At 44.4% G+C, this 109,749-nt stretch overlaps 7 protein-coding genes, 1 long non-coding RNA gene and 1 other non-coding gene across 25 annotated transcripts; 3 read left to right on the top strand and 6 right to left on the bottom strand.

Annotated features, from left to right (window-relative positions):
* The first annotated feature begins 7,308 nt into the window (after nt 1-7,308).
* Coq10a (coenzyme Q10A) lies at nt 7,309-12,942 on the top strand. The gene is made up of 5 exons (XM_021654799.2): nt 7,309-7,790; nt 8,334-8,480; nt 10,759-10,951; nt 11,942-12,043; nt 12,248-12,942. The coding sequence occupies exons 1-5, from the start codon at nt 7,651-7,653 to the stop codon at nt 12,413-12,415; spliced, it is 750 nt and encodes a 249-aa protein (XP_021510474.1). The 5' UTR covers nt 7,309-7,650; the 3' UTR covers nt 12,416-12,942.
* Nucleotides 12,943-13,602: 660 nt separating this feature from the next.
* On the bottom strand, nt 13,603-39,142 carry Cs (citrate synthase). Of its 2 annotated transcripts, none has more exons than XM_021654796.2 (11): nt 38,922-39,142; nt 30,737-30,787; nt 30,049-30,156; nt 29,346-29,411; nt 27,444-27,575; nt 27,040-27,228; nt 17,747-17,946; nt 16,715-16,844; nt 16,480-16,581; nt 15,925-16,134; nt 13,603-15,059 (listed from the first exon to the last, which is right to left on the bottom strand). In XM_021654796.2, exons 1-11 carry the CDS (start codon nt 38,961-38,963, stop codon nt 14,889-14,891), a joined length of 1,401 nt encoding a protein of 466 aa, XP_021510471.1. In that variant the 5' UTR covers nt 38,964-39,142; the 3' UTR covers nt 13,603-14,888. The 2 variants fall into 2 exon arrangements, with proteins under 2 accessions (XP_021510471.1, XP_060227552.1); XM_060371569.1 differs by lacking the exon at nt 38,922-39,142 and adding an exon at nt 38,506-38,724.
* LOC132649130 (U8 small nucleolar RNA) lies at nt 31,114-31,243 on the bottom strand. Its single transcript, XR_009587560.1, has one exon. It is a non-coding gene; the product is annotated as a U8 small nucleolar RNA (small nucleolar RNA).
* Nucleotides 39,143-45,782: 6,640 nt separating the features above from the next.
* Cnpy2 (canopy FGF signaling regulator 2) lies at nt 45,783-50,545 on the bottom strand. Of its 4 annotated transcripts, none has more exons than XM_021654819.2 (6): nt 50,182-50,545; nt 49,486-49,598; nt 49,225-49,340; nt 46,867-47,070; nt 46,477-46,573; nt 45,783-45,949 (listed from the first exon to the last, which is right to left on the bottom strand). In XM_021654819.2, exons 2-6 carry the CDS (start codon nt 49,571-49,573, stop codon nt 45,906-45,908), a joined length of 549 nt encoding a protein of 182 aa, XP_021510494.1. In that variant the 5' UTR covers nt 49,574-49,598; nt 50,182-50,545; the 3' UTR covers nt 45,783-45,905. The 4 variants fall into 4 exon arrangements, with proteins under 4 accessions (XP_021510494.1, XP_021510491.1, XP_021510495.1 ...); XM_021654816.2 differs by having other exon boundaries at nt 50,144-50,439; XM_021654820.2 differs by having other exon boundaries at nt 50,171-50,439.
* Nucleotides 50,546-51,278: 733 nt separating this feature from the next.
* Pan2 (poly(A) specific ribonuclease subunit PAN2) lies at nt 51,279-69,526 on the bottom strand. 9 transcript variants are annotated; one of them, XM_021654781.2, is made up of 26 exons: nt 69,317-69,526; nt 68,212-68,610; nt 63,555-63,724; nt 63,340-63,460; nt 63,126-63,203; nt 62,539-62,806; nt 61,678-62,020; nt 61,400-61,496; nt 59,154-59,273; nt 58,843-58,962; nt 58,472-58,600; nt 58,144-58,343; nt 57,914-58,062; nt 57,690-57,796; nt 57,438-57,536; nt 57,253-57,323; nt 57,005-57,152; nt 56,558-56,701; nt 56,382-56,441; nt 55,834-55,924; nt 54,531-54,688; nt 54,288-54,431; nt 54,009-54,188; nt 53,346-53,439; nt 52,252-52,449; nt 51,279-51,913 (listed from the first exon to the last, which is right to left on the bottom strand). In XM_021654781.2, exons 2-26 carry the CDS (start codon nt 68,491-68,493, stop codon nt 51,879-51,881), a joined length of 3,606 nt encoding a protein of 1,201 aa, XP_021510456.1. In that variant the 5' UTR covers nt 68,494-68,610; nt 69,317-69,526; the 3' UTR covers nt 51,279-51,878. The 9 variants fall into 9 exon arrangements, with proteins under 9 accessions (XP_021510456.1, XP_021510459.1, XP_021510460.1 ...); XM_021654784.2 differs by having other exon boundaries at nt 57,914-58,059; XM_021654785.2 differs by having other exon boundaries at nt 57,926-58,062; nt 69,317-69,525.
* Nucleotides 69,527-71,985: 2,459 nt separating this feature from the next.
* Il23a (interleukin 23 subunit alpha) lies at nt 71,986-76,606 on the top strand. Its single transcript, XM_021654788.2, has 4 exons — nt 71,986-74,948; nt 75,161-75,262; nt 75,556-75,702; nt 75,803-76,606. The coding sequence occupies exons 1-4, from the start codon at nt 74,787-74,789 to the stop codon at nt 75,962-75,964; spliced, it is 573 nt and encodes a 190-aa protein (XP_021510463.1). The 5' UTR covers nt 71,986-74,786; the 3' UTR covers nt 75,965-76,606.
* A 2,949-nt stretch (nt 76,607-79,555) lies between these two features.
* On the bottom strand, nt 79,556-97,118 carry Stat2 (signal transducer and activator of transcription 2). Of its 5 annotated transcripts, XR_002477056.2 has the most exons (25): nt 96,918-97,117; nt 94,733-94,870; nt 94,457-94,607; nt 94,079-94,174; nt 93,684-93,773; nt 93,523-93,598; nt 93,050-93,135; nt 92,763-92,914; nt 91,159-91,317; nt 90,959-91,051; nt 90,311-90,370; nt 89,942-89,959; nt 89,391-89,484; nt 89,230-89,277; nt 89,068-89,151; nt 88,617-88,715; nt 88,387-88,522; nt 88,207-88,259; nt 88,014-88,108; nt 86,569-86,705; nt 86,200-86,382; nt 85,736-85,793; nt 81,489-81,757; nt 81,018-81,272; nt 79,556-80,582 (listed from the first exon to the last, which is right to left on the bottom strand). XR_002477056.2 is itself a non-coding variant. In XM_021654790.2 (24 exons), exons 2-24 carry the CDS (start codon nt 94,861-94,863, stop codon nt 81,127-81,129), a joined length of 2,514 nt encoding a protein of 837 aa, XP_021510465.2. In that variant the 5' UTR covers nt 94,864-94,870; nt 96,918-97,117; the 3' UTR covers nt 79,556-81,126. The 5 variants fall into 5 exon arrangements, 4 of the variants coding, with proteins under 4 accessions (XP_021510465.2, XP_060227824.1, XP_060227822.1 ...); XM_021654790.2 differs by having other exon boundaries at nt 79,556-81,272; XM_060371841.1 differs by lacking the exon at nt 96,918-97,117 and adding an exon at nt 96,721-96,894 and having other exon boundaries at nt 79,556-81,272.
* Nucleotides 97,119-97,303: 185 nt separating this feature from the next.
* LOC132649034 (uncharacterized) lies at nt 97,304-101,467 on the top strand. Its single transcript, XR_009587438.1, has 3 exons — nt 97,304-97,429; nt 99,828-100,073; nt 100,578-101,467. It is a non-coding gene; the product is annotated as an uncharacterized LOC132649034 (long non-coding RNA).
* Nucleotides 97,444-98,980, bottom strand: Apof (apolipoprotein F). The gene is made up of 2 exons (XM_021654792.2): nt 98,823-98,980; nt 97,444-98,593 (listed from the first exon to the last, which is right to left on the bottom strand). The coding sequence occupies exons 1-2, from the start codon at nt 98,836-98,838 to the stop codon at nt 97,650-97,652; spliced, it is 960 nt and encodes a 319-aa protein (XP_021510467.1). The 5' UTR covers nt 98,839-98,980; the 3' UTR covers nt 97,444-97,649.
* Nucleotides 101,468-109,749: the final 8,282 nt, after the last annotated feature.

Below are 109,749 nucleotides of genomic sequence, written 5' to 3'. Positions count from 1 at the left end.
CGCTCTCCTGACTCGCGCGCGGGGTCCTCCGCTCTGCCAGCGGGCTGCGCAGTGCTCTCCGCTGCAGTCTGGCTGCCCGAGGGGTCCCCCGCGGGGCAAGGCACGAGCTCGGGTCTTGCTCCCCTAGTGACTCCCAAGCTCAGGACCAAACTGGATTGCACTCAGCTCACGGTGCTCCTCCGGTAGAGCGGACGCCTCCCATCCGCACTCACGCCCCCGCCCCGCTAGTCCCTAGAGGTGGTGAAACTCGGATGGCAACTTGAGGCTTACATATATGGCCCCAGAACAAGTCTCCACTGGGTAGAAAGAAAATAACAAGATCGTTGAGCTTCAGAGAAATCCCAAGAAAGATTCCTGCTTCGGGAAGCTGCCACAAAGAGCAGGACGCTTGGCAGCTGGAGAAAGCCTCTAAGGCCAACAGGGACAACGACTCTGCAATTACCCTTGTCAGGTTAGGGTAAGTGCTGTAGAGAGGAACTCCCCCTCAACCACTGCAGAGGTCAAAAAAGGTACAACTGGCCGGAGGGAATGGAAAAAAGAGATTGATAGATCAGTACAATTTATAAAAGATAACTTAGAGCCAGGCATGAATCGTGCCTAAAATTCCTGCACTCTGGAAGCTGAGGCAGGATGATTGTGTGGCCAAGAACTGTCTGGGCTACAAAATGAGGTCCAATCTATCCTAGATTCCTTTCTGTTGATGTAACACTGACCAAAACAAGTAAGGGAAAGTAAAGGTTTAATTTCCTTGACACAGTCCGATTTTGAGGAAAGTTAGGGCAAGAAGTCAAACACACCTTTGAAAGCAGAACCCAGAGAGCAAGGGGGCTAGTCGGTTCAAGCTTAACCAGATTTATTGTCTAATCCAGGACCATCTGCCTCAGGTACCAGCCACAGTGGGCTAGGCCCTCCTACCTCAATTAGACAATGAAAAAGTGCTGGGGCTGGAGAGGCGGTTCTGCCAGCTAAAGAGCACTGAGTCCCTCCAAAGGACCCGGACAATCCTTACGTCCACATAGCAATTTACAGCCAGCAGTTTGTAACTCCAATTCCAGAGAATTGGTAGGTAAAACGAGATAAAGTTAAATTGAAAAAGAGAAAAAAAAATGTCCCACATATATGCTTACAGGTGAATCTGATCTAGGAGGATTTTTTTTTTTTTAAGACAACTTCTCACTATGTAGCTCTGACTGCTGACTGTCCTGGAATTCACCGTATACATCAGGCTCTAACCCCCAGAGATCTGCCTGTCTCTGCTTCCCTAAAACTGGGATTAAAGACATAGGCAATCACATCTCTAAATTAGAGTTTGTCAGTTCAGAAGGCCCAGCCTGCTGTGGGCGGTACCATCCTTAGGCAGGTGGTCCTGGATTAGAGAAGAAATCTACTTAAGCTTGAGCTCCTCCCAGATTGCTCTGGGCTGTGTCAAGTTAATAATAAAAGCTAAGCAGCACTCTGTCTATAAGTAAGTAAATAAATAAGCAAAGACTCTCTTTCGACTACATAAAACCCAGAAGATACAGGGATAGTGGAATAAGCCTGTATTCCCAGCATTCTTGAGGCTGGTGTGGTGAGTTCAATGTCAGCCTGGGGTACAGAGCAACACTGCTTCACCCCATCTCATAATAATAATAATAATAATAATAATAATAAATTATATTATAGTATAATATTATTATATGTAACATCATTTTATAATATAGTAATGCAATTATATTTATATGTTATATAATGTCTTAATATGTAATATATTATTACATTATATTATGATTGTATATTATATTTATATTAATAATTATTATTATTTGGGAAGGGAGGCTGAAGAAATAGCTCAGCAATAAGAGTGCTTGCTGTTTTTACAGAGGACCTGAGTTTGGTTCCCAACACCCATGTAACTGCTGACAACTGTCTGTAACCCCTGTTTTTTGGTGACCCAAAGCCTTCTGACACCTTCAGGTACTACATGTACTTCATGTACTTACATACATGAAGACATTTATACACAATAAATAAAAATAAATCCTTTCAAATTATTTTTAACCAAAATAATAAAAAATAAAAGAGGCTAGGGTTGCTGGGGATGGTGTTGCACATATGAAATCCCAGCACTCAGGGAGGCAGAGGCAGGCATATCTCCCTGAGTTTGAGGCCAGCCTGGTCTACAAAGCGAGTCCAGGACAGCCAAGGCCACACAGAAAAACCCTGTCTCAAAAAACAAACAAACAAAGAAGCTAAGGTTGTAATTCAGTTGGTACAGTGCTTCCCTCGATGCATGAAGGCTCAGGTTCAACCCACACCAAACAGGACGGGTTGTAGGGACATAACACCTATAATCCCAACCACTCAGGAGGCTGAGGCAGGCAGATCTCCTGGGCAACTGAGTGAAGCCCTGTCTCAAAAAACGAAAAGAAGGCTGAGGGAGCTGGGAAGATGGTTTATCAAGTAAGAGCATTGCTGCTCTGCTCTTGCAGGTAGAAAACCTGGGTTGGTTCCCAGTGTACACACAGGGAGTGGGGGTGGGAATTGTTTAGCAACCGGCTGTAAATTCGAGAAAACTTTGCCCCCCTTCTGGCCACCTCAGGCACTGGCACTCATGTGCAGCGCAGCCCTCCACCTCCCCTCAAACACACAACAAAAGCATAAATAAGAATAAAGCAGCTGGGGCTGGAGAGATGGATTAGAGGTCAATAGTGCTTTCCCAGAGGTCCTGAGTTCAATTCCCAGCAACCACATGGAGGCTCAAAACCATCTACAATGAGATCTGGTGCCCTTTTCGAGTGTAGGCAGAACACTGTTACATAATTAAAACAACAACAAAAACCAAAACACTAAAACAGCTGTTCGGATGTGACCCAGCCCTCGGGAAGCAGAGGCAGGAGGAACTCTGTGAATTGAAGGCCAGCCTGATCTACAAAGTGAGTTCCAGGACAGACAGGGCTACACTGAGAAGTTCTGTCTGGAAAATAATAATAATAATAATAATAATAAAAACAAAACAGATATTAACAATAAGGGAAAGAGGGCTGGGGATGAAGATGTTAGAATGGTCCCTGAGACTCACATAGGGGAACAGGAGGACCTACATCTGTGAGCTGCTCTGTAATCTTTACACAAACACTGGCACACACACATACATCCACATGCTTATGTGTATACACAACAAGTAAATAAATATAGAGTGCTTGCCTAAATACATTAATTAAGATAGAGTTGTGCCCTACTATGCCTGTGAAGTCATGGGTTTGATCCACAGCATTACAAACTGAAAAAAACACACAACACACAAGTATTGGTTTCGGTTGTTACTGTTTGTTGATTTTCTCAGCCTAGAAAATCAGTATCTGGCACTTCCGAGGAGGTAGTGGTGAAAGGAGATATAAGCTGAACATAGTTGGGGTCACATGAATCCTAGGGTCTTGGGTGTGCTGGGCCTTCAGAAGGGCCTAAGCTAGGATATCGCCTGAGAGGAGGATATACACCCTCCACGGCTCAAAATAGCTCTTAGTAACCTGAGGAATGGCAGTCACGTGCTGAGGCCTGGCTCAGGAGTTGGGAGGAGAGCACAGCACGGGGCTGAATCTCTGGGCAGATGGGAAGAGGAAGGAAGGACTAGAGGCTATTCTCCAACATTATGTATAGCAAGAAAGAGGATTTTCCAGGAAAGAAATGACTGGTTTTGTAACACTGATACATCTGGAGTGAAGTCAGGTGAGAGGGTGAAGCCTCTGCAGTTAGTCCTGAATTCAACTTCTGAACTGACCTTTGTAGAGCTGGGGGTGGTGACACACACCTGTAATCCAAGGCCTTGGGAGGTAGAGGTAGCAGGGTCAGGAGTTCAAGGTCAGCCTTGGCTATGTGTTCAGGTCAGCTCAGACACTAAGACCTGGTCTTAAAACTCAGTAATGGTTGGGTGTGGAGGCTCAGCATTTAGGAGCACTGGCTGCTTTTCTAGAGGACCTGGGTTCAATCCCCAGTACCTACACAGAGGCTCACAGCCTCTGAGTGCACAAAGCACACACGTGGGACACAGACATACATTATGGAAAAACACCCATACACATAATTAAAAATAATAAATTGGGAGCTGGGCTTCATGCCACACTAAAAAAAGCTTAAAACAAACAATAAATTGGGTAACTCCCGACTCTCTTTCTCTGTCTTTGCTTTACTCCTTCCTTCCTTCTCTCTCCTTCTTACTCCTTTTCCTCCCCGCCCAGGCCTCAAACTGGGCTCAAATTCATCCTGAGTTCTGAGATCCCAGGTTTGCAGAACCAAGCCTGACTTGCCTGTCTTTCTATTTCTTCTTCTTTTTTTTTTTTTTGTAAAAGAAATTATTTAATTTTATTCTCTGTGTGTTGGTATGAAGGTGTCAGATTCCATAGAAATGGGGTTATAAACAGTGCTGAGCCACCATGTGGGTGCTGAATATTGAACCCAGGTCATTTGGAAGAGCAGCCAGTGCTTTTAACCACTGAGCTATCTCCCCAACCCTGTCTGTCTTTCTTTAGACATTGGTTTTACTTCTTCTAATGTAACAGGGCTTCAGACTTTAGCACAACTGATGCCATGATGAAAGGTACCATTCTAGCCACAAAATGCAGCATGTAGACAACTTACCTGTCAAAGTGAAGACAAAGACATAATCCCTCAAAGTCCACAGCTTTCTGGCTTCTGTAGTTCTGCTTCTGGCTAATTGTTCTTGTTAACTGAAGTATGCCAACCAGGACATGGGTTTTGTGCTTTAAAAGCTCACCCTGAAGAAGGCTCAGGGCTACTCTGGGATCCTAAACACCCGTGTAGTTGGAGTCAGCTGGTAAAGACTTACTATTGTCTTAAACCCATGTCTGTGCAGTCTTCTCTGGTGGACGCCCCACACTAACAAATGTGAAGGTTCAGTATTAACTTCTCAGTAGGTAGAAACTTTGAAGTTTTAGCTAAACTGGGTGTAGAGGAACACGTGTTTATTCTCAGCACTTGGAAGGCAGAGGCAGACAGATCTCTGAAGGTTTGAGGCCAGCCTGGTCTACATAGGAAGTTCCAGGGCAGTGAGGACTTAGTAGTGAGGCTAGTCTTAAACAAGCACACAAATAAAAAAGAAATTCTAGCCAAGTATGGTAGTATATGTCTGTAACTTGGAATATCAGGAATTCATAGCCAGCCTTGGTTACATAAGGAGTTTGCGGTAAGTCTGGGCTATTTATGAGACTCTGTCTCAAAACCAGCCAAAGGCCAGGTGCAGGTGTGGCAGGCTTGTAATCTCAGGGAGTCAGAGGCAGGAGGATCTCAGTGAATTCAAGGCCAGCCTGGTTGACAAAGTGAGTCCAGGACAGCCAAGGCTACACAGAGATACCCTGTGTCTAAAAACCACACACACAAAAAGTTTTTTTTAAGAGACTTGTAATTTATGGCAAGTGTCTCTTTTTGAAATGTTTATAATCTAGGAAAATATAACAAACACACAAAATGAGAAAATACAGGATTCATGCTTGTTTTCATGGAATTTAGTATTCAGAGTGGTACCTATGTTGGTTCAATCAAGAAAATCTTCCTGGAGGAGGTGTCTTAAGTCAGTACTTAAAGGTTATTGGTATGAAATGGCAGGGGCACAACAAGAGGTAAAGGAAATGAACTAGGAAAGAATTAAATGGGAGTAATTAGCTATTTAATTAGTTGGAGAACAGCAAGCACATTGGTTTTGTAGGGCTACCGGACCATAGGGATTCTGAAGCAGTTAAGTCAGTTAAGGCAGTGTTAATGAGGTCACAGTCCAGTCATGTATCCCAGTTAATTTTTCTTTTACCTAGCCTGCTCATTCTCACTCCAAGCAGCTGTCTCTCTCACACATCAGAGGAGGCAGGTGTAGACCAGGGAGTAGAGCCAGAAGGAGTGAACTGCCCTTCAAGGTCAGATGCTGTCAGAGCACCACATCTGAGCTGGAAGGAAATGAGGGTGTTACAGGCTCGGAAGGAAAGATGTTAAAAGAGGAAAAGAAATGAAGTCATCCTGTATCTAGGGGTTCATACCCCTCAGGAAGGTGGAAGAAAAAGAGCAAAAGGAAAAGAGACAAAGCATTTATTTGTTCATAAGAAAAAAAAAACTTATTAAGTGTGTGTCTATGACAGAGGAGAAGGCCCTCTCCATGGGGAGTCCTGGGGATTGAATTCAGATCAGGCTGGGTAAGCAAGCACCCTTACCCACTGAGCAATGTGGCCAGCCTCTGGAATCCAGGACCTTATTTGTGTAAAGCATTCCAGTTGTATCACAACGTAGCTTTGATTGCCTGTCTTCTGCCACCAGATTGGACTGTCAGACAAAGCTCGAATGAATGTGGAGAGCAGTAGTACAGGAGGAGAGGGAGCTAGGTCTGTGGCTGTCCCAAGTCCTTAAATTCAGCCCTCACTTGGGAGAATTTTGCTTTCTTTTTCATCCATTTAGGTCTCGTCTCTAATACATAGCTTGTTTCTTTTCTCATTTCCCTTTGTTCCTGCTTTTATCAAGAGCAATTGTCTTCTCCTTGAACAATAGGAAGTAGTAAATGGTATTTACCGTTGGGCTTTCTGCCTGTGATATCTCATTTTCCAGACAATGATGGTTTTCTCTAAAAGTACATTCTGGCCACTTGTGGTGGCTCACGCCTGTAATTCCTGCAACTGGGAAACTGTGGCAGGAGTTCAAGGCTAGCAGTGCAGGTTACTGAGCAAGATCATGTTTCAAATCAAAACAAAATCTCTGAGCTGTCCTTTCTGGGGCTCCTGCCTGTAATCTCAGCTGCTGAGAGGCAGGAGCACCTCCAAGAGTTCCAGACCAACAGGGCCTATATAGTGAGAGCACCTCCAAAAACAAACGAAACATCTAGATTGGGCCTTGCCTCAAATGTAGACCTGGCTACTCTAAAACTGGCTATGTAGCCCAGGCTGGCCTGGAACTCGTGGCAATCCTCCTGTCTCAGCCTCCTACTTCTTTTCATAAATACTAAGGGAAAATTATGCCCCCAGGGACACGTTCATGAAGAACTGCAAATTCAAGGCCGGTTCAAGCTAAGGAGCTGAAATATCTGTCTGATATAACGAGAGGGGGAAGAAGGGAGAGAATGAGGCGTACTTCGAGGAGAGACTACGCAAGTCAGCCCAGAGCTTGCAACGTTAATATCCTTTTCCAAAGATGTAAATCCGCAGCAGCAGGCACTGTGAAGGCCACCGCAGTGAACAGACTCTCACTCTAAAGAGCTCTGAGAGGCGGACATCTGTAGACCTCTGCCGTTGGCACGCCCACAACGTCGCCTCTGCGCCTACGTATCAGGTCCTGTGATCACAGACTCTCCAAGTAGCTTGTGCCAGGCGACCTCGCTCCCCCGGGCCATCTCTGCAGCTCCATAGACACGCACCCAGCGCCCTTTCTTTCTCGCCAGAGGTGTCAAAGAAACTACATCTCCCGACAGGCAGCGTTGCCCCTTCCCTCCTCGCTCTCCCTCTACCGAACCCTGGCAACGGCGTGACGTGAGGGGACCGGGCGCTGCGGTCGCCGCTTCAGTGCTAGCCTACCCGGCGCGCGGGCCAGAGCAGGGCGAAGGCAGCCGGAGCCCGCGCCTCCCTCCCCGCCCAGCTCGCCCTGCAGCTCGCCGCGCAGTGCGGGGCAGGGGCAGGGGCGCGCATGGCCTCGGCGGGCGCGCGGAGGCTGCCGGCCCCGACGCGCGCGGCCGCCCGGAGCTGCGGCGGCTTTCCGCTCAGCCGGGGCGCGCGCTCCGTCCCGACCCCGCCCCCGGGCCCTCCGCGGCTGCCGCTGCCAATGAGGTGAGAGGCAAGCACGGGCGTCCGCGCGGGGCCGGAGGGGTCGCCGGGCACCCCGAGGTTACGCGGTGGAGGGTGGCAGCCCTTAGACGGCGGGCCGAAGAAGGGCTGACGGTGGCAGGCCCTGGGAGCCCGAATAGAGCTCTGGAGATCCGTGTACGAGTTGCGTGCTCTGGGTGGGTACGTGCCAGCCACTGCTTGACCCTTTGTGGACGCTCTGCCTTTGATGGGCCTGGTCAGGCACTGGGGTCAGAGATGCTTCGAGTTTGCCTGAGGCAGTGGCGTTGCCCCAAAGGCAGCTGGCACTTCGGACGTGTCCTCTTCCCCATCCCCATCCCTAGCCCTGTCCTCAGCTGCCCTCGACCTTTCGCACTCGTGACTGCCTGGCCAGCCAGCCCCGTTAGCTGCAGCAGGTGCTAGGGGGGAGAACAGTTTGCCCGAACGACCTTCCTCTGTGATGCATCTCTCTTCCCTTTCACCTGGAACCAGTTGAATACGAAAACAGAATCAATCGTGACGCTGCCTCTCCTTTCCTTTTGGCGCTAGGTTTCTGATTTCCGGTAACCTCATCTTGCCTCGTGCTGCCCAGGTCTTGGCTGCTGAGGCTGGCCTACCTCCCAGTCGTTCCTTCATGGGCTTTGCTGCTCCCTTCACCAACAAGAGAAAGGCTTACTCCGAGCGTAGGATCATGGGGTGAGCATCCTTCTCTTCCCTCCAAATGGTTGTTCCCTCCAAACAACCATGTACCAATAATGGGTAAGATTCACATTGGGTCACCCACCTCCCCGGCAATGTTTTTGCTGCCAGCCTTCCAACCTAAATTTCCCTCCTCGGTTGCTCAGTGCGCACATTAAGAAGGCTAGAATTGAGATACATCATAGAACCGTATCAAAGCCACTGGGTGGTTGGGTGTGGTGGCACAGGCCTGTATATAAACCCTGGAGGCCAGACAAGATTGCAAACTTGAAGCCTCCCAGGGTTCCATAGCCAGAGCCTGTGTCATGCATATTGCATGTGCACTCTCTCTCATTTGCATGGGCACGGGCACTTTCTCTCACACACACACATTTTGAGACAGGCTCTCATGGGGTTTAGGTGGGCCTTGAACTTTACGTATAGTCAAGATGGCTTTGAACTTCTATCTTGCCTTTCCAGCTACTTTCCTAGAGCTGGGATTACAGGCATGTACCACCATGCTGTTAACATGCAGTGTTGGGGACTGAACCTAGGGCCTTGTGCATGCTGAGAAACTACTCTATCAATGGACCTAGGTTGGTTGGTTGGTTTGTTTGAGACAGTACCTCTGGCTGTCCACCTTGGAACTATTTAGATCAGGCTGGCCTCAAACTCAAGAGATTTGCCTAAGTGCTGGCACTAAAGGCTTGTGTCCAAGCCTTTAAAGACCTGCACCAACAAAAATGCTTTAAAACATTTTTAACTATAGGGACTAGAGAGTTGGCTCAGTGGTTAAGAGCACTTGTTGCAAAGCACCAGAGTTTGATCCCCAGGCCCACTTGGAGACTTACCAGTTCAAGCACCAGCATACACACACAAATGTGCCTTTTGGCAGAACACTCATGCATATAAAGGCGTGTGATACCATGCTTGGAGTAACACATTAAAAAAAAAAAAAAAAGACAACAGGGTATTATTTTCCTGACAAATAAAATCATGTTCTGAGAACAGAGAAGCTATTTTGAGCACGTTACCAGATGCTAGATTGAATAGGTAAGCAATCCTAAGTGCGGAGTTACAGGTCACTACTACCGAAACCATTTATGTTTATATTTTTTCCTTTTTTGTTTTGGTTTTTTGAGACAGGGTTTCTCTCTGTAGCCTTGGTTGTCCTGGACTCACTTTATAGACCAGGCTGGCCTCAAACTCACAGAGATCCACCTGCCTGACTCCCAGAGTGTTGGGATTACAGGCGTGAGCCACTGTGCCTGGCTTACTTTTCTATTTTTAAAAGATTTATTTTTAATTATGTGTAACTGTGTGTGTCCTTGGAGGCCGGTGTTGTTTGATCCTCCTGGAGCTGGACGGTTGTAAGTTAATGTGAGTTCCCTGATGTGGATGCTGGGAATCAAACCTGGGTCCTCTGCAAGAACATACAGGTTCTTAACAGCTGAGAGCCATCCATCCAGCACCAACCACAAGCCATTTATGTAGTTGCTGGGGACTGCACCTATGGCTTTTTGCATACCAAACCAGCATCTACCAACTGAGTTCCATTTCCAATTCATACCTGTAGGCATTTCAAAAACACTGCCCGATTTAACCCTTCTGAGCACAAACCAAGTATTATTGGCTCTAATGTGCTATAGGCAAGAGAATGGAGGCACAGGTAGTTTATCTAAGGCCACACTATTACAACTTACTAATAGTTACAACTTACTACAGAGTTGTGTTTCTAGTACTCAGGATGCTGAGGCAGGAGGATCATAAATTTGAAGTCAACTTGGGCTCTTAGTGAGTTTAAGGTCAGCCTGGGCTACACAAGACTGTCTTTTTATCTGCACATATGCTTCACACAAAATGATAATAAAAAAATTGAGATCTGGCTACCAGTAAAACTGACAGCCTGTCTCTCATCTATAGTCTGTATTGGGATAAAACAATATAAAAGCATTCTGGTTTGAGATGTCTCACTTGGCAGAGTACTTGCCTAGCATGGAAAAGGCTGTTTGATCCCGAACACAAACCAGGTGTGCTGTGAACAGACAACCTCGGCTCTCTAAGAAGCAAAGACAGGAGTATCAGAAGCTCAAAATCATCTCAACTCTGTAGAGTCTAAGGCTAGCCTGGGCTAGACATTGTCAGGTGGGAATGGGAACCATTCACTGTAAGTGCAAAATATATCATCCAGGTTTGTCTGGGCACCTAGTCAGTGGCCACTGGTATTATTTTGGGACCAATGGCGAGGAAGACTGTGACTCAGTGAGTTGGTCCTTGGCCTCTCCTCTTGCCCTAGGTACTCAATGCAGGAGATGTTTGAAGTGGTGTCCAATGTCCAGGAGTATCGAGAGTTTGTGCCGTGGTGTAAGAAGTCACTGGTAGTGTCCAGCCGTAAGGGGCACCTGAAAGCCCAGCTGGAGGTTGGGTTTCCACCTGTCTTGGAACGTTATACCTCTGCTGTCTCCATGGTGAAACCACACATGGTCAAGGTAAGGCCTGTCTCAGAGGGATTCACCAGGAAGTTTTTTTTCCTTAGCAGTTTCATTTTTGTAAGTTTTTTGTTCATTAGCAGTTTCATATTCAAGGACTATTTTGGCTTTTCCTATAATTACTTGATGTCTACATGTTAAATATTTACCTACTATAACATTAAAAGGAAAACTAATTTTGCTCATTTTCTTTTTTTGAGACAGGGTTTCTCCATGTAGCCTGCTGTCCTGGAACTTGCTTTGTAGACCAGGCTGGCCTTGAACTCAGGTCTGCCTACCTCTGTCTCACAAGTGTCAGGATTAAAGACAGGCATGTGCCACCACCGCTTGGCTGGGAAAACCACTTTTAATTATTTTGGGTGGTGCTGGGTCAACCCAGGATAGTTCCACCAAGATAAACCCTCTAATTCAGTGGTCCTCAACCTTCCTAATGTTGTGACACTTTAATATAGTTGATGTTGTGGTGACCCCAACCACAAAATTATTTCCATGTACCAACCAAGGAACATGAATGGAAAGGACCTAGGCCCTCTTCTAAGATGTAGCCCACAGGCAGCTCAGTCTCCATGTAGGTAGCTGAGTAGTTTGTATCTCTGACACAAACTCTGTTGCCTGCTCTTTGATCTCTCCTCCCTGGCAGGGCAGCCTTAACAGACCACAGAGGAAAAGGATACAGGCAGTCTTGATGAGACTTGATAGGCTGGGGTCAGTTGGTAGGAAAGAAGGGCTCCCTCTTTCTGAGGACTAGAGGAGAGGGATAGGGAGGAAAAGGTAGAGAGGGGGTATGATCTGGATGTAAAGTGAATAAATTAAGAAAAAAAATCATAATGTAAATTGTTCCCATGGTCTTGGGTGAATGCTGTCAAAGAGCCCTTCATCAACCTCCAAAGGGGCTATTACCCACAGGCTGAGAGCTGTGGCTCTAGCTCCTCTAACACTACCCCTCTTCCTTAACAATGGGAGTTAACTAGCTAATTGTACCTATTCTAGGCAGTTTGCACTGATGGCAAGCTCTTCAACCACTTAGAGACTATTTGGCGATTTAGCCCCGGCATTCCTGCCTACCCTCGAACCTGCACTGTGGACTTCTCGGTGAGTCAGTTTTTGTGGGGAGGATAGATCTAAGCGCTAAATACTAGAAGTCAGTAATTACCCAGAGGTCTAAGTCCATGTCAGATGTCTGGGGTTGGGGGTGGGGTTTGAGGAAAAAGAAGGCACTAAAAATCAGTCTCCTCTTTGGCCAGGAACTATCCAACATGACCTTGAAGTTTCTGACTATCTCTTATGCATTTCTAGATTTCCTTTGAGTTTCGTTCTCTGCTGCACTCTCAGCTGGCAACCATGTTTTTTGATGAAGTTGTAAAACAGAACGTTGCTGCCTTTGAGCGTCGGGCAGCCACCAAGTTTGGTCCAGAAACAGCCATCCCCCGTGAACTGATGTTCCATGAAGTGCACCAGACTTGAGACAAAGGCTTGTCCCCTTGCCTCTACCCTGTTCCCACCCAATTTTTATTTATTTGGTTTGGCTCTTGCTCTGAGAGAGGTCAAAAGTTCACCTCTCAATTCTTACTAAACTGGGCTGCATGCTGGCTGGACATGTGGGAAAGACAGCAGACATGGAAGTGAGATAGATGCACAGGAAAGGGTCAGGTGTGTTCTGAAAGCCTTATATGCCCACAGCTGCTTCACACGGAATAAAAACCAGGGCTGTAGTGGTCTCTGTGCCAGGTCAAGAAGCCTTAGTACCCAGTCAAGGGACTACAGGAGTAATTTCCTCACACTGAGGTACTGGCTGGTAAGCAACTCTTACCCTAAGATTTCAAGAGAAAAGGCCACTGCCTCAGTTCAGGAACACGACACCATGCTGTCTGACAATCATCAGTAACACAGAGCAGCAGATCATTAACAGTGCTCTCTATACTGTTGGGATGTCCCCTTTTCTTCCACATGGCCTGTTTTCATAAAACATCAATAAATTGTGACAGCGTGAATCTGCCTTCTCCCTTTGGTATTGTTTTTTGGGGTGGGGGCAGTGGGATAGCAGGATAAGCAGAAGATACTCACAGGTCCCTTTCCCACAAGAATAAAGATGTAAGAAGACAGCTTCTTGCACATAGTGTCCCTGCTAACTATAGTAGCACATCCTGTATGCCAGGACCTACTCTTGCCTATTAATAGACTTTTCCAGAAGGTCAGCTGTTGCAGGAGTCTGAGGATAGATTCATACAGTCTTAGACTGAATCCCATATATCTACTGCCCCCAGGACCACCCTTTATTTGGGAGGCCTCCTTAAGCAAAGTGGCCAGGAGACACTGTAAGTACAAGTGCCCTCTAGAGTCCAGGTTTGGAGCTAGCAGTCCTTCTCATCTTGTACAGTTCATGTTCCTTTCACCCGGAGGGCTAGAGCAGCTCTGGATTGTCAGGTGAGCATCTGTGAGGTCTGTTATAGTTTTTCCAAATTAGGAGGGAAGAGGGTTAACCTGGGGGAGAGACTGAGTATCTTTGGAAAATCAGCCTTTTCCTCTGAATTCCCAACTTGCCTGAAGAGAGGAATGCACAGAAATCACTGTGTACCAGCCACTAGTTCAGGTCTTGCTAACCAGACCCCTCACCCCATAATCAAGTGTGCTTATGTAATAGCAGGCTCAAGCATTGTTAATAAAAACATTTATTTTTTATTTTATACAGAACAACCTGAAGTCTGCATCATGACTAACAGTTACCCAAGGGTTTACAGTGTGTCCATCTCCACAGGGTGCTGCTGGGCTGGGTTCCACACAAACACAGGCAGGAGTTTTAGGGTACAGAAGGGGCACAACAGGAGTGTATCTCAACCCTTTCTCAAAGAAAAGGTAGTAGCGCATTCTGAGTCACTGAAAATCTGTGCAAATGGGGCTGCTAAAGTGATTACTGAAAGAGCAAGGGAGATGTTGATAAATAAAAGGCCATTTCCTTGTTGCAGGGGATGAAAAGAAGGCCTACTGGTTTTGAATGCCCCAGCCCTAGGTCCATATGATATTCAATGGACACTATGTCTAATCGCAAATCCCTTTCTGTTCAGACCACAAAGAGGCTGGGCATTCCTGAGGCCCTGTTCTATGCTAGAGCATATTAACAGGAGAAACCAAGGTCAGAAGACAGTGGCTTATGTTCCATGGAAGTACAAGGCCTAGTTCACATTGTACTGATAAAGCCAAATAACTGGGAAGACCACAGATCAGACAGACCTGCTGGAAGAGGTCCTTAGCAGAGGCCAGACAGAGAGGCCCAGAGCATCCTCGGCTTGAGGCACAGCAGATATAAAAAGCCTGGAAGGAAACACAATACTCCCAGACCATAATTTTAATGGTAAAGTTTAAAAGGAGGAATAGGATCAAATGCTGAGTAACAGTCATGATAAATACCATGCCTGATAGCGTAAAAAGTTGTTAAAGTGTTTCCAGCTAACCAATAGATCTTGCTAGGAGGTGCTTGTGTTCATGGCAAAAGGCCCTAGGATTTGACACTGCTGACATCAATATGCTTCCTGTGGAAACAAAGGGGGGCCTGGCCCTGGCCTAAATGACTTGGAGGGCTGGTAGAGTGGAAGCAGTAGCTTCACAGAGTGACTGCAGCTTTTCTGTAACCTGCTTCAACCTAAACAAAGAGGAGACGAAGTCTCACTCTAGAGATCTAACCCTGACTACATGCATTATTAGTTCTGGTTGTCCTATAGTTGGTGGGCAACTCATTCCAGGTAGGAGAAGTGAGCTAGAGAGGGAAGATGGGGTCACTGCTGTCTTTTAAGTCTTAATTTATATTTTAACTTCAAATATATTTTCAGTGCCTCAGATACAGTTTAATCTTAAGTCTTAAAGGCCCTTGAAACAAAACAAAATTATACTTTATTTTTAAGCTTGCTTGTTCTCTTATAGTCAGTTTCCCCAGTCTCCCAGTTTACCCTGACTTAGAGTCCACAAACTTCATTAGACCATCTGTGCTCATGGACTTCGGCCTTTCCAGAGGGAAGCCTAGGGCTCTGCTCCAGATGAGCTGTGCCAGCACACCCAGCGCCCTAGACACTCCAAACAGCACCGTGTAGTAGTTCATCTCCGTCATGCCGTAGTACTGTTAAGGTAGGAGAGAAGAGACAGTGGCACACACAAGTCTACAACAACACAAGCTTTAGATACTGTACCCAGTCAGACCAAGCAGAAAGAACACTAGGAAAAGTAAAGCAATTACAGCTCACTCTAGAGTCACCCAGCCCCTGCCACAAGCAACTACAGCAAAGGGCTCTGAGGAAGAAAGAAGACAGAAGAATCCTTGCTCTGGTGGAGCCTAGTGGCATGGCCCTGAAACTCCATCTATTTAAGAAGGGTGAGGCAGACAGAATGCTTGCCATTCCAGACTGAGGATCTGAGTTCAGGTTCCTAGCATACACATTAAAGTGCAAGCGCCTGAAATCCTGGAAACAAGAGGACCCCTTGAGCTTGTCACCAATGGGTAGAATCAATGAACTCCAGATCCAATAAGAGACCCTATCTTCAAAAATAAGATAAGCCAAGCACAGTGCTGCATGCCTTTAATCCCAACACTATGGAGGCAGAGGCAGGAAGATCTCTGTAAGTGGGAGGCCAGCCTGGTCTACAAAGTGAGTTCCAGGACAGCCAGGGCTATATAGAAAATTCGGTCTTGGGCGAGGGGGGAAGCAACAGAGACAGACACTTGACATCAACTCTGGCACCCACCTGCACCTGCACACACATACACATTCACCACCAACTAAGAAAAGTGCCAGGCCTGGTGGTGGGTGCATGCCTTCATTGCCATATAGAGTTCCAAGCAGTCAAGGCTGAGTGAAACCTGTCTCAAATAAGGGCTATGTGAGAGGGTTTGGGTTCGGTGTCCTTGTTCTTATTGGGGGTGATTTTGTGCATCACAGAGAACACAGTGATACAGATGAGAGAGAAAGCAGGAAGATAGGACTCACCTGGAGCAGCACCCCACTGTGAGCATCGACATTGGGCCAAGGGTTCTTGGCCTTTCCTTGCTCTAAGAGGACATTGGGCACAATCTTGTACAGCTGAGCAACCAGCTTAAACATGGGGTCGTTAGGTAGATGTTTCAGAGCAAACTCTCGCTGACAGGAATATCGTGGGTCAGTCTTCCTTAGAACTGCATGACCATATCCTGGGACAACCTGTAAAGGTGAGAAAAATAACAATTGGCATACTCAGGCACAACTTCTTCCTCTTCCTGGTGCTCAAGCAGGACTGTAAATCCAAAGTCAATCTAGGTAAGTTAGAGAAATCCCTGTCTCAAAATAGAAAAATAAAGTAAGGGCTCAGTGGCACAATACTTACCATGAGATGCTGGGTTCAAGCCCTAGCATCATAAAAAAAACAAAAACAAAACCTAAATCCACCAGGGAAACAAAATGAGAAACCACCTTCTTGGCTAATGCAGGGATTGCTTATTTTTTTTTTTTTTCCTGCACATTTTCCCCCTTGAGACCAGGGCTCCAGTTTCTCTCCTGGCTGCTTACCCGTCCTGAGTTGAGTGTATTCCAGATGTAGTCTCGTAATTTCTCATCTGACACATCTTTGCCAACTTCCTTCTGTAGCTGTGTTAGCCAGACAAGCACCTCCTAGATGTTAATTTCAGGGTTGTATTAGAGAAATATCAATATACTCACTAAGGAAAGAATGTCCAGATAAGGGACAGAGCATGTGAGTAAAAACAAAACAAAGAACAGGAAGGGAAAAAAGGACTAGGCTTACCTGATTTGCTAGTCCATGTAGAGGCCCCGCTAGCCCATTCATGGCTGCTGAAAAGGACAGGTAAGGGTCTGAAAGGGCGCTGCCCACCAAGTGGCTCGTGTGGGCACTGACATTACCACCCTCATGGTCACTGTGTGGGGATATATGAAAAACAAGTGTGGATTATGAACCAGAAACACTGCCTTTTCTTTTGTCACATCTTGGCCTTATGGGGTCATAACACCCTGTAGGCAGTCAGCTGATACCTACTCCCTACCTTTACTTACTTCCATGCTAGGGATCAAATACAGAGCTCAAACACATTAAGCAAATACTCTTTTAACACTGAGCTACAAGTTCTTAGACACTGATCCCTAATTAACAATGACGACCAAAAGAGGGAGCTCCTGGAAGCTGAGACACTGCCTCATACTTGTTCTTCCCAGTCAGAGTTAATAATTTCCCTAGGCCTGTCAGCTGTCCCTCCTTATTTCTTGCCTAGTTTCAACCCTTACAAAATGATTTTACCCCTCTGCTACATGTTACTTGTTCCCTGATAATAACTTTAAGAAACTTAAAACAAAACAAAAAACAAAACAAAACAAAACAAAACAAAACAGCAAAAAAGCTTTATTATGACTCTAATATTCTGCCTGCACACCAGAAGAGGGCATCAGATCTCATTATAGGTGGTTGTGAGCCACCATGTGGTTGCTGGGAATTGAACTCAGGGTCTCTGAAAGAGCAGCCAGTAGAATTGCTCTTAACCCCTGAGCCGTATCTACAGCCCCTGTAACTTTTTTTAAGAAACTTTTTAAACGGACCCTCACTCCTAGCCCCCACTGTTGGGCATGGTAGCACATGCCTTTAATCCCAGCACTTAGAAGGCAGAGGCAGGCAGATTTTTATTAATTTGAAGTCAGCCTGGTCTACATGGTGAGATCCAGAACAGCTAGGGCTACATACAAAGATCCCATCTCAAAAAACAAAACAAAAAATTTTCGCATTAATCTAGGCAGTAGGGTATAATTACTAAATCTAAATCTAGCTCACCTGTGGATAGTGAGGTACAAACGCATAAGCTCGGTGAACTGAGCATCAGTATAGCCTAACATGTTGGTAAAATTGTGGGACCAGTCCAGTTTAGAGTCAATGGCCCCAATACTGCTGCCTTCCCGGTAAAGATTCCGATAGATTTTTGCAGCAACACAGGGTAGCTTCGCAATCAGGTCCATACAGTCTTCATAAATCAACTGATGAAAGGAAAGATGGGAGAAAAAAAAAAAAAAAAAAAAAAAAAAGAAAGAAAGAAATTACCCACAAGGCATTTGGCTGTGATATTATTTGTCCTTTGGGTTTACAGTGTGTGCTGGTTATATATTAAGTATATTTCAAGGTATGGAATAATAACCATATACTGAGTAAACTACTATAACCCAGGTTCATAATATCTGCTGTGTATGAACACACAATTTTTCATTGTTTCCTGCCCACTAAATATATGATGACCATTCACAGATTAGGAACTGAGGTTCCCAGACATGGTTATTGAAGTAAAATCTGAACTCTGATGTGGTTAATTGTGGTCTTCTCCAGGATTCTGTAACTTTATACCTTTGCACTAAAGAAATGTGCTAAGAGCCACCTTTACATCTTTAGTTCTTAGAAGTTGTATGTATTATTATTGTATGTGCATGCTGTGCATGCAAGGGGAGTTAGTCATGCGCAGTACACAGTGAGATTAGAGGACTCTGTACAGTCCCCTCTCTCCTGGCATCTTTATGCGGCTTCTGGGGAAAGAAGTTGGGTTTCTAGGATGCGCAAATGCCTTTACCTACTGAGCTATCTCACTGGCTCACATGAATTCTTTATTTCTAAAATTAATTTTCTTTTTTAAAATGATTTATATTATGTACATTAGTGTGAAGGTGTGAGATTCTTTGGAATTGGTGTTACAGACAGTTTTGAGCTGCCATGTGGGTGCTGGGAATTGAATCCCGGGTACTGTGGAGGAGACGGTGCTCTTAAACCACTGAGCCATCTCTCCAGCCCCAATTCTTTTTTTCTCTATATTAACGTTTCAAAGTTAATTCTACATTTTAGCTTCTGAGTCAAACAGTGCTGACCAATTATTGAATAGCAAATTCAATGTTTTAGGTATGTACTATGCTAGATATATTATACAGGGTTATGATACATGTATACTTTGATAGAAAACTTGTGCAGCATGTAGGAGACCTGGGTTTGATACCTGACATGTGCTTAAATTTTTTTTCCCAAAATGTAGGGCTGGAGAGATGGCTCAGTGGCAAAGAGCACTTGTTCTTGTAGAGGATGCAGGCTTGGGTCCCAGCACCCAACATGTTGGCTAACAATGATCTGTAACTCCAGTTTTAAAGAATCAAACACCCTCTTCTGGCCCCCACAAACAATGCATGTATGTAGTACAAAGACTACAAGTGCCCATTTATGTACATAAGTAAATCTTGAAAAATATACCCCAAGGAGAGCACACAACAAATGGATACCAAATGGCCATGTGAAAACATACACATCTACATCATATACACTGAACAGGTCATATATACATATTTAGGAATACACCCACACACCCACACACACCAACAATTAATGAAAAAAGAAGCTATAAATTTGAAAGATCGAGGAGGGATGCATGGGAGGAAAGGGAGGGGGGTAAAGTATAATTATAGTATAAAAAATAAAAGAAGTGGGGCTGGAGAGATGGCTCAGAGGTGAAGAGCACTGGCTGCTCTTCCAGAGGTCCTGAGTTCAATTCCCAGCAACCACATGGTGGCTTACAAACCATCTGAAATGAAATCTGGTGCCCTCTTCTGGCGTGCAGGCGTACATGCAAACACAATATTATACATAATAAATAAATCTTAAAAAAAAAATAATAAAAGAAATAAGCTGGATGTGGTGGCACTCAGGAGGCAGAGACAAGCAGATCTCTGTGAGTTCGAAGCCAGCCTGGTCTATACAATGAGTTCTAGGACAGTCAAGGATACACAGAGAAACCCTGTCTTGAAAAGCCAAAAAAGGATGCAGAAAGACATCCCCCCTTTTAAAAAAGGGTCTTGCATGTATGCAAACCCACATTGTTTGCTGCATATATACATACAACAAACAACAGAACCACATAAAATTTTGATACCTCAGCAATATCTTACAGGTATTTATTATAAAGTATGATATGTTGAGCAGTGGTAGCAAACGCCAGGCTGATCTCTGTTGAGTTCCAGGACAGCCAAAGCCTGGTCACAGAGAAACTCTGTCTCAAAAACAAACAAACAACCCCCCCATTGTAGGAATGGAAAGATTGTTCAGCAGTTAAGAGCATTAGCTGGTCTTGTTAGAGGACCTGGGTTCACTTCCCACATAATGGTTCACAACGATCTGTAACTTCAGCTCCAGGTGATCTGATGCCCACTTCTGACCTCTTCAAGCACTGAACACATGATACACACACATATATGTGGGTAAAACATTTATACACATAAAATAATAATAAAAAAAAATGAAGTTTAGAGTAGAACTATTGACTCAAGGCAATCTCTTCTGTTATTGTAACCTACACAGTAAATAACAATTATCTGTTCTGTTTTTCAAGACAGCGTTTCTTTGTGTAGCCCGGCTGTCCTCAAACTCAGAAATCCACCTGCCTCTGTCTCCCAAGCGCTAGGATTAAAGGTGTGCACCACCACTGCCCACCTATAACAAACATTCAAAAAGCAGGTAAAGGTACTTGCTGCCAAGCCTAAGGACCTGAGTTCAACCCTGGGCTCCACATGGGAGAAGGAGAGAGGCATATCCTGAAACTTGTCCTGTGACTTCCATGTGCACACCCGACTTACAAGAACATGCCGACTCCCCGTCCCAGGAATCTAACATCTGCTCTCCATGGGCTCCTGAACATGCATGCTGTACATAAACTCACAATGGCTCATACAAAAACACATAAAGAAATCTTTAACAGTGTTTGCCCAGCAAGGTGGCACTGGCCTGTAATCTCAGCACCAAGGAGGCAGAGGTAGGTAGATCTCTGAATTCCAGGCCAGCTTGGTCTACAGAGTAAGCTCCAGGAGAGTCAAGGCTAAACAGAGAAACCCTGTCTTGAAAAACAAAACAAAACACAACACAACACAACACAACAAAAAAGATATCTGCCTAGTATACACATTGCCTTTAATCCTTAGCATCTCATAAAACGCTGTGATGGCAATGTCCATAATCTCAGCATCTGGAAGGCTTCAAGGCCAGTCTTGATTGTACAGTGAGTTCAAAGACAATAACTACTACACAGCAAGACCCTTTCACTCCCCCCTACTAACCACCCTGCTTTAAAAAAGTAGTATGTGCAGGGTGAATGTGATTTACTTTCCCTATATGCCTATCTCCACTAACAAAGGAGCTGAGAATATGGCTCAGTCATAAGGACACAAGTTTTGATCCCTAGCACCCATGGAAAAACCAGTGTTGGAAGGCAGAGGCTGCTGGGTCCCAGTCAGGCTAGCCAATTCATTCACCTCTAGTTTCAGTGAAAGACTGTCTCAACAAATAAAGTGGAGCCAGGTAGGATGGCACACACCTGTAATCCCAGCACTTGAGGAGGCAGAGGCAGGCAGATAGCTTTGAGTTTGAGGCCAGCCTGATCTACAAAGCAGAGTCCAAGATAGTCAAGGTTACACTGAGAAACTATCTCAGAAACAAAACAAAACTAAAGAGAGTCTGAAAATAATAAAGTCCTTAAAGAGAGAATTAAATAAAATTAGAAAGAATAGCCACATAAGAATGGAAAAGAGTTTAGAGAAAATTAAACACAGAAAAAGATCTTAAGTTAAAAGTGGTAAAAAAGATAAATGCACATAGAAAATAAAAATAGTCTCCAAAGAAAGGAGAAAAATAAAACAAAGTCTGAAGAAAAAAAAGATGCTCTGTAAATGTGTATAGCAAAATGAAGTCTCTGAAGGAAGGTGAGAGCTAGAGAGAATAAAAAAGAAAAATATTTTTAAATATATCATTTTAAAAAGAGATCAGAAGAAAGCAGACTTAGAGAAGAAAAAAAAACTGAAAAATTAAATGTTAGAGTAGAGGAGATAGAAAACAGACTGGAAAATCCTTTGGTTCAGAATAAGGATCTTCAGAAGAATCCAATCTGGAACCTACAGTGTGACAAAGAGGTCATTCCAGATGAGAGATGCCCACAAAGGCTTAAGCAAAGCGCAGAATGGCAGCATACAGACATGCTGGATAAAAGCTCCAGCTATGAGCCAGCATGGTCAGACTGGATTTTATATTGATACTGTCAAGGGTCAATTACTGGATGAAGGTCAATATACTGAGCTAAGAACACAGACTCAATAATGTTTACTAATATTAAATATTATGCTTAATAATGTTTAATGTCACCTTCGAGCAATGTTAGTCATGTAATAGCGTATGTTGTTTCATTTGTAGACCTTGGAAAATGAAAATATGTGCACCATACCAGATTCATATTTAGAATTCCAATGGCTTTTGTTCTGATTCTGATTATTCTGCCTTATTAGAGATGATAGCCACCTTGGAGATGCCTTTACAGACAAAAGTTGATGATACTCCAGGTTATGTATCCATTAGAATACAATTTTTTGGAGATTGTGGCACAGAAAATGTTACAGATAGATCTTACAATTTTTTCTTTTTTAAGATTTATTTATTTTACTATGTATACAATGTTCTTTCTGCATGTAACACCTGCAGGCCAGAAGAGGACACCATATCTTATTACAGATGGTTGTGAGCCACCATGTGGTTGCTGGGAATTGAACTCAGGACCTCTGGAAGAGCAAGCAGTGCTCTTAACCTCTGAGCCATCTCTCCAGCCCTAGATCTTACAATCTTACAGGACAAACAATTATAGAGATTTAACAGGACTTTAAAGGAGATGCTCATAGAATGGAGGGGGATATGGGATCTCACAGAGCTAAATTAAATGCTTTATTGACTTTAAATGAAACAGGTAGCACAGATGCTGAAAACCACTGGATTATAGAAAAGACTGTTGAATTAGATCAACCTATAAATGTGCTAACTTCAGAATGGAAAGCAGGAAATGTGTTGTGTTGGGGGAGAGCTTTTGTCTTTGTTAACAGGAAGTGAAAAGCTGTGGATTTCTTAAAAATTCATAAAGATTAGATCTGACCGGGGGAGACCTCCTGAAAATCTTGGCTGCAGACATGAAGGGAACAACAACAACAAAAAATAGGTAACATGAATGCTGATCCCTCTTCATGGCAACAGCGCTGAGACTGTCTTCTCTGCGTAGCCAATAAATCTTGTTGGCTACAGAGTCCTCAGGGCTTAATTTTACATGCCATCCTTTCATATGGCATGAAAAGTTAAATTATTGTTTGGCTGTACAGTTCAAATGGGCCTGCTTAAACAAAGAGCAGAGAATCTTGTTAGCTGATTTGTGCACACTACACAGTCCATGTGTGTTAATGCAGAAATGTATTTTAAAAGTTTATGTGTCCCCAATAAATAGAATGGAGAAATGTTACATACTCTTGTTGGCTACAGAGTCCTCAGGTCTAATTATTACATGCCATCCTTTCATATGGCACGGATGGAGATTTATATTACATTTTGGTTATACAGTTCAAACGGACTTATACAGTTTGATGCCGTTCCTGCTCAAGCATAGAACAGAGAGTCTTCTTTAGCTGATTTATGCATACCACACATTCCATACATGGGTTAGTGCAGAAATATCCTTTAATATCCTCAAAAATCTGTATCCAGAGCAACTTCAAAATGGTTAGCTAAGACAGTACAGCCTCACAAACTGTTCTAGCCAGGACTGCAATTAAGCCCTACACTTTCCCATCTCACAGAGACTAGACAGCAAATGATACAGCTAGCTCTCCTAGGACTTGCCCAATATCCCAATTTTCTTAGGACCCTCCAAAAGATGCTGTCGCCTCCAAGACAACAGGAAGCAATTTTAAAAGGACACCCCATTCTCAATAATTGGGGTGGATGGGTTTTGGTCATACAATGGGTGATGGATACTTGTTGTCATTTAAACAGAGTTGGGGGCTGGAGATATGTGTCAGAGGTTAAGAACACTGGCTGCTCTTCCAGAGATCCTGTGTTCAATTCCCAGCAACCACATGGTGGCTTACAACCATCTACAGAGATCTGATGCCCTCTTCTGGCATGCAGGTGTACATGCAGACAAAACATTGCATACATAATAAATACATAAATCTTAAAAAAAACAAAAAACAAAAAAACAGGGTTGGTCACAAGTTGTTCACGGTCTTGGTCAGAGAGTTAACAAAGTAAAGGATGTTAGATTCAGGGATCTCTTTTCCTCTTTCTTTTTCTTTCCTCTATCCTTGTCTCCTATCTAGTGTTATGGAGAAAGAGGAGGAGGAGGGATGGAAAGAAAAAGGGAGGGTGATCTTTGTGAGCTTGAGGCCAGCCTGGTCTACAGAGTGAGCTCCAGGACAGCCAAGCCTAAAACAGACAAACTCTTTGTCTCTCTCTCTTTTTTAATTAATTAATTAATTTTACATATAAGTGTGCTCTATCTGTAGATCATTTGCATGACAGAAGAGGGCACCAGATCTCATTATAGATGGTTGTGAGCCACCATGTAGTTGCTGGGAATTGAACTCAGGACCTCTGGAAGGACAGACAGTGCTCTTAACCTCTGAGCCATCTCTCCAGCCCCAACCCTTTGTCTCTTAAGAAAAGAAAAGAAAAAAGGTGGATATAGAAATGATAGAATAAAATGGCAGATTACTGAATCTACTTTTAAATTAAAGAGCATTCAATAAGCCAAATATTTCATATTGATACGAATTAAAGTTTATGTTTTGCTACAACATACTACATATATATGTTTCAAGTCTTGTTTAAGGTATTATACCTATGCAACTCATTTACAAATGCAGTATGAAGATAATTAAGAAATACAAGTTAGTGACCAGGCGTGGTGGCACATGCCTGGAATCTCAGCACTCCGGGAGGGCAGAGGCAGGCTTCGTCTACAAAGTGAGTATAGGACAGAGTCCAAGACAGCCAAGGCTACACATACATACATACACACACACACACACACACGAAAACCAAAAAGAAAAAAAAGTTAGTAGTCAATCAAACTTATGGTCTTGTTAGGTACTAGTTAACTACAGAACTAACCTTTATTTATATTCTTGTAGATATTTTTAAAGTTAATCAGATAGTGAAAAGCTAAAAAACAATGTTTGCCTATTCAGATAATAAGACCATTTATATAGATAAATGGTCTTCAAAAACTTCAGAAATATTCAGAATAAGGCATTTAAAAATGTTTTAATAATAAAAGACCTTTATGACAGACATGTCTGCTCCTGGCAGCACCCCCATTCTATTTCAAAGATGATGGGCACTGAAGAACCTCCATATGAAATTTGCTTCTAATATGGCAAGTTAGCCCTTGCCTCAATGTCAAACAGTGAGATGTCCAAGCTTGGACAAGTAGGACAAAGAGGTAGACTTCTGAGCTTTGCCAAGACAAGGTAGGCAAATCCTTCATAGAAAATTCTGTCAAATGCTGGACAGAAGACCAAAGATGATGCCCCAGCATTGCAGAGAATGCTTAGGTGACTGTCCGGGCAGTTCTCTCTGCCATTTCTATAGTTTTGGAAGCTGCTTGCTCTGCACTTCCTGTCTATTCAGGTATTATTTATCCTTCTCAGGTCTCTGACAGGGTTGAAAACTAGATAGTTATGGAAGTTCAATTTGTTAGGGAATCTAAGAAAATGAATTAGGTCTAAGAAGATATTTTTCAGTTGATAAATGAAAGTTATCATAGAAAATGATTCAAGTACAGAACTCTGAATTCACCAAGATATAACAGATAGCATAGTACTTCACCAAGGTTGCCAAACACAAATGAACTAGACATTGTGAATGTAATTCTTACCTGATTAGGTTTTTTTTTTTTTTTCTTTTTTTGATTTTTTGAGATAAGGTTTCTCTGTGTAGCCTTGGCTGTCTTGAACTCACTCTGTAGACCAGACTAGCCTCAAACTCAAAGAGACCTGCCTCTGCCTCCCCAAGAGCTTAGATTACAGGTGTGTGCCACCACAACCGGCTCTTATTGTATACAGTTTATGTATAAATAAGAGAAAGAGCCTTTTATTGGATAAAAAGGGGGAGATATTGGAGCATTTTTCCCCCCTGAGACAGGATTTCTCTCTGTAACTTTAGCTGTCCTGGACTTGATTTAGAGCCTAGACTGGCCTCAAAGTCTGAGCTTTGCCAAGACAAGGTAGGCAAATCCTTCATAGAAAATTCTGTCAAATGCTGGGACAGAAGACCAAAGATGATGCCCCTGCCTGCCTCTGGCTCCCTGAGTGCTGGGATTAAAGGCGTGCACCCCACCCAGCTGTTGAAGGACGTTTTGTGCACTGTGTATTCAACTGATGATTTCTGTACCCAGGGATCTGGTTGCCATCTGGACTGTGGAATTGTCATTATGATGAAGCATCTTCTCAGTATTTTGTGAAATATTGTTCTCTATGACCTTCTGATTGGTCATATAAAGAGCTGAACAGCCTATAGTTGGGCGGGAGAGAAAAAGGCAAGACTTCCAGGCTCAGGAAGAGAGAGAGGGTCTCAGTTGCCTGGGAGAGAGTTACCATCGGAATATGGATGAATGAGGTGTCAGGGCAAGACTACAGGTAATGGACCACATGGCTAGAAATTAGGCCAAGGCAGCCTAATGGTTGAGTTAGAACAGCTCAGAATCTGCCCAGCTATAGTGCCCTGAAGCTTTTTAATGAATAATAAATAAAGGCCTCTGTGTCATTATTCAGAGCAAGGGCAGGCACAGAAAAACCTTACATTTACATTTTGATCCCTGGTATCCATATTGTATAAGGTGAAAATCAAATCCTCTAAGTTGTATTCTTTGAATGAATGCACAAACAAAAATCAACAAATAGGATGAAAGGGGAAGAAACAGAAAAAGACAGAATGATAATGCTCTATTTATGTTTTTAATAAAAAACAAGTCTACCTTTTTTTTTTTCCCTGTGTAGTCAGGCTTTGTAAACCAGGCTGGCCTTGAACTTAAGAGAGATCTGCCTGTCCATGCCAGGCTAAGTCTATCTTACAGTGAACTTTTTTAGTGTTGAGGACTGAACTTGGGCCTCAGTCATGGTAAGCATGTGCCATGTGACCCTAGTTTCTAACACTTTAGTGGATTCCTGGGGTGACTCAGAAGGGCTCTTCACATTCAGGTGCTCTGAACCCCACTACAGCCCAATCACCCAAGTCCAATCTCCTACCTCCCAGTATTTAGTTCGATGAATTCCCTCTGCATATGCCCGGGCAAAGTTACTCTCACTGTTGAGGGCTGTGATGGCTGCGCTGAGCTGAGACATGGGGTGCAGATTGGTAGGAAAGTTGTCCAGCATGGTGACCACATGAGAAGGCAGAGCTGCCCTTTTTGCCCACTCTTGTGAGAGCCATGATACCTGTGAAAAAGGAGATATGCTCAGAAAAATACAATAGCAATACCCGAGTAAAGATAATCAGCAGGGTTCAATACAACCCACTTAGATTCAGACTCTGCTGATTTCTTCTCAAAGCACTCTATTAATTCTAGCTACAGCCAGATGAGGATTAAATTGTTAGGATTAATGAAAAGCAAGGAAGGGGGGATGGGAAAGGACAATGTTTTTGGCTATACCTGTTCCTCTGTTGGCATCTGTCCAGTTACTAGTAGCCAAAATAAGCCCTCAGGCAGGGGTTCTTCCCCACCCTTAGCCTTAGGGAGCATTTTCTGACATTCAGGGATACTATAGCCTCGAAAACGGATGCCCTTGAAAAAGAAGAATGAGAATTACAACCAAAGTTATTAATCTATCAGTCATATAAGTGGTCCTAATTATAGCAGACGTTTCAGTGGGTGAACACACTTGCCACTAAGTGTGTGGCCTGAGTTTGCTCCCTGGGACACACACAGTGGTGTGAGAAAACTGACTCCTACAAGTTGTCTTCTGACATCTGTCATATAATGTGGCACTTGTACCTGGGCACACACACAATTAAAAATATTTATTTATTGGGCTAGAGAGATGGCTCAGCAGTTAACACTCACTGCTCTTCTAGAGGACCCATATTCAATTCCCAGCACCCACACCTTTCTGTAACTCCAGTTCCAAAGGATTCCACACCCTCACACAGACATACATTCAGGCACCAATGCACATGAAATAAAAATAAATTAAAATAAGTAAGTAAACAAATATATTTATTGAGCCAGTAGTGGTGACGAATGTCTTTAATCCTAGCACTTGGGAGACAGAGGCTGGTGGATCTCCAAGTTTGAGGCCAGACTGGTCTACAAAGTGAATAGCCAAGGCTATACAGAGAAATCCTATCTCAAAAAACAACAAAAAATGTATTTATTTGATAAATATTCGTTGACTTTAAAATGTTTATATTTTTTGAGACAGAATCCATCTATGTAGCCCTGGTCAGCACAGCACTGAATTCACATAGACCCTCTAGCCTCTGCTTCCTGAGTATTGGGATTAAAGATGTGTGACGCCATATCTAGATATTTTTCTTTCTGACAGAGGGTTTCTCTGTGTAACAGAGCCTCCTGCCTCTGCCTCCAGAGTGTTGGGATTAAAGTTCTGTGGCACCACAGCAGGCTATTTGTATTATTTTTAATTGTGTGCATGTGAGTATGTGAGTCTGTGTAGATGTACAGGTGAGTGCAGGTGCATGAGGTATCAGATTCCCCACAGAACAGGAGTAAGAATTGTTTAATGAGCTAACTGACGTGAGAACTGAGAACCAAACCTAGATATCTGTAAAAGTAGTATGTGTTCCTAACTGCTAAGCTAGGAGTACCTCTAGTACCTGACTAGTACCATAAGTGTAATTTTCTTTTTCAAAGATTTTATTTATTTTAGGTATGAATGCTCTATCTACAGGTATGCCTGTATGCCAGAAGAGGACATCAGATTTCAGTATAGGTGGTTGTGAGCCACCATGTGGTTGCTGGGATTGAACTCAGGTCCTCTGCAAGAGCAGTCAATGCTCTTATCCACTGAGCCATCTCTCCAGCCCCATTAAAAATTTTTTTTAAATTTATTTTATGTAGATGAATGCTCTATGTGTATGTACACCTGCCTATCAGAAAAGAGAATCAGACACCTGTGTACATGGTTGTGAGCCACCCATGATTTTTTTTTTAAATTAAGAAGTAAAAGCAAAAAAAAAAAAAAAAAGAAGAAGTAAAAGCAAAAACCAAACCAAACCAAACCAAACACAAAACCAAAAAAGGCATAAGCCTTGAGTTCCATGAGGCCAAGGATACAGAGACCTAGCTCAAAAAAATAAAAAAACCAAGACCACCAAAAGAGAACCAAAATAGAACCCTAGTATTTCCCACTGTTAGTTCTCCACGTATTTCCTTCTGCCTTTGCTCTTATTCTGCACTTTGACCTCCTGAAGAGAAAGTGTGCTCTTCAAGTTGTTCTGCTTACTCACACCTACTCTGTACTGTGCTGCTCAGTCTTCAAACTGGTCTCCGTGGTCAGAACCCACTGACAATCACTGAGGGATGGTAGTGTCTTACCTCATCAGGATCAAGAACTGATGTTTCATACACAAGTCCTTTCATGCCTCTCATGCCACCATACATCTAAAGGAAAAGGTTGACCAATTGTCAGAACGACTCAGACTAGAGGTGGTTACAGCTTCATGAAACCCACAGAGGACATTTACTCTCTTTGTAAGACTACACTTAGAAGGCAGTTTCTGCGGGTTTAATTTCTACAACTGGACCAGCATGTTATCAATGACAGTTATTACTGTTTCCTTAATATACCTACCTTTGTTTGCTTCCTTTTCTTAACTAGATTTTGTTTTTTTCTCCCCATATTCTTAACCTCCCCCCCATTTAATGCTAATTTAAATGGAATTAGTTTTATTATGGGCAAAGCAAAGGAGGCAATAACTAAAAACTGTCAAGTATCCTAAGCTACATAGAGGGTGTACTGGGGCTGCACTGAGTGGCTGCCACAGCATCAATCAAAATACAGTACTGGCAATAGCTAAAGAGTTAGGAACAGAACTAGAAACTACATTCATCTTTGTCATAGGTGAATAAGGTTAGGTTCAATTATTAAACTTACAGAAAAGAAACAGTCTGTAATGAATATCATAAATCCAACACTTCATTATCCAGCAAATACTTTTGAGCCACCAGTAAAAAAAATATACCTTTGTGGCACACACTGCAGGATTACTTTTCCCACCTAATAAAGCACAGCCCTTACCATGTCCACAGTGATTTGGCCCACCACTGTGTTCCCATGTTGCTGTCTGAAGGCCTTAATTCTGGTCTGCTCCTTAGGTATCAGATTGGCCAGTACATCTTTCAAATTCTAGAAAAAGAAATAGAAGAGTTAAATGATAAAAAAAAATTTATAGGGTTTCCCAGAGTAGAGAAGGTATGTGAAAACTACCTGCTAGACATGGAGAGAAGGAAATGGAGAGCTTCATTCTGCAGAGATGAGATTATCCTGAATATGGACAACTGATGTTCATGTAATGATTAAAAAGTCAGAAATGGTAGGTGCATGCCTATAATCCTAGCACTCTAGAGGCTGAGGCAGAAGGATTAAGCAAGGCCACCCTGTCTTAGGAGTTAAATAACAGTAAATTTTATATCACTTATTAATTATGAGTATAGTTTAGTGGTAAAGTGCCTTTCTAGCACATACAAGACCCTGCGCTTAATGCTCAGTATTACAAAAATAAAGAGGGGACGTGATCATTTGCTATTTCCACAGTACTACTCCACTGAATAAATTACTTCTTAAAACAGTAGTAATAATAATCACAATAATCATAATTATTGGCTAATTCTGACAGATCTAGGATAATAAGGCAAGTAGTTGCCAAAAACTGTATCCTGAGGTCAGACTGCTGAAAGGATTCTGCACCCTTTCTGCAAAATCTTACCGTGGAAGAAGCACTGGCATGCCGGGCGGCAAGGACAAGACAGGATGAATTCTGCAAAAAGATGAGACAAAAATCCTCATTAATACCCTCCCTCCTCTGTATAAAGGAGTTCCAGCGACTCAATCTCTCTCTCCTTTCATGTGGCAGACTTAATTCTACTTCTCATAGTCATAGGATCACTAGATTTCCTTAAAGAGCTTCCTGGGCAACAGTGTTATAGAGTACCTAGTCCATCTAGACTTAACTGTCCATAGTCTGAGTGGCCGCCACTGGCAATTACTGAAGCTGCTAAGATGTCTTATCACTTACTCTTCAACCTGTCCAATTCTTTTACAATAACATTCCTAACCTTTCTGGTTTAGGTTATTTTCCAGAGAATCAGATAGGAGCAACCAGGGTGTTACATGTTGTGATTATACAAAATGCCAATTAGAACTGGTACAAACTACAATCATGTTCTGTCTTGCACCCTGAAAAGAAAAACAGAAAAGGATCCCCCCCCCACAACCTGATCATCCCTTCTGTTTTTTTTTTTAAGACAGGGTTTCTTTGTGTAGCCTTGGCTATACTGGACTCTGTTTCTATACCAGGCTGGCTTCAAACTTACAGATATCTGCCTGCCTCTGCCTTCCCAAGTGCTGATATTAAAAAAAAAAAAAAAAAAAAAAGTGTTAACTCTTCAAGTACTAAGACCATGCATGCCCAAATCTCCAGTATTCTTATAAAAAGCCAGACTTCAATACTGAATTGTAGCTACTTTGTTAAATTACTAGGCATTTTGTTATTAAATAAATGTAACCTCTACATTCTTTTCAGAATGTTTTTGTTTTAACAGATTTAAATCCATTTCTATCCATAATTAGTATCTTGTAAAAATACAGGTTGTTATAAAAAAGGAAACAACAACAACAACAAAAAAAAAAAAAAACCAAAGAACATCCTAACCTGTACCCTGGCTCTACATGCACACATACCCACATACTTTACACATAGTGTGCATCACACACAATAATTTCAGAACTGTTAAATAAACTACAGGAAATAATTTGTATGAAAGCACGCAGGGGAGCTGGAGGTGCCACTGAGGCTGAGCAGTTAGTCATACTTGCTCTTACAGAAGACCCAGCACCCACATAGTAGCTCACAAACATCCATTAACTCCAGTACCAGAGGATCTGATGCCTTCTAATCTCCATAAGAATCAGGCATGCAGACAAATCACTCATATACATAAAATCTTAAAAAGAAAAAAACAACAACAAAAAAACCAAACAAACAAAAAACAAAAACTGGGCATGGTGCTGCAGACCTTTAATCCCAGTTTTCAGGAAGAGCAACAAAGTGAGTTCCAGAACAGTTGGGGCTGTTTGTTAAACAGAGAAACCCTGTCCACAAAAACAAAAACAAACTTTGAAACATGTAAGACACCGATTTGTGCTTGGTAATAAATTCAATACTCATTTCTTTTTTAAAAAAATTTATTTATTATGTACACAGCGTTCTGCCATCATATTATATAGATGGTTGTGAGCTACCATGTGGTTGCTAGGAATTGAACTCAGGACCTCTGGAAGAGCAGCCAGTGCTCTTCACCTCTGAGCCATGTCTCTAGCCCCAAAAACTTGTTTCTTATAAATGCATTGGCCTTGTATAGCATGGTGGTGACATGCCTGTAATCCAAGCATTATAGAGGCTGAAGCAGGAAGACTCAAGCTGCAAGCCTGGGCTACAGAGTGAACCCATGTATTTAAAAAAGAAAAGTAAAAAGAGTCAGGTGTCACAGCCACAACCAGTAGTGGAAGGGACCAGAAATTCAAAACCAGCCTCAGCCACATACCATATCCAGTTCGAGGCTGCCTGAGCTATGTATCTTGAAAGAAGAAAATAAAACAAAAAACAGAGAATTGTATTGGCTATAACAGGAAGAATCAGTTATACCCTACTAGGAAAGGGTGAATGGCTAATTCCCTTTGGCAACAAAACAGGATATTAAAAAAACCCTTGATTTTCTATTTTTTGTGAGGGGTGTTATTTTTGAGACAGGATCTCCTATGGTACAGGTTGTTCCTGAACTCACTATATATAGGCAAGGCTAGCCTCAAACTCCTGGTTTCTTCTGCCTTCTATCAGAGTGCTGGAATCAGAGGTTTGAGACAGGGCTATTACTCTATAGCCAAGGGTATTCTGGAGCTCAGTAAATAATCATGTTAACCTGGAACTGTGTCTAACTCCTGCCTAAACCCTCTAAAATCTGCACTGGCAGCACTAGCAACTCTAGAAAAGTGGTGCTTGAGAACTGTCATCCAAGCCACACACACCTCCATTCAGATACCCAAAGGTTTCCACAGAGAGCTGCAGAATGAATGGCTTCGTACAGTAGACTCAGGTTATTCTCACTGATGGAACAGGCAGATTATAGACTTCTGAGTCACTCTTAAACTTCTACCTCCCAGCTCCTCCCAATTCTGGAGGTGTGGCAGCAAATTTCGGCTTCTGGTTACTTCCCACAAGTAGTCACCTCCTAGAACAGCAGCTGTCAGGCAAATCAGGCAGTTACTTCACTCAATAGGTTAGTTCCTCCATAGGAAGAGCTGAAGAGAGCTGCTAAAGCCTAGTGAATAATGGTTCACAGCCAGGGTTTTCTACAGCATGGAAGTGTAAGTACCACAAGCAGTAAGAGGCTTTTCCAAACCCAATATCATATGCTGTTAACCTTGAGTTTGCTCATTTTATTTATTTATTGAGAGAGGATCTCATGTAACCCATGCTGGTTTTGAATCTCTGTTCCTCCTGCTTGACTCCTGAGCGTGGGATTACAGGTGTGCCTGTTTTATACCCTTTTAGTGTTTTCTACACTAAAAACAGAAGTGCTGATGGCACACCCTTTTAATTCCAGCACTTGGAAGGCAGAAGCAGAACCAAGAATTTAAAGCCAGCCTCAGTTACTCGGAACCCTGTCTCAGAGAAACTCAGACAAGGAAAACAAAAACAAAACAAACACACTGGCCTAGGATAAAGACTCTTCTGTTTCCAGAATCAGGTCAGAGAACTAAGGCCAATTACAGCCTGTGTTTCATAATGGTCATGCTAGAAGCTGGCTGGCAATGTTTGGTCAGGCCACTCCTAATAGGAGCAAAGTAGTCCAGATTTTTATACTGCCTTCTTTAATACTAATAGGAGTTATCTTAACAATTCTACCTGTCAAGCCAGGAAGTGGTGGTGCATGCCTTTAATTCCAGCACTAGGAGGCAGATTTAGGCAGATCTAAGTTTTGAGGCCAGTTTGGTCTACAGAGTGAATTACGGGAGAGGTAGGGCTACACAGAGAACACCTGTCTCCAAACCAAACCAAAATGTCATTTTCCTTTAAAATTTTTATTATATTATTTCTTATTTAAGTGTTTGAGACACACACACACACACACACACACACACACACCATGACTTTGGTGTGGTGGTCAGAGGACAAATTCCAGAAATTGGTTCTGTCTTTCCACCACCTGGGAACTTGACTGATCAGGCTTGGTGGCCAAGTACCTTTACCTGCTGAGCCATCTTTCTGGCTCCTACCAATCACTCTCTAACAGCATCTTGCCTACACATCCACTTGATTATTCAGAGAGGAAGTCTATAAGATATTACTCAGACCTCAGAAAAGGGCTTAGTTTCCAAAATAGAGAACAAAAAAACAATACTCTTTTGTTTCAGCAGAATCTCATTTTGTTCTGTTAATAAAGTACTTTTAAAATTGTGTATGCAGACAGGATCTTACTGTACAGCCTTGGCTGGCCTCAAACTCATCTGCCTCTGCCTCTGGAGTGCTGGGATTAAAGTTAAGTGCCAACATGCCCAGTTAACACATTTTATTTCTTTTAGTTTATCTGTGCACCCAGGTGTGTGCAGATGTTCGTGATGGCCAGAAGAGGGCAAGGATTGCATAGACCAAGAGTTTAAGGCAATTGTAAAGGCACACAATGTGGGTGCTGGGAACCAAAATCAGGTCTTGTACAAGAGTGGCTCATGCTCTTAACTGATGAGCTATCTCTCCAGATCCAATTTATTTTTTTTAAATTATTTAATATTAACTTTTTATTACTTTTAATTTAGAAATTCATCCCTGGGCTGGTGAGAAGACCCAGCAGGTAAAGGCACTTGCTGCCAAACCTGAGGATCTGAGTTTGTGGAAGAATCAAAACATTAACACACACTAATTGTCCTCTGACATCCACAGGAGAACTATGTGACAGGCACCCAGACACAAATAATTACAGACAATGAATGTATGTGACTTGTCACCTTAGTACCTTCTTGGAAATAATGATTTCCTCACTTCTACTAGGTTTTTTTTAAAACAAGTTTTAGCTCCTAACACTTTGTTCCAGGGTTTACAAGAACCCTTTCTTAAGTCATGTGAAAAAAAGAAAAAATAAACCTGGGTGTGGTGGTCATGCCTGTGATCCCAGCAACACGTATCAGTTCAAAAAATATAAACTATGAGCCAGGCGCTGTGGCTTACACCTTTGATCCCAGTACTTGGGAGGCAGGGGCAGGATTTGTGAGCTCTGGCATGGTCTATAAGGCTGAGTCCCAGACATCCAAGGCTACACAGAGAAACCCTGCCTCTAAAAATAAACAAACAAGCTGTCAGATTCCATCCCATTTCTCTAGAATCACAATCTATCATATTAGCAAGCATCCCAGATAATGGGGACTAAGAAGACACTGCTAAAGCTGCCTCATTGCTTTAAATCTCACACTTTAATTCTTTTTCCTTTTAAAAGTACTGACATAGGCACAAGAAATTACTATGTGGCTTTGTGTGATCCAAGTCTGATTTCTATGCATTGCATGCTCAGATTCAAAGAACCAGAAATGCCATTGATTCCTTCTCTGCTTTTAAGACCACACTTCTGTCCTTGCTGCCTTTCTGTGCCCATGAATGCTACCAATTAAAGGCCAGTAGGAACAAACAGACATCTCACAATTAGCATTAAGTTCCACTTGATCAAGGAAGGTAAATGCACAGAGATCAGAGCCTTGCCTTCCAAAGTTTGGGGTGTTAAGCCTATTTCACAGGAAAAAATGATTTTGTTTTGTTGAAATTAACTTCAGATTAGGGTTTATAAAAATGTGTAGTAGCGCTGAGCATGGTGGTAGCACACCTTTAATCCCAGCACCAGGAGGGAGAGTCAGGTGGATCTCTGTGAGATTGAGGCCAGCCTGGTCTACAGAGTGTATCCAGGACAGCCTAGGCTATACAGAGAAACCCTGTATGGAACCCCCTCCCCCCAAAAAAGTATAGTGGTACAGGCATGCCATATGTAAGTCTGCACTGATCTTTTCAAAGTTCTAAACACCTTAATCTAGAAGTAATTCTTACTGATAACAAAATTCCTTTTAGATAGGTATGATGGTAAAAGCCTGCAGCTCCAGTACCTGGTACAGAACGTGGGGATCAAGGGAGAGTTCTTGGCCAGGACTGGGTTACATGGTGAGATTCTCAAAAGAGAACAAAATTCCTTTTAGATAGGGCTGATTAAGCAGGCTAACTTCTAAAACTTGAAGGTGACCTGGTGGCCCCAGTCCAATTCCTACGCTACCTATACAAACCCAGATGACCCCTGAAAACCAAGGACAAAACCAAGCTCAAGTATGATATGCAAGAGCTACATATCTACATATTTCCTGGCCAAGATCTATTTCTCTATCTATAGGTCTTGATAGAGCTTGGGAGGAGGGGAAGGTAAAAAATAACAATCCTTTTAAAAGTTGTTTTTTATTGCCCCCCCCCAAATGGTCTTATGCAGTCCCAGGCTGGCCTGAAACTTTTGGGACTCATGGAAATCAGCCTGCCTCTTCCTCCCATGTGCTGGGATTAAAGGCATGTGCTACCACTGCCCCTCTTTAATGCCTCTTTTACTATTAAAAAGTAAAACTGAGTAGCCATGACTAAGCACACAGGAGGCTAATTTAGAAAGGTCAGCAGATTAAGAACAATGCTGATGTGCTGAAAATCTCCTCAGAATCTCATTTAGGTTGCATGGCCCTCACTGAGTTCTCCTTGTTAGGCCTTGACACTTTTATGTGTTTGTTTTTTTGCTCTCTCCATGTGTTGTCTGTGCCAGAGCAACTTTAGGTGTCTTCCTCCATTGGTCTTCACTGTCTCTCATTGCTAGACTGACTGGCAATCAAGACCTGAGATCTCATCTGTCTCCATTCATCCCCCAATCCCAGGGCACCTGCTATATCGCATGTGTAGCCATACATGGCTTTAAGGTGGAGGTTAAGATATGAACTCAAGTCTATGCTTGGGGTTCAAGCTTAATGAACTCACTCTGTATGGAGTCCAGGTTGACCTTCAATTTGTAATGGTCCTCCTGTTTGTTTTACAGTTAAGAGCATTCTGGGCTTTGCTGCTTTTTTTTTTTTTTTTGCTTTCTCTTTGCATAGCCCTGGAACTTCTGTAGACCAGGTTGGCCTCCAATTCATAGAGTACCTGCCTCCGCCTCCTGAGTGCTGAGATTAAAGGTGTGAGCCTCCACTACCTGGCTGGCTTTGCTGATTTTAAGAGTAAACTTCACCCTTTTTTTTGGAGGTAGGTTAGCATATAGCTCAGGCTGGCCTCAAACTCATTATGTAGCTGCTGTCTCTACTTCCCAAATGCTGGGATTACAGGTATGTACCATCACACTCAACAAAAGGCAAACTGAGATTAAGCATGCTAGGCTTCTAAAGTTTCCAAGATCCTCAATTCCATTTTTTGAGACAAGATTCTGTGTACCTGCTTTGTAGACCAGGCTGGCCCATCAGCCTGCCTCTGCCTCTCAACTCCATTTCTAACATAAAATAGTAACAGTACACAAATGTGGCCCAGGTAATCCCCCACCCCCGAAATTTGCTTGGGCTTAAGAGATAAACTCAAAAGGTAATTTCAAAGGCCTTTTTCAAGTTCACTGTTGTTCTAGACTATCTGGTCTGAGTGAGCAGCTCTGACATGATCTAATTATAGGTCCACCACTCTGCCAAAACACTGTCTAGAACTTTGCTTCATTTCCCAAGAGGTTTCCTTACCAATTCCCCGGCAGCAGGAGTAGCAACAGCCAAGACAAGGACCCACCATGCAACCAGTCTCTACCTTGTTGCTGGGGCTCAGAACCCCAAGATAACCCCTATAGGTTCTGTGGTACATCTGAACTACACATTACACACAGCAAGTCAAAATCATTCTAAGTATTCTCTTTCCTTCAGGTGTAGTCCATTTCAAGCTGTCTACTGAAGAGAAAACCTAAGATCTTTACAGAAGCCAAGGTAGTTTGTGAGACTGTCCCCACGTGGATGAGAGCTGAGAGTCCCTCAACAATGGTAGGTCTCTGTTTAAAGGGCCAAGTTATGCAGAGCCTAAAATTAGAGTTATTATTTGGATTTGAATTTCCGAATTTAAAAGGCAAAATGTCAAGCTAAAGGGTCACTAAAATAAGAGGAAGCACTGTAAGTAGTCGAATCGGTCATGTGACCTTGGTTGGTGTTACTACGTCTTGCTTGTCTTGGAAGAACAATCTTTCTGGTTCTTGCTCCAGTCTAAGGATTCGCAATCATCAGGTGTAACAGAAATGCCCCACCCGATCCAAGCTCCTCCTATATACAGTTAAGTCTAAGAGTCTCAAGGACAAAGAGGAGCTGGGGGCTCTATTCCTCTAACACAACTGAAACGGCGGTGTCGTTAAAGGTTTCAACTGAAAGAAAAGGATAACAGGTCCAGACAGGACTCACCCCGCAAAAGCACAGCCCAAATTAGCCCCGGCTCCAGCTCTGGCCCAGTGACAAAGTGAGCACGGTTGTTCACCCCCAATTCTCCAAGCAAATTCTTCCCCTAACTCCGGGGTCACGCCACACCTGCCCTCCCTGGCCTTCCCGCCGGGGTCACGGCATCCCTCAGTTCCACCACGGATGCTGTGATGTGACAGGGAGGCAGGCCTCCCTCCGGCCGCCGGGGGCTGCGGGCCGGCGCAACCGACGTTCACCTCGGGGCCGGAAGGGCAGCGCGGCACATGGCTCAGGGGCTCCGGAGGGCTGGCGGCCCGCCGGGCGCCGGCCCCTTTAAGGCGCGCTGAGCGCCTCGGAGCCGCAGGCCCTCGGCCGCCTCAGCCCCACCCCGCGACGACGCGCTCGCTCCTCCGGCCGCTCACCTTGGCTCCCCAGAGCCGGGCTGCCGCACTGAGCAGAGCCATGGCGGGCGCACTCCGGGACCCGGCGGGAAGGGAGCGGAGGGAAAGAGCTGCAGCTGTGACGGGAGCGGCCGCCGCTGTGACAGAGACCGCGCCAACCCGCGGACAAGGTTGAAAGGAGGCAACGGAGGGGAAGGGTGGACGAGCCGGCTGAGGTGCCCAGCCCAGGGTCCTCAGCGAGGCCCCGCCCCCTGGCCGAAATCCGATCCCGCCCCTCTCGAGGGAGTAACCTCGGGCCGGGCCATTGGCCCAAGGCGGAGGTGGGGCGGGACTTGAGCCACCGACAGATGCGACGGCGGGAAGGATTGGACCGTGAGAGCTATGCTAATTAAGAGTGGGTGGAGAGGGGATTGTAGGTGTCTGAGGATGTGCCTGAGAACTCAGTTAACTTCCTTCTTTGGCTTTTCTCTTTTCCTTTAACACATTTCGGATTCTCCAGAGAACGCAAAAGATAAAGCTCCAGCGCGCGACTTTTGAAGGTCACAGCACACAGCAACTGACCATTGCACTCCCCCTACCTGCTTGGCGTGCTTTCTTAGAAAATGTCTTTGGTTAATGACTTCATGGAGGTGACATCATGTGAAAAGCAGGCTATGATGCAGAGGTAGCTAGCTGCTTGATATTACAGCTACTGACTGACCCTATTATGTGGAGATGAGCAGAAACAGGAGCCTGAATATTTATTGATGTTTGTGAACCATAGGGAATCTAAGTCTTACAAAGGCTCCCTTAATATGAGGGTGACTGCATCGTTCAGTCTTTAGGACCTGGGCATTAGTATTCTTATTCCCCATAAAACCCCACAGAGCCAGCCCATCTCATAGTTAGCCACAGGATCAGGAGCTGCAACCCTCCACTCACGATCAGGCATTAGACACTCTTTTTGGCACATTATTCACAGTATTTCCAAAGAGCTCTCGGACACTTCTCCTACTTGGCTCTCTCTCTTATCCTTGGTTCCTCCAGAAATCATTGCACTAAATGACACAAGGATTTAAAATTATATTACACATCACTCTTAAACGCCCCTGCATAGAACACCTCAGAACTTCTGTACTTTCCATTTTTGTGACTGGCCTAAGGGTGGAGAGGGGCTGACCCAATGATCAGTGCTTCTTATCTATAAACCCCAAGCCCCAAATGTACAATCCTTTTATCTTACCACATGGCAGTAACAAAGTACAGAGGTCTCAGTATACATGTAAGCCAAGTTAGTCCTTGTTTATAGAGGATGTAATTTGTGGGTTAGACTTAGAAAAACTGAGAAAGAAAACCCCATTTCCCCAACTTTTCTCATGTATAGATTGATACCTGCCCAGCAGTGTTCTTCTGGCTTGGAAATCAGGTAGTCTTAGAAGAGAACGTTATCAAGAGTAGCTACACCCTTGGAGAAGCAATGACCCCAGGCTACCTCCCTAGGAACTTCAAAGCTTCACTGATCAATATTAGCTCCCAATTTAGCATCTCACACAGGGTTTCCTCATAACCCCAGAATAGTCTGGCCTGGCTCCTTCCCCACTAGTTAATTATCCACAGAGACTAGCTAGTAGATCAGAGGATTGAACTCCAGTGCCCTAAGAAACAAAAGCGGCCAAAGGGAACATATGTGCTTTAAGTCCCTTGGCATAGGGTTCTGGATTTTAGCATCAAAACTTTATTTATTTGAAGTTGTTCAGTCCTGATATTCATTGTTATAAAGTCAATTCGAAAGCCAAAAGATAAAGTGGAATCTCCCAAAGCTAAGTCTGTATCAGTCTCTGTCTCTGGTTGCTGGAAATTAAAAATGTGGCTACAAACATGTCACACTAATACTCAAACACTAAGCCACACCCCTAGCACTAGAGTCTCTTTCTGAACATAGATGGGAAAGTGAAGACTGCCATGAATATAACAGCTAAGTAAACGGTAGGTCCAAATATAACTGAGTGAGGGAGAACAAAAAGGGGCAATACAGAAGGCCCAGACTTGACATCATTGTGACCTTGGGAAGATTTAAGATGCATAGGGACAGTGGTGCCCCCTGGTGGTAAAAAAAAAAGAGGAAGCATGCAGCCTCCAAGCTCTTAAAATTGTGTTACAGGTAAAACAAACTTCCTTAGTAGACAATGGCTTGCTTCCTCTGTGTGTACACAAATTCGCATATGGTTGAGTCTCACATATGGTAAGCCATGAGCTATATCAAAGCCATTTTTAAAATGTCAAGCAGCCAGGAGTGGTGGCACATGTATATAATCCCAACATTTGGAAGGAAGATCTAGAAGTCAAGGTCATCTTTAGTTACACAGTAAACTCATGGACAGCCTGGGGTGTATGTGACCTGTCTGAAATAAATACATTCTCTGTGAAGCAAAGTTTCACTAAATTGCCCAGGTTGATTCAGAACTTCTGATCTTCCTGCCTCAACCACAGGAGTAGTTAGGGTCACAGGCTTTCAGTGCCATGCCTAGCTGACAAAAGCTAAAAATGTGTTCAGTGCTCACTACTTCAAATTGCTATCAAACTACAAAACATGAGTCATCTTAATTAATCCTTACAACTCTAAAATATTGTTGGTAATAGTGCCTTTAAAGAGGAGGAAACTCAGATAAAATGTCCTGTCAAGGCTCATTGCTCATAACTGGCCTAGCTAGAATTCAGAGTCACGTCAGCCTTATTCCAGAGCTCATATCTATCTGCCAAAGCTTTACCCTCTGCTTGTTAGGTGCTGGAGATCAAACCGAAGGCATCTGCATACTAGGCCAGTGTTCTACCACTGAGCCACACCCTGGCCCCAGAGGAGTTTTGAATCATTGTCAGTGGTCTCCTGGAGACGTCAGCAGAATGCGTTGTTGTAAAGATCCTTTAAAAGATAAAAACTATGCAGTCTCACCCATCTGTTAAACCTTTGCACACCTATAACTGATATAAATGGAGACACCCATCCTAGAACACACACAGATAAAAAACTTAGCAGCTGTAATGACAGAGGTGAACAGACACATGCTGTCTATCTTTCTCCTAGTGGTGGGGACACCAGACAAGTGTTATACAGGTGAACTACATCCTAAAGTAGTTTTGAAGAAACAGGGTCTTCTACTATTGCCTAGGCTGACTTCAATTTCCTAGGCTCACGCAATCCTTCTGCCTCAGCCTCCCAAACATATCGGGCAACTGGCATGCACTGCTATATGCAGCTCTCAAACAGGCTGCTTCTCTTAGACAACCCAGCCTTAACTCCTGACCCACCTCCCGCACTCTCAAAATGAACGTCTTATAAGAAGTAGCTGGGGAAAAAAAATCAAAAGGATGTAATGCTTTTCTTCTAGTAGTTATTAGAACCCAGGGCACATGCATTCAAACCTGGAGGTGGTTTTCAAACACATCTTACGAATATTATTACTTTATCCGACTATTAGATTACATGTAGTCTGGACTTCATAAAATGAAGTGTAGCAGAAAGATCAACGGATAAGATGATCATAGGTGGAGTTTTGGTTCCTCACTAACTAGCAAGACCACTTAATTTCTCTGAGTTTGCTTCTTTATCTATAAAATTGTATGCACCCAGGCATGGGAAATGCCTTTGAATCCTAGCTCTCTAGAGGCAGAGGCAGGTGGATCTCTGAGTTCAAGACCAACCTAGTCTGCATTCCAGGACAGCCGAGAAATCCTGTCTCAAAAAATAAAAATAAGCCAGGCATGAAGGTGCACACCTTTAATCCCAGCATTCAGGGAGGCAGAGGCAGGCAGATTGCTATTCAAGGCCAGCCTGGTGTCCAAATCTAGGATAGCCAAGACTACACAGAGAAACTGTCTCAAAAAACAAACAAACCAAAACCAAGCCAAAACTGGTGGTACACCTTTAATGGGAGGCAGGCTGGCCTACTAAAGAGTTCCAGGCCAGGCAGCCAGGACTGCATAGTAAGATTCTGTCGCAAAAAAAGAAAAAAAATCCAGCAAAGGATTAACATCTATTTCAGTGTTGTTGTTGTTTTTTTTTTTCTTTCCATTGTTGAGAATGAAATCCAGAGCCTTGCACATGCTAGTTTAGCACTGAGCCACACCTTGGGTCTGTAAAATAGAAATAATGCCTATTTCTTAAGAATTACAAAAAGCTGGAGAGATGGCTCAGCAGCTAAGACCACTTGCTGCTTTTATACAGGACCTCCGTGTCACTCCCAGTACCCATGTCTGATGGCTCATAATCACCTGTAACTTCAATTCCAGGAGATCTGATGCCTTCTTCTGGGCCACACTGGCACCACACTGGCACATACCCAGTGCAGATACACTCATGTAAACACTCAAAAATGCATATTAATTTGAAGAACTGTATGTATCTTTGCCAGGCATGGTGGCACGCACCTTAAATTCCAGCACTCAGAGAGCAGAGGCAGACAGATCTTGATAAATTCAAGGTCATAGAGACCAGGGCTGCATGGGCCATACAGTGAAACAAACATAGAAATAAATAAATCAGAGGTGGAAAAGATGAGTCAGCTCTTCTAGAGGACCCAAGTTCATGTTCCAGCATTATAGCAGGAAGCTCACAACCACCTGTACCTCCAACTCCAGGAGGACCTGCCCTCTATAGACACCTGCACAAACATGTACACACCCACACATGGGCACATACATTAATGATAGTATATATATACATATATATGTATTTTTTTACAAAATCAGAGTTGCAAAGTTCAAATGAAAGTATGCTGGTCATAGTGGCATCTACTGTAATTTCATCATTTAGGAAGCGGAAACAGGAAGTCCTAGAACTAAACACAGTCTGGGTTACATAGAATCCAGGACAGCTAGCACTATGCAGCCACACACACCACTTGTTTCCTCTCTCTCCCTTTCTCACATACTCAGTCACTCACACAGTCTCCCAGTCTCCCTCTCACACACACATACCCCATTTGTTTCCCCTCTGACACAAACTCTTTCTCTCATACACACAGATTTAAGAAAATATGCTGTGATTGGACATTCAATGTATGTTTCCTTCCTCATGCTATTCTCCCCCATCCTAAATGGTAGTACCTAGTTACCTAATTGTAATTCCGGAACTTGGAAGGCTGAAACAGGATATCTGGTTTTAGGAAGGCCTGGGATACATAGGGAGTGCCAGATCAGCCTCAGTGTATAGCAAGACCTTGCCTCAATTCTGCCTCAACAAAATTAATAATAAAGGACTTTGTTTCTGCCTTCTTTTTTTTTTCTTTCTTTGAGACAGGGTTTCTCTGTGTTGCCTTGGCTGTCCTGGAACTCACTTTGTAGACCAGGCTGTCCTTGAACTCACAAAGATCCACCTCCACAGGTTCCGGGCAGTCACATGGTACACAAATATATATGCAGACAACCCCATATAAATCTGGGGGTAAAAAATACTCTGGCCAAGTCTTCTGGCAAATGTCAGGGCTACCTGGTAAGACCCAGCTCAAATAAGTAAAATTCAATCTTAAAATAAAGCTACTTTGTAGCTACTTTAGATCAGATTGATGAGAAAATTATATATCCAAACTGGGTGCAGTGGCACATGCCTGTAATCCCAGCACTCTGGGAGACAGAGGCAGGCGGATCTCTGTGAATTCAATGCCAGCCTGGTCTACAGAGTGAGTCCACGACAGCCAGGGCTACACAGAGAAACACTGTCTCAAACAAAACAAAACAACCCACCTCCAATTAAAATTACAGAACCAGTTTCACTACTAAATTCAGACTTTAGAATTTGTGGCCTCTCAGGATGTCATTTTTTTCACCTGTAAAATGGGCAGAGGTAAATTACATGAATTTCAAGTTCTTTTGCTTTTGAGACAAGGCCTCACTGACTTGGTTCAGGCTGGCTTCAAACCTGCAATCCTCTTCTCAACTGTAGCATCCCAAGTATGTACTGTCATGTCATGCCCAGACCAAGGGTTCTTTTTTTTTTTTTTTAAAGGTTTACCTATTTATTATGTATACATTATTCTGCCTGCATGTATTCCTGCATACCAGAAGAGGGCAGATCTCATTTTAGATGGTTATGAGCCACCATGTGGTTGCCAGAAACCCGTGACCTCTGGAAGAGCAGCCAGTGTTCTTAACCACTGAACTATCTGCCCAGCTAAATGGTGGAAGTATTTTTGAGACAGTTGCCAAGGCAGGCTTCAAACTTGTAATCTTCCTGCTTCAGCCTCCCAGGTGCTCCATCCTACCATATGTGGCATCGTTTGTTTTTTGAACAGTGGATCAAATCCAGGGCTGTTTACATGTTATACAATTATTTTAGCACGGAGCTGTATCCCAAGCTAAAGAAAGATACACTTTATTGCTGCTGTTTGCATCAAACCCAAAACAGGGCTAGCAAGCAAGGCCCTTCATTATGTGACACTTCTTACCTCATCTGTCCCTATCTGATAAAGCCCCTACTTTTCAGCTGAGTTGGTCACATCCATTTTCCCCTTCCTGTCTCTGCTCTTGCTGGTCCCTCCATTTGGAAGGGTAGAGAGGGAATACTGCATCTCCATTCTAGACCAATTCCCATCTTTAATGCTTTATCAGCACGAATACAGGGGCTTCCTGAAATCTTATGCTTGTCACTTCTATTCCCCTGCTCACACAACTGTTCCTCTTTTCCTCACAATGCCAGTTACCAACACATTATATTATATTAAGGACATACTGAATAAAATCTATAGTTTGTAAGTTGAACAGGGTTCCACAGGATAGAGAATTAATGCATCAGGGCCCTCCTAACTTTATGCTATGCCAGTCCTCAAACCTCTCCATTGTTTTTACTGTCCGTAACCTCCTACCTTTAAGTAAAGGCTATATTTGGGCATAAAAAGACAACACAGTTCGTACTTTTGGTTTCAGACTTTTTTCAGTTCATTTCCATAAAAACAGAATATAAAAGACAATGCCACCATCTTCCCCTCCTGAAGGTGCTCCATCAAGTTGGTCTAGGCTGCTTGCTCCAGTGATTCATAGCTCATCATGAGATCTGTGCAGGGCATGGTCACATAGATCTGCAAACAGAACACAAAAGTTTGAAGATGCACATGCACACACACCCCTTTCAAGAAAATACTCCAAGCCAAACCAACACCAACCACCATTCTTCAATTCATTTTTAAAAAAAGATTTATTGTTTATACATTACACATACACCAGATCTTACTATAGATGGTTATGCGCCACCAAGTTGTTACTGGGAATTGAACTCAGGACCTTTGGAAGAACAGCAAGTACTCTTAACCTCTGAGCCATTTCTCCAGTCAGCTTCAATTCATTTTTAAGAATACGCTTATAAATGCCAAACCATCCCCACTGTGTGCTCTCTCTCCTGTACTTAAGGTAATGGAGACACAAATTCTGAAAGCTGATAGGTAGAGAAGACTGGAGAGAAATCACTCTAATCTCTAAGCGAAAGGAAATGGAAGCCATCTACGGAGGTCTGAGAGTGCAGGGGCACATTACTGTGTGGTGAGGGACAGGGCAGCAAGCCAGATCACACATAGCTGAGAGCAAAGGAAGTAAAGTGGGAATAGCTTACCTGTTCTCTTACTGCAAAGTTTGTCTTTAACATTGTCAGCCTCTCTTGAAAAGAATTCAATAAGTTCGTCCTCGTATTCCTCCACAATGCTCTCACACTGTCAACCAAGAGACAGAGCTGACACAGGGCTCTTCCTGACACCTCCCGAGAAGGCGGAGACAACCACTCAGTTCTATACTTGTTTTTTTTTTTGGGAGGGGGGATTTCTGTAGACATGGTCTTGATAAATATAGCCCTAGCTGGCCTGGAACTATGTGGACCAGGCTAAGCTCAAACTTGTGTCATCTTCCTACCTCTGCATGCAACACCATATCTGACTCTTAATTCTCAATCTGTGCCCAACAATCCCTATTAATTTCCAAGAGCCAGGTACTCACAGTCAAAACTCACCACAAACTTGAGGGTGCCACTGATGTCTGCATCAATTCGGATGCCCTGTAAGTCTAGCTCACTGGTTTCTCCATTCCGGCTCACAACACGTACATAGTTCTTGCGGTGGGTAGAAGGGTCAATCTGTTCTCCATACTCCTTCATGCGATCACACACTTCCTCAAGCAACTCTGTGAGGTGGGCCTCTGAGCGGGCATAAGGTACCTAGAAATGTACTCAGCCTTCGGTTACTCCCTTCTATCTTATACATTAGTAATTTGCCACCCTTAATTTTTAAATCTAGCTCAAAAAACTTATTCTAAAAAAATGTTCTTCTCTAATAATGGGCTGTTATAGTTTCAATGTCTGTCCATCCTTTCTTCCTCTAAAACTGTTTTCAAATATACATATTTTGCTTGTCATTTGGATCAGGGTCTCACCCTGTAGCCTTGGCTGGCCTGTAACTGTACACCAGGCTGGCCTTGAACTCACAGAGATCCACCTGCCTCTGCCTCCCAAGTGCTGGGAGTAAAGGAGTGTGCTACCACTCTGGGCATATGTACAATCTTATTTTGTCTGATTATAAAACCCCAAGAAATTAGACAGGCATCATTAGCTCTAAATTATAGACAGAAACCACTTTAATTAAATATAATCAACTATATACTTTTTCCCTGTGAACGACCTTATTTCTTGTGGCCATAGGTATTTATTATTTATTAAAATAACATTAAAGAGCCGAGCACAGTGGCACAAGCCTGTAATTCTAGCACACAGGGAAACAGAAGCAGGTGGATCTCTGTGAATTCAAGGCAGCCTGGTTTACATAGTGAGTTCCAGTTGAGATCTGATCTCAAAAACAAAAACGGGGGCTGGAGAGCTGGCTCAGCAGTTAAGAGCACTGCATGCTCTTCCAGGGGTCCTGAGTTTAACTCCCAGCAACCACATGGTGGCTCCCAACTATCCATACTGGGATCTGATGTCCTCTTCTGGCATGATGGTCTAAATGCAGACAGAGCACTTCACAAGAATGTTTCCTCCTGGGGGCTGGAGAGATGGCACAGCACTGAAGAGCAGTGGCTGCTCTCCCAGAGGACCGGGCTCAATGCCAGCACCCACATGGCAGCTCACAGCTGTCTGTAACTTGTTTCAGAGGGCCTGGTGCCCTTAGACAGACAGACATGCAGGCAGAGCAAACACCAACGAACATAAACTTTAAAAAAGATCATTTAACAATTTTCTTGTACATCACTTACTAGGCATAGTTGTGTATATGTACGTTTCACGTTTCCAACTAATATAAATTTCTTGAATACAAAGATTTTGGGGGGGGATTAAAATTTTTTTTTTTTTGTGCATTGGTGTTTTGTCTGCATGTGTAAGGGGTCCCTGGAACAGGAGTTATAGACTGTTGTGAGCTGCCATGCAGGTGCTGGGAATTGAACCCAGGTCCTTTGTTAGAGCAGACAGTGCTCTTAACCATTGAGCTATCTCTCCAGCCCCGAATACAAAGATTATTAAAAATTTATTTTTATTTTATGTATGAGTGTTTGCTTGCATATTTGTATGGTTGGTGCTCACAGACATTAGAAGAGGATGTCAGATTCCCCAGAATGAGTTATGAGCCACCAAGTGGGTGCTAGTTCCTGAACCAAGTCTTCTCCAACAGCAGCACATGCATCTAGCCACTGAACCATCTCTCTAGCACCAAGGAAGACTCTGAATAATACAGGGATTACAGGTGCCTAACAGCATAGTGTTACCATTAGGCTAGTACTCTATCAACTGAGCAACATTTCCAGCTGGAGGAGACCTCTGATTCTTTTTTTAGAAGAATGTATGTATACTTTACTGCTACAGTGAAACGAGTCATATGAATTAGGGATGTGGACAAAGGACTAATAAAGGTCTTCTGACTGCTAAATTCTACAGTGGAAACAATGAACTAAGATTTGGAGGCACAAAATAATTAAGTTTTAACTTTCCAGGCTCTTCTAAAACAAGGCAGAGCCCAGCTATTGTTTCTGTTTGTGAGGCAGGGTTTCAAGTAGTACAGGCTGGCTTTGAACTCCTGACCAGTGTTTCTACCTCCCAGCACTAGGATTACAGTCCCATACCTGGCTTAGAGCTCAGTTCTTCAGATACACAACATTCCATTGGTTTTTCATTTTATCTTTTTTTTTTTTTTAAAACAGTATCTAATTCTGTGGTCTAGGCTGGCCTGGAACTCAGAGAAATACTTCTGCTTCAGCCTCTGAGTGTTGGGAGTATTATTATTATTTCAGGTCCTATGACATCCTGCTCTCTTCTCTTCTGACCTAAACCAAGTTCACATTCAAAGCCTGGGTGAGCTACTCTATTTGGGGGATAGTGTGTTACCTCCACAACGGACTGGCTGCCATCTGGATTGATTCGGAAGGATCCCATCTGAATGGTCTTCTTGGGGTCCACCTGGGCAATTTCCCACTCTAATTCATCCACCAGAGCCCTGCAAGCTGGTGCCAGGGAAGAGAATTGGGGTGGGATGGTGAGGAGAATGGCATTAACCAAGGATTTCTACCCATCCTTGTTCCAAGGATCTTTGGATCTTACGCCTCCCAAGTGTTGGCTTCCTCCCACTTCTTGTCTTTGTGCCTTTACCTCCACAGTGTAGATCCTGGCTCCTTCGAGCCCAGGCCGTTCCCAGCAGGATCCCCAAAAATAGAGCCAGCCAACCCCAGCCTTTCATCTTTAGCGTAATGGGGTCGCTCCACCTGGATTTGTGTGAAAATAAAACACAGGCGAGAGGAGACCGATCCATTTTCCCCACTCCCCCACCCTCGACCGCCACCCTTCATCCCATAGGCCTCGGTGTGATTCTGATTCTATTATCCAGGAAAAGGCCATGATATAAACACCGGAGAGACTGGAGTTCCCGGCAGCACAAGCACCCCGCGCGGGGCGGGGTGGTGGCAGTGTAGGATAGGAAGTGAGAGCTCAGGACTGGACTCAGGTCCAGAAACCGTGTCCTCCACAGGTGAGGGCCTGGCTATTGATACTGTAGCATTAGACACTGAGGGCTCACAGTGCTATGCAGTAGCTATGGGATGCAGCTTATCAGTTATGCCAGGGTGACGGGCAGAAACGGGCTGCCAGCAAGGAACCATTATTAGTCAGGCCACGAGGCCAGCGAGAACACTCCATGGCTGAGGGCCTACGTGGACCTAGCAGCAAGTGTTCCAGAATCCCCATCTCCAGATGTAGATGTTTCTCTTTCCTAAGGACTCCGCCATTGCTGACGCTCGCGCCCATTCCCAACCTCAGTGCTCCCGCACTTGAAGCTCACTTCTGTCCCACCTCTGCTCCCGCGGCCGCCGTCCTGGCCCAGGCCCTGGAAAGCAGCAGGACTCTCACTTTGTTGGCTCCCAACTGCAGCAGCTGGCTGGGAAGAGCGAGGCTGTCCCGGCTACTCCAGATCGCGCCTGCAACCGCCAGGTTCAGGGTGGCCAGGGAGCGCCTGGTCCAGCTGTGGGCACGTAACTGGGCACCGGGGCGGGAACCTGCGGTGCCCCACGAGCCCCCACTGGAGACTGCCCCTGAGCACGCCCCTTCAAACTCTCGCGCGAACAGGCAGCCTCAGGCGTGCCTGGGAGGGGACCAGCGAGGACCCCTTGGAGAGCTTAAGGACCCAGACTTGCGTGGCGGGCCGGTTCACGTGACCACCGCAAGAACAAAGGTTGCCTAGGCTGAGGACCAAGTGGAGCATAGGGATACTGTGTCAGTCCAGGTGGGCTGGGACTTCCAAACAGATGAGATTAGTGGAAGAGAAACTGTTTCAATATACAAAGCTTTCAAGATTACGGCAAACTACATTTCCCAGGAAGCACTGCGGCACCAATCTTTGATAGAAGCTACAGGTCTTTTTTTTTTTTTTTTAACTAGCTGTTAGTTTCTTCTTGTACTAAATTATAACCAATAGGTATGTATTGGGAAATCATTTTTGGTATTATCTGCTTTTTCAGGAAGGTTCTTGGAGATTTCTGGAAGCTATCCTCTGAGGATGGGAGGCAGGCGCTATGTTGTTTAATATTAGCTCTCAGGCTGTGCGTAGGGCAATCCGCTCTGAATTCCCAGCATGTCACTAGTACTATTCTGAGTGAGGTATTGCTCCCCATCCCAGGCTGGCTGGGAACAGCGGTTCTCGGCTTCTCAACTGCTAGGTCACAGCGTGCCTGGTTGTAAGTTAAACTGGGAGTTATGGGGGTACGAGGAAACTATAGCAAAGGCTGAACGCTGCCCAGGTGAAAAACAATTATATTCCTCCTGGATCCACTCACTTTGGAAACCCAGAATCTTACCTTAATTCTTAGGTGTGGATCTGAACACAATTTCAACTTTTTCATTGTTTGGTGAAGTTAAAGGAGGCCAGAAATCAAAGAACCCCACACTAGCAGTTTTCTAATGAGATAAAAATATTTTTATTTTATAAAACATGCTGTTTTAAGCAATTTTTTTTTCTAAAAATAAAACAAAACTCAATAGAATGTATGGAAGACAGATACTGCTCAGCTGTGGGCAGGAATGGAGCGGGCAGCTCAGCCGCCTCCACACTGGTTTGATTGACCCATTGAGACTGGGCATGCTGGTCCATCCAGCCACATCTCTCAAGCAGTTGGACGCTTGAGCTGTCTGGATCTCTTGTACCCTGTCACTGTCCAGGACGGCAATTCTCTAGCTGGCTGGGAACTGAGAATTCTGATTGTAGGAGCTCTTTTGTTTAGATGTAATCACCCAGGACATTTATTAAGAATGCCAATCACTTTCCACCTGGGTCAGCTTAGGCTTTGTTTCTGGCCCACTGTTTGCAGAGGATAAAGGGAGAATCTGGCTTCTAGAACCTTTGCAACAATTTTGCTGCTTTCCAGTTCTATTAATAGCACCATCTGTAGACCCTGAGCAGATCCAGTTCTGGAAGTGGACAGGGTAAAGCCAACTTGAGAAGCCATCTCTTAGTTCTGGAGACAGAACACTGAAAGGAAGGGGCAGGTCAAAGGTCAAAGTGCCAGCACTGAGGAGAAGACAGCTGCATCTGTTAAGAGACAAAAATTGGTGAAACAAAGGTTGAACACAGAAGGCATCAGGGACACTTCCTATAAAGAAAGAATGTGAGAGAAGGGAGGGCATGACATGGACCTTCCTTGGACATTTTAGAATTGGGCAAGTGACTTTAGACCCATGGATAATTAAAAAAAAAAAAGTCTACCTCATTAACTGTTAGAAAGACTGGGTGATTTATAAACTGTTGGCTGCTTCATGAGGAGAAGGTAGGAGTGGCACTGTTACAAGCATTACGATGGTGTTGTGCAGTCTCAATATATGCCATCAAAACCCAGCCAACCCAGGTCCCTTGTCTCAGCCCAGCCTTACTTTTGGGACTTGTCTGGCTCTCAGGCTCAGGCACCTTCCAGTCCATCTTCCGGCCCTTCTCATAAAGACCCTTGAGAACTTTGTGGAAGGACTCAGGCTCAGTACCATTCTTGCTTAGCTCCAGATACTTCCGGTAGAGTTGCAGGGCTGTGCGGGCATCCTCAATACTGTCATGGGTCTCACCTTGAATCTTAAGGTCTGGGGTAAACACAATACTTAAGGACCTCACAAAGAACCCTATTTCTATCCTGACCCCCCCAGAAAACTTCCATGCAGACTCCCAGAAAACATCTTTTCTTATTTTATGTGTATTTAATGTTTTGCCTGCATTATGTACTCTATGGGTGTGCATGGTGACCATGAAAGTCAGAAGAGGGTGTCAGATTGTCTGGAACTGAAGTTATAGATGGTGTCAGCCACGACAGAAGTACTGGGAATAGAACCTGGGTCTCTACAAGAGCAACAAGTGCTTGCAACCACTGAGCTACCTCTCTAGCCCCAAAAGCTTCTTCTTAAGTTAGTGACAGTAGCTAACTGAAATCATTATCAGAAAAAAAAAAATATTAATTCTGAGTTGATAAATCACTACATTTTTTTTTCCCGAAGATGTTTCCTATTCTATTTTTGTTGTAGGGTTTTTTGTTTGTTTGTTTTTTCAAGACAGGATTTCTCTGTGTAGCCCTGGCTGTCCTCAAACTCAGAGATCTCCCTGTCTCTGCTTCCTAAGTGCTGGGATTAAAACTGTGTGGAACGCACCAGGCTCTGTTGTAGGTCTGTTGTTAAGACAGTATCTTCTATATTGCTCAGGCTGGTAGAGCCGAAAGCATCAGCCTCCTGTGCTTTCTACTCTCTTTTTATGTAGCCCAGGCTGGCTTTGAACTCATTATGTAGTTGAGACTAACCTTAATCTTGTGTTTCTTCTGTGTGTATCTCCTGAGTAATGGCTAGAAGTAGGCATGCACTGTTATGTCCAGTTTCATGTGGTACTGGGGTCTGAACAAGTACTCCACCAAATGTGCCATATCTCCTGTCCCCTAATGTTTCCTCCTCTTAAGTAATCAGTACTACAGGGCACACAAGGCAGAGCAGCTCACCTAGAAAGTACCAAGCAAGAAATCGTAGGGAAATCATTCGTTTTCGGGGCATGTGGAACAGATAGACTGTGTCAAGAACTTGGTCCTTGGGCACCTGGCAGAAATCAAAACAACAGAAGCCTTGAGGTAGAAGATCCATCACCTCTCACTCTCCAAATTGAAACATACACCCTGAGAAGTCCATCCTCAAAAATAACTCTAGGCCAGCAAGGTGGCTCAGCAGGTAAAGGTATTTGCCATCAAGCCTAACAACCTGAGTTTAATCCCCAGGATCAATGTGATGGCAGGAGAGACAAGTTCCCTTTAATCTAGACACATGGTACTCGCAGGAGGTACATAGGATTGCACACACACACTAAATAAACGTAATTTTGTTTTTGATGAGTGAGAGTTGTAGGAGCAGGCTGGGTGGGAAGAAGGCTGTGTGTGTGGGGGGTAGTGATAGGCATGGTAGTGTACACTTTTAATCCTAAAACTCAGGAGGAGGCATGTGGACCTCTGTGAGTTCAAGACCAGCCTGCTCAACATAACTAGTTATAGGGCAGCCAGAACTACACAGTGAGACCCTGTATCAAAACAAACAAAACCAAACAAATCCCAGACAAGAAACAAAGACAACAACAACAACAACAATAAACACACTCCTAAAAAGCCTGCCCTAACCATGAGGTTGATAACCCGGAAGTCCTTCTGCAGACCATGACCCACAAATTTGACTCCAATGTCAATGAGGAAACGAAGTTTTAAGTAGGTAGACTTGAGGGTAGTGAGGTGCTTGGAGGAGATTTTGGCATCAAGGTCTCCTGGCTTTATCCCCGAGTATTGAGTCAAGTAATCTACTACCTAGGAACAGAGAGAAAGAAAAATTGCTGTACGTGAAAAGGCTGGTGTCTTCCTGCGCAAGGATAGGGTTGAATGCTGTGTACCCTGCCACCCTCGTACCTGCTCTTGAGTAGAGATGTAGTCATCAATGAAGGGGATGCCCTCATTAGGCCCTTGGCCCCGCACACAGGTGATCCTTGCTACTGACATTTGGCTTGGTTTAATGGTGGACTTGGTCCCGTCACTGCGTAACTCTGCTTCTTCCTACATCACAAGAGTTAATATGGACAGCAGAGCAGTACTTACAATTTCTAATATCCTCAGAGTTCTGTTCCTATGTGCCATCCTTTTGGCTTTGGTTACCTCATTAAGAGTGACAAACTCAGCATCAAGGCCCACCAGGTCCCCAAGCTGTGGCATCTCATTCAGCATCAGTGGGATAAAGGTAGTATGTGTTTTCCGCTGCTTCCGTGCCAGCGAGGCTTCTGCCAGCAGCACACTAGCCTCAATGGGGTTCTTGACTGGAAGGAGAATGCAGACAAGACCGGGGCTGGGGAAACGACATGGGGAGACCCCAGCATGGCTCTCAGAGGCTGTCACTCTACACTGTGGTCTCTTGATAACCAAAGTATTTGGGGAAAAGGAGTGTACCTGGGCTGGCAAGATGGCTCAGCCGGTAGACACTCACTGCCAAGTCTGACACCCTGAGGTTGATCCGGAAAGGACCTACTCCCACAAACTTCTCTGATGTCCACATGCGTGCTGTGGTACACACACTAATGCACACACACAGAGTAAATTAAACTGTAATAAAACATTTAAAGAAACTATATCAGATAACACAGCAGATCAAATCAGAAAATTATCAAGAAGTAGACCAAGAAAAAAGATAGAAATGGTGGAAAAGAAAGACTAAGATTTTTGCGTTAGACCTCAGCTTACAAAATCCAGAAAAACAAAGCTACAGAGAAACTGTTTGAAGTTGGTGCCTTTGAAGAAGCTTATGCCTATGAGAACAGACAAATACTTGAGGGTTGTGGTAAGGACTGGGCCAGCTCGCTGGCTCCATGGTACAGCACTTGCTTTGCAAGTCTGACAACGTGAGTTTGCTGTCTGGAATAAATGTGGAAGGGGAGAACTACTGCCACAAAGTTGTCCTTTGGCCTCTACACACACAATAAGAACAAATAAACACAACAACTGATGGCAATTAAAAAAATATCTCATGGTAGTTATTCTCATTCAAACCACTACAAAAGGGTAAGAGCGTCTAGAACCAAAACCACAACCTACACCATTCTTATCAAGCTTCTTCCTCCGTCTTTACCCTTAGACTTTCCGGGTTCAGAGTTAGTAAATTTTGTTTTGTTTTTTTGAAATGGTTCTTATGCTATAGCCCAGGTTGGCCTTGAACTATGTAGTCCAAGTCATCCTTGAACTCATGACAATCCTCCTGCCATGGCCTTTTGAATGCTGGGATTACAGGCATAAACCACTAATCCCAGCCAGCTTCTAAATTTAAGATCTGATGAGCAGGAATATCTTTGGTATCCCTGGAAGTATTAGCACCAGTTACCAATCTTGAATACTACAAAATGCCCCCCAGGTTTTCTCCTGATTCCAACTTAAGACTGTCTAAGCCTTTGGGCCACTCCATGTCACTTACTGTTCAGGTTGTATCTGGAATTGAGATCCCTTTTGACATAATACAGAATAGCAGGTACTTTCCAATTCATGTCAAACTGCACAGCTTCATACTAGAGGAGACAAAACACAAGGCTAGAAGGTAGCTCAGTAGTGGAGTGCTTGCTTACCATGCATAAGGTCCTGGGTTTAACCCAAGGCATTGCGTCACTCTCTAAAAAGGGAAAAAATATACTTGTGTCTATCTGACAATGTATCTTATTCCTTTTTCTCAGACAGAGGCCCGGACCTAGGTCTTTTTTATTTTTATTTTTTTTATTCCCAAAGCTTCTCTCCTTCCATCATGAACCTTTCAGGCATTGTATAAGGCCTGAGGATGAGGACACTAACAAAGATGGGTAGATGAAAGAAGTAAATAAGGCTATACTTACACCTGTAATCCCTGCACTCTAGGGGCTGAGGCAGAAGGATCATTAAGTTCAGGGGTACCCTAGCCTGCACAGTGAATTCAAGAACAACCTGAGGCACTCAGCAACACCCTTTCTGTGAAAGGGACGGTTTTTGGCTTACCTTATCAATAGGTTCAATAAGGAAGTCATTGAAGAGATACCACTGCTGGTGAGTCACACCCTGTGTGGAGAAAGAGGCAGCCTGAAGTCACAGTGAGAGCTAGCTGGTCTCCTTGCTAGGAGCTCAGGGACAGACCTGGGGCTGCACCACAGCCATGCCTCCATAGTCTCACACACCTCCTTGCGCTGGTGGTAGGTCTCGCCAACTTTGATGTGAGCCACCAAGCTGCCTCCTGTTCGTGAGTCCAGGATGTGTACCACAGTAGCCATCAGGTCATACACACAGACACCATGCTCCTCCTCTGCCCTGGCTGGACCCCACTGTGAGGGGTACCCAGGCTGCTAAGCTAAGTTTTAGGATTGGGGTTTGGGATGGGGGATGGGGAAAAAGGACAGAGGGTAGGGTGTCCTGGGAATGAGGAGTCAGGGTAGGTTATCTCCATCTTAGGCCATGTATGACTTCCCAACACTAACCTGAGTTATCGTTAGGAAAAACCACAGCTGGTGAATAGTACATTTTATATCCTTCCCTTGGTCCTCTAAGTTCCTCCATCCCTGGCCCTGCATCACCTTCAACCCCACCTTCACTCCCTCCCTCTCTTCTTCCCATTTTTTTCACACCACCTGCATCTCATGCTCATCAGTCCAATTGCAAACATCCAGCCCTTTGTTTTTGGTCATCTTCATGCGGATGGAAAATGGAAGCCAGACATTCTTCAGCTCCTCAATGGAGGAGCAGCACAGAGGGCCCTCTGGACTCCTCAGCTCCTTCCTATTAGTACAGAAGAATTAGAAATGTACTCTAGACACCTAGCCAGTGAACAGAGGAAGCACCAACAGCTCCACCATTTGACAACTATGACAATACCTACCGATCAGCCAGCACAAACTCCTTGTTCTTAATTTCCCCACCATATTTCTTTACTGCTATTTTGAAGGCAACCTGAACACAAAGGAAAAACATCAAAATTCCTTAAGAACATAATCCTATATAGAGGTAAAATAAGGAATGAAATAAGAACAACTTGGAAGTCCCGTTTTCAGTCTTGTTCACTACCTCAGCTTGTAGTCTCCAGAAATCAGCCTCTTTTGAGCTATTCACTTCACAATTAATGACAAGAATATCTGGCAGATGTCGGATGTTGCGGGTCTGAATCTGAGAGAATAAAATAAGAAATGGCCAAGTCTACAGGATCAGTAAAAGCGAGGTTCTTTCCACCATGGCCCACGGATTGTCGGAAGGCAGTGCTAACAGCCTCAGACAGAACATGGATGAGTCCTCAAGGAGGAACAGTCCCAGGTTACTCACCGTGGGCTGGTACCTCTCGCAGCTGTCACACCAGGCCTGTGTGTTCTGCTCCAGGCAGACACTTCGCTTCAGCACCTGGGCAAAGTCATAGTTCTTCCCGGTTTTATCTGAGGAGAAACCCGACACTTCACTCCAAGTTCTTCCCTCTACCTACAGCCCCACAAATCCCATATGGTGTTACAAGGAATCTGAGGGAGTCTGCCCAACCCAGCTGCAGGGTATACCACAGATGCTACCCTCAGGGTAGGAGAGTGTGAAGAGCAGAGTGGATGAGGCTCGCACAGTCTCGCTGCCACAGCGGCAGAGGCTGCAGTTCTCCATCTCACAGCTGAACAGCTGCCCAATGACAGAGTCCCCTGATGAGCAGAAACTGCTGAGAGTGGAGAGAGAGACAGATGGACTCTTTAAGTCCCAGGGGCTGGCTGTGGTGCTTCACTCCTATCCAGTTCTGTACCTGCCTCCAGCACCTCGATAAGCCTGAGGCACTTCCAGCTCCTGCATATCCTGATGCAGCTGAGTGAGAATGAAGCGATTCCACCTCTGGATGAGCCTGGCCAGGTTGCCCTTGCCTGATGCCTCATCGGAATCAGCGAGGATGAGACCCAGTGCTGAGGCCTCCGGAATGGTTCGGAATGCTCGAAGAAAATTACTGCCCTGGGAGAGGGTTGTATTGATGGAAAAGGGTTACTTTCTATTTTGTGCATTTGCACAGCAATGCCCTTTTCAATCGTCTACCTTCTATCCCTTGCCATCTTCAGTGTCCCAGGTCTTTGAGGACTGACCTGACAAGGGTCACCACGAGAAAGGTCCAGCATGTGGAAGAGGAAGGCAAGCTCACAGGCGAGGCAGAACTCCTTTTGGCAGAGGTGGTTCTGGATTAAACAGCGAACAGGCTCCAAGAAATAGAGCACCTGGAGGGAAGAGCAGGAGAGCTGGTGCAGGAAACTGGGAGAGGGGAAAAGATGGGGGTTTGTGAGCCACTAGAATGCAAAGCATGACTCCACCAAAGCAGTGGAGCTCAGAGGAGACAACGGTAGGAGGGCACATGGTGGATGAGGCCAAGGTACTGAACTAAGGTGGCCTAGAACCACAGGGCAATGGAAATGAAAAAAGGCAGGAGGCGTGTTCAGGCCCGGGAGGACCCAGCCCTTACCTGAATCATGCAGTTACAGTAGGCGTTGGGGATGTGGGGCTCTAATCCAGCAAACAAAGTCTTATTGTAGTGTTTGAAGTCAAAGTCTTCCAGTCCTAGCTTGGAGTACTTGATGGTTACCTAAGGCACAAACAATGTAAGCAGAATGAGGACAGAGGTCCATGAACTATCCAGATGGTCAGCATCCTTTTCCACAGCCTACTGCCCAGGTCTAGAGTTGTAGAGGATGGCTTACTGACTGGCCTCAATTATGTTCCATACGATACCCTTTCCCCCTCAGCCCACAGAGCCTAACACAATGTCCCCAGCACCTTTCGGTATTTCTTAGAAACCATGTGCAGATGTGGCTCCTCTTCTCGCCCTATTGGCGACTCCATGACTTGGCTGAAGTTGTCAAATTCATTGTCTGACTCCTTTAGTCGATAGGGAATCTAGGGTTTTTTGTTTTTTTTTTTTTCAGAAAGAGAGAGAGAGAGAGAAAGAGAGAGACTCTGTTGGATGTCTTAAGCATCTTTGGCTTCCCCTTCTTTTTCTTTTTTGTTGTTATTTTGTTTTGAGACAGGATCTCACTACATAGCTCTGGATGGCCTAAAATTCAATATGTAGACCAGGCTAGTCTTGAACTCCTGCCTTTGCTTCTTATGTACTGGAATTAAAGGCATGTGCCATCATACCTAACTCTTTTTATTTTATTTATTTTTATTATTTATTTATTTATTTATTTATTTATTTATTTATTTATTTTTCTTTCTTTCTTTCTTTTTTTTTTTTTTTTTGAGACAAGGTTTTTCTGTGTAGCCTGGCTGTCTTAGACTCACTTTGTAGACCAGGATAGCCTTGAAGTCACAGAGATCTGCTTACCTCTGCTTCCCTGAGTGCTGGAATTACAGGCGTGTACCACCGCGCCTGGCTATTTTTTGTTTTTTTTGAGACAGGGTCTTATACAGCCAAGGCTGGCCTCAAATTCAATACGTATCAAAAAACAAAAAACAAAACAAAACAAAACAAAACAAAACAAAAAAAACCCCCAAAAAACCCACCTTGAATTGTCTACCACCCAGGGCTGGGTTTGCTGGCATATGCCACCTCACCCAGTGCTCATTTAATCCCTTTCTTTCTTTTTAAAAAAGTTTATTTCAACATATCTATCGTTACAGAAATATATTCACATGGGTTAATGGAATGCAATTAAGTTTAATTTGCACATGGTTTATGATTTTAAAAAACTAACAACAATCCTGTCATCTAGTTTATTTTTATCTATTACAAACATATAAAAGGTTTTCCTTAGAAAAGGAACACATAAGCCAGGCGCTGGGCCACACAGCTGTAATCCCAGCACTTGGGATGCAGAGGCAGGCAGATCACTGTGAGTTTGAGGCCAGCCTGGTCTACAAAGCGAGCCAAGGACAGCTAAGTCTACACAGAGAAACCCTGTCTCGAAAAACAAACAAAAAAATAAACAAACCATATTATACTGTAAAAGATTATAAAATTGGGGCAGAGCTCAGATCCAAGTTCAATTCTCAGATCTCAAAGTAGATAGAGAACCAATTTATAAAAGTCCTCTTCTGATCTCCACATGTGCTTGTCATACAAGCATACCTGCACTCACTCAACTCACATCACATACATCATACACACACACACACACACACACACACACACACACTCACTCATACATACAGATATCATACACATACACACTTACATAAACACATTGACACTCACACATACTCAAACATTCACACACATCATACATACAATTACACACATCATACAAACATATACACACATCACACACACATATACACATAGATAAATCTTACACATACACATGTTCACATACACAAACACATCGTACACACACATATACACATACATATTTAACAGTCATACATAATACACATACACACTCACACACACCCAAATACATCATACCCATACTCACATATACACACACATCACACATGTACATACTCATACATTACACACATACATACATAGAACAATAAATTTTTTTTTGTTTTGTTTCTCAAGACAAGGTTTCTCTGTGCAGCCCTGGCTGTCCTGGAACTCACTCTGTAGATCAGGCTGGCCTCAAACTCAGAGATCAGCCTGCCTTCCCAAGTGATTACAGGCGTGTACCACTAATTTTAAAGTTTATAAAATTGGCATAAAATGCTGTAATGTTACAATGCTACTCCTTACTTCCTGAGACCTCCTACGACAGTTCTATTATCCTCAACATCTTGTTCCTCTTTCATAACCACCTACCTACCTATTTTACTGGCCTGTTTCTAAAGCTTCCCTTTGAGAAGCTCTGGCACAGATGCTCACAACATTCTTTTGGCATTAACAACAAGGATATAATTTCTCTTGGGGCCAATGTCTTATCTTCAACCAAATAATCTACCTAAGGGATAAAACCTTATCTGTGTCTTAGACATAACACACAGAGCTCCTTAAAGTCTCACACACAACCCAAACCTTTACTGTCTAAAAACAAAACCAAGGGAAAGGGCATGAGCATGGAGTAGACTCCCCCTGGACACACCTGGTTGCGCAGCCTGGTGCGAGGGTTAGGGGCATAGCCAATGAAGCCCACTTTCTTCATGGTTCGAAGAATTTCTGCATCCACAGGTGGCGCTCGCCTGGAATCCAATATAGTTCTAGGCTTGAGGGCCCAGGTCAGCCACTCATGTACTTCCCACCCCGTGGGCTCAGAAGGGAGAAAAAGCATTTAAGACTGACAAAAGTAACACAGCAGTGGAATAGCCAGGCTAAGGTAAGCATCTATCACCCCCTCCCTCCCGCCCAGCAGTGAGGAACAACCTGGGAGCAGGAGCAGAGTTGGCAGCGGGCCAGTCTGAGAGCATCGCATCTGTGGTGAGTGGGACAGGAATGAGGGAAAGAGGCAGCAGTTCCTGGCTCCAGTCCAGAGGAGGCAATGAGTCCACAAGACAGGGCAAAGCAAATTCCGTTTCTCGGGAGTAGGGATTGAAGGACGGCTCAGGGGAATCAGTCCAGAGATGCACACAGCCCTCAGAATCCCCAAAGGCCAGCGCCTGTTTGCTGGCTGACACGTCAAACGTCATTAGCAGAGGCCCCACGGGATTCACATGGAAGATGTCGGCTGGGTTGGCCAGGCCTGTGGGTTCACAAAACTGGCACTGACCTAGAAGGGAAAAAGAAACAGACCAGTGAACCCTGGAGAGGGAAAGAGAAAAACCCTTTTATGTACTATTTACCCTCTTCTACTACCAGGCAAGATATAAAATAAAGAGAATGCACCTCATGGGTTCTCATGAGTCACAGGTGCTTTTTGGTGGTACAGGAAGACTAAAGCCAGGGCCTGTCACCCTGTGGGCAATCATTCTGTCACTCAGCTGAAGCCCTGGCCTGCCCTGCTTTTCTTTTTTAAGATAGGGAATCTGTATGTTGCCCAGATTGGCCTTCAATTTTTTCTGTAGCCCAGGCAGGTCAGCCTCTCAAGTAAATGGGATTATAGTCCTGTAATCTTTATTGTCTTCTGTGTTCCTCACACATTTGTAACCGAACCAAAGTGAAATGTGGGAGCCTGGTGGATGGTCATTTCTTTCCCCAACAAAGAGGTATATCATATGGGCTTAACCCTGCTGGGCTGGGTCTCTGCTCACTGGCCTGTCCTACCCCAGGGATGCACCCCTTGCATACCTGACTGGGAGATGATAGCAAGGCGGGAAGTGTACGTAGGGATGAAACGCAGGAAGGCAGGATCCACATGTACTTGAAGTGGCGTGATAGCACGCATCATGCGCAGGTCATACACCTTGAGGAACCGGTCACAGGCCAGGCCAGTGAGGCGACTGGAGAAGCCACAGGCAGCCAGCAGGTTGCCATGGACATCAAAGTCGGACAGACTCCCTGAGAAGGCATCAAATTCATGTTCCACTTTAAAACTACGGAGGTCTCGCAGAGAAACCTGAAGAAGAGAAAACTGTTACCTGCCACTTCTGTGATTGCAAGGAGACCCCGCCACCTAATTAACCCTGAGAGGCCTGAGGTTCTAGGATCGTGTCAGAACAAAAAAAGGCAGGAAGAGGAGCCAACAGCTAGAGGGGACAACTCAAAAGAATTCGTTTATCCTTTTGCACCCAAGGCACCTAGCTGTGCAAAGCACCAGGATCCAATACTCTAATGCATAATACAACACACTAAGCAGGGAGGTCCAACTAGGGAGAGCAGACCCCACTATCCAGTGAAACAGGGCCTGTGTGGGAGGAGATGTGCGATCTGGTCACCTTGCCAGATGTGTGGCCACAGAAGAAGAAACGGTTTGTCTGTCTCATGATGGTGACGCCAGGTACCTCGACTGCATACTGGAGAGAGGAGAGAGAAGCACGAGAAGCCAGTGAGGTGACTCTTCCCACAGACTAAAGACAGAGAAGTCACACCCACATCTCTATACATTCCAAGCACGGCCCGCCATGACTTCAGGTCCCACGTGGGTCGCACCTTCTGGGTTTCCTGGACAGTGTTCAGATCTATCTCCAGTATGTGGTTCTGCAGTCCACCGACAAGCAGAGTGCTATTGTCAGTCAGCAGGAGGCTGTGCATATCCTCGCTCTCGTCCAGCCTGTGAGAGAAGAGCCAACAGGCCGGGGTCTCACCTACAGCCTTCCTATAATTTTTCCCACTTTCTCAGCTGAATGAAATGAAAGGCCACTTACAAATAGTCAAATATAATGAGACCCCCACGGGCCATGTACTTGAGGTTGTTTTTGGTGAGGAAAAGGATCCCATTCTCCAGGCTCTGGATTTGCCGAATGTCACCACTGCCATTGACCTGAAAGGATGAGTAGCGCTCCAAAGCTGGACCAAAAAATGAAGTGGCATGGCCCTAGAAAGGAGAACAACAGACTTCTGAGTGAAGGGGCAGGACCATCCTAGATATATGACAGGGCTGAGCGTTGCTACAATTTCTTCTTCTGTTGCTGCTCCTTTCTGTCTAGTGGTGACTATGACATAAGTCTAGGAACCAGTCAATCTTAGTGACATAAGTACTGATTATACTACCGTACACTAATGCACTACAAATTATTATCTAATTTTTTAATTTGCATATGTGTGTATGTGTCCCAGAGAGGCTGGAAGAGGGCACCAGATCCCCTGGAACTAGAGTTGTAGACAATTGTGAACTGCCATGTGGGTGCAGGGACTTGAACTCAGACCCTCTATAAGAGGACAAGTGGTCGTAACCAAACCCTGAGTCACTCTTCCAGCTCCAATTATTTTTGTTCAGCCAGCACAAAATATTTCTATAAACCCTCATTTATTCTCACAATGACCCTAACAATAGGCAATGCTTCAGTTAATTAGAGATGTTTCTTTAGAAGGTCAGGGACATGAGTTGATCCTCCACTGGCCACCTGTTCCATGGTCCAGTATGTTTTGGGATCTTTTAAAAACAACAAACCAACAACAAAAAGAAACAGGGTCTCATATAGTCCAAGATGGTCAGGCACTTGCTATGCAGACCAGAATGAACTCAAAGTTACACAATCCTCCTGCCTAAGCCTCCTAAGTGCTGAGATTAGAAGTGGCTTCATGGCTACATCTTTTTGTTGTTGCTTTTTGAGACAGGATCTCCCTATGTAGCTTGTCCTGGAACTTGCTTTATACACCAGGCTGGCTTCAAACTCAGAGACCTTTCTGCATCTGCTTCTGGAGTCCTAGTTTGATTAAATCTCGATCTCTAAGGCATGCAAGCAATCCACACTGACTGGATGGTTACAGGGCAGAATGCAAAGAACATGAAACATGCCTCCCTGCTCTGTTACATTGTTCACGCCATTTCTCTTTTCTGACTCCTTGCATGCACCCTTCTGTGCTGCTGTTGTTTGAGACAGGGTCTTACTAAGCAGCCATGGCTGTCCTGTCTCTGCCTCCCTAGTGAGAGTAAAGGCTTATGCCATGATACCCAGAATCCCCTTCTTTGGATCACTTGAAATTTCTACCATCTCACTTTGTCTTCCTATATAATCTCATGTAATCACAAGAGGTTTTTGTGTTAATTACATTTGTGCTTGAGTTTTTGTTTTGTTTCATTGAGTACTAAGAATCGAACCTCAGGCTCACATATGCTGGGCAAGTAAGTACTCAGTTAAAATACAGCCCCAGCCTTTATTTTTTTTTTACTTTGAAAAAGGTTCTTACTACATACAATATCTGGCCTGAGCCTTATGCAGTCCACCTTGGTTTCTCAAGTGTTGAGATTAGATTATAGTCATTATAGTCATGTGTCCACCTTGATTCCCACTTCTTTTCTTTTTTTTTTTTTTTTTTTGGTTTTGAGACAGCCCTGGTTGTCCTGGACTCCCTTTGCAGACTAGGCTGGCCTCAAACTTACAAAAATTCACCTGCCTCTGCCTTCTGTGTGCGGGGATTAAAGTCACAGGCCAACATGCCCAGCCTTGATTCATGGAGTATTGTGTTATAACCAAGTTCTGTTGTGGTACCTACCAGTTGGCTTACTTTGAGAAGGTAGGAAAACAGCTCAGTGGTAAAACACTCACCTAGCATGTGTGAGGGCCTGGGGCTTAATACTCAAGCACTGGAAATGCCCAATTTTTCCATGCCTTAGTATATGAACTACGTATGTGTGTGGGTGGGGAGATACTAGGGTTTGATCCCAAGGCCTCTTGTGGTCCAGGCAAGAGTGCTTATCAGTGCTCATCACTGATTCACAACCTCAACTCATTTTCTGTACTCTTTGTTCTGCTAAAAAAAGAAATATAGATTGGATGAATATGTGCTTACCTTTCAGCTTCTAGACATATATACAATATATGTATATATATATATATATATATATATATATATATATATACTATATATATATATTCATATAATAACATTCAAAGCTAGGCAAGGTGGCACATGCTGCAAAGCCCAGCATTCAGAAGGTAAAGGCATGTGGATCTCTGAGTTTGAGTCTATCCTGGTCTACAGCCAGGACTACAAAGAAAAACTTTGTCTTGAAAAACCAACACCCTTCCCCCCCCCCCCACAAAAGGCACAATGGAATATGCCTGTAATTATAATCACAACTGGGAGATATATGCAGGAGAGTCTTAAGTTCAAGGTCATTCTTGGCTACAAATCAAGTTCAAAGCCAACCTGGGACAGAAAAGACCCCTACTCAAAAAAAAAAAAAAAAGCTAAAAAGCAACAAAGCTGCCTAGCTAGTCCAATACATTTTAACTTCTTGTAGTTCATACATGCTATACTGACCATCCTATATACTATCACAGAATCTATACTTACACAGCTTTCCTTTTTTCACTTGAGTCTTAAAAAAAAGATTTATTTTACACATATGAGTGCTCTGCATATATACCTGCATGCCAGAAGGCACGAGGTCCCACTATGGATAGTTGTGAGCCACTATGTGATTGCTGGAAATTCAACTCAAAACCTCTGGAAGAGCAGATAGTGCTCTTCCGCTGAGCCATCTTCCCAGCCCCTTTCACTTGATTCTTTTTTGTTTGTTTTCCTAGACAGAGTTTTTCTGTGTAGCACTGGCTGTCCTGGACTTGCTCCAGAGACCAGGATAGCCTAGAACTCACAGCATTTCACCTGCCTCTGCCTCCCAGAGTACTGGGATTATAAGCATGCATCACACAGATTGATTTTTTTTTCCTTTTGAGTCAGGGTCTCATACAGCACAGGCTTCAAACTCAGTCAAGTAGCCAAAGGTGACCTTGCCCTCCTGATCTTCCTATCTCCTTCCAGTACCATGACTAAAGGTAGATAACACCACACACACCTATGTCCTAACACTCAATTCACCTATACCCTTCAACCTGGTGGCCCTTTCTCCAGCTCACTAACACTCAGAGATACTTTCCCATTAACATTGAAGGCCAGGAGATCACCTGTTCATGTGTCTTTTCCTCTCACCATATTGTGAATTCTGTGAGGGTAAGAACTGTTTTAGTGGGTGATTGTTTTCTGAAAAACGGTCTTACTATGGTAGTCCTAGCCGGCGTAGAACTTGCCATCCTTTTCCCTCAGCCTCCAAGGTAGGGTTACGGGGTGTTAATAACCACACCTACCTAAGGGCTATGTTGTATGCAGTTTTATTCCCTGTTCCTAGCACAGCAGTAGACGTGCCTTACTGAACTGAGTACATTGGTGAAAAAAAAAATTCTCATGGAAAAGACATTCATATACCGTGAAGTTGTAAATAAGTAAACCAAGGTCTTACAGAAACCATTTGGTTTCACAGCATATATTAATATACATTTGAAAGTTAACATTGGTAACTGCTAAGACTAAAATCAGAAAGAGAAGACAAAATAATTCCAATAGGTATGCGAAAACCATCCAGCAAACATCTACAATTAAAAACCAGGTGTGGTGCATGCCTAAAACACCAGCACTTTTGAGGTTGAAACACACCTGCCTCTAACTCAAAGCCACCTGGGCTGTACAGAGTCCCAGATCAGAAAGTGTTCTATAGTGAGACCCTGTTTCAAACCCCCAGCCTACCCCAATTCTAAAGTGGGCAAAAACTAAATACTGGCTATGGATGACTACATTGGCATGGAAGACATATGTGGATGACTAGGTGATAGGGACAGGTAATCAAGACTTGGAACTGGGCTCGGTTGGTGACATCAGCTATCAATTTCAGCACTGTGCAGCTGGAGGTAGGACTGTAAAATTGAGGCCAGCCTAGGTTCCATAGTGAAGTCTTGAAAATAGAAACAGACTTAGGCATGTAGCTCGCTGAGCTGAGTGCTTCCCTACTAGAATAAAGCCCTGGGTTTAACCCCAGCACCACTGGTTATGTGGGGATATAGACTGAATATGGTTTTGGTGCGTATTTTCCCAGCACTCAGTAAATAGAGGCAGGAGAATCAGAAATTCAAAATCATCCTTGGCTATATATAAAGTTCAAGGCCAGACTGAGATACAGGAGAGCCAGTCTTAAAAAACAAAATAATAAACAGTAGTCAGATATGGTGGCACACACATAAACTCAATACTTGAGAGGCAAAAGCATGAGGATTGTTTTGAGTTCAAGGTCAGCCTAGACTATATAGAAATACTGTCAAAACAAAACACATAACTACAGGTGTTAATGACCACACCTGGCTAATGTCTATGTTGTCTATGTTGGGATGTCTTATGAGACCAAATATGCTCTGGAGCATAGATTCCTCAATTCTTTTTCCACTCCCTTCTTGGTTTAAGGAACCCTGCTAAATCTTATCACTTCAACTCAGTTTTGACTCCTTGCAAAGAACTGTCCTCGGGCAAAGACCAGATAAAGATTTCTAGCACACCCTTTCAGCCTTCAGAAAGGGGTGTAGTTCTTACCCCATGGCTCCCCACCCACAGCATCTCCTCATGTAAGTCAAAGTGGGAGACAGACACAGGCACTCCCACTTCAGCCACCACGCTGTGCAATTCAGAGTAGACACCTTCCATTATGTGCACTGATTCCTGGACAGGAAGAGCCTCCAAGGCCACTCCCTCCGGGTTCAGCTCCACGTTCTGTAGAAGACTTGGATTCAGGTGGGCATCCAGGACTGGGTCCAGGGTTGAATGCATAGCTGGGGGAAATTCGGCCAGTCCAGGATCCAGACCATCAAAGTTCATGACGATAATGGCCGCTGATCAGACCCGAGTCACACCCTCCCTCGCCACGATTCCTACAGACACCTGACCCAACCTTCAGCAGGACAGCACCAGCGAGCCTAGTGTGGATATCCTGGCCTGTAAGGGAAAGAGGCAGCTCAGTCAGGGATAAGCCTGGGTACTGGTAATGTCTTCTACGTGGACAGGACAATGAGGCAGGTAGAAAGGATAGAACTGCCAGACAGAGAAGGGATAAGCCTGAGTACTGGTAATGTCTTCTACGTGGACAGGACAATGAGGCAGGTAGAAAGGATAGAACTGCCAGACAGAGAAGGGAGCATGCAGGAGGGAGACACGAGCAACATTGCAGAGTGGGAGAACTGTGTCCCTTACTGTGCACCTCTAAACTTTCGAAGTTCCGTATCACCCCAACAAATGATCTAATTCTTGACCTCCCTTTCTCCTGAACTAAAAGGTGAAGGGAGCAGGCAGGTATTAAAGGGGCTGGAGTTTGGTAGAGATCTCTAAGATGCTTGTTTCCTAGAATCGGATGTGAGGGAATGGGGCTGGGCAGTGAAGGGAGCAAGACAAGTCAGTTTCCCAGAATCCTTTACAGTGGTTACCCAGCATTCTCCAGGGGGTGGGTAACAAGAACGGCCAGTTACCCACAAACGGGGCGGGGGTAAGAGGGAAGAAATGGAAACGGGTAGCTACCCAGAATTCTTTGAGCGAACCAGAGAAACTGGTTACCCAGAATTCTCCCCCAGCGCAGGGGACGGGAGGGGAAGGATTAGGGCAAAGGTCAGATGTGTTCCTGGGATGCTTACGGGGAATGGGTCATTACCAAGATTTCTCCATGGCGGATATTTTGGAGCGCGTGGAATTCAAACGAGTAGGGGCAGAGAAAGCGCCGTCAGCTCCGCGGGAAATTCCAGTTTCCCTACTACTCCCCCGCGCCTCTAGCTCAACCTAACGCGAGCGAGACAGACGGCGGACTGGCAGCCGTCGCGCCCAATCAGCAGGGGCCAGGATCTCACCTCAGCCAATCAGAAGGAGCCAGGTAAGGCCGCTCCGGAGAAGGCGTGTGATGCAGGAGCTCCGACAAAACGCAGTTACGGAATGCCGCCGGGGACAAACTGAGTCAGACGCGGACCCATTTGGTATTACGAAAGGGAATACCTTCACTTTTAAGCATTGCTAAACAAAATTAACTTTAGACTTGGAAACCAAGCCTTTACGCTCCTTGAATAGAGGCAAAGCATCAGGACTCGCTCGGTGGGTGTTCCCAGCGTGGCCCTCATCATCCCTGTGAGCCATTCCACTACCTCTGAGCCTGTGCCCCCGAAACTCACTGGCATTTCCTATGACTTCTAGATATGGGGAAGAAAAAGGAAGCGGGAGGCTGACTTCTAATTTGGCCCAGTGGCTACCTTTTCGCTATTTCTAAAGGCATCCATCTGAAATTCCCACTCGTGTTTGTATCGTCCCCAGAGGCCCCCATAATTTTCCCAAGAAACAAGACTCCTAGACTGTCAAATTCCCCTACATCGTGGAGCTGAACGTTGTCCCTCGAAGGGAGATAAACAGCAGATTGTGTCAACAGCCATTCTGAGGGATTCTTGACTAGCCTCCAACCCAGAAACCGTAAGGCCTCTGCTTCTCCTGTGGGAGGATGTTACCATGTCCAACAGATCTGGGCTATTAGCTATGTACTAAACTGCTTCGGAATTGGTCCGTGCTGTAAGATGTTGTTTTAGGTTGCTCAAACTCAGCTGTCATCACTGTTTTTAAAAGACAGCTAATTGTCCACACCTGCAATCCTTGCATTCTTGTTTGTTTTATTGTTTTGTTTTGTAGACCAGGCTGGACTCTAACTCACAGAGATCCGCCTGCCTCTGCCTCTCTGAGCGCTTGGGATTACAGGTGTGCACCATGGGCGCAGCTGAAATTCCTGTATTCTTAAGGGAGAAGCAAGAGGCCCCCACAAATTCAAGACTAGGCTTCATAGCAAGGACCAGGCCAGCTGTGGCTACAGAGTGAATCCCTCTTTTAACAAACAAATAGCATAAAGGCCATATTATGGGATGCCTGTGGAAGAGATTTCCTCACCAATAATAAGCAACTTTTAAAGCATTTCTTGGGCCATGCATAGTGGAGGCATAGTTTAATGACAGTAATCCAGATGCAGAGGCAGAGGAATTAGGGGTTCAAGGCTAGCGTCTGCTACCTAGCAAGTTCCAGGCTAGTCAGGTCACATGAGACCCTGTTTCAAAAAACCAAAAGCCAGGCTAGGTGGGGGTGGTGGTGGAGCACGCAACACTCAGGAGGCAGGGGCATGAATCTGTGCGTTTGAGGACAGAGTGGACTACACGGTGAACTCAAAGGAGTGAAAGAAGCCATCTAGATGGCCCAGCAGCCTAGGGTCCTGCCACCGGCTCTGAGAATCTCAGTTCCATCTCTGGGACTCACGTGGTTGTCTTCACTCACATACTGTGGCACACACACATAATAAATTTAACTTTTTTTTTTTTTTTAAGTCAGGGGTGGGGGAGGTAGCTCAGTTGTTAAAGCATCTAATCAGCACATAGCAGGAACAGCCCTGAGTTTAACACCAGTATCTCCAAAAACCAAAACATTTCTCTGAGCTGGGACTATATAGCTCAATACTTTAGCACTTGCCTAGCATACATACATACAAGGTTTAACAACACACAACTAACACCTATTTCTATCTGCTTATCTGTCTGACTCTGCATGTGTTTGTGTGTGATATTTCTCTCAATAAAGGTAAATAGAACTTCATGAAAGAAGCATGAGGTAGAGGCAGATGGGTCAGGAGTTCAACTATGGTCCAAACTATGAACTGGATTATGAACTCCAGTCTAACCTGGAGTACCTGAGGCTCTGTCTAGAAAAAGCAAAACAAAACAGTTAAGGGGGCAGGCAGGGGACATAGGCAATTGGATACTCCATACTCCAAGGAATCCTACACCAAAACAAAGATCACCTAACTCCAAGGATCTCTGGCTTCATAGGTCCTTAGATTTAAGTTCTCACACAAGAAGCTAGCTGCTAAGAGACCTAAACCAAGTCATTCCTTCACAGAATTCTCCATAATTCTCATGACTGAAAGAGCCTTCACAGACTCATGGGGGTTAAGGAGCTTGAGATACATGGAGTAAATAAGTTATTTTTATTGAGCTAAATTCTCACTGTGTAGCCCAAACTAGCCTTGAACTTGTAATCCTCTTGTTTTAGTGACCCCAGAACTGGGGATACAGAAGGGTGTCACCATGCCTGACTCAAGAAACTACCTAATGAATCAAGGTCTACTTCCACTTGAGCATGTCTACAATCCCAACGCCTGGAAAGTGGAGGCAGGAAGATCAAGAGCTCAAGATCATTCTCAACACAGAGATATTTGAGCCCAGTCTGGGCTAAAAGAACTTGTCTCTAAAACAAACAAAAATCTACAGGGCAGACTGTGAGCTGGGACTGATGTGAGTGTACGGTCCCTGCCACCGGGTTAAATTAGGAGAATCCCATTTTGAAGAGCTAAACTGGGTGTAGCAGTGCCCACACCTTTATTCCCAAAGGAAGCAGAGGAGGCAGTCAGATCTCTAGGTTCAAGGCCAACCTGGTCTACACTACAACCTGGTCTAGGCTAGCCAGGGCTACATAGTTAGTTCCTGTCTCAAAAAAGTAAAAGTAGTTGAAGACTTGTCTCAGTACAGTGAGTTCAAAGTCAAACTTCCTATGTCTCAAACAGAAAAGAAAAAGTCCTGGGGATATGATGATGGGCAGAATGCTGCCGAGCATCTGTAGAGTACTGCTCACTGTGTTAAGGCGCCAGTTAGCAACGTAAGTTTAATTCCTGGGACCTACACAAAGATGGAAGGACAGGACTGACCTGACAGAGTTGTCCTCTGATGTCTACAGGCACACTGAGGCACACGTTTAAGCAATTTTAAAAAGATAGTTGGCAATAAATCCTTAAAAATAAATATAAATAAATTTGTTGGCCCCACAGTGCTATTCACTTCCTAGCTCTTTGTTAAATTACTTATCTCCACACCTCAGTGTCCCCAGCTGTCATATGTAATAGTATTATATTACATATGTGTACTATGTAGAATTTATTGTAAGACTTAGATTAATGTACTTAAAGTGTTTAGAGCAGGCACACATCATAAAGTGTGTGATGTACACACTTTATGCACATCAGCCGTCATTATTAGCTGTAGTCATTAACCACTTGGGAGACTTCAGCTGGCTTTGGAATCTGAGCATCCACCTGGAAAGGCCTGTCTAGGAGTGTCTTCTGAGTATGATTTGCATAACGGTTGAGGGCCAGCTGATGTCAAGGGCTTCTTGAAGTTCTAGGTCAGCTGTATCCTTGGAAGTGGTTCTATCTGCAAGAGAGTCAGTTGTCCCACCAACTCTGCTTCCTACTCAACTGATAAAGCACCAGGAAGTGAAACAGCTGAAGCCCTGTGCCTCTAGTTTACCCCTACCTATCTCATCCCACCTCCATTTCCTTATCTTTCTTTTCACCTTTCATCTCCTATCTTTTAGGACTCTCAGGACTGTGACCAAACATAGCAAAGTATGATTCTTCCACGCCCCCTCCTCCAAATTCCCTTATTCCATTTATATCCATCCTGTGTACGCAAATCATTTCTCTCCCAAACAGAGCAAATTCTCAGATTCTGAAAATGTTTCACCAAAAGGTCGGTAAACTTGTCACAGAATCCTAATAATAATATTTGAACCAGAAGTTTTGTTTGGGAAGTTTAAAATAGTCCCTCAGGGTGCTTGCTTCAGCGGCACATTACTAAAAGGATATAGAGATTAGCATGGCTGCTGTGCAAGGATGACATGCAAATCCATAAAGCATTTTCTATTTAAAAAATTAGTCTGGGTGGTGGTGGCATACACATTTAATCCCAGCACTCGGAAGGCAGAGGTAGGTGAATCTCTGGGTTTAAGGCCAGCCTGGTCTACAGAGTAAGTTCCAGGATAGCCAGGGCTACACAGAGAAGCACTGTTAAACAAAATAAAACAACTAAAAAAAATAGTCCTAAGGGAAGGGAGACCCCCAAGGAGAACTTGTCTCTCGGAGGAAAAATTAACCTGGGAAGACTTTGAAAGCCTGCTGTGTGGTCATCTATGGCCTCATTCTGACGTCCAAATTGTTCTGGGACCCTCCACTGGGGTTGGGGCAATCCCAGTTTCAGACCACCCTTTCCTCCCACGTCCAACCTCACTCTCTCAGCTGCTTCCCTGGATGTTGCATCACGGAGGATGATGAAATCAACCATCAGTGGATTTTACCCGTGGATGCAATAAGCTGAAAGACCAGCAAGGGTCATTGTCACTATATTTTCAACTACCAGAACTTTTATCTATACTTTCTCGCTATGGGGTAGGAGCAGGGAGCTGGAATTTTTAAGTTAAATTTCCAGTCCTTGATTATACTGGTTCCCTAAAAAAAATCACTACCTAAATCCCACAGAACCAATGACTACCTCAGGTTAAGTGGCCTGAGGAATTAAGAGGTTCTTCAGCATTCTTACCCCAAAGTGCCCTTTCCTCAGTGAGGCCTGCCGGAAGCAGTAATTTCTTACCCTGCCCTTACAGGGCTTCTTAGGTCACAGAGTACTTGTTATAGCTACCAGGAACACCCAGTGAAAAAAACACGATTTTCCACGGAGGGGAAGAAATGCCTTGTACTTACATAGAAGGCATCACACAAGGTCCAAACTTCAAATCTGAGTTCACCATAGGATTTGGAGATGAATGAGTGCTGTTTTGGTTTTTCCTCAGGCAAGAGGAAGTGAGGAAATTAGAGTGGGGTAGGTTAAGATTAAAGCCTTGAGAGGCAAAAATATCAGACAGATTATACAGGAAGGAACTGGGGATGTTATTAATTTAAATGTCTATTACTTCCCTGCCCCTTCTGCAACCATCTCTGTTCCTGGAGAGCAATGACATATGGGTCCCAACCTGGGCCTCTAGCCACAGCAACCTTACCACTCACTTCCCCTGGGACAGAGGCAGCATACCTGGCCTCTCCGAGGAGCCAGGGTGATGCAGGCAGGGGAATCCCACCTGCTCTGAGTCACCTGCCAGTATAAAGGGCGGGCCTTACAACGCAGGGAACCTTAAAAAGAGACTGTGAGACAAAGGGAAGGAAAACAGGAAGCAGCTTAGAAATCAGACAGAGTCAGACTCAGAACAAAAGGAGGCGGATTGAGACTCCACAGCTCAGTGCAGATCACAGAGTCAGCCAGACTTGAGAAGCAGGCAACAGGATGCTGGATTGCAGAGCTGTAATACTGCTGTGGCTGCTGCCCTGGACCGCTCAGTGCCTGGCCATACCTAGGAGTAGCAGTCCTGACTGGGCTCAGTGCCAACAGCTCTCTCAGAGTCTCTGCACACTAGCTTGGACTGCACATCCACCAGTGGGACATATGGTAAGTGTCAGTGCCAGGAACCAGGCAGGACCCTTCCAAGTCTTCCAAGTGTGTAGGTTTAATGTGAGATGTGGCCCTGGGTGGAAACTGGAGGGTTGAAGGCCATTGTGAAATGAGAGAGAACAGAAGACTGGGGCTTCTGGGAGAGGCTTTGGCCAAGGGTCCAATGCACAGTATAAACCTTGTTTCTTTCTTCCCACTTTCCATTCCAGGATCTACTAAGAGAAGAAGGAGATAAAGAGACTAAAAATGATGTCCCTCATATCCAGTGCGGAGATGGTTGTGATCCTCAAGGACTCAAGGACAACAGCCAGGTACCACCAAGATGATGTTAGTATGTCTAGGAGAGGGGGGGGAGAAAGGAAGCTGGGCATCATAAAGACCACTCATCTCTGCCTGAGATGATGAAGAAGCACAGTGGGCTTGAAGCTGGCCTGAGCTATGTGCAGTAAGCTTTAAGGCCACAGCCTGAGCTAGGGGGATGATGTTGAAAGAGAGAGAGAGAGAGAGAGAGAGAGAGAGAGAGAGAGAGAGGAAGAGAGGAAGAAAGAAGGCAGGCAGGGTACTGGTACTACCCATTGCTTTCATCGCTTTCTTCTTTCCCTAGTTCTGCTTGCAAAGGATCCACCAAGGTCTGGTTTTTTATAAGCACCTGCTTGACTCAGACATCTTCACAGAGGAGCCTTCTCTATTCCCCGACAGTCCCGTGGGCCAACTTCATAGCTCACTACTGGGTCTCAGCCAACTCCTCCAGGTATGAGCCAGGGATCTGGAGAACGGGGCTACAAGTATTTGAGACTGATGCTGGGAGCTTAGTACCTGGAACCCCTTCTGACTATGTCATGTGCTTTTAGCCAGAGGATCAACATTGGGAGACCAAACAGCTGCCTAGCCTGAGTCCCAGCCAGCAGTGGCAGCGCCCCCTTCTCCGTTCCAAGATCCTTCGAAGCCTCCAGGCCTTTGTGGCTATAGCTGCCCGGGTCTTTGCTCACGGAGCAGCTACTCTGAGTCCTTAATGCCAACAGCTTAAGGATGGCATCCAGGTTCCTGTGGCTACAATGATAAGAGGAATCTATCAATCCAGGCATCTACAAGCTAACTAGCCCATCAGGACCTTTTCTTGTTTCATGTAAAAGGCAAGGACAGCTTTATAAACAAACAAAAGAACCAAAACAAAACCCAGAGCAGACAGCACCCTAGAGGAAGGAGATGGAGAAGAGGAATATAATCCTGCTCTTTGCCATGGAAGCTGGCAAGCAGCTGCATGGCAGAAGTGGGGAGGGGAGCACCAGAGAAAGTAAGAAAGCTCAGAGCATCAGAAAAAGTGAGCCCAGGCTTTGGCCAGTATCTGTAAGAAAAACAAGAAAAGGGAAAAGCTACACTTCTCTGAGGGACTCAGGAAATATGTAGTCTTGCTGTGCTGCAGACAGCAGCCCTGTAACTTCCTGCTTAGTCCCATAGTTCTAATGGAACCTAGTCACTAAGAGCTAACCTAGCTACCAATATGGCCTGACTCACGATGCTGACCTGAGACAAAGCTGCATATTTATTAAGTGGGAAGGGAAACTTCGGTGTTATTTATCCTTGTAGCAATTTCGATGGTTGTTATTTATTATATTTATATGAAAATTTGTATTTTTTTCAATAAACACTTATTTATGTGGCTCTCTGAATCTAATTTCTAAGCATCATTGGGAAAGAAAACAGATGAGAAATAAAACAGACCACAAAAGCAGGGCCAAGTAATAACAACATGAACCCAAGTCTACTCTGCCATGTCAGAGAGTGACCAAAGTGTCCTGAGCTCTGAATGGACACGCTTGTGTTGAGTTCCCTAAATACCACTATAGCAGCTACACTGCTGAACATGTATGTTCTTTTTTGATGTATGTGTGTGATAGCCGTCTGTGTATATACATACACAGGTTCACTTTTGTGTGCACGTGCATCACGGAGGCCAGAGGCTGATGTTGAGTATTCTCCTACGCACTCGTGCACATGCATGCTCTCATTATGTCGTCTTGGCTGGCACTGAACTCGGCACAGATCTGCCTGCCTCTGTCTTATTAATGCTGGAGCTAAAGGCATGAGCCACCTCACCAGCTCTGTCTACTTTATATATTGAGTCCCTTGAACCTGCACTTAGCAACTGACTCATTGTACCTTGCCAGTTTGCTCTGGGGATCCTGTCTCTGCCACCCAAGCACTGGGATTACCATCCATTATTTATGTGGTGCTGGAGCTCCATCTCAGTTCTTCACACATGCCTTGCTAGGGCTTTATCCACTAAACCATCTCCTCAACTCCCCTGACTTCAGTTTCTGTTTTTGTTTTTTTTTTTTTTAAATGTATTTATTATTTATATAGTGTTGTGCCTACAGGCCAGAAGAGGGCACCAGATCTCATTATAGATGGTTGTGAGCCACCATGTGGTTGCTGGGAATTGAACTCAGGACCTTTGGAAGAACAGCCAGTGCTCTTAACCTCTGAGCCATCTCTCCAGCCCCTGACTTCAGTTTTAAAGTAGGGTTTCATATAAGCCTGTCTTAAATTTATGGCAGTTTTCCTGCCTCAGTGCTGGCTCCAGTTTTTGGTGTTTGTTTTTGAAATAGGGTATTGCTATGTAGCCCTGGTTGGTGCAGAACTCCCTGATCTATTGACCAGGATGGTGTCCAACTCAGAGCAATCCTCTTACTTTAGCCCTCCAGTGCTGGGATCACAGGTATGGCACCAAAACCAGCAAAATTTTGGTTTGGCTTCTCAGACAGCCCAGACAGGCTTTGCACTTGTGGCAGGCATTCTTCCTCAGGCTCTCAAGCACAGGCTTTCTAGACACGAATCACCATACCTGGTTTCTGCAGTACAGTCTAAGAGAAATAGGCTTTCTCTCTCAGTATTGCTTCTTTGATGGCTAAGCAGACATTACACAGGGTTCAGGAAGTGGGTAGCCTACCTATAGGCAGCATGTTCCCTGACCCATTGCTTTTGGGACAGGGTTTCTCTGTGTAACCTTGGCTTGGTTTTCCTGGACTTACTTTTAGACCAGGCTGGCCTTGAACTCAGATACCCATTTGCCTCTGCCTGGTGTCTTTCTTCTCTGATTTCATGGCCAAGGGTATAAATATCTAATCAAGTGCAGGAATCCAGATCACCACAGAATCAAGCCAGAAAGCAATTCTATTACAGTGCTGGGAATTGAACCTAAAGTCTTCTGTATGCTAGGCAAGTGCTCACCCACTGAGCTGTAGCCCTAGCTCAGAACTTCAGTCTTCAGCAGGCTGAGCATTACAGAAGATGAAGGTAATACCCAAGGCATTTGGTTTTCACTTTAGGCTATCTCTAGATCCATTCAGAAGGAAGAGAGCTTAGTACTTGAGTTAAAACCTTAGCTTCAAAATAAAAGAATGAGGAGGAAGACGAGGAGGAGGAGGGCAAGGAGAAAAAGCCACCATCACATCTTTAACCCCACTCAGGAGGCAGAGGCAGAAGGATCTCTGTGAGTTTGAGGCCAGGCCCAAAGAACCAAAAGAGAAAGGGTGGGGAATGGAAGAGGGTGCAGTGGCACACGCCTGTAATCCCAGCACTCTAGCAGGCAGAGGCAGGCGGATCTCTAAGTTTGAGGCCAGCCTGGTCTACAAAGTGAATCCAGGACAGCCAAGGCTACACAGAAAAACCCTGTCTCAAAAAAAAGGGGAGGGGTAAGGGAGGAGGATTAATGAAAAAAAAAAAAAAAAAGAGTCCCTGGACTTGAAAATAGGACAAGGAAGGACACATGGGAGGGTTTAAAGGGAAGGTGAAATGATATATCATAATCTAAAAAAAAGTGAAAGGCACTAGTGACTTCATTCATTCATGTATGTATGCTTTCAAGACAGGGCTTCATTTTATATCTCTGGCTGTCCTGGAACTTGCTCTGTAGAGAAGGCTGGCCTTGAACTAACAGAGATTCTCCTGCCTCATTCTCCCAAGCACTAGGACTACAGGTATTTGCTACCACATCATGCTTATTTCCTTTATTTTCACGGCCTGGACATCAAAGGACATGCACTTTGCTGGTGAGATACACTCAGATGACTGGGGCAGGTTAGATCATGAGTTTGTTGTCAGCCTGTATAACAGGCTGGCCTTGAACTCAGAGATCTGCCTAATTCTGCCTCCTCAAGTGCTGGGACCACAGGTGTGCACCATTGCACCTGGCCAGGTTTGTTTTTTTATTCAAGAGACATAGACTCATGCATGTGAGACTGTCTTGGAATATGCACCCTGGGCTGAACCTTGCACTCCTGATTCTGCCTCTACATCTCAAGTGCTGGGATTATAGGCACTGCCCTGGTTAGATCCAGTTTATGCCTTGACTTTGCCACCAACTAGCTGAGTAATAAAGAAAGCTATATGCCTATACCTTCTCTGCCCAACAGTCCAAGGGACATAAATGGCTGCACCGACCTGAGGAAAGAAGGAATGTGACAAGAGACATATACTGAAGTGGGTATGAGAGAAGCGACAGTTGATGACCAAATGCCTATATGTTGCTGGCCTTGCTGTCCCAAGGAATTAGCTTTCAAAAAAGGAAAAGCACCAGATTTTGGAGAGCAGACACATCCACATTTTTGTTGTTGTTGTAACGAAAGTTTATTATGATGTACAAAAGACTCCAAGTCAACAGTTCATTCTAGCTATCACAGCACAGAGGAGGGCATTACATCAGGAAACCCAGGTGTTTACAGAGGAATGGAAGGAAGCAGTGCTGTTACCTGCGGTTCAAGTCTCTCTTTCTGTGTCCCACTATATCACCCTGGCTGGACATTAAGTAGATCAGACTGGCCTCAAGCAGAAAGGATCCACCTGCCCCTTCAGTGCTGGGATTAAAGGCACATTCTACCCTGCCTGGCTTTGCTGGATTTCTCAATTTCACCTGTTGGCCAAGGGGCCTTTCTCTCAACGACTTTTGTTGTTAGCTCCCTGAGTTTCTTCTGCCCCTCTTTGTATGCCTTCCCCATCCACTCCATTGCTGGGCATGTCCTGCTTCCCCTTCTCCCGATTATCATTAACCCTTTCCTGAACAGGGCTGCTCTGACACACTAGGTAGAAAATGGTCACGGCTCTTCACGCGTCATGTTCATTTACCACTCAGGCTGTACCACAAGGACACCTTAGAGCAACTTCCCCTGCTCTCAGGTTCCCAGGCAATGACTAAGGCACAAGGACGTTCAGGGGCCTCTGACAACACTTCAATGCTCTCAGACCCAGGAAATTTGACCTTTGCCCAGGTCACACAGAAGGAAAGGAAGCTTTTCTTTCATGTTAACAATGTACTATACAAAAGAAGTGATGGCATCTTAGTAAATGAGCTAACATGCAGCGCTTCTCTTCAAACACTCAGTTCTACTGAACACTATAAAAAGCAATTCCCAAGTGCTCAGAAACCCTACCATCCAAGCCTCTAGGAGTGATTATCTCAAGCACTAGGGGAGTGGAGATGAGGCAGCATAAAGCAGCAAAGCTCACATCTTCATTAGAGAATCAGGGTCATTTTGTATTGGAGGAATTGAGAAGGAAAAGTAATTGTATTGGCCATGCTTTTCCTCAGGACAGAGTTGCACAAGGTGGGCTGAAGCAGACAGCTCTCAGCCTCTACAAGAAAAGAAGGAAATTTGGAACTGGAGTCAGTAGTGAAGGGAGGAGAAAAGGAAAGGGTTAGTTTGGACTTGAAGTAACCAGGAGAACTGAAGGGCTTGGGGTATGGCTCAGTGCCACTGTGGTTGCATACCATGGGGAAGGCTCTGGATTTGACAAGAACCAGGATAACAGAATTCCATCCATCTCTGAACTTCCAACTAAGGCCCAATGCTGGTTCACACCAATTTAGCTAATTATCAAAACATTAACATTCTTCCATACTGGAAAGATACCACTGCCTTGGACCCTTTAAGAACCTCCTAAATGTCCTGTCCTGTCCTCAGGAACCCTGTGTCTCCCAGCAAGGCAGGCAGCCTCAGGATTCTAGTGAGACTATGGCCAGCATCTTCTGACTCTTTTGGTACCTTCAAAACCATGTTATGCTTTTACCTCTTACTTCAAAGTTCACGGCAAACCCAGCCTAGAAGGCCTCATTTCCCACTGTCGGAAGCAGCATCCTGATGGGGGAGATAGGATGGACAAAACGGGAGTGTCGCTCCTAGTCATCAGAAGGAATCAAGGGTCCATCCACATCAAAATGGCTAGGGCGGGATGCGTAAGCCTCATCAATGATGTTCTGACCAGCCAAGAGTGGGTCACCGTTGGGCATGATATCATCAAGACTTATGTTGTTGTTTCTGAAGACTAGGTGATACAGAGAGAAACATCAGGCTCTGATCCAACTCAGAAGCTTCCAACTCTATCGGGGAACGCACAGCCTGGGACTGAAGGGGCTCTTAGGAAATGGAAGAAACGGGTGGGGCTGGGAGACACTTGCATTTCCTAACAAAACACATCATCAGAAAATGAATGAGGAACTTGGAGCTCATTTTTTGGTAATGGGTGAGAGAGATCACTTACTTTCCATATCCACTGTGTTCAACTGCTGCAGATCATCAGGCAGCTCTGGCTCTGGGAATAATGACAACGCAGGGCTGGGGTCTGGCTCCAGCATCACTCGTGGAGTCGCACACACCTCTGTGCCCAAATCCAGCCCTGACTCCAGCAGTGTCTGTAATTCCAGGGCTTTTTCTATTTCCATCACTGACATGGGCTCTGGATCCACCTCTAAGGACTCCAGGTCTGGATCTGGTTTAAGCTCCAGAGGCTGCTGCAGCTCGTCCACCTGTCTAGGTATACCAGGACAGAAAATGGGACCAGATTCAGTGGGTGAAATAAAGTGACGATCACAGAGCAAGCAGGGCTGCCTATCTAGTCTGAGAAAGTAGCAGAGAGCTAGGTGTCTTGTTCACACCTTTAATCCCAGCACTCAGCAGGTGGAGGCAGGCAAAGCTCTTTGAGTTTGAGACCAGTCTGGTCTATGTACTGAGACCCCTGGCCTTGGGGTAGGGGTTCAGAAGATTGGTAAAGACCATGAGCCTTGTAATCAAGATTTTAGGAGACAGGGTCTCATTGTAGTCCAGGCTGGCCTTTAAATCTCTACATAGCCAAGGCTACACAGGAACTTCTGTTACTTCTGCCCTCTAACTCCCAAGTGCTGGAATTAGAGGCACAAATGACCATATCTGGCCTGGAAATCATGCTTGTTAGAGTCTCAGTCCTCTCACTTACTCATTAAGTAGATCTCAGATTATCATTTACAGCTTTTTAAACATTTATTTTTATTTTCTGTGCATAGGTCTTTTGCGTGTGTGTGTAGTGAACCGCATGCACATGTGTGGAGCCCGGAAGAGAGCATCAGGTCACCTGGAAACGGAGCTATGAGCGATTGTGAACCACCTTGTGGGCACTGAGTACTGAACCCAGATGTTACGCAACATTATCTAACTGCTCTTAACTGCTGAACTAGCTCTCTAGCCTCCCAGACTATCACTTAAATGGGAACAATGATTTGTAAAAATTTGTGAGAGGCAACAGGATGGTTAAAAGTGGAATTTTAGATTTGATTTATACATTCAATACAGTTTCTAGCAAATGCCACTCTTCCCAGAAATAGAAGTAACAAACTTTATTGAAAAAGCCCTTAGTACAACTGGAGGCTGGGCATAATGATACACGCCTCTAATTCCAGCCCTTGGAGGGAAAGGCAGGAGAATCAGGGGTTCAAAGCCAGCTATAGCCATATAGTGTGTTTGATGTATACATGAGACCTTGTTTCAAAACAATAGCTAACATAGTAAAATAATACTAAGATAGAGTGTCCAAAATTGTACCAACATAAAACCGTAGACACATGGGCCAATGAAACAGAAGATAGGCCCAGAAAATAGATCCATTAATCAAGAGCCAGCTAATTTTTGATAGAGGTGACAAAAATATAGGAAGAAAGAAAGCACAGCCTCTTCAATAAACTGGACATCCATTTGCAGAAGAATGAAACTATTCACCACATACAAAAATCATGGAACCAGAAAAACATCTGAGCAGGTAAAGGCAACTACTACCAAACCTAACACTTGAGTTCAATCCCACGAACCACGTGGTAGAAAGAAGAAACCAACTCTTGCAAATTGTCCACTGACCTCCACACACATGTTGTGGTATGCATGTATATGTGCACACATACATGCAACACATACAAAAATAAATACGATGTAAAAATCAACACAGGGGGCCTGAGAGAAGGCTCAGTGGTTAAAAGTGCATACTGTTCAGCAACAGCAGGAGTGCAAGTGACAATAAGAATGCTCCCAGCACCCATGCAAGATGGTTCAGGAGTGCCTGTAACTCCAGCTCCAGGACTCCAGTCCTCTCAGAATGGAGGGCTCTGGTTCCACAGGCACCTATACTCATACATATACACCACATGCACACATATACATAATTTAAAATAATAAAAATAGATTTTTTTATTTTTTTTGAGATAGGGTTTCTCCATGTAGTCCTGGCTATCCTGGCACTCTCTTTGTAGACCAGGCTGGCCTCAAACTCACAGAGATTTGCCTTCTTCTGCCTCCTGAGTGCTAGGATGAAAGATGTGCACCACCACAGCTTGGCTATAAAAAAAAATCTTAAGCATGGCATGATGGTGCACACTTTTAATCTCAGCACTCAGGAGGCAGAGGCAGGCAGATCTCTGTGACTTTGAGCCAGCCTGGTCTACAAAGCAAGTTCCAGGAAAGCTAGAGCTACACAGAGAAATTCTGTCTCAGGAAAAAAAAGTCAACACAAAAGAATCAAAGACCTAAATATAAAACTTGAAATTATATATTAAAGAAAATCCCAGGGCTGGAGACATGGCTTAGTGGTTAAAAGAGAGTACAGCTCTTGCAGAGGACCTGGGTTTAATTCCCAGCACCTGTACTGAAAAAACTCATAACTGCCTGTAACTGCAGATTCTGCAAGAGGAAACCCTCTTCCACACACCACCCCACGCAGATACATATGTATAATTAAAAATGAAATAAATATCAAAAGGAAAAAAAACTTGAAACACAACATAATCCTGAAAGGATACAAAATAAAAGCAAAAATAGACCAAATGCAGTTAAATCAAACTAAGAATGGTCATAGCAAAAACAACAATCTGCCAAGTTAACAGACAACTTGCAAATAGAAAATAATACTTATAAACTATTCACTCAACAAGGAATTAATAACCAGGAGTTATAAGGAACTAAAAACTCAACAGTAAAAAAGCAAATAAAGAAATGGATTGATGGCTCAGTGGTTAAGAGCACTGGCTGCTCTGGCAGAGGACTGGGGTTTGATTCCCAGCACCTGCATGGAGGCTCACATCTTTTCCAACTCCAGTTCCAGAGGATCTGACACCCTCCTCTTCTGGCCTCTGAGGACACTGAACACATGTGGTGCACAGGCATGGAGACAAACATATAAGTAAAAATTAATATATCTTTGAAAAGTAAATAATCTCAATTACAAATGGGCCAAAGATCTATTGTTTTTCTTTGAGGCAGGTTTCATTATGTAACCCAGTCTGGCTTCAAATGCTCAATCCTCTGCCTCATTACAGGCACATGGCACCACACTTGGCTTGGGCTGGAGATCTGCATAGACATTTCTCAAAAGAAGATACACAAATGACAAAGTATATGAAAAAAGAATGTTTAACTTGTCATCAGGAAAGTGTAAATCAAATCTACAATGTGTGGTGGTGCACGCCTCTAATCCCAGCACTTGGGAGGCAGAGGCAGAAGGAGCTCTGTGAGTTCAAGGTCAGCCTCATTTACAGAGTGAGCCAGAGCTGTTACACGAGAAACCCTGTCTCGAAAAACCAAAACCAAACCAAAACAACAAAAACAAACAAACAAACAAACAAACACAAAAAAACAAAAAGAACCAAAAATGTCAGGTGGGACGGCTTATGCCTGTAATTAAAAAGTTTAACAATAAGCCAGACAATGGTGCTGTAAGTCTTTAATCCCAGCACTCAAGAGGCAGAGACTGGATCTCCATAAATTTAAGGCCAGCTTGGTCTATAGAAAGAGTTCCAGGACAGTCAGGGCTATGCAGAGAAACTCTTTGTTGGGAAAAAAAATCAGGCACCGTGGCACACACCTTTAATTCCAGCACCTGAGAGGCAGAGCCAGTAGGATCTCTATGAGTTCAAGGCCAGCCTGGTCTACCTATTTTGTTACAGGCCAACAGGAACTCTGTCTCAAACAGAACAACAACAAAACAAACCAATCAACTAACTGCTCAATCAGTAAATGAATGAATGATCTGACAGACCTAGGTCATTCACTAGCCATGTACGCTCCATTATGCTACTTCATCACATTGAAACTGCTTCTTTATCTCAAACATCACAGGACAAACAGGAAGACTCCACAAAACCAGAAAACACACAAAACATTTAGGCCAGTACCCAGCAAAAACTTTTAATAAGTATGACCACCATTGCTATTCCCTACCCCGGGGTCTGCACAAGGATTTAACACTTTCTTTTGGAAAATCTCGTGCTATGCTTGCTGTCTCTTAGAAGGGTCCCATTAACAAGAGAGGTTATGTTCAGTACTATCAGGGAACTCAGATGGAGACAGCAGAAAAGATGGCAGCGGAAAACCATGAGAGAGGAGTGATTCCAATGGGGAAAAACCCTAGAAGTTGGTGGGTTAGGGAGAGGCGAGGGAGGGATTAAAACCTAGCAGGCTAGAGGGTCTGTGAGTGAAGGGTTTGTGTCTCACCTGTTAGAGATCACGATGAGCCTATGTTTCAGGTATTTCCTCTGTTCTTCAAAGTTAACTGTGGGGACACAGATGGGGTGGGGGTTGGAGAGATCAATGTGTTGGACAAACAGGTCAGAGTTTCCCTAGTATAAGATGGCCCAGGAGAGGCTGGACAGATGTCTCAGCAGTTAGGAGTGCTTGGCTGTTCTTCTAGAGGTCTTGAGTTCAATTCCCAGCAACCCCATGGTGGCTCACAACCATCTATAATGTGATCTGGTGCCCTCTTCTGGGTGTGCAGGCGTACATGGAAAAAAAAAAAAAAAAAAAAAAAAGATGGTTCTGGCAAGTGCAACCTCCCCTCCCCCATTAAGGAGCATGCGCCACGGACAAATGTGCCCTGGGTGTGCCCTGGTGTGAAAGGAGGGAGCTGGATATCTGAGAACGCTTTCATTCTAAGAAGGATGGGTGTCAGTGATGCCAACCTTTTTCCTGGTAGTAGCTCCCGAAAGCTTCATCTCGAGGGATTCTGGGATAGAGGAAGCGCAGCGGGTTCTCAGGAATGTTCTCGTCCGCAAGAACCTGGTAGTGGCGGATGATCTCGGTCAGGGGGAGAGACTGCAGCACTTCCTTGGTGTAGGGCTCCACGGAGTAGATGAACACTTTATCTGCACAACAGACAGACAGATAACAGAGGTGAGACTAGGCCTGGATTCCCTGCCCTAGCTGCCCAACCCCAAACAAGGCCCGCAGAAGCCCAGGGAAGGCAAAGGGTCAGAAGTGAGAGGGGCCGTGGGAGCCTGGCTGAAGGTAGAGGTTGCAGGAATGATGGGGGTGGTGCGGCAGTGGCTGACCATCGTCCTGGTGCTCCACCCAAGAGCACGTAATGCCTCCTTCTGAAGTTTCACTAAAGCGCAGTAGAAAGGTGCCAGAGACTGTCTTCTTCAACAGCCGTCGTTCCTGGCTCCGGCTCAAGAATCCCATGATGAGCCTGGAGCAGACAAAGCCATCGTAAGAGCTCAGGGTCTGGGTCCAACTTGTACAGAAGTGGGAACTGTTTGGCTCTGTTTCTGCCACTTACAAACTTTAAAAAAAATATTTATTTGTTTATTTAGTGTTCTGCCTGCATGTACTCCTACATGCCAGAGAAGGGCACCAGATCTCACTATAGATGGTTGTAAGCCAGCATGCGGTTGCTGGGAATTGAACTCAGGACCTCTGGAAGAATAGCCGGTGCTGCTAACCTCTGAGCTGTCTCTGCAGCCCACTTATAAAACTTCTCATATTAATCAAATCATGTAACTTTGGTGACAACACTCCTGCTCTCAAGACGTGAAGTGTGAGGATGTCGCAGGGACATACTGATGGGGGTGATGGCTCAGCAGCTGAAGGCACCTGCCACCAGGCCTGACCACCTGCGTTCACGCTCTAGGACCTCCATGGGGCGGACATGGGCGAGAGAACCTATTCCTGTGAGCTATCCTCCGTCCTCCACATGACATACACACATACACACAAAATAAATACATAAATATGTAATAGAGCTGAGCCTTTAATCCTAGCACTTGGGAGGCAGGCTGATGTAGGAGTCTGAGGCCAATGTGGTCTACATTGAAAGTTCTAGGACTGACAAACAGTTACATTATATATAGAGACTCTGTGTGTGTGTGTGTGTGTGTCTGTGTGTGTGTGTGTGTCTGTGTGTGTGTGTCTGTGTGTGTGTGTCTGTGTGTGTGTCTGTGTGTGTGTGTGTGTCTGTGTGTGTGTGTGTGTCTGTGTGTGTGTGTGTGTGTGTCTGTGTGTGTGTGTGTGTGTGTGTGTGTCTGTGTGTGTGTGTGTGTGTGTCTGTGTGTCTGTGTGTGTGTGTGTGTCTGTGTGTGTGTGTGTCTGTGTGTGTGTGTGTGTGTCTGTGTGTGTGTGTGTGTGTCTGTGTGTGTGTGTGTGTGTGTCTGTGTGTGTGTGTGTGTGTGTGTCTGTGTCTGTGTGTGTGTCTGTGTGTGTGTGTCTGTGTGTGTGTGTGTGTGTGTGTGTGTGTGTGTGAAATAACATCCCCAGGTGCTACAGGCCAGGGTATCTATTCCCAACTGTGTTCACTGAGCAAGTTCATAACTTACCTAAGGCTGGATTTCCTGCTGGGACTGACACAGGACTCTGTGGTTGTAAGGACTACATGAGTGCACCCAGCAGGTTATCCTTGATATTCACTATTACTAATGGGGACTTGCACCGGTTTTTGGGTGCCAGAGCCCACTCCTAAGCCCCGCTGGGGCAGACATGCCAGGGCTGAGCAAGGCCTTACCCAGCATTCCAGAGCTCTCTCAGGTGGTCATGGACCAGTTCCAGAATCTTGTCCAGCCATGTCCAGAACGGGATCTTGCCAGGGGGGCTCTCTCGCTGGAGGAGGGATGCAAATGCAGGAAGGGATGTGGAGTAGCTTGGTGTGGTGAAGGTAGGGGCAGGGGACTGAAGGGACCCAGGCTGCAGGGAGTTACCTTACTAAAGTCTACCCAGGACAACAACGCATCCTCCATCTTGCAGTTCTTTCCTGTGGGCCAGAGTCACAGTGTTTGGATGACTGAAGGAGGCCAAGGCCGGGGCAGATGGTCTGGGATAGGACACTGGGTAGAGGCAAGCTAAGCGGAAGGAAAGGCTGGGAGGAAAGAAGACTGTACCAAATAGCTTGTTCCTCAGCATGCCCAGCTGCTCAGAATTGAGGCCTCGGCCAACATAGGAGGAGAACTGCCAGCTGAGCACAGGCCCCAGCAAGCTCCAGGGGGCTTTCGGAGCTTGGCAGAAGAACTGCTGGTTCTGGGGGGTGGGAGAGTGAGACAGCTTGGAAGCAGCCCTTCCCCACAAGACTCCGCTCCTCTCTATCCCACCCCTGTTGGCCTCATCCTCCTACCTGGGGAGTTGAGTTGAGCATGTTGAACCAGAGAATGGAGGCCCAGGCGATGGAGAGCTGGTTCATGTTAGAGATGATCACTACAGGGAGAGTGTCCGTCTGGGAAAGAGACAGGAGTCATGCTGGAGAACGGGATGTTTCTTTTGTTTTTAAAGATTATGTATCGTGTTCTGCCTGCATGTGCACCTTCACATCAGAAGAAGCACCAGATCTCATTATAGATGAGCTATGAGCTACTCTTATAGTTAGCTGTGAGCCACCATGAGGTTGCTGCAAATTGAACTCAGGACCTTTGGAAGAGCAGCCAGTGCTATTAACCTCTGAGCCATCTCTCTGGCCCCAACATGTTGTTTGTAACTGCAGACATCTCCCTCGGAGGCTTGGGGTGCCCCAGGACACCTCTATAGCTGCTCTGTGTGCCTTCTGCTGCCTCTTTCCTTCTCTTCCTCACCTTCAAATCCATCTTCAGACCCTGGTAGATGTATTTCACCACGAAGGTGACAACGTGTAGCTCCTCCGTCACCGGCAGTGGCCCCTGGAGAGTCACAGTGGTCAGAGCTGCCCCGGGTAAGCGGCCAGCCTCAGCTCTGCTCAGGTGAGTCAGTGGCCTCACCTTATTGCTTCCCTTTCCTGATCCTGAAGAGCGCTGCTCCACCAGTGTCTGTGAATTCAGGAGAAAGACAGTGCCAGGGTGGGGACCCAGGGGCCAAGGCCTGGAAATAGTCCAATTACTGCTCCTTTGGATTAGATACTAATTCTATTAACCATTCTTACCAAGAAGCCAAAGTCCCAAATTAAGCCTTGTCTCTGGCCCTTGTCAGGGGTCAAGGTTTTTTGGTTTGAGGTTAGAATGTTGAACTTCCGGAAGCTGCTCCAGGGAGAAGATATATGAAGACATGGGGCAGAGTTAGTGTCTGTCCTGTCTCTCTCCTTCCTTCCTTCTTTCTTTAAGATAAGGTTTCACTATGCAGCCCAGGCTGGCCTTGTGTTTCCAGGATCCTAAGTCCTGAAATTTCAGGTATGTTCCACCATGCCATGCTGACATGGTGGAAGGAGAGAACAGACTCCCATTAGTTGTCCTCTGACCTACACATACTTTCATATTTTTCTCTTTATCATGTATGTGTATACTCTCTGTCTTTTTGTAAGTAAAATAAAAAAAAATCAACTTAGCAGGAAAACAAAAATTTCACTTCATTTCAGACTTCCCCCTCTCCCTTTATTGCTACCCCCCCCATCTCCTTCCTCCCTTGAACTCCCACAGGTTGACACATGTGATTGTGTTGATCATACATGCAGTGTGCTTGTCTTCATCAGGTACTTACCCTGGTAACTCTGAATTCCTGAAAAGAAAGAGAAAACCAAATCACTGGAAGGTAAGAGTGTTAGGGATTTGGTCTTGGTGATCAGACAGACCTAGGTTCAAACTGCCCCCTAGAGCTCACTAGTCACATGGTGGCATGGTCTGGCAGAAGAGAAGCGCTATCTCTGACTTCATGTCCATATTGGCAATTGGGAGTGTGAGAGGTGCTGGTTGGTGCCTGGTATGTGCTTAGTGGGAGGGAAGTGTTTTCATGTCTGTAAGGTGGGATGGATGGACAGAAGACAGTCTGAGGGACTCTCTGTGTACTTCTCTGACACCAGCCCATGCCTACTGGCTATCTTAGTCAGACCCTTCAGCTGCCTCCACTTACCTGTCAACGAAGACTTCTGCGCTGAGTGATTCATTGCCCTCCTGGAGTCTCACCAGCAGTCTGGGGAAACAGATGATTGGATACAGTGGTCAATCTCAAATTCTTGATAAGGCCAGATGTGTAGAAAAAGGGGGGTAGGAGGAAGATTAGAGCCAGGTGGTGGTGGCATACCCCTTTAATCCCAGAAATCAGGGAGGCAGAGACAGGAGGACCTCTATGAGTTTGAGGCCAGCCTGGTCTACAGAGTGAGTTCCAGAACAGCCAAGGCTACAAAGAGAAACCCTGTCTTGAAAAACCAAAAACGAAAGAAAGAAAAGAAAAAGGATGGAAGGGGTTAAGAGAAGGTAAACTTAAGGGAAAGAACTCTTTTTTTTTTTTTAAAGATTTATTTATTATGTATAATATTGTGTTTGCATGTACGCCTGCATGCCAGAAGAGGGCACCAGATTTCATTATAGATGGTTGTGAGCCACCATGTGGTTGCTGGGGATTGAACTCAGGACCTCTGGAAGAGCAGCCAGTGCTCTTAACCTCTGAGCCATCTCTCCAGCCCCAGGAAAGAAATCTTCATGAGCAAAAGGACCTGCAAATTCAGAACCGGCACAATGGCAGTGTGGGAAAAATGAGGCAGGGGCTTGGAAATGCAACCTTGTTCGCACAATGAACTTGCTCCCAGTCTTCAGGATGAGGGGTCGGTGTGGAGTCTGGGGCATGCAGGGCTGGGTCTCCACCACAAAGGACCTAAGGAGAGAGGGCAGGAGGGAGGGTAAAAGCTTAGTGTCTGTAAAGCCCGCTCCCCATGTTTCTTTCTTTTTTCCTCTGCCACAGACCCACCCAGTCCACCAGACCTTTGGAGCAGGCGCTGTAGCAACTCTGTGACTTGGGCATTCTGCAGGTCCACCCCTTTGCTAAACATGTCCCCTTCATACTTCAGCATGTGACTCATTTCCTTCAACTGTCTCAGCAGCTGCCGAAGGTGGAACAAGAGCTTTGCTCCAGCTGTCAACCTGGGTGGCAGAGTCCGGGAGACAGAACATGTAAGTTTCTTGGGCTCCCATTGTGGTTCTGAGTATCCTCTATTCAATTATGTAGCTATAAGTTAATTAAGCACTGTCATTCTACTCTTAAGATAGGAGCCTGCTGGATAATGCAAATCAAGCATCTTGGAAGTGCCTAGTTCCAACCAATTATGTGCACCTATTCTTGGAGCCCCTCCCCCAACTCCTTATGGGTATACAGCCTTTGTTCTCTGGTATTAAAGTTGAACTAGCCATCAGCTGTTCCTGGGGTGATACCTGTATGGTTCTCATAGGCATGCTTCTCTTATCGTCCCTACCCCTCCTGACTTGGTCCCCTGCCTCTCCTGACTTTGTGGGCTACTGGGAAGCAGCCAACAGGTAGGAGGAGAATCACAGACCCCATTTTTTTTTTTTTTTTTAACTATGTGTCCCAGGCTAGCCTGAACTGCTTCTCATGTCTTTGCCTCCCTGGTCCCCAGCACCATACTAAAGCCTAAAAAAATGTGCCGACAGCCTTAGAGATGGCACAGTGGTAGAGGTAAAAGTAAGCACTCATCAAGCAAGCTTGGCCATCTGAGGGGTATCCCTGGAACCCACATAAGTGTCAGTAGAGAAAGAATTGAGTCCACAAAGTTGTTCTCTGACCTCCATACATGTACCGGAGCACACGCATGCCTTCCCCATCATACAGACACAGTAATAGAAAAATTAAAGTTTAAGAAACGGGGTCTGGAGAGATAGTTCAACAGTTAAGAGCACTCACTGGCTGCTCTTCAAGAGGACTTGGGAACTGGGTGTGGTGGCATTCACCTGTAATTCCAGCACTTGGGAGGCGGATCTCTGTGAGTTTGAGGCCAGCCTGGTCTACAAAGTGAGCCCAGGACAGCCAGGGCTACATGAAGAAAAAAAAAAAAAAAAAGGAGAACCTGGATTCCAGCGCCCACATTGCAGCTCACAACGGTCTGTTCCGGGGACTCCAATATCCTCACACAGACATACATGCAGGCAAAACACCAATGCAAACAAAAGTAAATAAATCATTAAGTGTTTTACATCGTGAGACCTTGTCTCAAAGGCAAACAAAACAAAACAAAGGGTGGAGATGATGCTCAGTGAGAGACCATGACTGTGGATGAATCCATTGCTTTCCAAAGCAAAGACTGGACTTGGTCTCCCTGAGTTATGAGGACAAATTATAGCAGAATAAAGCCACAGTCAAGAGGAGACTGCAGCATCGCTTGCTGCTTCCCACCCTTCCATTCTCCTTCTGTGCTGGCAATCAACCCAGGACTTCAGGGCTTCAGGAGAAGGACTCTACCACTGAGCTCCATCCAGCCCTTCGCTTGCTGTACCAACAACACAACATACCGAGCACCATGAGGATGAGATCCGTGTGTGCATGAGGGTGGGAAAGACACAGCTTTTCCTCTTACCACTGTTCCAGCTGTTCCAGCTGCAGCTCTGGTGGTGGGGCTCCAATGCAGGATCTCTGCTGCTGGGCCTTCCACTCATCCAGTTTTGGCAGCAGCAGGTCGACCAGGGTGGTCAGTCGGCCTACTAGTGCTTTGGAGGTGTCCAGGACCTCCTGGGAAGGAGGATGTGAGGGGTAAGCGCCGCCCCTCCTCATCCAGCTGATGGAGAGGACAGGAAGTCCCCCCAGAGTACCCCCCGACCCTCTCATCCCAGGCCCCTGCTGCCCACCCTGGGCTCTGCCCTTTACCTTTCTCTTTTTGTCCACGTCGTTGGCGGTTGCCTGTAGCTGTTGCAGCTGTTCCCTCTGATGGGCATCCAGAGATGATGTCTTCTCTGAAAGGCAAAACCAAGAGTCAGATCACAGGTTCTTTCTGCCTAGGTCTCAGTAGGAAATTTTAGATGGGGAGGAAGGGAGAACCAGGCAAAATACAGGCACATGGGGTTCCACAGGCAAACTCTGGGTGGAGCGGGAGCCCACTTGACCTATGAAAGCAGTTTTGTACTTAAGCCCTCCGTCACTAACTATTCTTCAGTTCTAGCTCCAGTCCACCCTCCACAACATGTGCTAGTACCTCTGCTTTGCCTATGGACAGGACAACTGATGCTGCCATGTACAGCAGAGGGTGACCATGCTACTCGCTGGAGCATTCAGCTTCTGTCCTCCTCTACTCTAGGTCCCCAAGATGGACCCTGTCTTTCTCCCACTTTGAGTGGACCTACTTTGATTGTAAACTGTGTATCTGAAGCTGAAGACATCATGCAGGTCTTTCAGTTGCCTGATAGATCTCACCAGCACCTGTAGAGATGAGGCCCCAGTGAAGCAGCTTCAAAGGGTAGAAAAGCTGTGTCCTCTCCACCTGACACCTGACACATCCACTGACCTCAACCACATTCTGTAAATCCAGGATTCGGGAGTCAATCTCAAGCTGCTGACTCTCCACGGCTGCTTCAGGAGCTGGCCTGGCCTGCATCTGAAATAAAAGGTTTTGAACTCTCACTTGTGCTTTGCTTTGTTTTTTGAGGCAGGTTTTTTCTGTGTAGCCCTGGCTGTCCTGGACTCTGTAGACCAGGCTGGCCTTGAACTTAGAGATCCACCTGAGTGCTGAGATTAAAGGCGTGCTTTCTACCACTGCCACCACCTGAACTCTTGAGTTTTCAAGCTTAAAGTTGGGACTGAAATGATGCTGCAGGATGTGGGGAGATCCTGGTTTGAGAGATGTTCCTGAGTTGTCTCCATGCTGCCTTTCTATGCCAGGAGCTTTTACCATCACCTTACCTGTTGAGCCCTTTGAGCCTGATTCAGAATTCTTTTCTCTTCCAGAAGAAGATTAAAGATCATCTCAGCCAACTCGGTAGGACCATTGGGTAAGGTCTAAGCAGGGATAACAAAAGGATCAATCCCACTTAACTATCTTAATGACCTGCCAATCCAGAGGCCCTGCCATCAGTTTCTCTAGTAACCTCCCCTCTTCAAGGTCGCTGCGTGGTTCCTGCCTGTACCTAGACTCAGTCCTTTACTCTGCCAGCGATGCTCCAAGTCTAGACTCTGTCCTCCTCTCCCCAGGCCTGCTCCCCTCCTTTTGCATCTTTAGGACCCACTCTGTACCCAACTCAAGGCGAGTCCCACTCTGTCGTCTCCCACCCTTCCAAGTACCTGAATGTCCCGGCTGAATTTCCGCAGGTTATGCTGTAATAGAAAGCAATCAGGGTCTGAGCTGTAGTGGTCCCACTGGTTCAGTTGGTCCATAATGTTGAAGTATAGCATGTTAGCCTTGGAATGATCACTTCCTAGTGCAGCTTCCCTCCTGAGGACCAAGTATGACAAAGGCTTTAAAGTGCTGCTACTCTGAGACCTCCGACCCCTCCCAGAATGTCTCTAGGACCTGTGGGCTCAAGAAGAAAGAACCACTTGAACTCCCGAAGCCCTCACCAGTTCTGGTCTTCGATCCAGACAGCCAAGTGCTGCCGGACATCCATTGGCAGGAAACTTTTTGAGTACAGCTGGTGCAGCTGGTCCAGAAATGGGAGGTCAAGGTTCTGCAACATCTCCCACTGTGCCATCTGGACTCTGAATGGAAAGGATGTCAGTTCTCAATTGCATACTTTATTGAACCAAATCACACACAGTCTCATGATATATTTATTTATTGTTTGATTTATGAAGCAAACAAACAAATCCAGGGTCTCACTCCATAACCAGATAGCCTGGAAATTGCAGCAATCCTGCCTCAGCCTCCTAAGTGCTAGGATTTACCGGTGGGCCACCAAGTCTGGCTGTGTGTTTTTTGTTCTAATTTAAAATGTTTTAATTATATAGTTAAGAAATACATAAAAGGAGCATGGCATAGTGGCCATACCTGTAATCCTGGCACTTGGGAAGCAGAGGCAAGACGGATCTCTGTGAGTTCGAGGGCAGCCTGTTCTACAAAGTGAGTCCAGAAAAGCCAAGGCTACACAGAAAAACCTGTCTTGAAAAACAACAAAAACATACATAAAAGGATCTGGAGAGTTGCCTCAGTGTTTAAGAGCATTTGTTGTTCTTCTAGAGGACCAGAGTTTGATTCCTAGGGTCCACATGGTAACTCACAACCATTTAAACTCCAATTCTAAGAGATCTGATACCTTCTTCTGGCCTCTGAGGTTATCAGGCATTTAAATGGTATGGCTAAATGCATGTAGGCAAAACTCATACACATAAGTTCTTTTTTGTTTTGTTTTTCAAGATAGAGTTTCTCTCTGTAGCCTTCGCTGTCCTGAAACTCACTCTGTATACTATGCTGGCTTTCAACTCACAGAAATCCACCTTTTTCTGCTTCCCAAGTGCTAGGATTAAAAGCATGCGCTACCACCACCCAACTAGACTGTAACATTTTTATGATTTCTGTCAATACCTGGTTTTTGAGTGAATTACCAAATTTATGAAGACCCAGAAATTTCACACAAAACTGCCACATGGCAGGCAGTGCCATGAGAGTTTCCCCCACATTTTTCCTTCTCACTGCTATCTCTTATCTATTCTTCACCTGCTCCCATCAGTCTGCCTCTCTGATGACAATCTACAAGTACAGCAGAATATCACTAGGAATCATTTTATTGAAAAAAAAATTTTTTTTTAAGGCAGATCTCAGGGAACCCTGCAGAAAAGGGGAAAGAAGGACCATAGGAGCCAGCGGGGTTGAGGACACTAGGAGAACACAGCCCACAGATTCAACTAAAGAGGGCTCAAGGGGCTCACAGAGACTGAAACAGCAATCATGGAGTCTGCATGGATCTGTGCAGGTCCTCTGCAAAAAAAAAAAAAAAAAAAAGAAAAAGAAAAAAGCGATGGTTGTTAGCTTGGGGTTTTTGTGGGACCTTAACAGTGGGAGCGGGGTGTGCCTCTGTCTCTTTTGCCTGGCCTCGGGACTCTTTTCCTCCTGTTGGGTTGCTTTGTCCAACCTTGATATGAGGGTTTGTGCCTTGTCTTATTGAAATCCTGTTATGCAATGTTCAACTGGTATTATCGGGAGGCCTTTTCTTTTCTGACAGGAAACAGAAGAGCAGTGCATCTGGGGGCGGAGGGATGTGGTCAGGATGTTATTATGTGAGAGAAGAATAAATAGAAAGAATAAAAGCCTTATTTTTATTGCACTCCGAGCCTAAAAGATCAGGAGAAACGGGGCTGGAGAGATGGTTCAGCGCTTGAGAGCACTGACTGCTCTTTCGTCGGACCTGGGTTCTATTCCCCGCACCCATACGGTGGCTCAAAACCACCTAACTCCCAGTCTCAGGACATCTGATGCCCTCTTCTGGCCAACTCAGGCATTGCACGCATGTAGTAATAAGACAAAGCAAGCTAATTAAATAAGAAGCAAGCAAACAAGTAAATAGACACGCAGAGCAGGGGGTTAGAGCTTTGGCTTATGACAAGGAACATACCCCAGGCTTGCGGAGGAGTTTCGGAAGGAAGTCGATGGGGCTGAGAAGTAGAGCTATGCAGGGGTGTAACACCCCGAAAGGGGCTCGACTTCAGCCAGACATTAAAAGCCCTGTCTACAGGGGCATCCCCCAAGCCAGGAGCCCTTCCCGGGAACAAGCTCGCACCCCAGCTCCGCATACCCTTCCGGGGCCTGTACCTTCTGAGGGTCCAGTGCCGCTCCGTCCAGGGGCTCCCGCTGCAACTTCCAGCCCTTCGAGGGGCTCGGGCACCCTCTTCCCACCCCGCCCCGACTTGGGCTGACCCCGACCGTGAGCGGTGGAACAGCGCGCACCGCTGCGGACGCCAGCGTTCGCCGTTCCGGGCTCTCCGGGGCGACAGGCGTCTCAGCCACGCCCTTCCCCCATGTGACGCTCTCATTGGCTGAGACATAACCCCGCCCTCTCTGGGCTGAACAAGATGCTTGAAACCACACCTCCGACTTCAGTGATTGGCGGAGAGGCTCACATTAGCGCCCGCCCCCGTGCCCGAGAGGGGCGGAGCCCAGTTAAAGTCACAACCTAGAACTCGAGCAGCTGACTTTCCCGAACCTGCCGTCCTAGGGAAAGAAAACGAAACCGGAGCGTGTGGAGGCGCGAGAACTTCTTGCAAGGGGTGGGACCTGCATTTCGACACTTTAGGATAGGGAGGGAAGAGCTGAGGATATTAATGGTAAATACTATGGGTTCATGGTATCACTTTTTAATTTCAATAACCTCTTGTTCAAGTGAAAATTCTCTATTTCCACATTAGAAATGTAAAAACTGAAACTCAAGAAGGGAATTTCTGGCAAGTGATAACAATACCCTAAACCCATCCACTCACCCACCCACCCACCCACGCGTGTAGACTCCTCTTGTCAGAATTTTTCCGTTTACTGGTCATGCTGTTGCTATTTCTTGTATGCCAAGACACCATAGTTCTTGAGTAAGGCCTGTCCCCGGTAAGAATCTGTACTTTCAACTGGCACCAAAGTGGCCATGGTCATTTCTTCCAGGCCACTGCTGTCTGAGGTGCCATCTAGTGTTCTCTTTGGCTGAGGGGTGCTCGCCTCTTTCTCATCATAATAATATTGGATCAGCCGCTGAACCCCAGCCTTCATTGCTGGTTTAAGAGCAGCAATGATTACCACACCAGTTGGTCCCCCTGACGTACCCACCATGGCCATCAAAAGGTCATAACCCAGATCTATGGCCCCATCCTGGCCTCGCTCCTTGGCCTTGTCAGGGCAGTTCCGAATGGCGTAATACAAAGCCGTGCCTAGGTTGTAGTAGGTCCCCACTGCAGGCAGCTGCCCAACCACGTCGTGCACGCTCTGTTCCTGCTCGTTCTCACAGTCCGGCTGAGAAAGGGAGCGCGGGACCCTCTTCAGACCTGGCTGCTCCCAGGCTAGGAGCTGGAGAGCTGAGGACAGGGCATCCACGGACACCTTCCAGTCCACATGTCCGTCTTTCTGGAGCTCTTGAAGATGGCGGATGAGGGCTTCTGTAGGCGCCACACCGCCCAGTCGGTAAAGCTTACGCTGCAGAGCCCAGACCTCAGCCCGGCAGCCAGCTTCTTCGAGAGCGTTCCTCAGAGCCAGGCCTACCAGGAACTTGGGGAGAGGGGGCATGTGAGTGAAGCCAGGCAGGGACTCTGGGAGCAGGACCTGGCAGGAGAAGGGGTCTGAGGAGGGCAGTTGGTACCCCAGCTCCGAGGAAAGCGGCATGGTGGAGACAGTTGTTGGCTCTCTGTCTGAAATGGCATCCACAGGACACAGCAGGTGACAGCAAAGTAGCTGCACAGACATTACAATGAGGCCACGCATGAGGCCATGCATGTCTGGAACAGAGTACCCTGGAAAAAGGTAGAACCCCAAAACATGCAAACCATTTTCTTGAAGGTTTATAGTCTGAAAGGAGCCCAAGATTTGGGGAACCCCCTCATCCATCCATGCTTTTGTTCTCTTTAGTAAAGGGATAGAATATGGGAAATGCAACACAATTTCTCCTTGGTCTCTGCCATTTCTAGATCGCAGAAACCTCCCTGTTTTATGCCTACCCATTTAGGGGGGGACCCAGATTACCATATAGTCGCATCATTGAGAAGAATAGTTGGGCAGGCTTGGTAGCTCCTCAGTCCTCCTTTTCTGCCCAGTTCTCTGTCCCATGAACAGAAGAGATATTTGGGGCCCGCTGAGGTGGAAGGGGCAGGACTGATAAGCTAGAGCAAACTCCAGCCCCTATGGTGCAGATGAGGCTCCAATGTTAACATTGGCCAGGGCCTTTGCAAATAAACCAGGACAGAAAAGTTCAACAGTGCAACTAGCTGCTGTAATGAGAGGGCATTGGTCACCTGGTCACTTAGGCAGGTGAGCTTGACTGCCACACACAGGCTGCTTGGGTGTATTGATACTCACCAGATGGTCTTTGGAGATTTCAATCCCACTGGAACTTCTCCACCTACATTCCCTTTATTTTTTTTGTAAGCATTTGTTTTATGTTATGTGCATGAGTGTTTTTCCAGGGTGTATGTAAGTGCACTGCAATGTGCAGTGCCCAAGGAGGCTAGAAGAGGGTGTTGGATTCCCTGGAACTGGAGTTACAGATGGTTGTGAGCTGCTGTGAGTGCTGGGAACTGAACCTGGATCCTCCGCAAGAGCAGTAAGTGCTCTTAACCAATGACCCATCTCTCCAGCCATTTCGCTTATTTTTGAAAGTTATGGGACCAGCCAGGTAGTGGTGGTGCATACTGTTAATGACAGCACATGAGAGGCAGAAGCAGATGGATCTTTGAGTTTGAGGCCAGCCTGGTCTACAAAGCAAGTTCCAGGACAGTCAGGGCTACAGTGAGAAACCCTGTCTCGAAAAACAAACGAAAACTTGTGGGACTGCTCACCAGAAGGCAATCATGCTTGGTCTTGGAAACTAGCCAATTACCTAGGGCTAGTGAAGTATAGATCTTGAAGGAAAATCTACAAGCAGCACTTTACTAACAGCATAATCCCTAAGTGCATTCCAAATATTTATCTTTATACCCACTGATAACTGTAGTCCTCATCCCTCATCAAGGAAACTTCTCTTTGCAACAGATGGAGACCATTACTGAAAATTGAAATCAATCAAAATGCAGAGCTGTGGAGCCCAGTCTCCACAAAACACTCTTTCCACTAAGGCTCAGGGAACATTGAAAAACAGTGGATGGAAAGATGCAAAAGCCAGAGGATCAGTATGTTTGCTGTGATTGTGTCTTCTGGAAATCTCAGAATCTATGCTTGTGAAGTCCTCCCAACATGACTGCCTAAGCATGAGCTGAACAAGGAGGACGCCAAACACAGGTGAGCAAGGGGAAGGAAAGGCTCATCCCTAGAAAAGGAACTACAGGCAACTGAGGAATGCTGATAGCAGGAGACATTGTCTTTTTCAGGGAAGAACAGTGATTAGATGTCCATTGCCAACTGGTCAGCCCTGAAAACATATGTACAAATCACATTATACAGACTGAACAGGTAACTTCAGAAACACATATGTATGCACATATTTGTATATAACAACAATTAATTTAAAAAAAGAGGCCATGAATTTGAAAGAGATCAAGGAGGGATATATCAAGACGGTCTGTCGGGAGGAAATGATGTAATAATAGCATATTCTCAAAAGAGTTTTAAAAACACATATTAGGAAAAAAGTTATGGGATATCTCACTAGTTTTAGGAGGGGAAAGCTAGAAGAAGCAGGCAGTATATATAACCATTCCATTTGCTTTGGTGTCTTCATGAACTGAGAAAACGTTGTTTTAATCTCATCATCTCCCATCTCCCTTCTCTCTACCACATCATTAGGAAGCCAAAAAGCTATGGTTTACAAAAGTGAAGCCTCTGGTATTTGCAAGTATTTCTGATTCTTCTGGACCAGGCTCTGTCTTCACCTTTGACCCACACTGTCAAACTGTTTTTCTGATACTGTTCACGCCATATCTCCTCGTGTAGGCTATGGTTATTGTGTAATTCAAATGCTGATTTCTATACCCCACCCCCATTTTCTGGTTGTAATCTTTGTTCCAAGAATTGCCTGTCACAATGTTGTGTAAACACTGCTCCCCAAGTGTCCCCTGGTGTGCCAATAAAGCAGCTTAGAGCCAATCGCTGAACAAGGGGGAGAATCTGGCCTGGACTTCCTGCCAGCCAGGGGAGGAGTTAGAGGAGGGAGTTGGGCCATGGGCAGAAGTCCAAGAGACATCAAGAGAAGGAGCTGGAGGAGTGCAAGTATCACTGGGCTGTACCCTGGGAAGAAAGCAGATTAGCAAGGAAGGTTAAGAATAGAGCAATAACTGCTTAGTTATTGTGTTGTGAAGCTTGTTATTAAACAAATATAAAAGAGTCCACAGACTTCCACACAGGTGCAGAGAACACATACTCAGCATATACACAATAACTGTATAAACTGAATATGTGACCAATCCATGGTATGGTTAAAGGAAAGATTTTTTTATTATAGATGTGAGAGAACAGCCAGAGGCATTTGAAAGAGCACAGAGCAGAGAAAGAAAGTAGTAGACTAAACATGGCCAGCAGACTGACTGTTCCTGGCCAGGGCTATCTTTTAGAGAGGGGAGATAGCAGGAAATAGAGAACAGAGAAAGCATAGCAAGTTTATTTCTGGGTATCTGGACTATACAAACTACCTCTTGTAGTTTGGGGAGTTGGAATTTCCTTTGGACCTGACAATAACAATAAACAAACAATTAACAATAAATATAAATAAACTTAAATATTGTAAATTTTCCATTTTTTAATTGTTTATGTATGCATATTGTTGGAGACAGTCTTACCACATAGCCCAGCAGCCCAGGCAGGTTAGTGTCCTTGGTGCTAGGACTACAGGTGTGTGCCATGACACTGAGTAAACGCTACAATGATGTTTTGAAAATAAACTTAAAAAAAAAAAGGAAGTGAAAAAAATAAGAGTTTTTCTTAGAATGAAGAAGTAGAATTTCAGCTTTTATAAATTTACAAGGTCAGACACACACACACACACCAAGCATACAAAGCCGGAGTAGACCACACTCCCACATGCAGTATGTACCTTGACGTTTTCCATATGCAGGAATCTGCCTTACCATCATCTTATTAAAACTCGCCATTATGTCACACAGCATCTTTTTTTTTGCTGTAGAAGCCTCAGGTTTAGGTTAGGGCCTCTAAACAACAGGTTCAACAACCGGGGTTCTTCACCATAGCCTGGATCAGATATGCTCTTCAGTTCACTCAAATCCAGCAGTGTTTTTGTCACTCAGTAAAGGCTTCTACCAGCATTTACAAACTACTCAACCTTCAGATGAAATGTAGCTTTTTAATGTTTCACTATTACACCATTAGATGAAGCTGACACATTTTGAGCCACCTCCCTTTTATTGCTCCCCATCCAACTTCTAAGTTAATTCAATGGGTGGATTAACTACAGAGGAAAGAGATACATGCAAGTTTTTTGGAGTGTTTCAACCTTTAACCTATCAAGAATTGTTACTGAATTTATATTCATTTGTGATCTTGAAGGCTACTATACCCAAATATCTCATTTTGAAGACGAGTTAAATTTTTGAAAAGCATTAATCTACTCTTAAGTCACTCAGAATTTCTGCCTTAACTGGAATAAGATTTGGGTTCATAGGTGCCAAGTAATTATCAACCTTCTTCAGATCTTATTTTATCAACAGGCTTCCTAAACTCCTGTGGCTCTTGATTTGCTATTTGGTTTTAGAAAGGTATGGTTTCTTTCACTTTGCTTTAACACATCCTTAAATATTCCCAGAATATTTATTTATTAAAATTATTTGAATATAGTAGCTCTTCTGTATATTTCCTAGCCAAGCCTTGCTATGCATCTGTCCTCTGAAGAACCTCCACCAGTCTTCTAGCATGTATGCAACTATAGACTCCATGTCCACGCAATCCCTAAGTGAGAGCCTTGATACAGGCAGCTTGGTCTCACAATAGGTTGCACTGCTGGAGAGTAGAATACATCGAATATACATTAATATTGTCAGTTTTCCACCACATATATTTTAGGTGGTTCCCACCATCTTGTCCACTAGATACACTGTTTGAGAATTAATAATGGGTAAGCTAAAAAATTGACATACTACATTTAAAAATAATAACCCAGAATCTCATGAAGATTCTAGAAGACTGATTGAACAAAAGTCTTTTTTATGGCTGCCCTCTCCTCAGTTCCAAATTATATAATGATTCCTATTTAAAAATAAAGTATTAAGGGGAGAAGAGACAGTGTCTAACATGAACTCAGTTGCCTGCTCCTTAATCACTTCTCCCTGGTGGGGAAACCTAGCCAGCCCACAGAGGAAGAGGATAGGCTAGCATTAGAGAGTAGGGAAGGAGGACTTCCCCTATCAGTGCACTAGGGGAGAAGGATAGGGTAGGAAGAGGGAGGGAGGGGGCTACAACTGAATACAAAGTCAATAAATTGTAAAAATAAATAAATAAAATAGTTGGAATCAATGGGAAGCTGAGAGGATATAAATCTATGGGCTCTGAGAAGATTTTGGTCTTCCACACTGTTCCTACCTCCACTGACTCAGCAGTTGCTTGTGGAAGAGGTTTCGGAGTAAAGATCACCAAAAGCAAGTTCTTCAAAGAGGTGTTTCAGCAAGGCAGGTCCAAGAAGACTAGAAATGAAGGAGAATCTTCAGCATGGTCCATGTCACTGTCTCTAAGAGTTGCTTTAACTCTTACCACTCTTTCCCACCAAAAATAAAATAAAATATAGCATTATTGATCACCAACCAAAATGTCAGCAAAGGAAAACAACAGTGTGTTACCTTGCAGACTATAATAGAGAATAAAAAACATACAGGCAGCTCACAGATGTGCAAAAAGACGTAAGTGGAGACTTTAAGAGGAAAATATTAAAACACTTGAATATTCTAATACCACATCCGTAGGAGCTGATAGGTGCTGGCAATTGCAAGGTGGTCCTGTTAGAATACCCAAGACCTCAGCTGACTCACAAGGCTACTATGCAATTTGTTTTTCATCTTCACATCTTTGTCAACTTCTCTTGAAGGGGTAGGGAGGAAAAAAAAAATCCAGTTACTATACAAAGTATTAACAAATAAGATTTGTTGTTAAAACCTGATATTTGAAGAATGTCACAAACCCAGTATCTGCTCACAATAATCTATAAACCAATAGAAGGCACTTAATTGATGTTTTTTAAATTATTAGAATAAAAAATGTCAAAAAAGTGAGTAAAAAGTATGTATTAGACAACTTTCACCACTATAATGAAACAACTAGCTCAGGCTCATAGTTAGATGTAAAAAGCCAAAGATCAGGTGGTACCATTGTTTAGGCCTTTGGTAAGGCCAATGGTGATGCATCATGCAGGCAGATCATGTAGAAGGATCTAGAGATCAGACCTTGACTAGGAGGCCAGGGTGGAAGGAGTGGTACCAGTGTAGCTATCTTACAACAACTGCCAAGGAACCCCAAGAAAATATCCTTCCAAACACACACGGGTAATTGAGCCAAAGACTTACTACTAGGTCCACTTCCCGAAGGTCATATCATATTCCTAGAGCAGCAACTGCAGGTCAAACCTCAATCAGAATCATCAGCGAAGAGCACTCATATCAAACCTAAACATTAGCATATGGCTACATGAATATCAGAGATAGGATCCTCTAAACATTAAAATTCCTGCCATAAGTTTGCTACAGTATCAAAGTGTTATAGTAAGCTTGTTTCTAAGGAGACCTAAAACAAGCCAGATAAAGCATTTGTTTATATTCATAAACATTTTATAAATAAAACAAGCAAACCCCCCCAACATCTGTTTGAAAATCATTAGACTGAGATGGCAGACATCTGTGTCACTGAGTAACTGGTTTTAAAATAAGATTTTTTTTTTTTTAGAAAAGTGTTTACACATTTAGTCAGGATTGCAGTTCTTTACAAAATGTTTTGAATATCCTTACATGGGTCAGTTTTGACATAATTTTCCTTTACAAGAATTAAATGCTGTAATCAAGAATCAGAAACACATTTTTCTTAAATTATATGAACAATTAAAATATGACATACACATATATGTACATATATATAGTTTTAAGAGGAAAATGTGTAGTGATCAACTTCGATACATTATTTTCAGAAACAAACAAATCTAAAAGAAATTTAAATCAGGTAAAGTTGTGAAGAATATATTGTTTAAACCATAAACTTGATCGTATATAGAGTGTTTACCCTTTTAATGAAAAGATTCAATTAGTTTAGATTGGAAAGCATAACCACTCTATCCTTAAAATCCAGGAGATGGAGAAATGGGAGCACTGGAGAACGAACATGTCTTGATGAGTTTGAGTTAGCCTGGGTAAAGAGCCATCTTGACCGGGAGCTGAATTCAGGTACCAGGAAATATCACAGAATGTACACCTGGCAGAAAACAAAGTTAACTCTCCTAGCAGCCTCCAGGAAATATAACAGAATAAATGCTTCATAGAAAACAGAGACAAACTCCCTGGCAATAATCAATGGGAATTGGTTGAGAATCAGGTGGGAAAATTCTCCCCAATGTTTCAGATGTGGTTTACAAAAATAGCCATTGTGATTATATGCCTTAGCCACTGTGATTGTGTGCCTCAGAAAAGGTCACCCTGCCCTGCTAAACTTCACCCAATTTTGTAACGCCAAGGCTTGCGTCCCCCTGCTTGCTGCCATGGAAACCCCTTGCTCACAGACTTTCCCTTTAAAAATCCTGTTCACTCAGAGCTCGGGGTCCTACTTCTCTACTGCTGCGCCAGTGAGACTTGGGTCCCGAGTTTGATTGCTCTTGTAATAAAGCTCTCTTGCAATTGCATCAAGTTGTCTCCTGGTGGTCTCTGAGGGTCCCGTGAACCTGGCATTACAGTCTTTATGAATCATAGTTGTGTACTCTGCAAGTGACCAGCTCTCAAAATGGTGGTGAGACAGAGTAGAATGGTAATCAGTAATTGGTTTGATAGTCCTGGTGGTGATGAATGGGATATGGGCGACTTCCTGCCAGTACACCCTCTCCAATGTCATTAATTCTAGATGCTACAGAAGTCAGAGACTTGAGACCTGTTCAAAGAATGACTAACAGTATTCACCTCCTGGGATTTCTCAGTCTTGCGGAGAGAGTCCTAGAATTACTGGAGTGGGGGTAGAAAATTGGATTGAAAGGGAAAATATTGACCAAGCATGCTACAGGAATTTCTGATAGGAGGAAGGGGCTTTAAGTAAAGGAGGAAGAGTGGAACTTGTAAATGGGGATTATTTCACTTCATGGCTGAAGGAGAACACTATGGAGAAACAGTGAAGTGAGTTCTTCAGGATGAGCACAGAACCAAGAATGAGAGGGCCAGAAAAGTGGGTCTTCCCTCAGAGATGCCTTATTTGCATTTTGTAAGACTTTTAGTGCCGCATTATTCTGTATTCTAAATAAAGACATACTGCAATGCATAATCGTGTTTGGGCGGAAATATCCCCAAAGGAAAAAAGTGGCCTCTAATAAAAAATGATTTCAAAATTCAAATAATAAAAAGTATTTTGTAATGTTTAATTCTCTTTTCTAACATCCTTAAACAATAAAACTTGTCTTTGTCTCTCAAGAGGGCAAAACACAAATTGTTAGTTTCCAGGGGTGAGAGAGAATAGGCACGGTGAAGATAGGGAAGTCCAGGTCACGATCTTAGTATCGAAGATTTTAGGAACATTCAGATATTTGCTCTTCACGACTCATGCTCACTGTGTATCTATTTAAAACGTCACTACATTATGATAAGGAGGTGAATAATACCTTCTCCACTGAGGGTGAAGCTTCAAAAGTGGTTGGGTTCTAAGTATTTTTCTGAACTACTGTTGAGAATAAAATTGAATTATATTTTAACCTCAGTAGTAGGTATAGAAAAATTAATATGCAGAATTACTGAGCTTAGATTTATTTGATTTAAGGAAAAACAGGAGACATTAGTATGTAGCATGATACAAGGGAGATTTTGTGGATCAGTCTTAAAATGTGAACCCAAATTCCCATCTGCCACCATATTCAACAAATGTTTATTAAGAGGTTACTATGAACCAGACACCATGGAGTATTAATTTTAAAAGCCAATTCCGTGTTTTCCACATATTGAACTGTGCATTAATTAGCTTTTAGTATTTATTGGCTCAATTTGTGTTGCACATGCTTCACCCTCCACAAACACAAGCCCAGCAAACACAACTCCAAATACACATTATGTACATATCAATTAACAAATTATGGGGTTAATTTAAACTTCCAGCTTATAATGAGAACATGGGTGTTAAGGGATTATTTAACTAGCAGGGACTGTTGTGCAGGTTACTAGTTATAAAGTTGATGTTGGTTCTGCATTAGATTGTTAGACTCATTTTAACTGATGCAGGAAGCACACACAAACAGCTGTCATTTATCTCATCTTCCCTTCCCTAAGGCTGCTAGTTAAATTAAAAGCTATTCCTAGTCTCTTACTAATTTATGTTTACTGAATTCTAGTCTTTCTTATCCTGTTCCTTTAAGATTTAATGACTTTCTGCAACTATGGACTAAGTATCACGCCAACTCTCTGTGTACCTGTACACACTCACAGGGCAATTACACAAACAGAGACCCTAACTGGGCCTCTGGCCTCTTTCTAAGTCATTATTTAAACATTAAAATTGTAACATTTTAGATATATAGAATATTTTTTGTTGTTTTGTTTTTGAGACAGGGTGGAAGTTGCTCTATAGACCAGTCTTGGCCTCAAACTCACAGAGATTGCTTACTTCTGCCTCCCAAGTGCTGGGATTAAAGGAATGTGCCACCACTTTCCAGCCACAAAATGACTTTTATAATATATGAAATGATTGCGTTTACAGGTGTTGCAAGTGATGTCTCCTAAGCAAGATAAGAAAGCAGCACAGAGGAGACCCTTGGAAGCCCAGGTTGCATGTGTGCCCATGATGCTTGGCACACAGCACACCACAGCGCTCACCCTCAGTGTCTTAGTTCCTGTATCCCTCAACCAGCACTAAAGAGATGATTCTATGGCTTGGGAGCTTTCTGTGCTACAATGTGCTCAGAAAAACAGGATATAGTCTACTCTGTGTTTGGCAGAGAAGGATGAAAATGTGTTTCCCAGAGTAGATGGGTTGCCAGTAAGAGAATTTCAAAAGAGACTGTACTTGGAGTTTTATATGTGCTTTTCCATGTATAGTGAACAGTCAGGGCCAAAGCCTGGAGAACTCAGGCCAAAGATTTAGCAATCAGGAAAGCCAACATAGTGGTTAACAATTTTAGTCATACTGCCTAAATTTTCATGGAAAAAAAGTAATTAGAGCATGTTACTCAATAAAAGCAATTTAATTAAGAAAGTAATGGTGTCCCAGTTTATCCAAAGTTGCTTTTAAGGATAGACACATTGTTCTAAGGATGTTATTATATTCTACCAAAATATATAAGAACATTTACTTGGCACTAGGAACATTTTTTTAAAAACATAAAGAAAAGTACAATCTAGATACTGGTTGTTTACCAAGAACTTGGTAATCAGACCTCAAAGGATGAACACACAGTTCAGAGTGTCATTTATTTTTTAAGATTAAGAAGAACATTCCTGGGCAGAGTGCAGGGAATCTTATGAAAGAAGAGGGAAATGGTAAGACCTGGAGAGGACAGGAGCTCCACAAGGAGAGCAACAGAACCAAAAAATCTGGGCACAGGGGTCTTTTTTGAGACTGATATTACAATCAAGGACCATTCATGGAGATAACCTAGAACTCCTGCAGAGATGTAGCCCATGGCAGTTCAGTGTCCAAGTGGGTTCCATAGTAATGGGGACAGGGACTGTCTCTGACATGAACTCAGTGGCTTTCTCTTTGATCACCTCCCTCTGAGAGGGAAGCAGCCTTACCAGGACACAGAGGAAGACAATGCAGCCAATCCTGATGAGACCTGATAGACAAGAATCAGAAGGAAGGAGAGGAAGACCTCCCCTATCAGTGGAACTGGGGAGGGACATACGTGGAGAAGGGGGGAGGGTGAGATTGGGAGGGGAGGAGAGAGGGAATTATAAGGTGGGGGATACAAAGTGAATAAAGTATAATTAATAAAAATTAAAATAAAAAATTTTGAAAAAAAAAAAAAAAGAACATTCCACACTACCTGGGCATAGTATAAGGACAAGCACCAGCTTCAGAATGTTTGGGCCATGTAAACTTTGTCCTCTAATTCTCCCTTCTAGAAATACTCAAGAGGGTTTTTGTTTGTTTCTTGTTTGTTTGTTTGTTTGCTTGTTTTTTAAACAAGAGCATCCCTGAGTTGTATAGCTTGTCCTTACAAGGAGACTGGCTATGATTTAGGTCAGGGTTTCTTTAACTTTTCCACTCATGACCCTTAACATCCTTAACAAGTGAGCTTTTGAATCCATTGAGGAAAAAAAAAAATCAAAGATTTATTTGTCTAATCAATTTATTCAGAATAGTTTTGACCTGAGTATGAGGTGTGTACCAGTAAACCGAGTACTCAGAAGGCCGAGGTAGGAAGAGTGAAGGTCCTGTCAACATGAGCTACACAATGGGTTCTGGATCAACTCAGGCTATATGAGACTTTTTCCAGAAAGTACTATTTCGGCACCTGTGTCGTATCTGACACCCAGTGGGTGAGCCAGCCTATGAGATGACGAGCTTCCCTTGGTGGAGTTAGTGGGCTTGCAGCCAGGGAATTCCTCAGCAAGAATAATTTCCCATTATTTACAAAACATTACTACTTATAGAATTAATATATATTCAGTTGTCTATAACTGCCTTTATCAATTTATTAAACGCACGATATAAATATAGAAAAGCAGCATCATTATCTTATGGGTTCCAAGGCCATAAATACTGATGATTACTTAGATGTTAACTGAGGATAGATGTATAAGCTGCTCTACAGGAAGCACAGTGAACAGTGAGACATTTTCCAAGTACA

This window comes from Meriones unguiculatus, chromosome 18 (genome assembly GCF_030254825.1).
Source record: "Meriones unguiculatus strain TT.TT164.6M chromosome 18, Bangor_MerUng_6.1, whole genome shotgun sequence".
NCBI classification, from domain to species: domain Eukaryota; kingdom Metazoa; phylum Chordata; class Mammalia; order Rodentia; family Muridae; genus Meriones; species Meriones unguiculatus.
The sequence above is the reverse complement of the archived record's forward strand: the minus strand, read 5'-3'. Positions and strand labels throughout refer to the sequence as shown.

Coding starts and splice junctions, on each gene's coding strand:
- Il23a (XM_021654788.2), top strand. CDS start 74,787: ATGCTGGATTGCAGAGCTGTAATACTGCTGTGGCTGCTGCCCTGGACC. Junction 75,263..75,555: donor GACTCAAGGACAACAGCCAG/GTACCACCAAGA, acceptor TTCTTTCCCTAG/TTCTGCTTGCAAAGGATCCA. Junction 75,703..75,802: donor GTCTCAGCCAACTCCTCCAG/GTATGAGCCAGG, acceptor ATGTGCTTTTAG/CCAGAGGATCAACATTGGGA.
- Cs (XM_021654796.2), bottom strand. CDS start 38,963: ATGGCTCTGCTCAGTGCGGCAGCCCGGCTCTGGGGAGCCAAG. Junction 29,412..30,048: donor GCCAAATCACTGTGGACATG/GTAAGGGCTGTG, acceptor CTTTTCCTTTAG/ATGTATGGTGGCATGAGAGG. Junction 16,845..17,746: donor TTGTACCTCACTATCCACAG/GTGAGCTAGATT, acceptor ATCCCCACACAG/TGACCATGAGGGTGGTAATG.
- Pan2 (XM_021654781.2), bottom strand. CDS start 68,493: ATGAACTTTGATGGTCTGGATCCTGGACTGGCCGAATTTCCCCCAGCT. Junction 57,324..57,437: donor TCTGGAGACTACAAGCTGAG/GTAGTGAACAAG, acceptor CTTTGTGTTCAG/GTTGCCTTCAAAATAGCAGT. Junction 56,702..57,004: donor CTGATGAGCATGAGATGCAG/GTGGTGTGAAAA, acceptor TACCCCTCACAG/TGGGGTCCAGCCAGGGCAGA.
- Coq10a (XM_021654799.2), top strand. CDS start 7,651: ATGGCCTCGGCGGGCGCGCGGAGGCTGCCGGCCCCGACGCGCGCGGCC. Junction 8,481..10,758: donor TCCGAGCGTAGGATCATGGG/GTGAGCATCCTT, acceptor CTCTTGCCCTAG/GTACTCAATGCAGGAGATGT. Junction 10,952..11,941: donor TGAAACCACACATGGTCAAG/GTAAGGCCTGTC, acceptor TACCTATTCTAG/GCAGTTTGCACTGATGGCAA.
- Stat2 (XM_021654790.2), bottom strand. CDS start 94,863: ATGGCACAGTGGGAGATGTTGCAGAACCTTGACCTCCCATTTCTGGAC. Junction 88,523..88,616: donor TGCTCAACTCAACTCCCCAG/GTAGGAGGATGA, acceptor CCCACCCCCCAG/AACCAGCAGTTCTTCTGCCA. Junction 88,109..88,206: donor CCTGGGTAGACTTTAGTAAG/GTAACTCCCTGC, acceptor TCCCTCCTCCAG/CGAGAGAGCCCCCCTGGCAA.
- Cnpy2 (XM_021654819.2), bottom strand. CDS start 49,573: ATGAAAGGCTGGGGTTGGCTGGCTCTATTTTTGGGGATCCTGCTGGGA. Junction 49,341..49,485: donor CCAGGATCTACACTGTGGAG/GTAAAGGCACAA, acceptor CCCTGGCACCAG/CTTGCAGGGCTCTGGTGGAT. Junction 47,071..49,224: donor GCAGCCAGTCCGTTGTGGAG/GTAACACACTAT, acceptor GTACATTTCTAG/GTACCTTATGCCCGCTCAGA.